Genomic DNA, 138,049 nt, shown 5'->3' with positions numbered 1-138,049 from the left:
AAGATGCTGTTTGGGGCATATTATGCTTTCTAGCTTGCATTTAAAATAAATGCACCGAAAAATACATGCAGTCTGTGCAGACTTGTGGACCATACTTGTATAACATCTAGATTAGGCTAAATGCTCTGCTTTGGGCCCCCAGGTGTGGGGCTTTCTGATGTACATATTGCTTTAAAGTATACATCTATGCGAGAAGAAGCAATTGCGTTCGCATTTTAAAGAAAAAAAAATATGGGCTAAAATATGTCCCCAAGAAATGAGAGCTGCATAGAAAAACAACAATTTACAAGTAATTTATTTTTTATTATTGTTTATATATTCTTGTAAAACATGTAACACCCATGTTATTATAGAAGTGTGCGACTTTTGACTTTGAAATGACTCAGTGCAGCAGAAGTGAAAGTATTAGCCAGTAGGAAAAATAAATAAGTCATCTTGTCAGATGAAATGAAAGTTTATGTCTTTTTTACAGCAATGTCTCTGTTCTTTGGTAATTCCTCAAAAACACTTCCTGTTCACCTGCAAAGTACATCACAGAGTTCAGGAGGAGGCGACAGCAGGGCCTCTTCTCAGCTGTTCACACACACTGCTCTTCTCCTTTCAGAAGCCCTTTTAGATTTCATTATGCTGTTCAAGAAAAGGTTTGCTTTTATCATCAGTGTTGGGGCTAACACACTACAAATGTAGCGAGTTACAAAAATATATTACTTTTTTAACTAAGGAATATAACATAACTTGACAATGCAGTAATGTATTAGTCATTACAATTCAGATAACTCGAGTTACAACTGCATTTACCTGTGTGAACGAAAAAAATTCAAACTCCGCCCAAATAAAATGCCACATGTTGGACACTGGTGTACAGGTGAAACTCGGAAAATTAGAATATCATTCAAAAGTTCATTTATTTCTGTAATTCAACTTAAAATGTGAAACTAATATATGACATAGACTCATGACTTTTTACATAGACTTTTTACAAGCTGAGGCATAATATACATATCTCACTTTGCATGTAATGAGTCTATATCATATATCAGTTTCACAGTTTAAGTTGAATAACAGAAATGAATGCACTTGTGAACAATGTTCTCATTTTCCGAGTTTCGCCTGTATAAGATCTGCAGTTGTGTGAAGCCAACGTCGTCAAAACAAAACATGAGACAATGGGACAAACAATGGAAAAGGAAATCTCTGACTGCACTTTTGTTCAGTGGCATTATTACTGTTTTCAGTTTATTTGGAAATTGTAACTACTAATAAAGAATATAAGTTATAAGTTATAATTTTAATGTAATTTGTCCAACACTGGTAAATTTATCACCACAGTGCATGTTGTACAACTTTAAACAGGAAACCATCAATGCAGTGTGAATACATGTTTGAAAAAAATATGGTGAAGTTGTATTGAGTCAAAGATTGCCTTCAGAAAGTATGGCCTGGCATAACTTTAAAATGTTTGTTAACTCAAGATAAGCTTATGAAGTATAAATGTATGCCCACAACAGGGATAAAATAAAGGAAAATAAATACATTCAATGTTGTTGTTTTTTTTACAAATGCATGTTTTTCTAAAGACACATGAACCAAAACAAGGAATGGTCTCCTTTTATCATTTACCCCTTCTATTACACAAAATATAAGTTTATTATCCGCAAAACTGCAGCACAAAAATAATCAGTCTGAAATATATTAAATGTTGACACATTAATGTGCAGCTCAGGTTAATTTTAGCGCATCAGCAGCTATAGTTTCTCTTTGTAAATCCTTCACAATGAAAATAAATCCTTCCTTAAATTTTTTTCTTCAATTCAATATTTCTTAAGGCTCTTTTTAAAGTCCATAAGATGTGTCTGCTGGTGCTGGAGGCACTGGGATGTTTCAAAGGTATTGAGGTATGGAGTTGAGGGCTTCTCCTCTGGAGACCATAGGTCACATGACCGGCTCTTCTCTGTCCAGGCCCTCGTCACTGCTGAGGAATAAACACCTGTGTGCAGTGACTTGCGGCGCACACAGTCCAGTTCTTCTGGTACCCGTAGTTTTCAGGGCACTTCAGCCTGTTGTTCAGGCATCTCACAGTTTGTTAGACTGCGTCTCCACTGTATGCAGGAACCTTTGGTTTCTGTCTCTCTGTCTGAAAAACAAGACATCATGTTTAACTCAAATATATATAAATATTTTTTCCCCGTTTAATATTTCTGTGGTATTGAGTTCTTGTCTTCACCTGTGCACACAGAAGCTTCTGCAGTGGGTGTCTGAGGACAGTGAGCAGACACAGCGTGAGGTGCTGGCTTCTGTCCTGCCTTTAGCCCCCACAGACCGCCTGACCCGCGGGGAGCCCTGGTAACTGGACATGCCATATGGTAAAGTGTGCCTGCAAAGACAAGACCAGGGTGACACTCATTAAAGCTATAGTGCAGGTTTAACAAAGTGCCCCCTTTGCTTCTAAAAATGTTAAGACTGACTAAAATAATGGAAAAATCTTGACCTTTGGGATATTGCCCTGTAGTAAAGAGGGGGGTCAACTCATTGTTCACCATGACAGGGAACAGTTCCAGCTGTCAGGAACTCATTGAGCCAGATCTGTCGGTGACTCTTTTGTCTCCTCATAATAATGTTTATAGGTAGTATTGAACTTGTCTTCAGACCTTTTGCTCTCACTGTTTACTTCCAATACATGTTGAGTAATCATTCAACCACTAATCTGCCATTGTAGCCGATGAAGATGATCCGCCCATGAGCTCCATGACCCCTTTACTCCCTACAGGATTAAACACTTACATCAAGTGCAGAACACACATGTTGTTCTGTTGTCAATTAAACAAACCACTCCAATATTGCACTATATTGAAATCATTGTTTTGCAGAAGAGATTTTCCTCTGTAAAATCAAAGCATCCAGACTCTAGGGCACACAGGACGCTGCCGAGAGAAGCAGCAGGTGCATTTTATATCGCACTTCAATATGCATGTCAACAGCCCAGGTTATACTTAGATCCTTAACAATTCTTCCTGGTGCTTCAGAAGGACTGAGAGCATTCACTGTGTTTAGAGCCTGCAGTAAACATGCTGCAAATACATCTGAGCAAATCAATGAATCATAATTGCTGTCAGATTTGAGGTACTTTTTGTACTCCTGAAAACGTTTGATTAGGTGCAATTCAACTCACTCTGGAGTATTGATCCAGATGATGTCCAGATGGCAGTAATACACACACTCCTTGTCCTTGTAGGTGTAGCACGTGCACCTCTTTGCTCGCCTGTGAGCGGCTCCGGGGGGGTCACAGTCCGGACAAACAGGGGAGGGTCTGGGGGGTTGTCTGTCCGGCCTTAGCGCGTCCACGCCTCTGCTGTCTGTTATGTCTCTGCTCATCGAGAACCCTGCGCCGCCACATACAACACACACAGGAACATCGTCACTAATACCACATGGTAGACTTATACTTAAAAATCAATTAACACTAGTTTTACTTTTTTTTTTAGTTTCACTTTACAGTTTTTTTGTCAATGTTTTTCCTAATGTTTAAATATTTCTTCACTTTCAAAGGGTTACTCATGATCTGGTCGACAAAATTGTACATTTTTCAGGAAAGATAAAACTTTTTTCTCACTTTCATTTCCTTAAAGGTGCATTATGGAACTTTTTATGTGTAAAATAAAAGTTGATATTTGTGTGTATTTTACCTTGTAGTGACCCAGTGGCTGTATGAGTGGTCAGCATGGCCCCTTTACTTTCCATCAGTGGTCTCGACAACGCTCCAGGATCAATTGTTTGGAAGGTTTTCACTGCTGACGGATCATCTCTCCAGAAAACCTACAAAGTAATTGATCCTGGAGCATTGTAGAGACCACTGATGGAAAGTAAAGGGGCCATGCTGACCACTCATACAGCCGATGGGTCACTACATGGTCATCTACACACAAATATGAACTTTTTTTTCCACATAAAAAGTTGCATAATGCACCTTTAAAACTGTTATTAACACATGGATATTAAGTCATAGCTGCATTAACAGAACAACTCCTTTGAGATTGTTTCATTGCGTTTACAATATTGTTCGTACTGTTATCTTTGAGGACACCATGCCTTCATGTTGCCCTGTAATTATATTACACAATTGATATTTATTCAAATACCCATTAGTAATAAATATTTTTTCAATATTCAAATGACCCGAGTTACAAAGATTTTAATGTATTTGGGGATTTGGCCAAAAATGTCTCATAATCATCAGAGCCATGACGTATGTAGACCACACAGGCATCAAGAAAAGGTGAGGTTGAATTGTAACTGGGTTTTTAAAATATTCTTTTAAATTCTATACTCAAATACATGCAAATACAGATTGAATACCTAACATTTCTCAACAATTGTGCTGAAAATGAATAATTATGTTGCTCACTTACCGTTTGCTAGAGATGCTGTCACCACAATAGTAAACAAAACTCCCACATCAATAAAGGGCCCAGTAGCCATTACACATGGAAAACGTTGAAAATAAAACAATTCAGGGAAAAAACTATGAAAAAGAACAAAAGCTTTCCACTGTAGTATGAAGAGCTCCCCAGATAACCTCACATAGTCCAGAGGCAGTCCTGATGTGTGTGACTTTACTCTGCCTGCCTCTCTCACACACACTTTTCTTATGAGCTACAGGTTTGTGTCAAGTTTGCTTTCGTGCCTTCACTTCCTCAACCCTTTTCAAAATAAAAGCATTAAACTGGGTGGTGCCAAAAAAAAAAGGTTTGAAAATTATAACAAATCAAATATGCTGAGATTTTGTGACATTAAAAATTTAGTATTTTGGCGCAAAGATAGTATTAAAAGCTTTGAATCACTCAACAGATCAAATATTAGAACTTTATATTTTATTACTTCAAAATACAAATACAGAAAACAAGTCCTCGTTTCTGAAGAGTGGGAGGATAAACTCAACCATTGGGAAGTAGTTTAAATAGTTACAGATATGTTTTAAATGAAGGCAATTTGAATATGGGAATAATCTAGGGAACATGTCTAGACTTTAAGACTAGACTTGAAAATTCAAAAAGGTGACTCATAATGTGAAGTCTATCAATGATAAAAAGGTGATAAAAAGGCTAAAGATGATGTTTAATGGTTTTATCCCCTTTTGAAAATGAATCCCCTGCTCCTTAGAACATGTCAGGGAGAGGTGCAATGGGCTCTGAGATACATGGCCCCTAATCTTGGTCTGGACCAGCTGTCGAAAATGATCTAACCAACAGAAATAAACAGTACCACATGTGGTTACGTATAAAATCTGGACAAAACCACATTTGGTGAATGTTAACTCTTGACGCCATCACCCTTTTACGTCATAGAATTTCAGGTCGTGTTACAGAACTGAATGCCGAAAATGTTGAGAGTTTGAAAGGTGAAGGAATATAAGGATATGAGGCCCAAGATCATTACTCATGTTTGGCTTCGCACGCACTGCTGAAATATGGTATATTTGGATTGCATAACAGCCTACATATGACACGATATGTTGCAAGATCAGTGACAATGAGGCCTTTTGGATTCAGAGGATTTGTGTCCATAACTTGGAAATGGGCTCAAAATAGCAGGTAATTATTTTCTCAACTATTATTTTTTTGTGAGTCACATAACAGAAACATTACTCACCACCATATTGGATAAATAATGCAAATAATGTCAAAGTGAACCTGATTTGAAATGACAAAACTACTAACTGCATCTATCGTGCCTTTCTCACACAATGTAGCAACATCTTAAGCATGAGCTATATTACGAAGTGTTTTGTCTAAAATCCTAACAGTGATTAGCTTTCAGGTCTAAAGAAGTAATATGATGTCAAGTGGACAAGCAAGTGGACAAGCAAAAACTGAATTTGAGTTAGCATTTAGCTTTTTACACACCAATTTTAACAAAAATACAAATCTCAAACGGTTGTTACATTCATTAAGGATTTCAACAAGGCTTTGACCTCACCTATATTATGTGGTTGATGAGTTGACAACAGCTTAACACATCTGGGTCGTTCATAATGTGTGATGTTTGATGGCAAAATTCCACAGTTACCATGGAGATCGGCCATTTTTGCAGCTGTTAGCATACATTTCCATTGACTGCATTAGCCTAAAACAGTATAAAAAGTGGAGAAAAAAGTTACTGCTGGTAAATACTTCTAACACACTGTGGTGTCCAAGAGTTTTAATGTGAACAATAACTCCAGTATTTTAAAATCTACATTAGTTTATTATTGCTGCTAATCCCATAATGCTTACATTATGAACTCTATGGGAAAAATACACTAAGCGGGCTAATTGAGTCTAAGTTATCCAGACCAGCCAGCTTGCTAACTGTCCACATACATTAGGATCAAACACAGCTTCTCCTTTTTATTGCTGTCGTGCGATGCCATGGAGATCAGCTGCCATACATCAGTTTTAATAAACCGATTTTGAATAGATTTCATGATCATGGGAAGTTTTACATAATTCAATCTGTCAAAAGGAGCAACCTTAAATTTGCGCATTACTGTGGTGTATTGTTACTGGAATGTGCCAGATGATAAGTGTTACCTAAATTCTTTTTACTCCTCAGTGTATTTAAAGTTCAGTTTCGCATAGCGTCCTGTGTGACTGTCCCCTAAGGCCAGCTTGACGCCAGGTCTGTCAGAAAGCCACTGACTGACTCTGACTGATCTCTCTACGCTTGTTGAGGATCACATGATCATGCCTTTATTATTACCATGTGCTCGATAGTGTGGCTAGTGAAACTAATGGAAGTCTTTATAAAGATGATCAATTTGTGCTTTGTACATTTCCTTTGGACAATACAGATAAACGGTTCTATATGAGTGAGGATGAATTGGCTTTCTGTAAATATTCTCCACAACAAATCTAAATGCTCAGATCCCACTTGCAGCATTCACATTTTAAATAATGATTTTTACACAGGGATCAGATTGATGATTGTGATGAATGCACTGTCTTTGCTGCTCTTATACATCTTCACCTCTGCACATCTGGACAGAGATGTATAAGGCGTTCAAATGCTCTTGAGAGAAAGTGAATGCGGCAATGGGAGGCACTTACGTATTGATTCACACTGTTTGGTTTGGGAACGTTTGGTTGAGCTCGGGTCAAGTGGAAACATCAGGGTCGATGTGAGACAGTAAGGATTATTCAGATTAGCCTTTAGGTGATACTACTATCCAAGCCTGCCTTCAAAAGCCAAGATTCTTTCATTTCTTTCATTTCAGATTTGTCCGGTTTTCACCACTCTGAAGCACAATAGATTCAGTCATTGTACACTAAATGATACACTACTGAAACTTCTTGTAGAGTCACAAGTCAAGCAGAAATGAGTGCTTAGATTAACACCTCAGATGACCTTGGAGTAGATCTACTGCTCCTCCACATAGAGAAGAGACTGTTGAGGTCTGTTTCATGACTCTACCTTGAATCTTTCTTTGGTTTAGGACGTAAAAATTCCATTAAAAAATGTCATAGACTTTCCAAAAATAGGCACAATGGTGGCTGTATTAGAAACTGGCCATAGTGGGAAGCAGAAAGGAAACACTACACTACAAATCCTTCGCTAACTATGTGTTTTATGTCCATGATTTACCACAAAGCTCGTGTCTATAAAGTTTTTTGTTCTTTGTTTTGTTTTTTCCTGAAAGCCTGTGAAAGAAATTAGATTTTTACTTCAGGAAAACCTAGAACTGGTTTGAAAGTTGGCAAGACTGTTCTTCAATTGTTATGGAGGACAACAATTTAGCTAACTTGAAATCTAATCCACAACAAATTGCTGGTGTAGTAAAAGACCAGGGTATACCAGAGTCAATGGAAGACTTGAAACACAGTTTTGTGTAAACACTCATTAGAGCTACTTTCAGCATCAGCTGTCAATCAGGAGTAATATTTCCACTGATGGATTCATTTGCTTATTTGATCTCTTCAAGGGATTAAGTCTGAAGGCCTGGGATATTTGGACTGAAAACAGCTCTTTTGCAGAGCTGTGTGAGTAGGTGGCAAGAATAATGTTTTTCACACTTTACTTTCAGACCCTGGCAATGTATTACACACAATTAGACCTCTCATGCCGCGTTAATCCATAGGCAGAGATTTTCTAAGTAAAACAATGTATAGACAGTTCAGCATACCTCCCAGTCTTGCTGAGAGATGCTTCAAATAAATGGTTCCTGGCTCATTCTGGGCTGTGGATATAGTTCAAATCAAATGCCATTCGAGTGCCCCTGGTGTGGGATCCACTGTCTTTCAAGTTGATCAATTTCATCATTTCAAGATACAAACACAGCTATCAACACAACTAAGAACATGCCATCTCAGCAGTTGATTTCACATTGCAATAACTGGGTAAAAGGATTGTGATGATAATGGTATTACTGGAGAAGAAACTAAATTTACGTCTGGTCGTACTTTGGTGGTCTGTTAGCACTAACCGATCAAGCGGCTGTAGTGGCAATGTGTAGCTACCACTTTGTCGCTTTGCTGAAACATATGTTATTTATTAAGCAGCAGCAGTAGCAACAGTGATGCATGGATATGAGTAATGTCCATACCTGCACACTGTTCGCCTACAGATATAACATAAGTACTTCCTCCAGGCTCCATGGGCTCTCGGTTCTGAGGCTTTAACATGATCTGTGCAGCTGGTCAGCTAATGCTCAGGCTTATCGAGACTGAAGCACAGGATACTAAGGTACATGGATACACGCAACCAACATCATCATTCAGTGAGCAACAACGCTGGTCATGTCTGCCTCTCTTGCCACTCTTAGCAATACAACAATGAACAACGAACAGGGCCAATTGTGTAAAAAAAAGCATCCATTAGCCCATCAATTTAATACCTGGTTAGTACATTCTGCCCTTGTGGCCTTGCCTTGCATAGCCTAAATTTGATTACTTACTATTTATTTACTCCCTGAATGTCAATGCCTCTTATTTTGCATTACATATGCTGTTTTTAACAACAAAGGTCCAATAATGACACACTGTCAAAAAATACAAATAGCCTATATCTGATGATTACAGAACAACACTTGTCAAAGTCCATAACATCTACTTTGCACAAGAGTAGATAAAATAAAGTAATCTTTAGGATCTGCCCGATTCCACATGAAAGATGTTGACTTGAAAGCAGAACTTTCGGAGAAATTCTCTGTGTCTAAGGAATAAGCCTGCTGTGGTAATATAGATGTCCAGCTTATATGGTCCGTCAAGGCAAAGCAGCTGTGGAATTTACAACTCATTTTGTCATATTCCTCTGTTTAAAGTCTCATATCCATTTTCCAACTCATCCATTTGAAGTGAAAGATCTGTTGAATATATTTTTTCTTCACACCTTAATTTGTAGGGTCAGGTGCTGTACTAGAATACCTGAAATCAAATAGCAGTTTTAATATGGTTGTAAAATTGTGAAGTCCATGCATTACAATGAAGATTGCAATGAACTTTATATTCAACATTACAAAACAACCTCTCCACTGGAAGAGATGGTATGTATTTCCATCTTAAAGCCACTAACACGCCTTTAATGAACGTGAGGTCAGGCTTGTTGTTAAGGATAGTTTGAGAGAAAAATGAGGGCATCTTGGGTTAAAAAACAGAAATCGGAGTATAAGGTTTATAAAGACCTACAGCGATCTCCAGCCCCAAACCACAACTTGCCTGGCCTGCGAGCGTGATCTCAGTGATTTCCCTGTGGGCGGGATTGACAGACAGGATCAACCAAACGCTGGATATGTCACAGGAGCAAGCGGCAGGAAGCCTTTTCAAAAACATCCTTTTACACAAGGAACACTTCCAACGCTGTTTCTAGTTCCGGTTTTTGGGATTTTATACTTTACAAATGAACAGTGTAACAGTCGCTCCATCGCGATCTTTGAGGTTTTGGACGAGTGCAGTGGCCTGGCAAAACCACAACATGGTCATGCTAATATGCCCAACAATCCTGACAGAGGCAGCGTGGCTATGGTACAGGAGTTTCCCCAGTCGGCCCATACCAAACTGGTTTAGGCTTTGTGCCCAACTTGTGAAAGCAAGGCTCAAGCCGCCTTCCTCACAAGCAATTTATTGTTGGATTAATGTTTTTCACTTGCAGTTTTGTGTGACACTGCGACAACCATCAGCTGCCAGAGTGTTTCACCTACACAGATTGTTTTATGTGAGTCATGCTGCAGAATAATAAGGCATGTTGTAATCCATTTCCTCACATAGTCAGCCTAATGCACACTTTTCCCATTTATTTTTTCAATAACTAGTGTTATTGCCATAAGTTTCGAAGGGCATTGGCAGGAGAATTAATCATCAGAAAAATGTATTGCATGTAAGTTTACCAGAGTACAAGGGTGATTTAACTCTGACGCAGCTGTAGCTGTTAGCTTAAGTTAGTTTTCTGCTGAAACAAGTTGGATCAAACATGGCCTTAATCTTCTCTGCCTCTTCACCGACCTGTCTCTTCCGCCCGAGTCACTACGCCTCGTGCACGTGGTGCTCCCTGATCAGCGCTCATGCACATGGATAGCATGCTGTGGCGCTCAAGCGGTACCGCTGCAAAAGGCAAACATAACGGTGAACTATAGCGTAGCATTTTTACGCTTGTTAGGAGCGCACTTTATGATCGTGCCACTCCAGACTTAGCGTGTTTAAGTGGGAAGTACGTGGGGCGGATACACACTTTTCCTCCAACCAAACTCTGCGGCGCCTGGGAGGGATTGTGGAGAAGTGTGCATTTGTTTTGTTGTGCGTTTACAGCCAAGCGAGGGCAGATCTGCGCCACAACGGATGGTTGTAGCTTTCTCTTGAGACACAAACATTGTTTAGTTCATTCGCCACCACCTTTGGAGGTGTTTCCCACTTTGACCTTGGGGTTTCCAGCACATACTCTGCACAGATGTTCCTGTACACTATACCAGCCACTTGGTTATGGCGCTCCATGTAAGCTTTCCCTGCCAGCATCTTACACCCTGCAGTTATGTGCTGGATTGTCTCATTGGCCTCTTTGCACAGTCTACACCTGGGGTCGTGTCTGGTGTGATGGATCTGGGCCTCTTTTGCTCTGGTACTCAAGGCCGGCTCCTGTGCAGCCATGATGAGCCTCTGTGCTGTCCATCGGTCCAGCTGTCTAGCCATTGGTAGGATTTCCTGATATCCACCACTTCAGTGATGTTTCGGTGGTACATGCCATGTAGGGTCTTGTCCTCCCTTGACGGGACCTCCAGCACCTCATCCTCTGTTACCCGTTGTCTGAGACACTCACTGAGCACGTCATCTGTTGGAGCCTTGTCCTTGATGTACTTAGGGATCTTGGATGTTTCATCCTGGATAGTGGCTCTTTTGCTATTTTTAACCACTAACAGCTGCACGCTACTTGTACTCATCCCCTAATGTGCATTACAAGCACATCAGTTACTCTACAAGCAAGAGTAAGAGGATCGGATAAAAAATAGCGGAAGTCTGATATTTATACCCAAAGAGAAAGAAAAAGAAGTGAATATTACAGTGAAACTACATAAAATGGTGTATAACATGACTCATAGTCATTGCCGGCTGAGATGTCATTGTGTGGTCATAATTAAACGCACAGACTGTCCTGACTCAGCCTCACAGGTGTGTTCCCAGGAGACCATTCCTTTTCACATTACTATTTATGGATATTTATGACGGCGAGCAGGCACACATCCTTTGTCAAATTACGTGATCTCAATAAAGTAAACTGAACGTGTGACTGCATGTGTTGACAGTTTTACAATGGAGTGATTGTGGAGTGTTACCTCATTACCTTAACTTACTGAACTTCCCACAATCAAATGGAACTAATAAAGAAGCTAAATGCCCCAACACTTTTAAGGTTAAAATGGTGCTCCTCTGACCAAAATAAATAAACTAAAGAGTTGTGCTTTTTGCTTTATTAATGTAGTTTTGGGTAGTCCTTGGTCATTTCTTCCTCTACTGCTAAAGTGATCCAATCTGTATTTCTTTCATTTCATTGTATCATAGAGGGAACATAAAACTGTCCTCCACATTTTTAAAGCCCACATTGTATAACAGATTTTAAAAGCAAAACATTAGGCTATATCTGGCTGCTAATATTTTTGAGCCTCAAATGCATAATGTTCACTTTAGATGAGTTACGCATAAAAGTGATTTGATGTTGTTGTGGTCTGACTATTGCAAATCAGCATGAACAACTGAAACACTGCCACAGTGAAGTAGTCCAGACAACCTTACGCCTAACCTCGACACACAGTTTGTTGTGCCCTACTGGATGTGCTTAATTCAAGGGTTACAATGGGACAATTTGCACAGAAAAAAAAATTATTCAAACTTTTACTTTAACTTTATTTTTTTTAAACAATGTACTAAAGTCACAAGAATTAATGACATACAACAAGCACAAACAGAAAACCCAAAAGAGAATTAGACATATGGGAATAATAATGATGCGAAACAGTCTCAGGTTTGTACATTCATGTACTTTTGTTTTGTTTGACCAAATGTGTTTGACTAAAATATAAAAAGGTGTATTTGTGTTGAAAAGCCAGGTAAATACTGTAATTATTACGTAAAGAAACCATGGATACATGAAGCAAATAATACAACACTGAAAATGCTATGTTGCCGAATAACTGGCAGAACTGGCAAAAAAAAATGTTATGACCTGGGCACATTTCGTACTTTTTGTGTGAAAGGGAAAATATTTTTGAAATACTTGCACTAAACAAGTACGCAAATAAATAATTCATATATATATGTATATACACAATGCAATCCAGCTGCCTCACTGGCCTGTATATAAATACTGACTTATTGATTGTCATATTCTATAGCTCAATGATAAGCTTCCCTTCATCATCACTGCTGCTGTCCTCCGCATCTATACTACTCTGCACCACCCTGACTGCTCCACTCAGGGTGTCATGGGAGTAACTGAACGAATTACCCACTCCAAACAAGGGCGGGAATCTGTCGCATGGCTCTGGTGGCTCCTCTTGACACATGTGCTCAGGGTAAACAACATTGGTCTGCCTTGGCGGGTTAACAAATACTGAACTATTGGACTGATAAGTACCTGGCTTTTCATTGATATGGCTTTGAGGCGTAAACTCTGTTGTCAAGTAAGTCGTACCAGAGTTTACAATGGTATTCTCAGCTCCACAAACCTGTCTTTGGTCTAGCTTTTGAGACTGTACAAATCCATCTTGACATCCAACCATAGTCTTAATTTGGGGTGATTCATTTGGATTTACGTGACTTGTATACGTGCCACTTTCTGTGTGCTGTGTCGTATGGGAGTTAGTCTTTAGCAGCAAGGTTGGTTTGGGATCGCTGAAGTGATTGCTGCTGGACTGTAGATTTGGATCCATGCCAGAGCTCTGTGGCGGGTACCCACACATTCCTGATCGAGTCTGGGAAAGGTGCAGAAGATGTTGCTGCTCCAATGGCCAGCAGTTTGGAATGGAATTTGTCCTGTCACTGGCCTCCTCTGCCTGCTAATAAAACAGAGCCATTACTGAAAAACCATCACAATCAAAGGCATTGTGGAACTTTCAAATGATGTGGTCTATATGATATGACTTATGATAACCCCATCACATACCAGATAAATGGGGCATGGAGCAGTTTGCACCATAAGATATAAGACACACAAGGGAGTGCTGTCAGCTGCTGCATTATGTTAGCAAGAACAAAGTTTGAATACTGGCAAAAGGCCTCTATTCAAATAAGTTATGACTTACTGTGTGTGGCCCAGCAGCACCAGTTTAACACAAATAGTTGTTGAGCAGTAGAGTTGTCAAAAGAAATATGTGCGCGAAACATTAAATTATATTTAGTACACCTCGCTGTACCATTATAGCAATGGGTTGCGATGTTTTACTCTACCCATGATGTTTGCATCAAATTTAGTACAATGTTAAAGGGACTATACGGAGTTTAAAAAATATCTAATTTCCTCCCCCTAAATGTTCCAACAATGTCCTAAGATGTAGAATGAGCCCAGACCTGTTCACCACAACTGTCCCTAAATCCTGCACGTCACTCAAAAAGGTGTCACTTCGGGTCCGAATTGCAGTCATGCACGCGCTTAATATAGACGGTGCAGTTACATGTATGACCTGAGGTGGCAGTAGTGAGTATAAACTGGCTGACTTGCATCCAGCCCCTTTAAGTACTTTGTAGCAATTACACACACAAGGCAACTCAATGCGCCTAATAACTTGTACCCATGTAGTATATATATACACACAACAGAATAATGTGTATTAGTAGTTTGGAGGTACTAATGTAATGACACATAAGACCCATAAGGCGAGAGCCAATTTGGTGTCCTATAGGCAAGATTGGGCTTGGCTTAACTGGTGCTGCTTTGATTCTCACCTTTAATTTGGTATCACAACAAGGTGTATTGTGTGTCCCGCTGAAAATGGTCCTGCAACCCACTTGTCCCAGCCCTCAAAGAGGCAATTGGTGTAGCCTATTTGTTTTTTTCGTGACAATGATAACAGGCGTAGCTGGTGAATAAGTATAATTTTAATGACACTCGATATCATGAGAAAAGCGCTTGCAAATACGGTGCCTGGAGCAGTCTACACCTTGGTGGGTCCCCTGCTCACCATATTGTCCAGCTGCATGTAAGTCAAGCTCTCTGTAGGTGTCCCCAGAGGCTCGTGGCTTTGCCCACACTGCCGCTGCAGGGCCCCAGTGTCTGACTGCAGCTCCGCACTTCCAACCGGAGAGCTTTTCTCGCTACTCCCTGTTGGGTACATCAAAGCGTAAGCATTTCAAATAACATCAATCAAGACAAAATATCTCACAATGCCGTGCTGGCCCCGAGGAGAGCAGTTTGATTTAGAAGGGAGTAAAACATAAACATTTTCTAACACGGACATAAGAGAAAAAACATTTATTTTATGCATAATAATTCTTTACAAATATCGAAACCAAACAAAGATGCATGAGCTCTGGTGTTTATACTCTATCTGTGTCCATGGGGGGAGAGGGCAAAGGGCCAAGGCGCACTGTCAGCTCAGTGAAGACCTTTACACTCCTCCTCCACACACGTTACAGAAGGCTCCAGGCAGTGATAGATCAAATGACTTTGTCACCTGCAGGATATGGGGCCCCTCGACCTTTACACCTCCCTCCTCATCTCCAGAATACTCTCACCACATATTAGGTTTGATTATTATTTGTGAACACATCATGATTAACCTTCGTATCAACATTAGACTTGGCTAATTGGTTAAGTCTATTACCAAAGCATATTTTTACAGATTACTTAAAAATACAAAACAAAGAACAGTAAATGCTACTGAATCTGGCCTTGTGAGAGTTCACATAAGCATTTAATAGCAGCTTTATTTATCTTTATCATCTTTTTTGTCTGCATGTTTTGATTTCTACATCTAATCAAGTATAGACTTAATGGTACTTATTACTCATTTTACAGCTAAAGATGGGCCGTACTGTGCCGTACTGTAGTTACTTGCTGCCACCATGTGTTTAACATTGTGTAACACAGAACAAGCAGAACAAGCTCCAGTCACATTGCTGGAGAAGAAGGGATTTGTCAACACTAAAGAAGTAGCCTGGGAACCAGACTCACCATTGTAACAGACAAAACAAATATAGAGGGGAATCATTCTGGTCTCACCAGGCTACTAAAGAAGATACAGATTATGTAGCCTTTCCTTAAAATGAGAAAATGTTGGCTTTATAGGCATTATGAATTATGATTGTATGTATTTACTTATTTTCCAATTGGAATGTTTTTTATTCCACATATGCATGTAGCAAAACATGGTGCAGACACAAATGAACAGAGTTTGATTTTTACCTGTAGTGTGGTCTGGTACAGTTTTTGAAGCTGCGGGTGTGGGTGCTTTCGTATGCACTGAAGCTACAGATGCAGTCTGTTTTGAGTCAGCTACATGTGACAGAGTTGGCCCATCAGACAGTCCCACCATTCCAGAGGCCGGGTTGGTTTGAGATAAACTGAGAGACACCATAGACAGTTGAAGATTGCTTCTGGCCACTGATTTATTTGAATTTCCAAAGCACAGATTGTCTTCATTTCCATACTTTGTACAGTTCTCTTCACAATTAGTTCTCCCATTGTTTCTCTGACATTGCAAAGTGACATTTGCAGGGCCAGGTTTGTGCTCATCAGATAACGTTTGTGATACCGACTCGCCCCTGCTTCCCTCTGCGTGTGAGTTGCTCTGTTCCTGTGCTACAGTGCAAAGCAGTGCATCGTCTTTTTGTGGAATTTGACTTTTCTCTGACATTGTGTCTCTCATAGAGGTGACTGTAGACTCCTCAGCTCCCACAGAACTCAAATGTTTTCCGACCTGGTCTGTGTGGCATGAATTGTGTGGGTGTGCGGACAAGGCCGGAGACTGACCTGAGGCTTGACTCACGTGGACCGTTGACTGTTCCCTTTCAGATTTATCACACATTGAAGGTTTTGCGCTTTCATGGTTTAGAGTGCCCACTTCCTTGTTTGATTTGCAGTGGCTATGGCTTATTTCTTTATCAGTGCTTTCCAGAGCTGTGCACATTCTGACCTCATTTGCTGAAGCAGGCAGTTGTACAGTTTGGGAGTGACTGCTTTCTGTTTGCTTCTCAATCTGTGGTTCAATAAGTGCCAACTGCTCATCAGATATGATTTGAAAGCATATCTGGAGATCTGGTGTTTGAACATGAAACACTTTGGGCGCAGTTTGGTGACCTGGCACAATTTGGCAAGGTATCACCGGGAGGTTTGTGTCGGAGTGTGATTGCGGTGTCAAAGGACAGGGGGGACTTTTTTGTGACGTTGGCTGTTGCTGAGTTGGTACAAAAGCTTTAAAGGCAGCAGGAGCTGATCGTGTCCTGTGAACGGGGGTGAAAGTGACACTTGTATTTGACAGGGTTATGGGAGCAACCGTTCCAAATGAGGAGGACTGTATAATTGAGCTGAAATGTCCCACGTGGGAATTTCGTAAACTGGCTGTGGTTTTGGTGTCTGCCATTGGGCACTGCTGGACAACAGGAGAAATAACACTGATGTGACTGGCAGCACATGGCAAAGACTGGGTTGGAGCAGAACTGCAATTCTCGGGTGAATTGACATTTTGGTGTGCAGCATTTGAAGTATTGGCTTTCGAGGGCGGAGTGGGGACAGTCGACACAGACACAGAGACAATGTTATTCTGTGTTGTTTTAGATCCGACTTGTATTGGTGAACTAGCATTGGGGTCTGAAGTGTTGGGCAACTTAAGCTGGTACTTTGGCATAAAACTGCTCTGGACAGCAGTTGAAATAGACGCAGCTGGTGAGCTGGTACCCAGTGGTGCATTCGCTGTGATTGTACTTGTTGGAAACTGGGACATGTTGGCAGAACTTGATCGAATGTTGATTTGGCTCAGATGTGGCTGAGGACTGGTGCAGGTGTGTGCACTTGACAAGTTTGGGTCAGTCTGCATATCTTGAGAACACAGTTTGTCATCGGTTCTCTGTTTCTTCCTGTCAGAGGGAATGTTTACATGGCTTTGAGAAGTGGGAAAAGTAATTTCATTTGATAAGGTCCTTGCCTCACTTCTTTGATTGTGATCTAAATTGAGATTTGGTGTCAAAGAAAGAAATGGTACGGGAAGTACAGACAAAGACAGATTTCTTTGAAGAGGCATTCTTGGTGTGGTGGGTGATGCTATAATATGGCTTGGATGTGAATTAAAACTCACTCCTGGCATTAGTTGAAGTCCAGCCGAAAGTGCTTCCAGACTGTGCACTGTAGCGCTTCTTACGAGGTTAGGGCTCGACACTGCAGACGTTTCACAGTGCCCAGCTGACAGTCTTTTTTGTAAACTCTGGATTACTTCTGGACTAGGCATAGACTTTGTCCCCCTAACAGCGCTGTTCTCACCAGCTTTCTCCAGGTCATACAACTTCTTGAATGTCCCACCTCCGTACATGTACCACTTGTTGTAAGCAAACTTCTGTGCCTTCTTCCTGCGAAACTTTCTGTTGCCCGTCTCTCCGCAAATGTCACCAGCCTCGGCGTGGCACCGGAGACTGCTGGTGCACGCCTCCTCTACAGATGAGTTCTTGAAGAGAGCGTCTGTTGCGTGGTTGCAGTCTACGGCGGCTTGGCGGACCAAGGGCCGGTGGGTGGATGACTGCTGGTTCACAGACTTGATAGAGAAACCTGTTGGATTTATCTGGCCTGAGCTTCCCCGTCTGAAAAGTGTTGTGTAATCTCTGTGATGGGAGGACGAGGTTGGACAGCTCTGGTCAGGCTGCAGGAGGCTCACGCTAAAGGGCAGGGAGTTACTTCGAATTAACGGTGCATGCTCCAGGGTTGTGGATTGCTGTGTTGGAACGGAGTTGTACAAACCTGTTTTTCTGTTTGAATTTGACATTTTACTAATCCTCATGTCAAAGTGGAAAGAGTCCTTGTAAGTGTATGGCATAGGGAGGTCAATGCTGCCTTGCTTGGAGAGCACTGTCTTCCGAGGTCTTACGTTTTCCAGATGTTTATCCTCCACAACGACACTGTTCTGAGAGATCAGTTTGGTTATGCGCTCCTCAAGGCTCCTATTCTCCTGCTCCTTTGCTGTGGTTTTATCTTCCTGGTTCTCTTGTTGGCTGGCACTCTCCTCGCCATGCTCCGTGGTGGTCTCGGTCAGAGAGTCCATGCTGTGGTCAGGTAGGAGACTCCCTGGGCTGGGGTAGAGCTCACTGCTTTCACTGAACCCTGAGTCAGTGCTCTCGTGGCTTTGGGATTTGCTGTTAGACACAGAGCTCTCCCACTGTTTGGAGAACAGGGTCGCCTCCTGTCTCTGAAGAACAACATGGCGGTTAATTGGCGGAGGACGTTGTGTATTTGGTTTGTTTTCCGGTTGTGTGAGCTGAACATGTTCTTGTGTCTTTGGACTTGAGATTTTGTCATTACACTCCAAAGTCTGGGTGACAACAGGTGCCCTTTTAGCCACAGGTAAATTGGCGTCTCCCTCTATTCCAACAGACTCGTCATTCCGCTCGTCCACAGATAAACTCGTAGTCTCTGTTGACCAGGAAATGCTGTCCAGGCTGCCCATGGTGCTCTGCTCAGATTCAGATGACAGTCGTGCGTGAGCCTGAGTGCGCTTGTGCTTGTAGAGGTTGCTCTGAGTTTTGAACGATACTCCACACACAGTGCACGGGTAGGGTCTTTCTCCAGTGTGGCAGCGGAGGTGCTTCTCTAGCACACTGGGCTTCATGCAGTCCCGTCCGCAATGAGGACACAAATGTTTTCCGGAGGATTTGGGTTTAGCTGCAGGAGGGGCGGCAGTCACGCTCAGTCCTGGCTGAAGCCCACTGGCGATGTGCAGCGTCAGGAAAGGCAGCGTCTCCTTGGAGTAGAGCGGCGGCATGGTCAGATGCAGAGCTGTGGGGTCCACTGCAGCGAGGGAAGGCTGGGGGAGAGGCTGGGAGGGCAGAGCAGGCACTGTGTGAATGTACAGCGCCGTCAGCGGGGCTTGTACCTCCATCCTCCGCTCCGTCTGCGCTGCCACAGAGCTCATGTGAGCCACACAACTCGCCAATCCAGGCTTACCAGTCTCCATGGTAACAGGGCTGCTGTCGTGATGCACTCAAGCCGCTCTCTAATTACCTGAAAGAGAAAAACAGTTTGGGTCAGACCTCGACTTTATCACTATTTACAAGCACACCTCAGGTATTTCTGTAGCAGTAGCTGTTGCGTGTTTATATTATGTCAAAAAAGGAATTGCATGACTTTTTAGTGCGATATTGTTGCCCACAGGTTCTCCAATTACACAATGGCAGAAATACTACATGGTGAATCGAAACATCAAAGATTATTTACCGAATAGGCCTATGTCAAACTCTTACCATGCTGTATAGTAACAATAGGTTATTAGATTTAGACAAATAGCTAAAAGAAAACATTGTGCTTGAAGATAAATGCAACGTTAGTGTTGACAAATGAAACACAATTTCATAATGACTAAAAACATTCCTTCAACAACACAATAATGGCTTAGCAAATAAGTGATTTTTTATTTTTTATTAATGTGATAGGTTCGCTGAATGTTCTCGATCATTGTTAAAAAAGAAACAGAGCTCTTTGTCCCTGTGATAACATGAATCCCTGAGCTCAGTGCAGTATTGTCTTACATCATCTGTGTGTCTGGTTCCTTGCGTAGTGTTTCGAGAGTTAATAAGAGTGTGCCTTTGTTGCAGATTTCCTGTTGCTACACCATACTTTATGTGAAGCTGTGCTGTGATATTCACCTCTTGTAAACTTTTCTAATATACATCACGTGTCAGGTACCTTTCAGCCATTGATGTAAGCTTTTTTCACTTCCTCACAGCTATGTAAATGTGCAACAAGTTCTCCATGCAATGCAAAAAAGGGATTTGCCGGTAAGGGTTGCATTCCCTCCGGTCTAATACAAATACTAAATCAGGTTTTAATTATTGCCAGTCGTGGTTACCAGTTTTAGGGGCATGCATGCATCTTATTTTACTACTTCTGAAGAAACGGTAAGCTATTCCTGCTCTGTATAAGTAAAACAAAAAGAGTTTGCAATATCTGAGGGAAAGTTGTCCCACATTACAACATTGGCACTACAGTATGTCAGCTATAAATGATGAGTCAATATCGTCCCTTACCTTTCAACCATTTGCCAGCACGCAGTAACCAGGCCGCCTCATTCACTTCAGTCACATCGCAGCTCTCTGACATGTCACGAGGAAGGAGAACAAATGCAAATGTGAGGAAGATGCACAGAGAAAGTGGCGAGGCAGGGAGGAGGAGGCAGAGAGGCAGGCAGGCTGCAGGCTGGGCGCTCGGCTGCCTGGTGGTGGGTGGGTGGGTGGTTAGTTGTCAAACAAAGACTTCCGGAGAACAAGTTGAACACAGCGATGAGCAGAGAGACAGGGAGCACATGAAGGCCCCGAGCGTGAGTGCAGCAATGTCAGGGATTCTTCAAAATGGGGAGTATCTGTGTAAACAGTTTCAGGCACAAAAACAAAATGTTCTCAAGTGCAAAAGGCAATTCAAGTCTTGCCAGTGTCTGAGCTTTGAAAATTAGAAAAACTTTGCCAGATTGTTATAAGCAGCAACACGCTATTTGTTCTTTGTTTGATTGTTTAAGATTTTTTTTTGGCCCATCAGCTTTATTGGACAGGACAGCTCAGCGAGAAAGGGGGGAGCGAGAGAGCGAGAAGATTCATTCATGAAATTGTTTGGAGCCGGGACTCAAACCCATGACAATGAGGTTAAAACAGTGCTCCACATGGCAGCCATTTGTTAATACTTGATTTTAGGCAAATAACCCTAACCCTTTTCCTTACCCCAATCCTGCCATGATGTGTCAAACCATTATTAGAGATGATTTGGTGTTTATAAATACAACTAATATGAAAACGTTCTCATTGTTTTTAATTCACATGATGAAAAAAAGTCTTTGCCAATGCTTTACAACTGCGTTACAATTGTGTATTTTTGATCTTGTAGCTAAAACACTTTCCTACGCCTCCTATTTGGGTTAGGGCTAATTATAACACAGAATAACCCACCAATAAATACATACAATATGAATCAATAAATATGTTATGTCTATTACGGGATGAGTTGGTGGACAGTTTGATAGCATTTACTCATTTTGCATTTAATGAATGTTCAGCAGAGTAAGAAGGCTGCACTGTATAAATCCCCTTTGTATACTGGGCTACAGTTACACACCTACTTCCTCCCACACAGCGTTTCATGCACCCACAAGTGCAGGGGGCAGTTTGGAGAGAGAGAACGAGTGCTGTTGCCGGAGTGGCTTTTAGGTTTCACTTTATCAGGACAAACAGTACATTTGTCTAATCCTCCAGACCGCATCTATAGCCGCCTTATTCACTCGTCTTTTATTTTGATTCTTTTTTTGGCTGTTTTTCTGCTCAATGTTGATTTATCATTTCCTGGGTGCGCATTTTATTTTTAGTCCACACACCTACTCAGTGAATGAGAACATAGAGAAATAGCGTCTGTTTGGAGTTTCATTGAGTCACCGATGCTGAGTAGGATATATATGAAGAAAACGTTTTCAGCAGAACCCAAAATCCTCGCCATTATTCCATTTTCTGTCTTTTCGTTTCTTTATCATAAAGCTTGTAAAGAGCAGTTCCAGAGCAAGTGTGTTTTCGTGTATTTTATTGTGCTATGTGAATTTTTGTGCTGTTTTTTTATGGCTGTCATTCATTAATCCACCATTTGGACAGACTTTCGAGATACAAAAGTCTAGCTTGATTACATCATTATTATTATTTTGAGTTATGAGTTTTATTAGAAGGGTCTACTGAGTATTTACGTGTTTTCAGTAATATTCAGTCTGCTGAATTTTATCACATAAAAAAGTTCCACAATGTACCTTTAAAACCTCAGCTCGTCACCTGGAGTTGATGCTGACTACAGGAAACCAAACATGTGGTTTAAATACATTATGTCCTCTTCCAAAGCTTATTCTGATATAGCTAAAATAGTGTTGTTGGTGTGTAGGTGACTATCTTGCTGACATATTTGGTTGAGTCTTTGAACATTGATGCTCTTCTGACATGGTAACATTATAACCTGACTTTAAAGTAATTTTGACAATGATAGCAGTACATCATTCCTTCAGTCTCTGCTCATCTCCACAGCAACAGCAAGCGGCTCCGCTGAGAGCACGCTTTGTGTCTGTGTGTGTGTGTGTCGTTATGGCAACAGGACACCTCCCACCACACACATTTCCAGCCTCAGTGGCCTTGCAGGATGGAGTCAGCTTTATGTTTCATAGAACAGAAGCAACTGAATGAGATCACCATGCTGCACAGTGAGAGAATGGGCAGTTAACTGGCCGTTAGTCAATCTTGTGATCTAATGTAGAGATATCTCAAAAACCTATTTGTGTCCTCATGATGTAATCAAATATTGTTTTTACTGAATACAAGCTTAATACAGATTAATTCACAATTAGAAAAACATTTGCAGGATTTAGTTTTTCGTGTTAACTTTCTTGTCTTGGTTCTCGAGATAGAAAGCAGCATGAGCCCGACACTTAGGGTTGCCAAATACTACAGCAATTTAGAAATTAATAATTTGGGACTTTCTCTTCCACAATCCAGCACTTGCCCCCAATTAAGTCTGAATGAGCAGGTCTCCAGTTAAAGCTCTGAGACTCAACTCTGGAGCTCATGACTTTCAGATGCAGCTTGTCCAACTTGTGAAACTTGTGTCTGCAGCTTGAGACAAACCAAGCTCATTTGTATAGTGTCATTTCTAATGAAACCATTTAATACAAGACATTACCTTTAATGTTGTGCATACCAAACGCTGGCATTGTGTATGTTGTTTTACGAATAAAGTGTGTGATTCAAAGAACAGCTGAAGCAGGCATTGATTGAAGACATAGGCCTAGAAATATAGCCCTAATCTAAATGGATTTCCAGCTGCTTTTTAAATATGGAAAAGATAAATTACATGCACCATTTATGCAGATTTATCCTTCTATGTAAAAAATATATTCAACTGAATATGGCCTGCATGTCTCTCTGGTTGGCCATATTTGAACTGATGATACACATTTCAGGAAGTGGTAGCTGTGAGACTGTGTGTGGGTGGGTGATAAATGCCGGAGTCTCATCCCTTCTTCAAACATTCATCTAGTTGCTGGCTATGTTTTGAATTAGGATGGCAGCGCTTGCTTTTAGTCAGCGAATTAATGTTTTATGCTTGTAAACCAGTTTAGCTCACTCAGCATTAACCTACCATTGAAAATGTGTGATTTTGATATGCATGCATAGCTACTCAAATTTTATTTTTGCAAGATAATGCTCCATTTCTTTGGGTAGTTTTTAATCGTGCATTGAATTGACAGTTTTTTTTTTTTTTTTTTTTTTCAAATAGACAAAACTTTGAATGAATAATGCAAAGCTAGGCCTGCCATTTTTAAATGATTATTTTCTAGAATATTTATTTACACATGAATCAGGTATTTAATTTAACACTATTAAAAAATATATGATTGTTATGTGATTGTTTTGTGCTGCGTCAGTGTGTCTTTTAATTTTGTGATTTTTTTCCTTTTTATCTTTTCGACCTGCGTCTTTTGTGACGTAAAACGCACATTGCGTATTACGTCACACACATGGACGTCTGGGAGCGCCATCAAAACTTCGTTAGCAGGCATCTTTTATCACTTTTTTCTCACTATAGCACCTAATAATCATCATTCAAGGTCTGTACTATGACACTTTATTTTCCCATCTATCTGAAACTGTTTGCTACTCTAAGAAACCGCTTTACGGTTTTCCGTTAACATAGATATTTACGTGCAGTTGCAGCAACAAAGCTAATTTTACTAGCATGAGTTCCATTCATTCTGCCCTCACAGCTAGCTTAGATATGTATTGGTCTTGTGAGCTTTATCGAGCTTCATACTTTTTGGGGAAATAACCTGCTTGTCTGTTTTTTGAGCGAATGTTTTGTTTTTGCAGACATTTTCTCGCTCATCGGGCCTTCGACTCTCTTCTGTGCCAATATGTTTCGTCCAAAACCAACTTTGAGAGACCGACAACACCTGTATAGACTGATAATAAGTCAGCTGCTGTACGATGGCTACACAAACATCGCCAACAGTCTCATCAGCGAAGTTAAACCGCAGAATGTGGTCTCTCCGTCTGAGCAGCTCATGCAACTGGCCAAGATGGGTATGAATGAAATTATGGTCTTTTCATTAAACCTTATATTTATCGTATAATGTCCGAATGACGCTTTATCAAACTTAATAAGTATTGGCAAACACCGTGCATTAAACCTATTAAACCATGCACTACGAGAGAGAGAAGTATTAAAGATAGTGGGAGTCATTTACTGTTGGATACTTTTGTACAGAATTCATGTTCTTCTCTCTCAGGAATGGAGAATGATGACAGTGCAGTTCAATACGCCATTGGCCGATCAGACAACGTAGCCCCTGGAGTTGGCATTGACCTGGAGTTTGACGCCGATGTGCAGACCATGTCTCCTGAGGCGTCCGAGTACGAGACGTGCTACGTTACATCACACAAAGGGCCATGTCGAGTGGCCACATACAGCCGTGATGGACAGCTGATTGCCACGGGCTCTGCAGACGCCTCAATCAAGATCCTGGACACAGAACGCATGCTGGCCAAAAGTGCCATGCCCATCGAGGTGAGGAATTAGGCCGTCATTGACAGAATAATGTGTACATGTGTCATAATGTCCCGCCTACAAGTTCACATAGAATCATAAATGCAACAAAAAATGATTTAGCTTGTGCTCAATGTGATGGCAATTATTAAACTTGCCTAAGAAAAATACATGCGTTTCATGTTTCATTGATCTTTTTGCAGATAATGATGAATGAGACAGCCCAGCAGAACATGGAGAACCACCCTGTGATCCGGACACTGTACGACCACGTTGATGAAGTCACATGTCTGGCTTTCCATCCCTCTGAACAGATCCTCGCTTCTGGCTCAAGAGACTACACCCTGAAACTGTTTGACTATTCAAAGCCTTCTGCTAAAAGAGCCTTTAAATATGTACAGGTACGGTTAACCTTTTGTTTGCCTTCTTCTCCCTTTCTATAACCAAACATACCACCAGTTAGTTTCTTAAGATGTTGTTCTCTTGTTTAATGAGTATAGGAAGCTGAAATGCTGCGCTCAATCTCCTTCCATCCTTCTGGAGACTTTCTGCTGGTAGGAACACAGCACCCCACGCTGCGCCTGTATGATGTCAACACGTTCCAGTGCTTCGTGTCCTGTAACCCTGTGGACCAGCACACTGACACCATCAGTGGCGTCAGCTACAATCCCTCCGCCAACAGCTACGTCTCCTGCAGCAAAGACGGCAGCATCAAACTGTGGGACGGTGTTTCCAACCGTTGCGTCACTACCTTTGAGAAAGCCCACGACGGAGCTGAGGTGTGCTCCGCTATCTTCTCCAAGAACTCCAAGTATATCCTGTCCAGCGGCAAGGACTCTGTGGTCAAGCTGTGGGAGATCTCCACAGGCCGAGCACTAGTCAAGTACACTGGTAAGAATAAGTTATAGTCATACTAGTTGAAATAATGTACACAGCATGTAAAAGTCATTGTTCTGATTGACATAAATTAATCAAACACACCTTAGAGTGATAAATCTCTGTAATCTTTCACATTCCTGTTTTTGTGTCTTTTTTTTTTAATAACAAAGAAAATGTTTTTCAACAGGATGATACATTTTAAAGAGGTTAGATGCAAGTTGGCCATTTTATACTCACTACTGCCACCTCAGGTCTTATGCGTAACTGCACCTTCGATATTAAGCTCGTGCATGAGGGCACTTCGGACCCAAAGTAACAACGTTTTGATTGACTGTGCAGGATTTTAGAGGTAGTTGTGGTGAATATGTTTGGGCTCATTCTACACCTGAGGACATTACTGGAACACGTAGGGGGAGGAAAATGCATCATTTCAATATTTTTGAACTCTGTATAGTCCCTTTAAGGCCCGTGTATTAAACAATACCAGAGAAATTCAATTTTGACCTGACACAACACTGCCTCCCAATGTCCAGATGCATACCTACATGTTGCTGACTTAAACAGTCTGTCTGCAGATGGCGCCATTTATCTGAAATGCTTTTGCATACCCAGATCAAAACACGTCCAGATTTTTCCACCTTCCAACATCTACAGGAATAGTTAGTATAAAATCATATTGGTAACTTCAGCTGACCACGTTGTCTGTGCCTCTCAGGTGCGGGGCTGAGTGGCCGGCAGATGCACCGCACTCAGGGCGTGTTCAACCACACCGAGGACTACGTGTTGCTGCCTGACGAGCGCACCATCAGCCTGTGCTGCTGGGATTCTCGCACCGCAGAGAGGAAGAACCTGCTGTCTCTGGGGCACAACAACATCGTGCGCTGCATCGTGCACTCTCCCACCAATCCCGGCTTCATGACCTGCAGCGACGACTTCAGAGCGCGTTTCTGGTACCGTCGCACCACCACAGACTGAGCCTAAATCACTACGGACTCCTGCAGCACACAGTCATTTTAGTTTTATATACTGTCAAGGTCAGCTCCCTCAATGGATCCTTTTGAGAAACCTTTGTTTGTGTGTTTTCTGCTGACCATACATGTTTCACTTTTATATTTTGTCCATGTCCTTTTTGATGTCATTTTTAATAAATATCTAAAGGGGAATTTTGAATGATTTCACTATGAGTTTATCAGCAAACTTTTCACTATGTGTTCATTAGTTCCCCTACACCGGCATCCTGTTGCTATTTTAGCATAAATAGTAAGTGCTTTGTCATTGAATAACCATGGGCCACCCTGACCAGGATGGTTTTGGAGGTAGAGGAAACCGTACCACCCCGAGGAAACCTGGCTGACTGCCTTCAGTCTTCTCTGTTTCAGAGCATGGTGTCCTGCACTGGCCAGCTTCTCCTTTCTTTTCCTCCTGGGCAGCTCCAACCGCTCCACAACAGTCTTTTGCCATCTTCTGGGAAGAGCTTAGCAGTTTACTTTTAAAAAGCTTTCTTCAGGAACATTATGGACTCTTTGCGGTAAAAATAAAAATCCACCGAGCCTCACCAAAACACTAGCCTGGCTAACGCCAGACTAAAATCACAAGTGATATTTAGTCTGGGGACCAACAATTCATTTTCTTGTAGGAGAGATGTGGTTTACGATCGTCCATAGTCATTTATTGGGCGCTATGAATGTCTATCATGCGTCTGCACGTAGCAACAGCCAATCGTATCATCGTATCCGATGACGTATGATGTACCCGCTGTAAACTTTCGAGCTAAACTAGATAGAACACGGTCTAAAACTTGATCGAAAAATAGCGTCGCATCTGCTGCTGTCATGTTGGCTCCGTAAATAAACTTTTATTTATTTATCCGTAAATAAACTACAAGCTTCCGTATGTCCAATAGCTCGTCATCATCTTGCCGTCCCTCCTTGTTCTGTGATTGGTTCCCAAATCCATGCGAAAACTTTGGCCATTGTCCCCAGGCTGCTGTGCAGTTCGAAATGATTCGAGCGCACACAGCAGTCTGACTGTAGCCACGCAAAAAAAACAGGGCAAAGACGTACAAAAGTATATGGTAAAACAATGTAGAACACAGAAATCACAAATGCAGCTCGCTAGCCTGGCTAACACCAGACTAAAATCACAAGTGATATTTAGTCTGGGGACCACCAGTTCATTTTCTCGTAGGAGAGGTGTGGTTTACGATCGTCCATACTCGTTTATTGGGCGATACGAAAAAAAAAAAAAAAAAGTCTCATGCGTCTGCACGTAGCCATGGCCAATCGTATCATCGTATGAGATGACGTATGACGTACCCGCTGTAAACTTTTGAGCTAAATTATTTAGAACACGGTCTAAAGCTTGATCGAAAAATACCATCGTGTCTGCTGCTGTCACGTTGGATCCGTAAATAAACTTTTTTTTTATTATCCGTAAATAATCTACAAGCTTCCATATATCCGTCCCTCCTCGCTCTGTGATTGGTTCCCAAATCCACCGGAGATTTCGGCCATGGTCCCCAGGCTGTTGTGCAGTTCGAAATAATTCGAGCGCACACAGCAGCATGGTGTTAGCCAGGTTAGCAGCTCGCAGAAAAAGGTAAAAAAATGCAGCCGTACCAAGAGAGAGGGAGGTTGCTGCCTGTTTACATGTCGCCATGATGCCAAAGACTAAATAACTCATCCTTTGATAAGATGATACAGTATTAAATTTACAAGTATTCAATTACAGTTGTAGTAAATGTTTTTGTTAATTTGATAGTTGTTTGTTTTGAACATTTGGTTTCTAAAGTGCTGCCAATAGAAAAATCAAATAGAGATGGATGCAAATGGAAGCATTACTTTTTGTTTCTTTTTTGCTTTAGCTTTTTTGAGCAGTCAGGAAAAGGAACACACACATGTTTTTTTTCTCTCGCTCTTAGTGTTTTGCAAAGTACGTATAGTGGTGGACTCTATTTACTGCCTTGTGTTTTGTTTAAGACCCAAGAGAAACACTCCATCTTTGACTAATGGTGTAAACACCAGTAAATGGGTTAATCGCCACACAGGCATGTCGCTTGTGTGAACTCAGAGCAGTGGGTCAGCGTTCACCCTGAGCATTCCCACAGCCCTCAGTCTCTCAAGGGGACCACCGCGGCCCGTGTTGTCCAGACAACAAACACCAAAGGCCAAAGAATCAGACATCCAGGCAACCCCCACGACTGCTGTTTAAGAAACTCTCAAATGAATGGTTTGGTTACGTCGACCTGGTATAAAGAATTCAGAAAATGGACCTGTTGCATCTTCGTTGCAGTGGTGTAATTGTTTTTTTTACATAACAACGGTTCTCAACTGGTGGGTCGTGAGACTTTTGGCAAAAATGAATGTTGATAAATTGCTTTGACAGTTTTTGATAATGAGCCTTATCAATGCTTGAATCAACAAAACACTACGAGGAAGGGTCAAAATGGGAAGCATTTGAAGGGGATTTTTTTTTTCTTTATTTTTTAAGGCTTTTTGAGACTCGTCATGTCGCATTGATGGTGGATTGCGAAAGGTTAAAGTATACCCATCATTTCCTGTGACGAAGTAAAAGTTGAATTACACGTTTGACAACAACAACAACAAAACAACAAAAGAATTGAACATATTATATTTTCAATGTAGTAATCTCGTCGTAAAAGTGAATATAGCTGTTTATGGAAGCTAAAATCACAGTATTGTAACATCCAATTGATTGACTTAGAGAGTTTTCTCCTGTACGAGTGTTATGTTTTGCTTTATTTTAGGCAACACACTGCAGATGGATAGGGAAGCTTTTTACATTTGGAGATATTAAATAGAAAAACCTTCGCTGTAAATTGATGATAAAAAAAAATGTATTGCAATTTTTCTGTAGTTTTATTTAAATATATGGCCTTTTATGCCTAGAAATGCCCAAAATGTCCTATATTTTTGGCAATGAAATCTGAATAATAGATCGAGGTTTCAATTCATGGTTTTATTTCGTTGACAAATTAGTTACAAAGATTTTTCGGAGGGGATTTTGGATATCTTGTTTAGTTTTGAAATAAGCTGTTTTGGTTGAATAATCAGACATTGAAATTATGCCTTGTTTTTTGACATTCAAAACTCAATACATCAGGCTTGGCATTAGATATTAAAACATCCCTCTAAAAAAAATGGACTGGAAAGTTTGAAGTTGGCTGTGCTACTGTTGTACTATTAGTGAATTAGTGAAGATTAGCAACTTTCTTTGTTTCCAGGTGAAAGTTTATATGTTAAGAGATTTAGCTCAAAACCTGAAGATTGAAAAAAATATAGTTTGGCCTGTACTGTCCCTTTAAACCAAATTCATTCATATAAGATGGCTCTGTTCAAAGAAGAGGAAGTGTCATAAGAACTCAAAAGCCCCTATGATTATTTGGTAGAATGACTTCTGCTTTGTGAAGTGATGGAAGACGCACTAGTGGCCTGGTGGAGGAGTTGCGCTGGTGGTGAGCGAGTGGGCAGTGCTTTCCAATGAAAAGGGATCATTTCAGCCAATCGGAGTAGAGCACTGTGTATTATGGTCCCGCCCCCAGCGTTAAACCCCCTTCTGTGTTTTGTGACAGACCTTCTGAACCAGTGTCTTCAGTGGACCGTGCTCTTGAGCTGAGATGGTTATGTAGGAGACACATTTCAAGGGATATAACTTCAAGTCTGTGAGTGCAGCTGCAAACATGGTGAGTTGTGCATATTCAGGGAAATCAACTGTTATGTGTACACACTTCCTTCAAGAAGTTGAGTCATTTTAATTCGTAGTCTGAAGACACCCTGCATGTTTTTACATTTGATTTTGAAAAGAATGACATGAATTTGTTGGTATGTGGTGTGTGTTTTTGTTTGTATATCTAGGTACTTGACATATCTAATGCAGTACCCTACTATTGGGGGAAAAGTCAAATGTGGGTGTCTGCTTCAAAGTACTGCTGAAAATGCCTTTTGCACATCAGCTCAATGGTTTTCAGTGAAAATATGGGTCAATGCTTGTTTAGGGTCAGCAGCATTCACATCCTGATATATTTTTTAAAGTTTTTTGATTTGAGATTGATCTGTTAAAGACTGCATTAAGCCTTGCTAAAAGTTAGCAAGTTATGAGTAATGCATGTGTGCATAATCATGTTGTAAGCAGACTCTCATCAGCACCTCATGTACAGTATATCCAAATGAAGGCAATTATGAGTGTTATGGGACACTTAAGATGAATTATTCTGTTATAAGAAAACAACAAAGTATGTTGCCATTTCTGCAATAGTAGTTTTCTCTTAATCAAATCTTGGCTATAAAGGCAAAACAAAGCACGTGTGTTACATTTAGTTTGTCTCTTAGAGTTTGCCTGTGTGGACCACCTGCTAGACTTTCCCTTGTAATTTGCATTGTCAGCTCTGGTCCTCCCTGCACAGCCCAGTGAGCGGCACTAACTGTGGGCTGTAACTGGAGAGCCCTGATCTGGACCAGAACTTTACGAGCCTCATTAACACCGCTCTTTAGAAAATAAGCTGCTCATGCCATTAACGCCGTGGACCAAACATTCTCTGCTGCTCATTAGGACACATTTGCCTATGAGATACGGCAGTGGTGGTTCCCAAACATTTTATTTTTGTCTCGCAGATCCCTTGGACCTTTCAGTTGTTGTCCGTGTACGTGTACCCCCCGAACTCAAGGGTGTTGCAGTTTATTTAGACAGACTGTTTGTAAGTACTAAGACAGTGCTGTGTTCAAAATAGATCGAAACTACACACTTTACTGCAAAAATATAGCTTCCTTTATTTTCCTGTCAAAATGACGTCCAGTTTCCCCCTTTTTTTCATCTTGTGCTAGTGCTTGGTCCCTGCACCCCTAGTTGGGAAACACTAGTCTGTGACATTGTTTGGATCTGTTCTGAACCACGTTTGAAAACCAGGACTAACAGAAAAGGGGACAAAACGTGAATGAAATTTAGTTTCATGATGGCGGTTCAAAATATAATGATAAATAGATAATACTTTATATTAAGATGTGCTCACTAAGTCTTAATAAGGTAGTAACAAGCATTAATAATATGCTTGTAAAGTATTAACACACTGCTTATTATACTTTTATCTGTTTACCTACTAATAGGCCATTAATAATCTGCTTATTCATCGCCAACTCTAACTCTAACTTTAACCCTTACCCTAAAATGATCACTCATTTTAACTTATTAACTTATTAATACTTAATGAGCACACCTTAATCTAAAGCGATACCCAAGATTGTTGAATGTATATATTTCTTTTAACAATAGCGGTCTATAAACAGGGCAAAAGGCGTTTAATAAAGCTGCTTTTACAGCAGACCATCCTGACAGTCAAGCTCTTAAGGCGAAATGTTAAAAAGATTTAAAAACTTTATGAAGAAAGACGAATCTGTTGTTCTTATGGCTAATTAAGCTAAAGATTTCCAACACTACAAAAAGTAATCCAAAAAGTAAGTTTAGCTTGAAATAAGTATATTTGCCCTTGATTTTAGTAGGTAAGTAAGATAATCTGTAGTATGTGAAGTATTTTTGCACATAAAGCCAGAAAAAATATCTTATTGTGCTTAAAATCCATCCATCCATCCATAGACCATAAGTTTCATTTTACTTGATTGTTTGTTTGTTTTATTTTAAGTGCAAAACTATTCATTCCATTGGCAGATTTTTCTACTTCACAAGTCAAAATGACTCACATTACTCATATATTCTAATTGATCAAGATATTACTTTTTGCAGTGAAATTAGCAGCAACTGTTAGTCCATTAAAATTTACTACAAGTACGTACGAATCCAGTCAATTGCTCCAAGACACATTTCTGAGTATGTCTTGCAGCTTCAGTTTGTTTTGAGACAGGGTTGCAAAATGCCCTGCTTCATCACGAAGGCTATTTAAGGGAGATGAGCCATCACGGGGAGGAAATGCCTCATCTGACAGTTTCTCATGAGAAGCACATTGCACATGAGCACGACTTTTAATTCTTGAAAAAGCTTTAGAAATCATGATGACTGGCGATCTCACTTCCGCTACGTAATTCTTTTATTTTAGCACAATTTCCATTTTTGGGCAAAAAGCTTTTTTTAGAAGTCACACATGAGGATGAGATGATTGTCTGGTCTGATAAATGAGCTTTGTAAAATGTCTAAAAATCACAACTTGAAGATTTGTTGTATTAGTCTACTGCAAACTTTAAAACTTTTCACACCACTTTATATATTTGTGCGTCCAAGTTCCACCAGGTCTTTCAGGATCAAATCAGGACTAAACCGGGCTATAAATGTATGTCTAATCTGGATGCCCATCATGCTCAAACCAGATAATTACCGAACTTAAATGCATTACTAAAGCATAAACAAAATGATCTCCATTTAAAGTCTGGTTCATATACCGCCGTTTGAGACCCACTGATCTACAGTTCTGATCAAAAGTTTTCACGACTAGTCGAAAAACGCAACGCTTCACATTTTGCATGGTAGAACTTCAGAATGCAACAGTTGCATATTGAACATTAGGGCCCCAGTAATGGCCTTGAAGAGACTAGATGCAAGTTGGTCATTTTATACTCACTACTGCCACCTCAGGTCTTACACGTAGCTGCAGCTTCTATATTAAGCTTGTGCATGACGGCACTTGGGACCGGAATTAACACCTTTTTGAGTGACATTTTTGAGTGCAGGATTTTAGAGGCAGTTGTGGTGAATAGTTTTGAGCTCATTTTACACATTAGGACATGGCTGGAACATGTAGGGGGAGGAAAGTACTATTTTTTAACTCTGTATACTCAGACAGCCCATCGGATCTTTGGGTCTTCCACTTGACTGTTTTGTTCTCAGGATCTTTTAAGACATTCAAAATGACTGTCTTGCTGCGTCCCACCTCAGCAACAATGGCTGCGAGAGGCTTATGCAGCTCAACAACCCAACCAAAACGTGATTTTTTTTGTTTTGCCATTGCCATCAAGACCAAGACATCATGACAGTGTGAATACCTGACAGAAAATAAAAGCACATTTTTGCACAGATTTGGCCTTTTAAAGACATGTGGTCCATTTTTTCTTGTTGCATACTAAAGTTCTGCTTTGAACCTTAAAGTGGCTAGATGCAAGTTGGCCATTGTATACTCACTACTGCCACCTCAGGTCATACATGTAGCTGCACCTTCTATATTAAGCTCGTGCATGACGGCAATTCATGTTTTTGAGCGACAGTGCAGGATTTAAGAGGCAGTTGTGGTGAATAGGTCTGAGCTCATTCTACACAGTAGGACATTGCTGGGATATGTGGGGGGAGGAAAACAAAATTACATTTTAAACTCTGTATAGTCCCATTAAGATCCATGCAAAAAATCTATGCAAAATGGGAATTTTTGCCATTTTTCAACTGGTTTTAAACTTTTGATCGGGACTTTATTACATTCAGATAGGGTGACACTGGTTGCATGGAGTTGGGCTGGATGATACTTTTAATTTTTTTGTGGCTTTATAGTGATTGCACAAGTCCCAGGAGCAGAATAAGACAGAATATTATGTTATAGATATTGTATTGTATTTGGAATTAGTTGTGCCGTCCTGCATAAAGTAAATATAAAATTTCCCAGTGGCACTCTGCAAATCCTTTGCACCATCACAGCAACAATAGCAGTAATAGTCTGTGGTCAGTGAGCAGATGTTGACTGTGAAGCAGAGGAACCACGGTTGAAAAGAAAGCCTGGACTTGGAGCCCACAGTGTGTGTGAGTGTGGTTAACCCAGGAAATCTGTCTACATGCACTGAGCCATGAAGCATTAAGAGTCGAGAGCATGGTGGTTAGGTAATGCGCACATAGGTCACTGCTGGTTGAATAGTCTCCCACAACGCCTACCTTTACTTTCTTATTCATTATGCTTGACAATATTCATGAGTAGGTCTGAAGAGTTACTAGTTTAGGCATGAAGTGGACTGGACTTCATGCACACTAGTTCATGAGACCCTTCTGTCCTGAGAATTAAAACATCAGCTACGTCAACATTGTCTTTACTCATAAGTTCCATCTCTCGTCTGGCATTAGTGAGTTGTTCCTCGATCCCCTTTGTCCGACTGTTGCTCTGCAGATTGTGACATAGTTCTCATCCAATGCAGACAGGAAATGCCTGCAGGGCTCTGGTGAAGTCAGTGTCACTGCCACCAAGTCTCTCCCCTTGTCTTTGTTTTTGGTCAGCGTTTCCCATGGAGCAAAGATAATAGTTTTGTGCATGTTTGTGAAAGCTCTCAGTTGTCCAGGAATTATTTGATATTTCAGCTTCACTACGTTTAATAAAATTCATAAAGTACAAATTATGGACACTAAAATGCGGTGGATGTGTTGTGTTTACTGGTCTTCTGCTCAGTTAAATTGTTACGCATTTGATCTCCTGATTTGAGTTTTATTATGCTTCTTTATTCATTTCCTCTTTTACAGAGGTCATTATTAACATTGTAAACTAAGAAGGCTTTGTTTTTGTTTTTTCTAGTTCTGTTTATATACTTATATATGTTAAATATTTACAGAGTTGTTATGTTTTAATATCCTACTGTCTAAGTATGAACTGCTCCGCACTGTGTGAATGTTGAATCTGTCCTCTTAACTGACTGATTTCCTGTCTGAATATAAAAAACAGCACCTCAGTGTTCAGTTTGTTGCACTGAAGGCCTGGGAAACTCATCCTTGTTTAGGGAGGACCGTGTGGTCCTGTCAGTGGGGGTTTGACCCCATCTTAGGGTCAGACTTGGGCTCTTAAAGGTCAGAGTTGGTCTTGCTGAAGTCCACAGACTGACAACAAGCATTTGGCCATAGACAGATTTAAATAAGCCCCTGATAGAAGCCACATCACCTCTTTTACCTGACCAAACCTGACACCTGAATTGCAGATGACTTTTCAAGCTAAAGTGTCTTGGCTGACTTCTGTAAACCAAAAATCAATTTCAAGTTATTAATAATGGCTTGTTTTTGAGGTTTATATTGACAAACTGTCACAAAGACAAAGCAAGTAAAGCGCCATTTAAATGCCCAGTCTTGGTATTGTCTTCTCTGAAAAGTAGGTCTACATGTGCTGAGGACACAGCTGTGCAGTCAAAGCACTGAGGCAGCTGTCTGCACAAGCAGGCGTGTGCAGGAATCCACTCTTCATATCACAGCAAAGAGTGGGCCCACGTGTCTCAACTATGGTCTGCAACAGACGTGAAGTGTCATCAAGTGCAGTTTTTCATCCTGAGCAGTTCTGGTGTGGGAGATCTGAGTCTGTGGGTGCAAGAGTCCAGGATTAGTCAGGGAGTGTGTGTTGTAGCACACGCTCTGCACCATGACAGGTGCAGAGCGTGTGGCCCTCTGATGGTCAATGGGCCCTTTGTTACATAAATACACTCAAACACTCCCCATCAGCTGAGGCCATGGATACTTGTTTACTGCTGCAGTACTGATAGAGTGCATTTCAAATGACTGGACTTTCATCCAAAACATGAGTTAATGTGTCAGGAAGCACTCAACAACTTCATATTTCTTTGGTTCCTGGAGCCTCTCAAAAGGGTAAGACAGAGCGTCAACTAAACTGCAGAAGTGCAGCATTTAATACAAGGTTGTGGGGATTTCATATTACTATTCAAACTATTTAAACTCATATTAAGCTTACCATAAAGCTAATTGTCTAATAATCTAACCAAATGCCAACATGAGTGTCAACCACACAAGCTGCACAATACAGTAGTTCTAATTAGCCAATCCTCACCACAGTTTATACATTAACATGTCTTTATTGACAGTGGCCATAAATGACTCAAAACAGACTCATGGGTATTCACAGGTGTTTTCATTGTCATGTATCAAGGCGGTAATAATTGGCACAAGCCTACTGTTATGAAAAAGTGACAGTGAACATTATGAGAATATGAGCTAAAGGAGAAAGATAAAGCCACAGTGGAAATGTCATGGCGTTCAGGAAGTGAGCACTGGTGGTGTGAAGAGATGAATGCGCATCTATCCTGAACAGCCACAACCACAGAACTCAAAACACGACTCCATCGTCACACGCGCCAGTATTCTCGAATTCACAATAACCGCATGTCAGTAAAAGGCTGTTCATCTAATGCAAAAGAAATGATGTGTTTTCTTTGGTCAGTGACTGTCACGTCCTGGAATTGGGTCTGGGTTGGTTCTTTCATAGAATCCACAATACAGTCCTATAAATAGTTCTCGTTTGAATCATGATGGTTGATTCTTGATTCTGTCTCTAAATTTGAGGTTTTGATTGTGATACTTTTGTCACTGTAGATGACTTTGGCCAAAGCCCTGTACGACAACACAGCTGAGTGTCCCGACGAGCTGGCGTTCAGGAAGGGGGACATCCTCACGGTGATGGAGCAGAATGTGGCTGGGACCAGTGGTTGGTGGACGTGCTCGCTGTACGGACGGCAAGGCCTGGCCCCTGCAAACCGCCTGCGCCTCCTGTCTCAGACCACGGCGGGTCCCAGTGCCGCCCTCAGCCCCAAACAGGACATCTACCAGATCCCCAGTGTAGGCAGGTCCAACAGTGCAGTGTGTGAGAGGACGGAGCTGCTCTACAAGGTCCCATCCACCCCCATGTCCGTGACGAGGACTCCCGGGCTGTCAGCACGTCAACAGGTTTCCGGAGATCAAGAAGGCAACAAGGTGAGGTTTTTGGAAATGAAATAGCTCACAAAATGTCTGTCTTAATACAGGCAAGGTCATAACAACAACACATTTTCATGTCTTCGGTGCTTGTCTGTGATTTGCTTCTTCTAACAGAAATCACTCACAGCACACACCGTGAACTGACAATGTGAAGGGTGAAAAACCTGTAGTGTAGATAGGAACCCACAGATTAGTTTGTGGAGAGTGTTAATTCGTGTGATTAGCGAGGTACGCCATTTCAGAGGTACAGAAATGCAGTGCAGTGGCCCCCCGCTGTCAAAGCACTTACAGATGTGACCGGGTTCCTCCGCAAGCGGGACAGGCATGCAGCACGGGAGCTTTACGAGCCTTTAAAACGCACACAGACACAAACTTCAGACGCTTTTTACTGCACCCAGCAACCCACCTCAGGAGTACAGTAGTGTGTGCAGAGAGGCCTGTCACACAAAGTAAGCTAGAATATTCTCCCATCTGCACCATTTCCTCTGCTGCTCAACAGGGGGCCATCTCCTTCTGTAGTTGCCTTTCCCCATTATCAGGTACCCTTGGATTCCAGTAGCATGGTTTCGCTTATACAGCCTGTGTTAATTGGCAAAGCGTGTAGGGTCCTCCGGGGGTACCAGCAAGCTTCAGAAAGAACGCTGTCCCTGTAAATGTCTCAGGCACAGGTCGGAGGAGTAAATAATGCTATGATCAAAGGAGTGGATATTCTCCTGGTTCAAAAGATTATAACCCGTATTTTTGTTTGTAGCCTTTCAACTTGGCCTCCAGTCCAAGCGGGGAGCTTTACGATGTTCCAAACCAAGGAAGACGAGCGTCCCTCTTCCCAGTAAGCCTCTGTAAAGTTTGAGGCCACATGGTCTAAATACTTATTACTAACATTATGACTGAACTGTTCATTCTCTATCTGTAGGTATCAACTACTCCAAGAGCATCATATCGAAAGCATTCCCTTGTTCCAATTTCCGAACTTCAAAAAAGATTTGATTCACCCCCTGGGTTTCTATGTGAACAATCAAAAGGCTCTTGTGTAAGTATATGATTTACAAAAGTTCAAAATTGGCTTATGATTATCCTGTTTACAGTCAGTAGATTTCATAAATTGGCTAAACCTATAATAAAGATCTATCATGAAATATATTAACATATAAAGTGTTGCTTAAGAGGTGGCACTTTGGCCATTCAGTAAATTTGTTGGTAAATCCAGAATGGTATTTATTTGTTTTGAATATTTCTTGAATACTGAGGGTTGAAAGAAATCTAGAGGAAGTTCCATTAGCATTTCAAAAAGGGAAAAACCAAATGGAAGTGAAAATTGTTTGTCAAGACAAAACAGACCCAAAGTCGAGTAAAACTTGCCATTCGTGAGTAAAGACAGCCACAATGGGCGGCACAGCAGTACAGCGGTTAGCGCTCGTGCTTCACAGCTAGATAGTCCCGGGTTCAATTCCCACCTGGACGGGGCCTTTCTGTGTGGAGCTTGTGTGTTCTCCCCGTGTCTGCGTAGGTTTCCTCGGGGTGCTCCGGTTTCCCCTACCACTAAAAACATGTAGAGTAGGTTAATGCTCTGACTAGGTGTTTCTGACTATTAGCCTGGCTCCACATTATGGAAATGGGTCCCCGAGCACCGGCCCACGCTGGCAGCTCACTGCTCCTACAGGTCGCCCTGGCCCAGCGGCATTGAGGATGGGTCAAATGCAGAGAATGAATTTCCCGGGGATTATAAAGTAACCTTAACCTTAACAGTTCTAAAATACGTATGTGATGTGGATATGCGTTTTATCAGAAATCGAGCTTCTGTGGCCTTCACTATATATCAAAAGCCCAAAGAACAAGAACAATACCACCATCTAAATAACTCACTAATTTCATGCACTAAGTTGAACATCTTGTTATCTCACAGATTTATGACATCCCACCCTCTTCAGCACCGGACCCCAACTATGACTTCCCCATCCCCTCTGCCACAGAAACCCAAAAGACAACCATCAGCAACTACAGCACACTGCCTATTCTCCGAAAGCCTGAGTGGATCTACGATGTCCCTGTGAGTCCTGAAAAACAAAGTCCTCCGCAAATTTTTCCAGAGAATTCTCCACCGAGACTTATGTGCCAGCAGGAGCTCTATGACACCATTCCAGCACGGGGCCATCCTGTCCACAGAGCCCCAAAATCCCCTTTACTGAACAATATTCCAAAGTCCAGATCCCTCGATAGCCCACCCACTTTGCCACCAAGAGTTCCACTTCCGCCAAGGAAAGACATTGCTGAGGAGGAATCAGTGTATGATCTTCCGTCAGATGATCATATCCCGCTTGAATGTAGGGTTGAACCACCTGAAGCTGCAAAAGTATCGATATCATTATATCGACGGAAGAACTGTCCATCGTTCCGCAAGAGTCCAGCGAGTCAAGCGTTGATGTCACTTGAGGAGAATGGTCAAAATCAAAGTTTGGAAATGTCAAGCCCAAATCAGAGGATCAGCACAGCATCTAGCTCCTCCAGCAGCTCCTGCGACTCTTTACCTCTGTCATCGTCGTCCCCGGACCCTCTGAGGGAAGTTCTTCTACGGCAGGACGAGGTCTGTCGAAGACTCTTGGATCTTCAGGACGGCGTCTGCAAAGCTGTGCCCCGGATCATGGAATTTGTCAGCAGTGGCTGGAGGAGCAAAAACCACATGGAGAAGCACTTAGAGGAGATTAGGGACGCTGCCAGAGAAGTTGCCACCTCGTTGAGCAGGTTTCTCAACTTTGCTATGGACATTAAAGGCAATGCCCGGCGACTAACGGATTGCAACCTGCAGACCAGACTCTACAAACAGCTGTGCACTGTGGAGGACTCAGGAGTCATCCTACAGCAGACAGTGAGTGCTCTAAATGCAGCGGGCTGGACTCTGGATCTGCTGAGTCAAGATGCGCAGGCGCAAACGCCGGACCAGCTGGAGAGATTTGTGATGGTGGCACGGACTATTCCTGAAGACGTGAAGAGGCTTGTATCCATGATCAACGCCAATGGGAAACTCCTGTTTAAGCCACCACAGAAAGAGCCAGAGCTCGTAGACGCTGGCACATCAAATCCACACAAGCCTTCAGAGGCCAGTGAAGAAGTGGTGGTGGCAGAGGATGACTATGTTGAGCTGCAGGTGATTTGATGCTGCATATTCTAAACTTAAGTTTTTAATATGATTTTAATAACACTAATTGTGCTTTCCTTTTTAGACAAAGAATGATTTTGAAAATCACCAAAAGGAGGTGCTAAAAGATCCAAAGGACAATGCTGCAGTGTCTTCTCGAAATGTACTGGTGAGTGTCAAGAAAGACTTTATTTATTATTTATTATATTCCTTGACAAAGGCTTGTCTGGTGCCGATATGCGTGGAAGACACCAGCATTATGTTTTAAAGATTTAACACTGATCAGCTCAGCAAAATGAAGGCTTTTTAAATGTAAATAGAGAATTATAATGTGGAGGAGTGCCTTGGTTTTTTGTTTTTCTTTTGAGTCTTTGTTCCCCAAACACCAAATAGCACCTTTCCCCCAATTACTAATTCTATCATTGACTGAGCACTTTGTCTAGTGTTTTTTATTACTTAAAGTTCTTTAAAAATAATTGATGCGCCAATACTCTCAACTCCATGCATAGTGAAGGTGGAGGTCAATAGCACCAATGTTGCACTTTTAAGTTTATTTAATTCCTGTTCAGAGGTGGATAGTACTCAATCATATTTACTCAAGTACATGTACTTGAGTAACTTTTGGAAGAAATTGTACTTCTTGGAGTAGTTTGATCATACAGGACTTTTTACTTGAGTAACATTATAATGAAGTATCTATACTATACTATTATACAATAGTATTGTTTACTTGAGTAAAAATAATTGTCACTTTTTCCACTATGAGTAAATCTTTAACCTTGTTCTTGTTGTTAGTTTTTCTGTATTTTCATGCCATTTTCTTGGAATTTTCTTTGTAAATATCACGATTTCCACATGAAATCTTCTTCTTCTTCTTCTTCTTCTTCTTCTTCTTCTTCTTCTTCTCCTTCAACTGAATGTATTTGCTATCACTGTTTTGTAACAATGTCACACAAATCAAACTACATTTAATACATTTTTTTCATAGAGGGACAAGAAATCCACTTTGCCCGAGTCTCCCGGCGGGACAGAGGAGCGACCTGCCTCCCTCTCAGAGCACGGCAGACTGTACTTCGGGGCTCTGCAGAAGGCCATTGGAGGCTTTGTGAGCAGCCTCAGGGACGGACAGCCCCCTGAGAAGTTCATCTCTCAGAGCAAGCTTGTGATTATGGTGGGACAGAGGTTGGTGGACACGTTGTACAAAGAGGCCCAGCGTGGAGAGTGCCGCCAGAGCCTCTTGTGTAAGAGCAGTCACCTGTGTGCGCTCCTCAAGCAGCTGGCTGTGGCCACTAAGAAGGCGGCGCTGCACTTTCCCGACCGGCAGGCAGTGCACGAGGCCGTGGAGTTCGCCAAAGAGCTGGCCCAACGAGCACAGCACTTTCGCCTATCAATGGACCTCTGAGTGTAACTGCATATCAAGCCACAGCCTCCAGTTTATATTTGGTCTTTACCTCACAGTAATAAGTAGGATGGCAATAGCATGGCAACTATGCATACTGAATTTGACAGTTTTTCTATTGATTTAGCCAAGTTACTCGAACCTGTTCCCATATGAGTGTTATGTTATTATATTTAGGTGCTATTTCCGTCCTATTATGATATTGCACTGTAAATTACCTTTTATTTCAGGGGATGAGGCTTGTACAAGTATCAGTGATTGATTTTACCACCTTTATTGCTATTTTGTACTGAGATGTATATAATATTCAATTTATGTTTTTTAACTTGGGGCAAAAATACAGTATAGTTTGCACATCTGTAATTGACCATATATATTATTTATTTGTAACTTTTGTATTTGATCTTTTATGGTTTTCATTTGATGAGAGCAACACACCAGAGTACTCCAGCTCTCAGCCCTGTCCACATTCTGCAGATGCATTCCCAGCTTTTAATGACAAAAGCTTCCGAATGGTGTTTTAAATGTGTTTGTGTACATTGTGTTGTCCAGTCCACAATAAATAAAGCTGGAAAACTGTAGTAAAATAAGCTCTTTCTCTTTCAATTCAAGAGGTATTCCAATTACTTTTAAAACTCAGAGATATCTGATTATAAGAGCTGACGAAAGCATGGATTAAACTCTGGGGAGCAGGCAGTTTATCGTTAAAATAATCCATGGTTTATCAGTACAACTATTCATGAGTGTTTTCCATGGCTGTTGAGGCTGTTGAGGTGGTGCTGCCCTCTGCTGTCATGTGTTGTTTTTGAATGACTTTACAAGGAGGGGTTTCACCAAGAGATACAGATTGTATGTGATCTACATTAATTATTTTCTTTTTTTTTTTTGTAAATAGGCTAAGGAGCTCATGAATTTTCTGCTACTCTAGGGCGTAGGATAGTTTCTATTTTAATTATGTTCAAGCTTGACAAACTTCTCAAAGCACTGCAAAGTCATTTCCATTCACCCCACACTCATTGGTACAATTGTCCTGGGACAAACAGAAGAAAGGCTGCCAATCTGCCTGTTTGGCCCCACCGACCATCACCAATCACTCGTCTCGCTCGCACTACAAACACCAGAGAGGGTGAAGTGTCTTTCCCAAGGACACAACTACATGAACCTGCCTGAATTTATAACCGGGAAGCACAGCCTCCCGGTAATAAAATGACCGCTCTATCACCTGAGCTACTCTCGCCCTACAGTAATTTCCAAAACATTTGCTGCAGATAATTATAAACTTTGCCATTAAAAAGAAAAAAAAAACTGTTGAAGAAACTCTCTTGATGATTCAAATACCTTATTTAACATAAACCACAACAACAAAAATGTAAATATGAATTTATGTTTTAATGTAAATGCTATGTGAGTAAATACAGTTAATGTTTATGCAATGATCACATTTATTTGATAACCTATGGCTTTTCTTACACAATTAAAACAAAGACTTGTTTCAGATGAAGAGATTTCTCTCAGCAGAGGGTTTGTGTGTTTGCTTATGATGAAATTGTGTTATAGCTTGATTTGAGAGGAGAACTGAGTATTCACAGGGCAGTGAGGAGCCTTGGGATTTTTTGTGTAAAGGTTGTGTTTAAACCTAATTGCGCATTTGATCAGATAGCGCTCATCATTTCTAATGTTGCTGGAGTGGATCATTACTTAAGTTGAAACTACAATCAAAAACCAATCAAAGTTAATAGTGAAATGTGATTGTGTATGCTCAGAATGGATCACTGTATAGTATAGATTTGTACTTATAATAAAATAGTACATTCAAATTATGGCGTTTTTAAGGCACACTAAGAATGTGTGTTGATCCCAAAATCAATTAGAGACAATGTGGGCCACTTGACTTTATATTTCTTTGCATATAAAAAAATAATGAAATAAAATAAATTCAGTATTTAGTATCTTTGATAGCTCCCACTTTTAATAGAAATATGTACTGTATATAAAATTCAGTTTAGCATTTATACTGTATTACGGCTTTGTATAATTTAAGCATTAAATAACTCTAATTCTATAAGCCCTAACATGCTTTAAGATGTCTATGTTTAATAATATAATTTTGAAAACCCTCATCTTGTTTCTGCCTTAATAGAGACCTTTGTAAATGCAATATTTTAGTTTAAATACGTTACTGTATCATTCATTTGGAAGCTTAGCTCGCTTTGTTTCCTAGTTTCAGATTATGGCACATACTCACTGGGGAAAAGCTCAGTAGTATCAAATCCAGCAAACTCAAGAAGACAGATATTTCCCCGTCTGTAAAGTCATCAGAGGCCACAGCTGTTAAATGAAATTTGATTAAACGCCCCTGGTACGAACTAAAAGTTGTTGCATTTGCAGGCATCATGAAGCTCGCTACAGAAAAGAAATAATGGCTTGCGACAACGATTTAAAAAGTACATGTTATACCTGTCTTACATATGAGGTAAATATATATATTATAGTGCTGCTCTGGGATAGGAGATGCATTCTGACTACTGGGCTGCCGGACAGTGTGGTTATATGCTGCTGAGGAGTATATGAGTTTAGACCAAAAAAAGCAAATGTATCAATAGTCCTTTAACAGCAAGACTGACGTCTTGATTTAAACTGTTTCACAATGGGTTTTTTGTGCGTGTGTGTGTGTGTGTGTGTGTAGGCAACACTCCAATAGAAGAATATGGTAGAAATGAATAACATTAAAAATACAGTCTTGTGTAGCCCCACAATCTCATTGAGTGTTGATGGAGAAATGAAATGAAGTAAAAGCTTTAAAAGTGTTGTGTTATTATCTTTAGGCAGAGAGATGGCGTCAACCAGAAATGTTTTTTGCTGCTACATTAGATGAGACCCTCTCTTGTTCAGTGTGTTCTTGTCGCGTCCAGACCCTCGGTCAGTCGCTCCTTGTCCACTCGCCGCCCCTCCGAGGGCCTGGAGGTGGGACACAGGTCGGACTCCGAGTCTGACTCAGCCTCTGCGATGTAGGGCCGGACTGTGGCACAGCGCGGCCGAGATGGGGATATGGAGAAGCCACTGAAAGAGCGCTCCAGTTCCTCATGATCCACAGAGGGAATAGACACAGATGATTCACTGTCAGGTTTGTGCTCGTCCCCGCTGGCTCCGCCTCTCTCACTGCGGTCACGATGTGTTCGAGACCCTGTGGTTGCAGGCGGAGGGGGAAGCCGCACAAGCGAGTCACCCACAGGACTGGGAGTATTACCATGGCTGCGTGGCCAAGAGGGTGGAGCCTGCTGTAAGTGGGCACTGATTGGTTGCCAGGATGTAGAAGGTGGGCACGAGGGAGCTGGGCAACTGCGTTGAGCTGTGGAGCTGCTAGAGCGGACCATTTTTGAAACATGTCGCGAAGAAGACACACTTTCCCCAGGAATTACCCTGGAAGACAACAAGAACTAAATCAAACTCTATTCACAATGAAGGACTGGATTTTATGTCTATTATTACATTCAAAATACAGTATTTGTTGTAATTGATAAATATTAGTACTTTTCCATGGAAAGGACAGCTGTGTAAAATAAGTACAAATACTCACTGGAGACTCCTGGGCACAGACTGGCTCTTCTCCAGCTGGCCCACAGGGCTGTGGTACGGTGGGGCCGGGTCTGGTTCTTTAGATCTGAAGTAGGCGTCAGTCTCAGATTGTGGAATCCCCATTTTCTGGATGTAGATATTCACAAGGAAGTCTAGCTTCCGTTCCATCGACAGAACCTGGATCATATACCATTAAAACAGTCAAAAGAAGTTGTCAGAGAAAGGGCACATGAGATTAAGTTTCCAGGTATCATGATTGATGAACACTTGACATGGAAATCGCATATTGATAATGTCAAAGTAAAGGTATCCCAAATAATAGCTGTACTGTATAAAGTCAAAGATTCTCTCAATAAGAATGCATTGTTTTTGTTGTATAACTCATTGATTGTTCCATATCTGACCTATTGCATTAAAGTGTGGGGAAGTGCCTGCAAAACATACATTAATCCAATGTTTTTGTTACAGAAAAGAGCGATTAGAGTCGCCAGTGGAAGTGGATACAGAGACCATACCAATCCTTTATTCATACAACTAAAAACACTGACATTTTTTACAAAAACCCAGGTTTCAATCGGCAGCAAAGGAAAGATGTATCTCAATCAAAGGAGTCACTCTGTGGAACAGTCTTGATTGTAAAGTGAAAAAATCTAATTCCATTGATGTGTTTAAGAAATATGTAAAATTATCAATGTTACAAAAATATGACACTGCGGAGTAGCAGATCAACTTTATGTATTTTGTGTTTTGATGTCATGGAAAAAGAAAAAGAAAAAAAAAGACGGCTGCATGAGACAGTGTAACATCTAAATGAACTGGAACTGTAAATGATTTTGTGTTGATAAGGGGCAGACATTATAATTTTTTACTTATTTCTGCTCCTTTTCATTCATGCTAAATGCTGTTGTTGCATTTTTAAATGAATGAAATAAATAAAAAAAATGAAAAATGAAATGAGAGAAATACTGCACTGTATTGTAAAATGTAAAACTAAGGACAGCCGCAGTGTCACCTGCTTTTCCACCTTCCCCAGGCGTCCCATCATGCTCGGGTCATCCGGTATCTCTTCATTTGGTTTGGGTCGATCCTTATCAGTGATGGGTGTGCCTCGCCCGACAATTTGGTCAACTCTGTATGTCAGACATCACACTTAAGTGAGTGCACCACGTCGGTTCCTGATGCCTAATATGGAGTTGGTTTTAGCATAAATCATACCTGCATTGCAGGTTCTTGATGCGGGCCAACATGTCCAAGTGTCCAGCGGAGTACTGCTCGATGACATCCATCACATCATACGGCCGTAGACTCTCTTTAAACTTTCTCTTGGAAACCAAGAAGCGCATGATGCTGTAGATACAGACTGCAGTCACACCAGATTCTTTAACTCTTCAGACTAGATTAACTTGTACCCTCTATACCCTCCTGGTACACTGGCTTTATCATGGCTGGCTGATTCCAATACAATATCCTGATTTCTGTTGCAGTTGACAAAACCAGTGCATACAGACAGGTTTCAAACAAACCTTTATTTCTTTCTTAATGAACTGCTTCAGCTGAAAATAGGTGAAATCTGAACATGTAGCATTACCTTCTCAATTAACTTCTAAAGCTACAAAAATAAGATGTTTTAGGCGTCGGCTACATCTTTCACAGAGCTCTGAGAAACACCTCCATCCTTACAAGCAGAACAAGCAGGAATAAAATGAAAGTGAAATGAATGAATAACAAACTAGTGGCAGAATTGTTCATGAAAATGAAATAACACATTTATTAAAGCCAACAAAAAGCAAGAAAGCACTTCAGTCTCAGAACAGTCAAAGCGTCTCGGTTTGTGCTGGCCTTTAGAGTCTTGTTCAACAGTTGATTTAGTAACCTCTGGGGTCTGAGACTGAACACCAAACAAGCCAGATATGTCAAACTCTTACCAAAAACTGAAAGTAGTGAAACAACAGAAAATGGATGCCACAGCGCACGCTGACCTTAGTCCTCAGACCTTTGGCCCTGAATGAGCACAAATAAAGTGATTTAAATGAGCTGAAATAAAGTGAGCAAAGTGAACAAAAAAGAAATTTACATCCAGAAATGTGATCACAAGAAAAGAAAAATGTGCAGTGCTCTACCAATGACAGCTGAGCAGACATCACTATGGAGAGTAATGGTTAAAAAGACATAGTAAAACAGTTAAGTGCAAAATGAGAGAATCAGATAAAAAAATGTACCAAATGGCTCTTATAGTGGCCTTTAACCCCGGCGTCAGGTCTTGAGGGACGAACTCACAGTGACAGCTTTTATTATCATCTGCCATGTCCTCCCCAGGCAGACTCGCCTCTGCCAACAACACACAAAACTGGCATCACTACACAACGCCACAGCGTGTAAGTGGTCCTGCTGGTCGACACAGATCATTATGTTGTACCAAACAGAGCATTGTTTAGTGAATCAATGTTGTCCATCTGTAGCTTTGTGGAAATGTTTCCATTAAAGGTAACATTAACATACATTCAGACAAACAAACAAACCAACAACAAAAAAAGAAAAAAGGGAACAAAGTCTTTACATTGACAAAGCCTGTCAATGTAAGAGGTTTGACAAGAAACTCGAGACTAGTTTGTCCTTCCTCTGGCCCAGTCTAAATCGGTTTGGTTTTGTGTGTTGTTGTTGATGTGTGTGTTCTAACCTGGCGAGCTCTTCTGTCTGAACTCTTCATCCTGCATCTCTATGAGCACTATGGGAAGCAGAGGAGGACAAAAAGGGACTGTCAGGACTTGTACAGCTAGGGCTCAGAAAAACTAATCTCATTTGATTATTGCCTTAGATATTATCAGGTTTGCCCCGACCACATTCATATCTTTAGCCTTTTCTGAGCTGATAAAAAGAAAAGCAACACCTTTTAGCAACAGAAAGAACTTAAATTGGGTCACAAAACACAAGCAACAGATAAAGTGACGAGACTAAGATCAGGTCCCGTAAGCAGGACACATCCAAACACAGCAGAGACACCGATACAATAAGGATCTACTGTACTATACAGTGGCCATAAAAACACAATGTAACAATTACTCAAACAGTCTTTCCTACTCCTTATCGACGACAATAAACAAATAACAATTTGTCCACGTGTGTCATCCTCTACTTCGCTCTCCTACACTTCACCTGCTTCATTAGTCTAAATTCATGTTTTGACAATTGAAGTTCTGAGACTTTTTAATACTACTTTAGGGCTGTTTTAGATCTATCCATAACAGAGACAAATAGGGACATGAGACACTGACAACAGCTCACAACAAAAATAACAGAAATAATACACAGAACAAATATGACCTCCACAAAACACTCATGCAGTGTCTGCTTTCTACATTAAACATAGTTCCTCTTCTGTAAGATCCTCAAAGATTCCCATGTTTAATGCAAACAGTTCAAAAACTGAACTGTGATTGGCTGGCATAAGCCCCTCCCACCTTCTGAGTTCTGCCTGGAAGCAGCCCCCCGGATTCTGAAGGCCTGCCGGGTCCGACTACGCTCCCCAAAGCTCCAGCTCTTGGGGACTTTACTAGGACTGTCATCTAGGTTGGGATCCAGAACGGGACATACCGCAGGGCCATCAGGACCAACTCCTGGGCCCACTGTGGGCAGGACTACAACCAGAATGAAACAGGTTATCTGAAAGACCAGACCTTGCCAAGACTTTACATTGAGCAGAGCCCAGAGGTCCACAAAACAAACCATGATTTTCAGGTCCATTACCACCAAGTATTGAATATACCTCCCTATATAGTTACCAGGCCTGCACATCATTGTGCCAACAAAGGTTCATTGATATGTTGTATAAGTTATAAAATCTGAATAATATAAAGCAAATTTTGCTTTACATTATAGTGAAAAAAAAAGTTTTTATATAATTGAGCAAGCAGCAGGGTAAAGCAAATGTTTTGTTTGCATGAACTGTGATGTGCCGTAGGCAGTGACTGAGTTGGGTGAATGTGAAAACATGTATTAATTTAGCAGTGTCATAAATGGGTACACAGATATAAGTAGTCATTTTTGTGGCATTGCAAAAAATAAACAAACAAACAGACAGACAAACATAAAAACACTTACCATGCTGAGGAGAGCCTTTTCCTTTGTTCCCAGAACTCCGGGGAGAGGAAAAGACCCTCTCCTTTAAACTCACTTTTTGACTGTAGATTAAAAAAAGCAAAAAACAGCTTAGTATTCTGCTCACAATACCTCACTAAACAGAGCCTACACAAATCCTACACTATCTCACAATTCAGCACTTAAGTAGACTACTTAATGTGAAGGAGGTGAACAGTGACCTGGGAGATGGCTCAGGCTGGGCATCCTTCCTGGAAACACAGACAGATGAGACTTAGCCTTTATTGAATAGGCAACAAAGTAGTGTACTGTACACTACTGAACATGAAGTGGTCATTGATTTGTGAAGTTTCCGGTCTGCAGCGCTTCATAAAAGCCCGTCTCACTCTCCATTTGAGCATTAATTAAGTGGGTTTAGGTTCTGTCTCAGGGGAGGAGTGTGAACCTGCAGGCCTGGATGTAACTAAAGCACACAATATTACATCCAGAGTTAAAAGACAGAACATTTAGCTAAGTGATGGTGGATAGGACTTTCTCCATGGAAATTAATAGATCTACTTTGTCCAGACTGATCAAAAAGCACCAGTCAAAGCTCATATATCTATCTGTTCACTCACTCACAACTCTATCTATTTGTAAGCCATAATGTAAGACTACACACACACACACACACACACACATACATGTACTGACAAAAACTGGTTCACACCTGAAAGAAAGACCAGACTTGTTCTTCAGATTTCTAAGTAGATCCAGCTGGTTCAAGGGAGGAATCAACCTGGATATAGACAAACATTGCCATTTTAATTCAAGCTGTTGGACTGGATACTTGAATTGGTCTGGGTTATAAATTGCTTGTGAGGTGGAAAGGACAGGGACAGCGCCTCATCACGATACCTGTACATCGGGACAGTCGTTCTTTCATAGTAGTCCCAGGTGGAGTTGAGGTCAGTTCGGGTCAGGTTGGTGGCGTAAACCCTCCACGCTGCCTGCATATCAACATCAAAGATCAGTGTCTCAAAATACGTGTCCCTTCTGAAGGCCTAACATGGAACGTGTTTTTGAATGTGGGTGTTACAACAAGGGCAGGAACAAAATGCCCTGATTGCAAAATGATCTCGCGTCACTGACAGAGATTGGTCTCAGAAGGCTCTACAGTTGTTTGTACCTGTACTAGTCCAGCAGCCGGATTCCTGCGCTTCTCAAAGTGCTTCTGCCGATGCTGCTCCTGCACTTTCAGGGCAAAGCCAGAGCCAAGAATTCCCTATAGACAGGCTTTCAGTTAGTGACACAAAATAGAAACTAAGTCCCAGACAACAGTGGGAAATCAGAGGGAAATAAGGTTATGATAAACAATAATAAATACTATACAGCATTTACAATGAGTTAATTTAATTATAATGGGCAAATAAAGGGCTAATTATTAATAGTTAGCAACGAGTTAACTGATATATTTAGGGATGCACCGATCCAATACGGGTTTTGGATATAACTGCAATATTTATGTAGCATTGTTTCATTATTAGTTGATGACTAACTCGTGTTTGTAAAGATGTTAGGGTCAGGTATTTGAGGTAAATGGCATACACCTTACACTATCATTAAGTCATAAAAGCATTTATTCATAATTAGTTTTGCATTAGTTTTGCATTAGTTCATGTTTAACTTTTGTTTGTCAATGCTTTTTAAAATGCCTAAATATAAAATCTTACTGGAAATGATATAAATAAATACATCTGACTTGAATGGCAAGAGTTGGTGAATGGGTGAACTCACAGCAGGCAAGGCAAAGAAAGACACTCCAATCAATGTGAAGGTGGCAGCGAGAAGGCGGCCGTTCCATGTGATGGGGAACTTGTCGCCGTAGCCAATAGTTGTCAGGGTGATCTGAACCAAAGGCAAGTTTACCACAAGTGTACAGGGAATGGCTAGGGGTATAGTAGTAATAATAATAAACAGAGGTACTGTACTCACCAGTCCCCACCAGAGAGCATCAGCATATGTCTCAAACTGCTCGTTGTCCTCCTTCTCAGCCAGATAGACCAAGAAACTGGCCAGGATCAGACACAGGAAGCCGATGTACCACGCTGTGATCAGCTCCTGCACAAACCAGCAATGTACTGTACAACGTCGAGGTGAGACAGCTTTATCAAACATATGTTAGTGTTTTTCTGCAGTTTGAAAATTATATTAAAACAATAAATCAATCAATTTAAGACCTTAGAGTCATCACCCCTTTTTTTTCGATCTTCCCTCCTTTTAAACTTTTCCATTTTCCATTTGTCGCTGTGAACCAACGCACACCAACAGCGTGTAGTTGAACAATGCTTAAATAAGTGATCCTCCCGTTGATGGGCAAACACTGCTACAATCAAGCTATATTATATCTCTACAAACTAGCATTTGAAAATCTAAAAACTGTATATCCACATTTTGCCTTCACGTATGACCAGAGCTAAGCTAGTGCCTACAGTATGTAGTAACCAGTTTCCTGTTCCTGGGTGTCACCTGATCTGTTATTGATCAGAGGTATTGATCCTCTTTCACCTCTCAGAATTGACTTCTATAAATACACTTCTGCATTGTTCAGCATCCTCTCACTGCAGTGCATTCAGCCACATATTCTTAGAATATGTGACAAAATGTGGCAGTTTCCCTGAACTGTACGTACTGCACACTGGGAATATTTACATGTTTGAAGAATGTGAAACTAACAATTGTAATATCAAGTAGTTTAGATGTTTGTAAGGTTGAAGCTGACTTTTCAGGTGGCTGACCTTGCTATGGGCATATACCACAGATCCCAGGAGTTTCCAGGTGCCTCCGCGCCGGTCCATCCTGATCATCCGGAGGATCTGCAGGAACCTGAGCGAGCGGATGGCTGATGTGGCAAACACATTCCCCTGTGTTCCCGCCGCCAGCACTGACACAGAGGCGATCAGCACCATGATGTCTGCGGGAAAAATAATACTTTGTACATTTATATTTTAATCCTGGCAGTGAGACACTGCTCTTGTGGCACAAAATATATGTTTCACCCCTGAATAGCAGATATGATCTATACATATCGGAATATTTTGAGGCTAAATGTGACTCACAAAATACTTTTTGTATAAAATGACATTTTGAACTCACCGATGACACAGAACGGTTTCCTTGCAAACTTAAGTCGTCCCCTCCAGCCTCTGTAGCGACAGCAGCATCCGGCAGCCCAGATCCTCACCATATACTCCACTCCAAACACCACAATGGTCACCACTTCCTGTCAAAGATGGATAAAAACATTTTGTCTTATTTGCTCTGCGCTGCCTACACATTTCAGCTGCAATGACGCACACATCACCAATTCTTATGAACCGTGAGTCAAGCTGCTTCATTTGCAAATGACAGTTTTTTTTGCGTATAATAACTGTCAAACTATACAGAAAGATCAAAAGCAGAACAAAATCGAAATCTGAAAATGCACTTGTTATCCACAACCGTCCTTCTAACAATACTTTCTTCAGATAGATAGATGAATTCATTGCTGATAGAAAGAATAAACCTGTAAGTTGTACCAGAATGTATAGAGCATCCTCGGAGCTCTTCTCATACTCTTTGATGGTGGAGAAGACTGACAGCACCAGGCAGGAGAAGACCAGCACAAACCTGCCAACAGCACATTACACAAAACAAGTGTCAGAAAATCAAATTAGAGCTCAGCGGGCCTCATCCGGCCTGGCCTGGACAGGACCTTCACTGTTCTGCTGACAATGCAGGCTCTGAGGTAAAAAGGTCTTTACTGATGCACTACACGCAGTCATTACTGTGATATTTAAACACCAGTGTCACAAAGTCTCCAGTTCTGCTAGGAAGACATCACTACAGACTGTTTTTGACGCAGTGTTCTGGGGACAGACCGGCTGCAGCAGAATTTGAGTCCTGTCCTCAGAGGGTTGGCCATCACTTAAACTGGTGATACCTGCCAGCTGATATTGTGCTCGCTCTCACACACTGACTCATCTGAGTGAGAGGAACACTGCGGGTAGAGACAGAAAAATATCTAACAGGACTTTTTGTAAGCGACAAAGTCTCACTTTTAGAAGAAAAACAGGAATCTAGAATGAGTCTTCAATTTAGCTTGACAAGTCAATTTACTGTTGTCCTTTCTTTTACATCAGACAAATACAGTAGGTATGTGCAATTCATTTATCCTGGACATGTTTGTGTTGCAGATGACCGACGCATAAGACATAAAGAACGGAAAACAGCGTCTTAAAACTGCACTCCATATTGAAACGAATAATCTTCACTCATTTGTCCGTGTCTGGCCAAGAAATGCCCTGCTGGAATTAGTGGTGGATACTGAAATCCCCTGTCTGTGCATATTCCCACTTACACATATGCATGGTAGATGAAGGCCCATCCTCGAGGACGTTCTAAAACATTGTAGAGAAAGTTCTGCAGACGTCTGTAGAGGGCATTACGTTTCACAGGCTTCTTCCCACCAGAAACACTGCTGCGCTGTCGGCGGGGGCCCTCCTCCACTCCTGTGCACAACGAACACATTCCAAATGCTGTCTATTGATCAAACTATAGATGTATCATAGTTTAATCATTGCACAGAGGTGGCTATTTCAAATTTCATATGAATAACGCCATGTGCCTTCTTAAAGTGATGGAGGCCAACTTTATTCCATGCTCATACTTTCTTCCAGTACACCATTTAAACTACCACGCCCAATAGATTAGCTTTTATGGCTGTAGCGCTCACATTACCACAGATGTTTCAATAAATGGATATCAATAAATATTTTACTGGCTTGCATTGTCCCATGTGCAGGCTGTTAAAAGACTGTGTACCTGTGATGAGGAGGGCCCCGTCCCTGCTGGTCTCCGCCACGGCCCCCTCCAGGCCCACGAACCCCACTTTGAGCTTCTTCTGGTCAGTCTGAGGTGCGGGAAAGACGCCGCCGTTCCGCGACTTTTGGACCATCATTAAAAATGTAACGGGGACGGGAAAGGAAAGGAGAAAGAAGGACAGAGGAGAGAGACGAGCGGAAACGGGCGGAAAAAGACGAAGCGAACCGAACACGTCTTTACATGGTACATAGAGAAAGCGGGGCACGGGATTGACACGATACGCGGGAAATGAGTGCGAAATACGAATGGTTGAAAATAAATAGGGACAGGAGATGATAAAAAAAAAAAAAAAAAAGCAGAATGAGTTGTTTAAAAAAGAGCCAAGAGCCTACGATCAAACGAACACGTAAAAAGCTGCGGCTGGACAGTGGACGAGGAGGAAGAAAACGAAGGTAAAGCCCGTTGAAAGTCAAAAATCAAAACAGAGACAGATGGGGGTAGGTACATCCAGGCCCCAGTGTGGGAAACAGGGCGGTGATGGGGTGGAAATAAGAATGGGTGGAGGAAAATAACAGCCTACATGATAATAGCGGATAGGAAAATACGAACCGAGCTGAGCACTCGCAATGTGCCGCAGAGGGACGCGCGCGCTACCGCCACCTGGGGCGCGCGCCAAGGGCCGATGAGTGGAGGCAAAGACGGAGACAGACAGACAGACAGGAGAGAAATATCATCCTACGCTCTGTGAGGCAAAGGTCTGTTGTTTACATCTGTCCCTTTCGTTTGACACCACACACGAACCGGAAGCTCGGGCTATCAGCTGACTGGAGAAGTGGAGGCGCGGAGCGGAGACAAAAAACGAGTGTTGCCAGGGAGACAGGGAGAGGACATTACCATGGCAACTGCATAAGGAGAAAACTGACTTACAAAGAAGAATAGAAACAAAAGAATCTTGCAAAACTTGTTGCAAGCATTGAGGTTTTGAGACATCCTGGCTGTTTAAAAAATGACGCACAAGCAAAAAGTAAACAGCCATCTTTGTATTTGGTTGATCGCTATTTGCTTTTTGATGATGAAGGGTTTGCATTGGCGCCATGGTTTAAAACAAGTGTTCGGCCTAGGCTACTACACAGTCGAATTGGAGGACTTTAGGTAGCCTAGAAGGCCTATATGAGGATAGTCATTATTAGTCAATAGATATAAGTGTCCGTGGCCACACTGCTGGTTCGAGGCACGTGCAGTAGTCTACATTACCACAAGATGGAGCTATTTGACTTTGTATTGGCAAATGGATGGACAACGTGCTCCTATGTTTTCTGTTGCAATCCGACCTATCTGTCTAAACCAAAAAGTCCTGTGAGAGTTTTTTAGTCACCTGGTTCTTTTCCATATAGGAGTCTATGCATTTTCAATACAATGTTTTTGTTTAGTGTGTGTTTTAAACCTGAAAGTTATTTCCCCATCTACTATCCTGCAACCCCAGCTGCATTAACTTTCATACTGTATCTACGAACTTGTTGGTATAATATTCTTCCTAAATTATGTCTCCCCACAATTCCTCTTTCACACCATTTCCTCTCTCAAAAAGAATAAAATCCAAATAAAATAAACACTGCTGCTGCTGCTGCAAGTCTGCTTCTTTTTGCAGCTCGGAAATGATTTCCCTTTTAATATGCTAAATAGTTTATTCCTGAAATCATTTCTGCTGAGCATTCAATCCAGCAGCCAATCATGAAAACCGACCAAGGCTTCCAAGCTGCAGAAAGAGTCATCACAGTCCTTTATCTGTGGTTCTGTAGCTAATTTACATACATGTAAAATAGATTTCTTCCGCTTCCTTGTCCACAGATTATCCTACTATCGCCTTTATTTCTGGGATAGTTAAGGGATAAAGTGAAATCTGAGTCTAACTCTGCACTCATATTGATTTTAGCTTTTCTATTTCAGTTGGAAGTGTTTATGATTATTGTGAAGTATGGGCTACAATTCCCTAGTGTGCTCTGTGCATTTAAATCCCCATATGAACCAAATGATACACAATAATGATCGGGAGAACTTACAATTTGTCCAATGGTGTCAGACAGTGCGCTCTAACAGTATACTTCGTGTTCTACTCAATGACTGCAGCTTCTTTGAGTCAGCAGCTGTGAACCACGTCCATAGAATAGAAATATAGCTGTGTTGTTCAGAACTTAATTTGTTTCTTGATTTATTTATATAAGCTCTTCTCCATTGCACAGATCTGGCAGCACTACAGGACAGAGCGTGCCTTATCGAGGATGTCACCCGGCTGTGAGAGACCAAGGTACTCACTGTTTGACTCCATGATCTGACACTGAAGCTCTTCTACTTCATTAAACATAATAGGCTGTATTACCATGCTTTCTTTACACTATTCCCAGTTATCCAAGTGTATTTGAACATGGGGAATAGTTGTAATCACACATTAGTCTTACATTGCATTTTCCCAGACACTAAACGTTTCTTTACAGCAGCCCTGGGGAGGACTGATGAAAAACAGCTGTCAATCTGTACCATCATCAGCCTCTCCGACCACTATCAGTCACCTGCACCATATCCATACATAGACAATCAAGGTGAGTGAGGTGTCTTGCTCAAGGATACAACAACAGTGTGCTCCGGTCAGAACAGGATTCAAATTAAGCATTGCAGCCACAAGTCCATTTATCTATCTATCATTATCCACCATTAGTTCAGCACTTTTAGTTGCAAAGATTGCAGACAGTAAATCTTTTACCCCCCAATTTATCAATGCTTGTATGTGGAGTCCATCGACTTTTGCCACCCAGGAATATCTTTGTCAGCTGGTCTGGGAATTGAACCACTGATTTGTTATAGCATGTCATTTAAGTTCACTTGAAAACTTCTCAAACCTGTTCTAGAAAAACAAAGTCAACACAAAATAGAACAATGTATTAAAGCATGAATTCTAACAAAGCGTAAACTTGTTATATGGGTTATATACAGCAAGACTTTAGACTTCATTAATTTTAGTAAGAGTTAATCATTTAATTCATGCTTTAGAAATGCATTTGGTGTTTATTTTCAGATTTAGACATGGTTTACGCTCAGTCTAGATGTCATTCATTTTGTCATTTTGTAAGTATTTTAGACCCTTTTAGACTCAGTTTGGTCCGGACCTGATCTAGGCCTAGTGGTATCACCTTTGCCTGATACCGTCAGGGCCTGGTTAGTCCCTGGATGAGAGACCGTGAGGGAATAGAGTGGGTGATTGGAAGCCTCGCTTAAGTTTACCACTATTGAGTATGGAGTGAATGAACGACGCAAAAAAGAGCTGTGTAAGTTCAAAGCACTTGGTACTACAATATTGTGTGGGTGGCAATATTGGGAGCACGGTGGCACAGTGGTTAGAGCTTGTGCTTCACAGCTAGAAGGTCCGGGTTCGATTCCCACCTGGACCTTTCTGTGTGGAGTTTGCATGTTCTCCCCATGTCTGTGTAGGTTTCCTCCGGGTCCTCCAGTTTCCCCTACCACTAAAAACATGTACAATAGGCCAAGAATGAATGAGAGTGTGTTTGAGAGTGCGAGTGGGGAACGATGGATGGAAATTAGCCCAAGGCTACAATCCAGTGTGGCTTGTTCAATAACCTGCACTGTTCTTACCAAATAAACCAATAAACTTTATATTTACTATAATTTACTTGGTGTGAATCTTTGATCATCACAGGTCTATGATAAACACAGTGTCTTTAACATAATGTGCACAATCATTGTAAACATTATAACATAAATGTGATATTGTAGAAATAGACAAATTTGGTAATCTGGAAAAATAAATGAGGAGACTGCTGCAGGACGCTAAAAGATACTGGGTTTGTGCGTATAGCTTTCTGACTAAAAGAAGCTCATTACGTCTGTTAAGACTTCATGTCAAATCTACAGGGACATTAGTACTTACTGTGCTTGATGTGTGATGTGGGCAGGTCTATACATGATAAAGGTCAAACTCAATAACATACTCAGTTCTTTCTCTGAGACCACATTATGCTCTTACAAGGATTATATACGTTGCCTGGCACAAAAAAATATATATCTGGATTTGCCTTTGCAAATTGGTAAGAGCCTCCTATTAAACAATTACAGCATGATCAGCGATATCATGAGCCCAAAGAATGAGGTCCACTGAATATACTGAATGGCCAGGTTATTCCATAAAATAGATATAGATTGGCCACCACAAAGTCAAGACCCCCATTCAGATTCTGTGGGACGTGCTGGAAGAGTTTGATAATAATGGCACAACGAATGTGGCATAATCAAAGCAGTCCGATGAAATGTGTGACAATTTTTTGGGGGTCGTGACTATTTTTATTTTTATTTATTTTAATTGGGGTGGGGGGGTGGGGGGGGGGGGGGGGGGGCAAAAATGTGCAGATGATGAATTTTAATGCCTCTATCTACTCCCACAGACTCTCCGGCTGCTTCTCACTTTCCGATGACCAAGTAATGAAATGCCTGGAACTGTCAGGTAGGACTGCACACCTCCACGTGTGGGCAGCAGGAACGGAGATGTCGACTTGTTCACACCGCGCTCCACAGCCAGGATTCGGGCCATGTCAGAATACCTTGGCAGAGATTTCTTTATAGATTTATCCGCCTACACAAATCCACATTTGCCTGAGGCTCCCACTGGGAAGGAAGAAAAGAGAACCAACAAGTTTAACGGCATAGTTTACATCCCCCATTGTATTTGTTTTGACACGCTTTACTTATACACAGTGGTAGTAAGTAACAAAAATGCTTAATGGGTCTCAAAACCAATACTATATTAGGACAGACCAATTTAAAGACACAAGTCGGTTAGGTAAAAGTAATAACAATAATCTACTAAAGGCAATTTTCCAACTTCCATAGCATTATAACATGCAAATGCATCTTCATATAACGTGTGTTGCTTTGTTAATTGGTCACCTTGGTGCCTATTAGAAGAACAGTAAATATGGTTTGTTATTATCAATACATTTTATTGCCTATATCCTTACATATTAAACTCCCAATAAAAGTGTAAGTATGTGTTTTCTGTCATTGCTCTCTCAGCACCACTTTGGCAACATCCTTCACAGGAAACACATCGATAAATAACACAGGAGTTTGTTGACAGCCCCAGAGGCAGCATTAAGCGTCTGTTGTTCCTTAGGGCTGTACAGGAATCTTTGCACTTGTCTCTCTCGCCTCCCTGATTGGCCGTCCCCAGGTCCCTCCCTCCCTCCGGCCGGCCGCACGCGATCAGTGTATGTCTCTCTGTATTTCTCCTGCAGTGAGGAGGAGGAGGAGGAGGAGGAAGAGAAGTGCGCGCCCAGTCTTCTTGCCGAGGCTAGTCCGCCAAGCATTGCTCCTATTGCGGCCACAGAGCTCCAGCTCCGGTCCCTCTTCCTTTCAGACCTGGAGCACCCACGATGAGGACCGGGAGTGACAGCGGGACCCCCACTGACTCCGGGATCAGGACTTGCGGCACAGCGGCGTGGGATGAATGAAAGGCAGAGATGGAGCCAGTGAGGCAGGTGTGTGTGGGAGGTCTTTGGGAGGTCGCACGGGTTGTGATCCTGGGGAATTTTATTACTGGTATAGTGGGCTCAAGTCTTTCATTCATACATATCTGCATGGCAAATACCAGATAGAGATTTATTTTTTTCTCATTGTTAAGGTACTATTACACAGCTAAGTCATCAGCTACTAGAGAAAGTACTGGACAATTCAGGACAGTTAACTTATTTTAGCCTTGTTTCAAGAATGAAATTGAATCTATGCACTTGCCATCTCCATCTCTGCTAATGCCCATATACAGTATTTCCCCAATTTTTTAATTGCTCTCACTGGCAGTAACGAACTACAGCCCTTCATCAAACTAAAGATCAGACTTGTCTTTTTTCATTGCACTGTTTTTTTAACCCAGCACACTATTTTAGAGCTTGTGGATGTGTGTGTCTTTTTCCTAAAACTAATACCCATATAGTTCTAATTCAAAGCATTTTTATTAGCTTTGTTTTTGTTGTTGTACTTTTACTTAAACCATTATGTTTTTCATGGTTCAGTCGTACATCATGAGAAGTGACAGCTGCTGTCACTTTTAGATCACTTCTTACAGTAGAGCGAACACAAAAGCTCCCCGGAGTGTCATTGAAATGTTCCTGTCTTACCCGACTGTGAAGCAAATGATTGAGTACATTGCAGTGCATGAAAACATATTGAAGAAATAATAGAAAAGCTTTAGTTAGACGGATTCTGACGCTGTCGCACAATGACATACTCTAGACGCTGCATGTTGAGATATTGGCTGTTTCGTATGTTGTCTTTGTCTGCCATCTATAAGTGAGATGGTTTGTTCTCACTTATAGTTATCCACATTATAACTAATGTAGTGTATGAAAACCCGAAGCTGCTGTGCTTTTGCAATAATATTTGTATAACACCTCATAGTTTGAACAATGATAATTTTCCAATGATAATATGTTGGTTTTGTCACTTATAAAAGATTAAGTTTTATTTCTTCAGATGAAAGTGATGAAAGTTAAAGTAATCCCTCTCTTTACTATTGGTCAAACTAAGGTCCGGGGGCCAAGTGCGGCCCGTCTAGCCCTTCAGTCTGGCCCACAAAAGATGATACAGCCCGATAAGCATTGCCTAAAATGGGGGAAAGACCTGTGTTTTCATTTACATAACGAGATAACGCATAACTGCTGCTATTTTGTTACTTTTTTACAATGTGTTTCGCAATTACAGTGTATTTGAGAATTGTGCTGATTTGAGACAACCCAATTCTGGTCCCTGGTCTGGCCCACTTGGCAAGTTCACAAGCCCAATGTGGCCCGTGCACCAAAAAGTTTGCCCATATCTGGATTAGGAGGATGACAAGATTAGAATAATGTGTATGTGCATGTGTATTTAAATAAGGTGTACACTAAAACAATGAATCTTTGGATTTTTACACATTTTGCTTTTCATAATATAGCTCAACATTATATATAGTATACGTATAATACATGTATTAAAAAAAATGATAATAACATAATGGATTTATAAGGATTTTATGGCTAATTCACATTCATTTGTAATTAACCAAAGTATGAAAGCTTTAGATAGTGACATTTCCCTAAACCTACACACTAAAATAAGATGATGTATGTCAAAATACTGTGGCTTATGATTTCACTTGTACTTGTTTGGACCGTGTTAATATATTCCAACACCAACTACAGTAGATTGTTGTCACTTAAAATGTATTTGAATTATAAATGACTGTTCAAGATAGTCTTTAGTAACCATGAGTTTATGTTTTATTTTGTTTTTAATTTGATCTGCCTCTTTATCCATCAGATCTGAAATGATTTTTCACACGGCAGACAGTTACACCATTCTGCTTCGTGTCAATGACAGAATGTGCCAGACCAGTGTTTGTTTAGTTGGATATTGACAGGAAAATACAATTATTATTGCCTATTGTTTTATGCATAATCCATACATTAACACATTTGTGCTGCATGTGGTATTTCCCACCATCCATCAGTAGCTTCATTATTTATATGACAATGAAAAGAATATGTATTTCAAAACTCACTTATCTCAGTTTTATTTTGGTTGTTCACATACTTTCCCGTCAACGTCAAAATTGTTACAGAGGAAAAGAGGAAATGAAGCAACTTTATATGCATTAAAAGCTTGTATTGAGAGATTATTATCTTGAGCTTGGTTCTGAAAATAATTTCTTCTGTGATGAGGTTATACATTTGCAGTGTTTATGAAGCCAGACATGTCATGGATGTGCTGTGGTCTTCACTTGTGTCCTTGAGTGGTGTCCGCTGGTGGGCAGATGTGCAGGATTGTCTTACTGCAGTGGGTGTGTATCCAGTGTGTGCCAGTGTATCTGTACATATTGTGTATCGGTGCTATATTTAGCCAAGTGTGGCGTTGTCTTGGAGTATCTCCAGCTCGTTCGGCTCTGAGTTAAATCTGAAACGTGGAGGGAGATTCTGTGAGTGGAGAGACAGAATTGGTAAGATGAGTTTGTGAAAGGTTCAAATTTGACTTTTAACGATCTCTAACCGTGACATATTGTTTTTCCATATCAAAAACATACAACATACTTTGGAGTTGAGTTGTTTTCTATTCATGTGCAGAAGTAGTTTTTTATATCCCAGTTTGCTTATGTGGCTCTCCTTTAACATTGTTGTGAAGGAAAACGCTTTCCCATTATAGTTCACAAAAACAAACAAACCAGGCTTGAATAGCGCTCAGGAGAAACAATACAACATCATTCTGGGATAAATCCGTCATGTTTAGAGCCAGCAGGCAGCAAACGGTGTCGATTTGATTTAGTCACAGCACTGAGCTGTGAAGTAACTCTTTTCTCTTTTGTTTTATGACACACTTCGGAGTCAGAACATACACACCCCTTGTAGCTTACCAACACATTCACAATCTTTAATCTTTTAATAATAGAGTGATTCTTTTCTTTACATTATACTGATATTGATGATCTATAGTGGTGCTTCTCAGTTGGTGCAGCTTCTGACTGAGATTTAAAACATTTTTTGGTAAACAATTCAAAAATCATTGTTTCCGTATTTTTTAGTACTAACTGATATCATTTTCATTTGATCTAGTCTTTTATAAGTTTTGATCTTGACACAGGTTGTATTGCTTTAGACTTAAAGGGGCTAGATGAAAGTTAACCATTTTATACTCACTACTGCCACCTAAGGTCATATGTGTAACTGCAACTTCTATATTAAACTTGTGCATGACGGCACTTCGGGCCCGAATTAACACCTTTTTGAGTGACGGGGCAGGATTTTAGAGGCAGTTGTGGTGAACAGGTCTCGGCTCATTCTTCACCTTAGGACATTGTTGGAACATGCAGGGGGAGGAAAATACTTAATTTTAACATTTTTAAAGTCTGTATAATCCCTTTAAGTCAGGGGCCCACGGGCCAAATCCGACTCGCGGGATGATTTAATCCGGCCCCCGACTTGTAGAGCACAAATTCCTGAGTATGTAAAAAAAAAGTAAGTCTCTAGCCCATTCCTGTGCGGAGTTAAGATATTTTAACTAAATAACCAGTTTACTCATTCCAGCCACTAGGGGGCAATTTGAATAAATAAAAAATAATTCCACAGGTGTCCAGCAGAGGGCACTTACATAAGAGATCAGAATATAAACACATTATAGCCACGTGGTAAATGAAGCTGACCACCACAGTGTGGAGAGAATGAATAATGACTACAGTACTTTGAGAAACTTGTGACACAGACTTGTAAAGCACAATACAAGTGTAAGAAGTTATTACTTTGGTCACATTACATAATGATGTTTCATTTGAAAATAAAAATAAATGGAAACTAAAACAGTGTGAAGACTTGATTACTATTTTTGCAAACCACGACAGTGAAACAAATATGTGCCTGAATCAAGTGTTGATCTTGTGGATATAGTCGTGGGGACGACTGTACAGGCGAGTAATCTCTACTTCACAATGAGGCATTTTGGTCTGGGTCATACAATTATATGTTATAACCCTGTCCGGCCCCCCATCACAGTCAGGAACAATAATGTGGCCCCCAGAGAAAAAAGTCTGAGGACCCCTGCTTTAAGTTATGGAAATGCACTGCTCTATCATACAGCTCTACTCTGCTATATTGTAATAATATCATTCCGGTCATTTCGAACACAATCCTAAAGGTGCAATTCAGACACATTCTCTGTGATGCCCCTAATGCCATTTGTTTTGTTTTTCTGGACTTTTTCACTCAGGATGATCAGGACAAGAGTGTCGAGTAGCGAGAGTCCGCGGCTTAATTGTCCTACTTGATCAAAGCCATTGTAACGCCATAGTGTCTGATGTGAAGATATAGTATTTCATCACAGTTCTATTGTTTGAGGCACCAGGTTATCCATAGTCATTTTTGGGAAAAAGTGCAAAACCAATGAACGAGGGTTGCACTTCTTTTTGGCCCTCATGGCGCTGACGGTGCTGCGATAGCACCCCCTAGTGCAGGGGCGACTCCTGAAAGATTGCTACAATATGGAATCCAATGGGGACTTTACATCTGCCAAAAACAACTTGAAAGCCTGGCTCCAACGAATATCATTGTTTCTCAAGATTGTTTCCTCCATCCACGCTAGTTTTTGATTGTTAAAGTTAGTGCATAGCCTTTGATTGACAAATCCTGGAGAACTGTGGAGGCGTGTTGCTGCTCTGCACGCCCCGCAAGGGTGGAGTTGCCCGCCTTTTTGCCCTTTTTAGGTCATTGGTAGGTACAAAGGGCTGGGAAGAAATATGAGGAAATGTCATTTATGTGTCAATAATTGTGTTGGAGATAAATTACATGTCATATTAGGGTGTACAAACAATGAGCTATTGGTTTTCTAAGAGAAATATCTGCCTAAGTATTATTGTTATTCTCCATCCATGTTCAAGTTGGTGCTGCTGTTTCAGTCAAAAAGCACAAAGAGCACCATTACCATACTCCACAGTACCATCTGTAATCTTGGTGCCTCCATGCCACATATATGGTGAAGAGCAAAATAATAAATGGAATGAAAAAAACGAAATGAAATGAAATGAAATGAAATGAAATGAAAGGAACATGCTCTGTGGGTGGAGCCTGATCTGCCATCATGGATTCTCTGGTGACTCAAGGTCAATAATGTGAAGGAAGAGGAGTGAGGAAAAGCCATCTATTCTCAATCTGTCAATGCTCAGAACCCGCTGAAAATGGTGACCCACTTTTAGGCCCAACCCATTAGTAGAGGACTTCTCATCTATGGCGTGTTATGTCCTTATTCTATCCACAACCATAGGAATTAATACACTCTTGTTCAAAAAAACCATACAAGCAATGATAACATTAATTTCAGCTATTCATTTTGTTTATGGTTTTTGACATTGTAAATTGTGAATGTCTGCTCTGAATTATCTGGTTAGAATAGCAACTGAATCATACTCAAACTTCACATGCCGAACAACGATTTCAAACAAGATCAGGGAACATTTATCGACTCTCTACGGGCTACTTGAATTACACACGTAAATGGATTTTCCCACAACGAAAGGACTCGATGATTTAGTTGTGAGAACTCTCGACTTGAGGTCATAAGGGCTTTTGACCTCTAGCTTATTATTGTGCCACATAAATCTGACAAAACTATCTGTACATTAAACATGCAAAGGAAAACAATTCAATCAGGATGACTGTCACATACCAAAGTGTTTTAAAGTGTTTTGTGTATAAAAAGCACAAAAAAGAATGCATTGAATGATGTTATTAAAAGTCTGAGAGACGGGGTGTGAGGGAGACGGGATGAGACTTGGAGGGACGTGTGAGCTGAGCGTGTCCCGTGGGCGTTCTGCCTCACTTCCTGTCTGTCCGCACCTCCTCTTCATCACCCAGCAGTAAACAGTCTGCGGCCAATCACAGCGCAGTGCCAGCGCACGGGATTAAGACACAAATAACCATCTGCAAAAAAAAAAAAAAACTTTCAGTATGGTACTCATTATGCACCAACGGAGATAAAGCGTTAATGGTCTTGTTCAGCCGTTGCCAAACTTATCACACCAAGTACGACATGCATGGGACCGACAGCGGTTAGCGCTCGTGCTTCACAGCTAGAAGGTCAGGGTTCGATTCCCACCAGGGACGGGGCCTTTCTGTGTGGAGTTTGCATGTTCTCCCCGTCTGCGTAGGTTTCCTCCGGTTTCCCCTACCACTAAAAACATGTGCAATAGGCCAGGATGAATGTGAGTGTGCATGGGGGACGACGGATGGAAATTAGCCCATTAAGATGCACTGTCCCGACCAAATAAACCAATAAATAAATCAAAAATGAAGTATTTGACATATACAAATGCCTCCAGATCCAGATAAAGATCAACACAGGACTAAACTGAGTCTTAAAATAGACCTGGAGTAAAGTGTGCGTAATGATCTGTAAGCCATGTCTAAGCCAAGAAAAAATATCCAATTTAAGAAATGTGCCAGCAGTGATGCTCATACCACAGTTTGAGAATCACCGTAGCTCAAGTTTAGTGTTGTTGTCATGTAAACATAACACTAGGCCCCATAACAAGTGAAAATAAAAGCAAAATGGTGAAAGACGTGGTTGCAGAAGGACCATCTAGTTACTAATTGCCCAGACATCCCCCTGGCTTGCGTTTACACATGGATGAGCGTTCCAGAGGATGTGGACAGGATTTCGTGCTCATTCGTACATGTCTGGATAAAGTCTGCTGGTCTTACAGAGTTACTGGCAGCAGATTGAGTGGCAGTGTGTGGGGGAGTAGTGGATGACGCTTAACTACTGCAAGTAAAATTGCTTTATTTTCAGCATAAAGCCAAGGCAGTGACGACAATTACTGCTGTTCTTCCAGAGGTTCTTCGATCATACTCGTACATTATTTATATTGTAGTAGTCACCCCTGAGTGCCCCAGGTAAACCCATTATGGAACTGGGGAAAACATGATATGGTTAATGGTGTTTAGGTTGATTGGATGATTTTGTCATGGCCTTAGATTACTTTTACTTACGATTTTCATTGTATTTCTATTACAAGTTATTGAGCATTTTACATCCCATTCTGTTTGCACTCGGTCAGGTTTTCTCAATCTGTTCTTGCACCACTATCCCTAACGCTAATCTCTTGTTTGGGCCTGGTTTTGATTTGTTACTTGGAATGTTAATAATTTCTTGGGTAGTACTTGGTGTGAAACTTTAAGAACCACTGCACTAGATCTTTCAGAGATGACGAATGTTTTAATACTCCCTGATTCTCAGCCAAGGGCAGCAGGGACAGAGGAATAAAGGAAACCAGGATGTGCCAACCAAGTTGTGTCTCCCCAGTCCTGCATCAATCCAAAAGGCTTTTTGGAACAGCATCACTGGCCTAGTTTGACAGAGTCAGAGAGAAGTGTAAGGCTGCATTTTAAATACAAGACCCTAAACCATATCATTTATGCATTTAGCATTTTGTTCCTCTGCTGTTCCTGATGCTGCCTCGTTTTCAAAGGACATTCTGTATTTACATTGGGGCCACTTCTGGTGTCAAATAGACACGGTGTCATAGCCCTCAGCGGCTGATAAAACCGCTTCTGAAGCAGTTTCATCACAATATTTACTGCAACTTGAGTAATCTGAATATGACATAACTTATGTACATGTTTTTGTTTTGCGTAAAGATTTATTTTCTTATATACTTTAGCATAAAACTAGTCAACACGAATGGAGAAATTGCACAAAAGGAGATAGCATCAAGAGTATTTTTTATATATAAAAAGAGAATAGTCCTCGACGCTTATTACTTTTTGAACAGCCTTTGTGTGTGCATATGATGCACTTCGTATGCTGCATTACTCCTGTTTGCTGCCCTCGCATTTTGCCTGTCCCTCTGCACCCATATTTTAAATTCACAAAGTCACCTATGGGCAGCAGAGTCGCTGCTGCTTGTGGCTGGACCTGGACGCATAAAGGTTACGCCCTTATTTACAAAAGACTGAGAGAGAGACTTAACAGCGAATCTGTGGATAGCAGCTGTCACTCACAGTCCAGTGGGACGTAACGCACATCTGTGGCCTTTATATAGCAAGCAACATCTGGCAACGCCACAGAGAATACTGCAATATTTTTGACCAGTTAATGGCAAACAATTACATAATCACATTACGGGGTAAAATATGGCGTACAGTAAATTACAAAAATGTAAAGATACTGTTTATAGTTATAACAATGGAATGCTCACAATTATTTCTTATTATTTGTTTTTTCCAAACATAGATCAAACATGCATAACAGTGTTTACACAAAGAGAAGAGAGTGGAACGATTACTGAGAAGTACAGCCATTGCTCTGTTTGCTCGAAATAATGGCCTTTATACATTATTATTATTTTTGCTGGAATGCACAAGTGTTGGAGGTCTTTGTTCTGTGTAATGGAAGTGGGCTAACACCATTCACTTTCAGTGGTTAAACATCACATCATTTATTTCTCTTATAATGACAGGATTCTCTGTTTAGTGTTCAAAATGCAGTAACTGTGGGCAGTGGAAAACTCACCCACAACAGCAGCACAACGTGACAGCTCTGTGTAGGCTCCTTATTCATGAATATTTACAACATTACCTCTCTACTGTTTTAGTGTTGTGCATTCCTGAATCACTATTGTTTATATGAATACTCTTACGTTTTTAAAATGTTACATTCATTCTTAATCTATGCTTTATTGTGCACCATTCACCAAAGCAAATCCCAAGTTTCTGAACTCTTTTTTTTTTTCGCCACTGACAATTGACAACACCAGTTTGATATATTATATTCAATTGTTGTATATCAGTAATGTAAAAACCTGGTGACATTTTTGCATTTTGTGCTTGTCAAAATAGAGTTAACCTCTTAACTCCCGCCTGAACCGAGAGCATTTTCTCCAGTTCAGCTTTACCCAAGTCCTGTAGGCCAGTGTAACACCTCATTTGAAAGCTAAGACCTACAAAACTAAATTGATCTTTTTCCTCACATCATCAGATTTTTTATTCATCACTTTTTTTGTTGGGCAGTCAGCTCATTTTTGTCAAATGTTTAGATTTTTTTTTGTCCGTTTTTTGTCACTTTTTCGTCCATTTTTTCTCAATTTTTCCTCCAATTTTTTGTCATTTTTTTGGACATTTTTTGTGACTTTTTCATCAATTTTTTCTCACTTTTTTCACATTTTCATCCTTGTTTTTGTCTCAGTTTTGTTGCTATTTTCATACCTTTTTTCCAGAAGCTTTTGGATTGGGGTAAAGCTGGAGAAAATGTGCTCGGTTCAGGTGGGAGTTAAGGGGTTAAAGATAAAACCCTCGAACTTTTTGTTGTGTTTTAGTTCATTACGACAACCTGAAATGTGTGTTTAGGGTTTATTTACTTGAGTAACCTTTCATGACAAATGTGTTAAATGTGTAAATCTTGTGTATATTTAAAACAGTATTGACGTTATTCCAAAGGGACACAGAACAGAGTGTTTCTTGTTTATTTGGACAGGTGAGCCTTAATCCCGTATGCGTGAGTGTGACTCGTCGTTTGCACGTTCTCTCAGTCTTCATGTAAAGTGTGGGATGTACAAACAGAATGCCATGTTTTGCCACGGCTGATGCAATAGATCTTTGTGAATGCTTTAGTGGATCTCTGCGCTGTTGTCCTGCTGAGCGGCGCTTGGTGATTGGTGTTATGTCGAGATTTGTAGAATATGTGTTGTGACAGGCGTGAGAATGGGCTTTCTGCATTTACATTAATCCGACACAGTGGCTGAAATAAAGATCGATGGACAACACCATGCAGTGAAGTAGCGTTCCCCGAGTGATTCATTAACGTTCAGCTTCGTCACAACAATGGAATAGGGGTAATATTTCCAAACCTCTCCTCTATCTGTCATAGTGACAGCAGGGTCCTGGGCTGCACAATAGGTCCCAAATGGATTGTTATTGCAGTACTGTCACCTGTACTAATCTGTATACAGTATTATGATTCCCCAACTGACAGAACCTTTGGTCACTTATTTTTCGACTGAAGACATAGGAAAATCAAATAGTCTTTGAGAGATTAGTCATGATAGTCATGATGTTATATTAGATAGTCAATCATTTCTGCATTGCACTGAGCTGAACACTTGGTTACTTTGGTCACTATGAGCTTTGACGGATGGTCATTTGCCTGCTGGTTAACAAGGGAGGCACAGCTGTGTAGATCAGTGCACACACGCCACATTTACATATCCATTCACTTTGCTTTAGAACAGAGGTGGTTTGCTTTGAGTGCTCATCTGGCAGATAGCAAATATGGCTAAAGAGCAGGCTGTGATTCACCACTGCCTCTCTCTTTAGATGATCTGACAAAGGGAGAGGAAGTCAGATGTTGTGACGTGTTTAACCTTTGGCCATGGCCCTTATTACCTTTCACAAACTCGCAAAAATTTTACTCACAAATCTAAATGTGAATTCTGTGATCCAGAAATTGGTCAAACAAAGCACTGATCACTGAGTGAACTCTTAAATCTTGATTGAATTGAATGAAGGCATCCACACTCTTTTGTCAGATGTGCTGATGCCAGATGTCTGCTTCACACAACCAGCTGCTGCTCTGTGTGGAAAAGGTCCATAAACTTCACTAACAATAAACGTTCCTTGATTCTCTATTCCTTTTTAATGAAACAATCAAAACACACACAGCATTAAAAATAATTACATGAGTTCATGTGAAACCTCAGTGCCTTTAGGAGGCCTTGCAAGTTTCAGAGAACTGTAAACAGCTCTTCTAGTGTCATGTTCAAATACACTTTGGGTTGTACAAGCAAATGAGTTGCAAACTGGCTGCGTTTAAATGTCATGAACTCCTTTCTGTAAAGTAAGGGCTCTAATTGTGGCAGTCCTGGGACAGTGAAACCATGACATACTTGCAAAGTCATCCACCTGCAAATTTCAATTAACTACAGTATACTTTCTACTACAACAGAAAGGTGCATGCAATTTATTAAACAAAAACACAGTAATCTTAGAACCAGATCAGCCACAAGAGAGGACAGTGAGGTTCCATGCAGACGAACCACCACTGGACAAAACACCACCAAGCTGGCATAGTCTTCCAATTACTATTTATAAGAGAGCTTAAAGGGGATAGATGCAAGGTGGCCATTTTATACTCACTACTGCCACCTCAGGTCATACTTGTAACTGCACCTTCTATATTAAGCTTATGCATGACGGCAATTCATCTTTTTGAGCGACAGTGCAGGATTTTAGAGGCAGTTGTGGTGAACAGGTCTGGGCTCATTCTACACATTAAGACATTGCTGGAACATGTGGAACATGTTTTAAACTCTGCATAGTCCCTTTAAGCTTAAAAAGCTAATCAATTTTGTGCTCACTTGTAAGACCTGATCAATTGTGGGAATTTATTTTTGGTGGTTTTAAATACTGTATATATAATGTTTATATTCTGTATAAACATGTCCATGTTTGTTTGCTTTTAAATAAATATGAGAAAGTACGAGAACTACAGATGGAAAGTAGCCCATGGCATTTACCCAAAGTAACTGTGCTGAGTGTTCATTAACATGAACTGTCCTCTGCAAATAAACAAATAAAGTAAAGTATAAAATGTAACCTCTCACACCAAAAAGGGATGGACCAAACAGACACAATTAACCACAGACTTGTGTGGCCTTTTGTTCACTCTTCCAGTTCAGCAGTCAGCAGCAGCTCACACAGTGCTTTGAGTCACTCGCCTGTGGGCGAGATGGATGGGTCTTTGGCCTTACTCTCTGAACTGATTTGCTCAATATTCTTGTGCTGACACAGTGGTGTGTATGTGTGCAGGCCCCGCTCCTCCTCCTGGTGCTTTCTCTGGGGGGAATGTCTTCTCTGGACTTCAACTGTGAGACGCTTCTTTTGATGGCCTCCAACCTCACAGGTCTGTCTCGCTGTTTGTTTCATATACAATACACCCACTGTACATTATATCTACGCCTGAGGCAAAAAGGCCAGTCCAGCAAGTGCACACTGACCTGGATTCTGTTGGCCATTTGTGGTTTGTGCAGTCCTTGTAATGTTCCTTAAAATAGCTGATGCTTCATTTCACCACCACATTGATCTGGCAGATAGATTGATGTGTCTTTGTGGTAATCACACGGCTTGACAAGACAACAAACAGAAATGGAAGTGGGAGCTTTAATACTGCAGTCCTGTACCAGTGTCTATCATTTAGTGAGTGAAACCAACAAAATCTGCAGGAGAATATGATTAAATGTAGTCAGCTAACTACAAACCTGCGAATGATACATTGAATTTACAGCTGTCACTCAAAAGGCTCTTTATCTGGAATGAATCACGACTTCGGTCTCAGTTTTATAACATACTCATGCTACTCTACCAAATAAATCAATGTCAGTGTTTGTAGACTAAAGATATGGAACAGGACCTTTAAGCTTGGACCAAATCGAGCATCATTCATAATATGCGCATAGAGGGTAAAATTGTGTTCACACCTGCCTTTCAGAAAGGCCCAGTGTTAAAAGTAGGTTAGCGCTGCCCACTGTTGTAGCCTGTGTCTCTGAATCTGATGCTGGTGACTCATTTCTGCTCAGTCTTTTGTTGGAGAGAGGAGTTTAATTTACTACAAACAGCCAGTCAAGTGCAGCCATACAGATGAATCCGTTCACACCAGGAGCATCCACTGAATCCTCTCAAAAACTACAAAAGTAAAGATTCTGTCCCCAGTGGCGTTTTATTTTGATGCAAAATTTAGGCAACAAAAGGCTTTACAAACGTGAGGCATGGAAAGATCGTGAGACCCCAACGAGACCAGCCGACTTGATCAGCCGCTCTCCAAAGGCTACTGCAGTCATGGGCGCAGATAGCGGGGGGGACGGGGGGGACATGACGTACCCAGATTTTCATTCACCTGGATCCGTCCCCCTCACTTTTATGAAGAAAAATATCTTGCAAGCATTTTGCAATGTGCGAAACAGCGCCTCCCTTGACCATTCACTTTGATATGCGGCGAGAAACGGTATTGCGCTCATGTGTTTGTGTTGACTGGGCTGTGCGTGTGTCAAAATGCGAAACGCGAGCTGTTGGTTTACTTGGTTATCAGACAGTGTAGCCTACGTCAGGACTGCTTTTTCATACGTCATGTGGCATGCTTGGTGAGTGATTAGAAACCGTACCAATACGCATTATTGTCTTGCAATGATGGGCAATTAAGTTTGATAGGTTGTCATGCCTGAGCAGCTTTGTCCCCCCCAGTTTCAAAAACCTATCTGCGCCCCTGACTGCAGTGGCTCCATGGCCCCGTGCATGACGGGAAAACGCCCACCTGTCCACAGCTCACGCTCAGGTGATTGGATACCAGTCTGCTGTGATCAGAAACATGTGACCCCCTCCTCCCCCAACACTTTAAATCTGAACAAATAAACTATTAAAATAACTATTAAAGTTATGTATCTCCCCCTAAAATAGAGCTCATGGCTTATGCTTTTCAGAACAAACTCATGACTTTAAAGGAAATATTTTATCTCACAAAGGAGGCAAATTACTTTTATTTAGGATAAACTTTAAATGAATGCAATATCTGAACGAGACGCTGCGTGATCTGAGGCCACTCTAGTTCTCTGGACGTGGAGCGGTCGGATGGTATTCAGACTTTTTTCTCTGCCCCCGTTGCGTTGGCCTCTCTCGCCGATCATCAAGGCGAGCTGCAACGGCATCTCGAACGAACTTATTAACATGATCCACAATCCACCGTGTTCAGTATATACATTATTTACAAAAATGCTTACAAAAATATATAGACAATATTTACAGTGGTATGAAGATGCCATATTCCCAATAACACCATAGAATTGTTTAGTTTAGTTTAGTTTAGTTTTCCCACGTAAGAAGCAGCAGAGGTCAACGCACAGCCTTTCATTTAAAAGTCACACTCAAATCAAATTACATTACATTTAGTCCCTTTGGAGCTATAGTTTCCAGGATATGCATCCAAAAGGCTTCTCTTTTAAGTAATAATGTGTTTATGACTCCCCCACCTGTTTGATTCCCACATATCTCAAGCAGCTGACATGTTTTTTCAGAGTGAAAAGTACAGCCACCGGGCTCCTTATTACGGATGTTCGATTGATGTTCAGCAATTCTGAGTTCAATGCTCTTGTTCCCTTTCCTACATAACCCAAGCCACATATGGACATTTCAGCATGTAGATCACATTAATTGTATTGCAGGTGATCACTCCACTGATTTTAAAGGACCTCCCAGTCCCAGCCCTTATGCCAGTGTCGTGCCTCATTTGAAAGCTTTAAGATCTCCGAAACTGATTAAAAAAAATGTTCTTTTTCCTCGCATTGTTGCATTTTGGCACTTTTTTGTTTACTCTTTTGTGGCTTTTTGCCACTTTTTCATCACATTTTTGTCACTTTTTTGCTGCTCTTTCGTCACATTTTTGTCAGTTTTCATCGTACTTTTTCATTGCACTTTTGTCACTTTTTGTCACTTTTTTATTCCTCTTTCGTCGCTTTTTTGTTGCATTTTCATCCTCGTTTACGTCTCATTTTCATCGCTCTTTAGAAGCTTTTTTCAGATTTGGGTAATGCCAAACTGGAGAAAACGGGCGGGAGTAAAGAGGTTAAAACACATCTATACTGTGATCTATACTGTACGTGTAACAATGAACGTTAATAAGCTTAAAACACAAATAAATTAGGCCTGGATAATCATTGATACATTTTCTGCCAGCATATATTGAATTAACTAATTAAATAAAGTCACAATTATCATCTATTTAACATCATATTTTGACATTTTTGATTCTCCATCATGGAAACTGATACTTATTCCCTGTAATGCGCTTTCCCCTGCCATCCATTTAATCACACACACATTCCAAATGAAATGAAACATATTTTCTGCAGTACTAATAATCAAGATGTGTATATATAAATGTGTGCACACGTAATAATCCCTGGTTTTGGACACATCCATTAAGCACCTCTTATGCCTGACTGGACTTGAAAACATGTCTGTTTTCAGTGAGGACAATGGTGTTCAACTTGACGCTGACCTTCACCAACACATCAGGTAGGACACAGTCTATTGTACTCTCTTATCGCTAACTTCTACCATCATCACCTTCAATTGAAAACATTAAAATTAATATAACACCCTTTGTGCACATTCAACACAATGCCGTCAGTTTTGAATAAAAGATAGACGATCTGTCCTGTGCAAGGTGGAACATGACATTTCTGGGAAAATGGCAGTAAAGTCTGTATGAATCAGTGGCTGTAGATGTAGCAATTTACCGCTTTTCAGAAGAATTAAATTCTTGCTGAAGTGTGAAATCCACCAATGAAAGCCAATGTGAATGTATCTATAAAGCATATTTATAGTATATGGTCTGAAGTGTAGTACGCATTTCTGAAGGTAACAATACAGTGCAATTCATAATGCCATAGTGCGCTCAAAACAATATAACAAAGAAATGAACAGTGTCCCATTTCAGATTCTGAACTAATGGAGACAGAGAGGGAGAAGGATACGTATCATATCATTAGTAATCAATCAGTAATGGCTTTTTGTCCCTAAATAGTCTCCAGGATTCCATCAGCAGACTCTCATGCACACACTGCGTTTGTGTGCAGGTCTGTTCTGTGACCTGTCCGTGGATGGGATAGGTACATGCTGGCCCCGCAGTGCAGCTGGTGAAGTGGTCTCCAGGCCCTGCCCTGAACAGTTCAATGGGATTCATTACAACACCACTGGTCTGCACAAGTACTTTGTCTACACTGCATTTGAATGTTTTCTATAATGATTTAATGTGTCTTGTTTAGTCCATTTTTTCTTGTAAATGTTATATTTTCTACTTTAATGGGGCTAGATGCAAGTTGGCCATTTTATACTCACTACTGCCACCTCAGGTCAGGTCGTGTATCTGCACCTTCTATATTAAGCCCGTGCATGACGGCAATTCAGACCCGAAGTAACAACTTTTTGAGCGACAGTGCAGGATTTTAGAGGCAGTTGTGGTGAATAGGTCTGGGCTCATGCTTCTACACATTATAGGACACTGCTGGAACATGTAGGAGGAGGAAAATACATAGTTTTAACATTTTTAAACTCCAACTCTTTGAATTGCTTTGTGTAGGAATTGCGCTCGGCAAATAAACTTGCGTCGTCTTCCCTGAAATACTCACACAGTAAAAATGAGATAAAACAAATAAGTGTCTATGATCCGCGAAGTGTTGGCGCATTGAGATATGATTAAGATTTTTTCCTAATTATTTTTTTTAATAGAGCCCAGAAAGAAAACGATGAAAGCTAAAATGAAAACTACACATGTCCAAACTCACAAAGCCTGTAATTATCGCAAAAGACCAGGCGTTTCTGTATACGCAGCCAAGAAGCAAATGCTACAGTGGACATGTTTGACCTCTGATCTCTGTGGTTCCAGACCGAGTTTACAGAGAGTGTCAGTCCAATGGGACCTGGGCCCCTCGAGGAAACTACAGCCAGTGCACAGAGATCATCCTCCTGGTGAGACGCTCTGCACCTGCTGACCACACAAGCTCTTTGTTCCACCTCAATACACCCTTCTCTCAGCTAATCCTGGAAAAACAGTACCTTCACAGTAACCGCTGTAGTAACACACTGCTCGGGTGTAAATGACAGGTTTATTGAGATGGTGTTGATTGAACTAAGTAAACAGATAATAGTGTCACTTCTGCAATTGTACTGCTTTTTAAAACATAATCTATAAAAATCCAGTATTTGTATACACACACCACACAACTTTATGACCACGCACATCGCACAATTATTGTTGGTCATAACAGGGTTTGCATACAGTCATCTAACCTCTGTTCTGGCCATGGAGCACTTTAAAGGGATATTTCAGGATTTTTGACACAGGGCCTCATTTCCTAGTTATCCAGAGTGTTGTTGATGTCTGGAGATGTTTTTTTCTTTTAAATTCATGCAGTCTTTATATTTGAAGAGTTTAGTGGTGCTAGGCTAGTGCTAAGCTAGCGCATGTCTATGGTAACTAGTAGCCTCCAAACGTTACCATATCAGATTTGTAGAAAGCTCCTTTGTGAATTCCACATGTAGTAATGCCAGCCGCAGGTAAACAAACTACTGTAGATCCGGTAATCCATCACTCCGCCACTGCGTAGTTTACAACCAGGAAGCTGCTGCTCAAATATAAGTTACTAGCTGAGACCCGGCCTTCGGCCGGGCCTCGCTAGTCTCCACATTTGATATTCTGAGATTATGAGTGATTACAAAGAAATGTCCAACCCGTCACACAGTTCAGCTGTAGACCAGTGGTTCCCAACCCATTCCAAAAACTGTGGCCACTACAAATGTGTAAAATAATGAATGCTAAAAATAATGTCAAACAAACTGCAATTGGAGTGTTTGATGCACCCGTGCTCCTTTCTTATAAACTACATCGACAATATTTTCGCTAAACTCAGGGAATAGAGTTCAAGAGACAGTGGAATAATTATGGATAAATATTAGGGGTTCAGCTCTAACGGTTCGGTTCACGGTGCAGGACCAGTGGTTTGGTGCATCACGGTAGTTTACATTAAAAAAAATAATGAGTAGGTTTTGAAATGAAATAGCCTAATGATCGTTGTTAGACAGTATTTATAACCTTACAATAAAATTGGCAATGCTTTCAAAGCTGCTTTAGAATAAAATGTACCTCTGGGCTCACAATACGTGAAAGCAAAATAGAAAACAAATGGTACAGCAGCAAAGTAAAAAAAAAGAAAAAAAACTACGCAGTGCAGGCCATGCGCTCGTTAAGTAGTAGTTTCATTTTCGCTTTTACGCACACGGAGGATAAATCAGTCGGAGCAGCGCGTTTGATTAGAGGCTCGTGTTAGAGCAGGTTTTGGGCAATGTTTAGCGTGTACTGTTTTTTCGGAGGCAAAGCTTTGGAGACGTATATGGGCAGGATTGGATGTTACGCATTTGTCTGCGTCTCTAACATTACGCAGCCCTGGATGTAAAATGAACCACAGCCTCGGTCACTGCAGGAGAGACTTAAACAAAGACACGCAGATGTGTTTTGGAGGATGTAACTGTACCTGTGCGCAGCGTCTGCAGGTTAGCGGTGAGTGACAATGACACACATCGCCCTGGTTGGATGCGCGCGCACACATACACGCGCGCACGCACACACACACACACGCGCGCGCACACACGCACACACCGCCCTGTTTGGATGCGCGCACACGCACGGCAGCACCAAACACGCACACACTCAGTGCTGTCGCCAGGCTTCCTGGTGTTCCCAAACGGTCTCCCATCCCAGTCCTAACCAGGCCCGTCCCTGCTTAGCTTCAAAGTCGGTATGGGAAATAAACATGGCGGCGCCCAGGCGGCGGCCATTGAGATAGCGTTTTCTATTATAGATTTTAAATGCAAAATTTTTATATTTAAAAAATTATTCAGTCAACACAGACGTTTATATGGGTAGTCTGATGTTATAAGTGATTTGCCTCAGGTGCACTGTGCTTGGGTCAGACTGTTTTTAATGCTGGCTACTAGTTACCATAGACATGCGCTAGCCTAGCACTAGCCTAGCAGCACTAAACTCTTCAAATATAAGGACTGCATGAATTAGAAATATATATATATATATATATATCTCCAGAAATCAACCACACTCGGGATAACTAGGAAATGAGGCCCTGTGTCAAAAATCCTGAAATATCCCTATAACTGAAACAGACGAGTAACACCGTATTTTGATATAGCCAAATCAAAGCTGATTTGAAACAAGCCTATATATGTTGCCTGTTTCATATGTGAGTCATGCTTGTATTTCATATGTCTATTCTACACTTCTTATTTTATGAAATTCCACATTTTTTGGCAGTTTCTATCTATAAAATAATACATAAAATATTACATGATAGAAAACTGAAATTACAAATACACAAATTACTTGTATAAAACCAAATCTAAGCAGAGTGCTATCATGGTTTTCAAATTTAAATGTTAGAGCTGAGAAGTCAAGGACGTTCGTTTGCTTTTGTGCTGCTGAGAACATTACATGATTTGATTCATCAGAGGAGGCTGTTGCATCAACAGATTGGCTCGAGTAAAAGCTACTACAGTGTTTCTGAGCGTTGGAGGGCCTTTATGAAGGGATTTGTTGGTGAAAATAAGTTTTTGCTATAAATCCTGAAGGAGCAAAGTTGTTGAGGTGTAGTCAAGCTCTGAGTCTCGATCTGAATATGACTCAGCGTGAAGTGACAGTAATGCCGTGCTCTGTTGCCATGGAGACTGTGACTCAATAACAAATAAATAAATGAAGTGACAGATTGTGAGGAACACCAGCTGTGCGTTCAGAGACCAGTGCCTTTAGACTGACAGGCCCTCAGTCACTCATCTGTACTTCTGTCCACACAACCCTTTACTTCTTTCGACTGCCCATAGGCGATTTCAGCCCCGAGTGACAGTCTCCGGATTTAGTCCTGGTTCAGTCCCATTTGGGGCTTGTATTTGGGAGAAAAGTTCAGAAATTAGCATATCGCATAAGCCCTGGGATTTAGTGTGACTGGCGCGGTGTCCAAAGTCACCCACTTGTCCTTATGCATTTAGTGTGCAAAACCAATGAATAATTAAACTGGATTTTATAATGTGAGGCATATGAATCATGCTCCACATGGGCTCGCACCTCGTCAGAGAACTACCAACCAACTGAGGAGCACAAACAATAATAAACGTTTCACTCACAGCAGCCAAACAAATTGCAAATTCTCCTACATTAAAACAAAATGTAATGATATCACCTTTAACTTTCTGTCTCTAATAGGTGGCGTTCACGATTTAGAATGTGATTATGTCATAATGTCAGATGGAGGGCAGGGCCAATGCAACTCTATGGGAGAAATGCAGTTTTTGTAAGAAATCTCCAAAACGATGTATTTGATTTATCACGGTCATCAGTATGTGATGAATCAAATACTCATCAGTATTTGATTTATCATGGTCATGTTCTCGTATATTGTCACCACTTTTTGACGTTTTTCTGAGAAAATAATTGTACATTAGTTCATATGTGCTGACAGAGGAGATAATGAACTTTGTGATTGTGGATTCCTCTAGTAATTACTCAAGTAATGAGCCACAAAACAAAGACATAAAAATATGCATTTTGCAGTCACCACAGTTGCCATAGTTACCGCCAGTTGCCCTCCACCTCAATTTTAACCTATAAGCTCTTTAGGATGTTGTGACGTGTTGATGTTGTCACGTGAACGCTACCTATTAAGACATTTGTCAATTAAATGCATCACATACATGCAGCATGAAAGGGGAGAGAAGAGTCTTTCTCAAAAACACAGCAGAAGACACTTTGGGACAACAGGGACAGCATTAAGGAATGGAAGTTGGTTGTTTCAGCTCAAATAAATGATAGAAATTCAAGAGAAATGGTCTTTTCTGGACCCCTCCTGGATGCGCCACCTTAACATGGTGGAGGGGTTTGAGTGTCCGAATGATCCTGGGAGCTCTGTTGTTGGGGGCTTCGTGCCCCCCATGGGTCTCCCATGGCAAACAGGTCCTATGTGACAGGTCAGACAAAGAGCGGTTCAGAAGACCAACAGGCCCGGTTTTAATCGTGAGGCCATCCTTCTGTGGACCCACCACCTGCAGCAGGACCCATAAGGGGCTGGTGCAATGTGATTTGGGCAGCTCCAACAGCTGCCCCCATGACCCGGAAACAGAAAAGTTGAAGAAAATGGATGGATGGATGGATGGATGGATGGATGGATGGATGGATGGATGGATGGATGGATGGATGGTCTTTTATGGAATAAATTAACATTATTGTTCTGTTTTCTAGTTCTAGATATATATAATAGTAGACATATCGGGGGAGAAAACGCTTAGTTCTGGTATTGGTATCATAAACCAAGCATCATTAAAGTACCTGTATTAAAAAGGATTAACAGAGCCCTAGTAGGAGTAGCATAATAGAGTAGAATAGCAAAGATAACTATAATTCCTAATCTTTCATAGAGGTTAATTGAATTTGTTCTTTGAATCTTATTGCTTCAATGCCTAATCTTAATGCCAGATGGGGACATTTTTCATCTTGTCATTCAGTCAGTTCAAACATCTGGTCTGGTACCGTGCTAAATAATTCAAAATGAAAGACGTTTTACAATAGAAATCTCTTTTTTCTGTATAATTCCAACTAAATCATATTTGATGGATTCCCCTCTTCTGCCGGGACACTGCATAATGATCGCTAATGTAGAAATAATATGTTGGAAAACTCCCAACCACCCACTGTGTGTTAGTCGCTGAGATAGAGAGACAGACTGGGCTGAAATCTTCTGTGACAAATGTGTTTTTCTTCTATGGATAATGTGGTGTACTGTACCTTACCTTAAAAAAAGGGGTGTTTTTTTTCTTAATAGATTTAGGGAAATGGTTTGATTGTTTAAGCCCCAGCAGGAACAGGATGAGTTCTCTGTGCTGATCAGTTTGTGCCAATGAGCAGCCTTTCAAACCCAGTACAGGCTCATGTCTCCGAGGACAGAGGATCTACTCCTGTGGTTCTACTGAGACCGTTCCAGAAAAACCACTTGGACTAGCCCCAGTCTTACCGTCCAATCACACAATAGCATACATCTCGCAGTGGGAGAGAGTCACATGATCCGGCATATGGACACACTGTGGACCATCTGGACAGGACATTCAGGAAATATCCAATAAAGTGATCAATGAAGTGGAATGCATAAAGCAGCTGAGATACAAATAGAGGAAGGCTGTGTAAGAACTGTCCTATCAGCACACAGCAAAACCCTGGGGACCTGCGTGCACCTCTCTACCACACACGTCTTCTGAAAAGTTTAGGGCAGCATGATGCAAAAAAGAAGCTTCAGCACAAAAATAGTGTAGTTGTACCTTACTCGACACATTTAAAAGTGTGAACACAACTAAAACCAATATGTTTACAACCTAAGCAGGTAAATACTGCTTTTATCACCTTTTGATAGATACAGGCTGTATCTTTGTTATTGTCCATATATGGTCATGTTCGAGGCAGTCAAAGAAGAGAAAAAAATTAACTTTTCTCCACCATTATTTTAACAAATGCTGAATAATCAATATTTGTTTCTACTAAATAAAGATACAGAGACATGGAGAGAAGCAAGGTGGTTCAATAGACCATAAATACTTAAAAAACGGGCAATGCTAACAAGGAAGCGACATTAGCTTCATGGTCCATGCTAACGTTAGCAACAGGTGCCATTTTATTTGGCTCTACTGAACAATTTGCTGTGAAAAAAACATTAATTTGGACCTGATTTTGGCTTGACTTTATCGGTCAAAAAAACAGCATCAGCCTAACACACACAACTGATACCACGCTATATCAGTTGTGTGTGTTGATAGGCTAATACGGGCACCCTCCACGATGGCGACGTGTTGGTTTCTTTGACCGATTGGTGTGTGATGAATATGTTTATTGTCCACCAGAAAACAGAGGGAAAAATTGTGATTCCTATGAGAGGTTTTCTTCCCCCTCGGCTAGGCCACGCCCCCTGTTTCCATACCTCTCTATTACCTCTTACTTTTGAAAATGACTATGTCTTTAATAGTCTCATAATTATTGTCTTTACAGAGGAAGAGTAAAGTGCATTACCAAGTGGCTGTCATCATAAACTACTTGGGACATTGCATCTCTCTGGCGGCTCTGGTGCTGGCATTCACTCTCTTCATGAGGCTAAGGTGACGTTTGAGCATAACATCTCTTGTTCTTGTTTATCGTATTCTTGATATAGAAATAACAGGAACATAAACATACAAACGTACATGTAAGCAGTCATGTGGTTAGTGTGCTGTCACTGTGATCACAAATTGAAAGCCATTTTGTCTCGCCTATTAAAAGAAGGTACAGAACAAAATTAGTTCTGACTGACTGAGGTTGTAGCTGGTGGAACAATGTGTTCCTCTGAGCGTGTAAAAGGATTAGATAATGATAGAACCATATTTTTAGTGGGATACAGATATATATATCATATTCCAAATCTTCCTTTTGCCTTCAGGAGCATTCGGTGCCTGCGAAACATTATTCACTGGAACCTCATCTCAGCTTTCATTTTGAGGAACGCCACATGGTTCATCGTCCAGCTGACCATGTCCCCAAAGGTCACCGAGAGTAACCAGGTAACTCTTGCAGCCAAGTGAAAGAAACAGAAAACCATTGAAATAGTTGATTAATAGGTTAATAATCCTAGTTTGTGAATGTACCTCACTGACTGGCAATAAAATCCAGTCTGATTCGGATTATTGATGTTACAGCTTTGAGCCTTTGAACTATATGTTAACATACTGATCCCCAACCTTACCTTGTTCCTCTTTATACTCCGAATACACTGTCTCAAGAGTGTTGCACATTGTTACCCTTTAGTGTAAAATATTCCTTTCCTTTGAAAAAAAAAAATCCACCAATCGTGTTTCCTGCTTAATATGAAGTATGTCCAAGTTCCCTTTGCTGCGTGCTTGGGTACCCCTTGCTGAGAAACACAGACATAAAGCATCCTTAGAGGAACAAACAAGAGAGAGAGACAGCAGCGCTTATGCTGATCAGAGTGGTTTTTCATTTTCACCATTATTGTTGCCATTTAGGCAGGTTTTTCTTCATTTCCTTGACTGCAGGTGTGGTGCCGCCTGGTGACAGCAGCCTATAACTACTTCCACGTGACAAACTTCTTCTGGATGTTTGGGGAGGGCTGTTACCTGCACACAGCTGTAGTCATGACCTACTCCACCGACAAGCTGCGCAGGTGGATGTTTCTGGCCATCGGCTGGGGTAAGAGCATCTCCCATACGCCTTATTGTGAAGATATTTAGCCGTCCTTTCCTACTTCTGAACCCCATTCACCCACTATATTGCCTCTATTGACAGGGATACCACTGCCCATCATTGTGGCCTGGGCCTTTGGGAAGCTTTACTACGACAATGAAAAGTGAGTTTTGTGAAGGCGAACCAATCCCAGGCTAACTAACTTGGTCTAGTGAGTGGTGAGTTTTAGCGCAGACAACCCCAGATGCCACTTTCAATCATCAGTGGTCACTTAAAGGAACAGGCCACCGTTTTTACATACTGAGATATGTTCTTGCCTGAGCTTAGACAAGTTGATGCGTACCTGTCTGGTCTTTATGCGTGCCCGTGGAAGAGCGTGGTAGCTTCCAACTTCATGCCCGTTTGGAGCTATAGGAACATGCTGGGAGAGGCCAAATGCTAACAACATCTTTGGTTGTTTTGAGGGACTGAGGGCATGCACAAAGACCAGCCAGGTACGTATCAACTCGTCTAAGCTCAGGCAAGAACATATCTCAGTATGTAAAAATGGTGGCCTGTTCCTTTAAGTTCATTTCGATTTCGCCAATATAATACATCACCAAGCAATAACAAATATGAGGAAATGGCCATAAACGTGCGCATAAATGTACTAGAATGATAAAAAAAAAAAGAAATGGCCAGATTTTTAAGTTTACAAACAGTGAAAGAGGGAGTGAGTGAATTAAATAGTGAGTTATGTACAAACTGATTCCTAACTCTCCTCACTCATTTCTAACATCCCAGTTGTTCACAGAGACACATTCCACAGCTTTCAGGGTCACTTTTCAGGGCCACTGTCACAGTAATGCTAACAGAAACGAGCCTGCAGTCATGAAATTGATACAAATACTTTGAAATGTGACGCACACAGAACAAGCTGATGGAGCATCAGAATTTCAATAGGGTGGAAATAGAGATTCTTGCCGTTAAAATGTATATGCAAATGTTTTAAAATGAGGTTGCAATGCACCCTTTTGCTCCCCTGTAGAGCCGGGCGTGGATGCACTGCATTTGTTAAATACACTGGAGGAAAAGCATTGATGTAGACAGTGTACTTTACAATATACTGGAGGAAAAGCATTAATAGGCAGTAAGGTAGACAGTGTACTTTACAATATACTGGAGGAAAAGCATTGATAGGCAGTGAGGTAGACAGTGTGCTTTACAATATACTGGAGGAAAAGCATTGATAGGGAGTGATGTAGACAGTGTACTTTACAATATACTGGAAGAAAAGCATTGATAGGCAGTGATGTAGACAGTGTGCTTTACAATATACTGGAGGAAAAGCATTAATAGGCAGTAAGGTAGACAGTGTACTTTACAATATACTGGAGGAAAAGCATTGATAGGCAGTGATGTAGACAGTGTACTTTACAATATACTGGAAGAAAAGCATTGATAGGCAGTGATGTAGACAGTGTGCTTTACAATATACTGGAAGAAAAGCATTGATAGGCAGTGATGTAGACAGTGTACTTTACAATATACTGGAGGAAAAGCATTGATAGGCAGTGATGTAGACAGTGTACTTTACAATATACTGGAGGAAAAGCATTGATAGGCAGTGACGCAGACAGTGTGCTTTACAATTTACTGGAGGAAAAGCATTGATAGGCAGTGATGTAGACAGTGTACTTTACAATATACTGGAGGAAAAGCATTGATAGGCAGTGATGTTGACAGTGTACTTTAAAATATACTAGAGGAAAAGCATTGATAGGCAGTGATGTAGACAGTGTACTTTACAATATACTGGAGGAAAAGCATTGATAGGCAGTGACGTAGACCAAGCAATAACAAATATGAGGAAATGGCCATAAAAGTGTGCATAAATGTACCAGAATGATAAAAAAGAAATGGCCAGATTTTACAAACAGTGAAAGAGGGAGTAAGTGAATTAAATAGTGAGTTATGTACAAACTGATTCCTAACTCTCCTCACTCATTTCTAACATCCCAGTTGTTCACAGAGACACATTCCACAGCTTTCAGGGTCACTTTTCAGGGCCACTGTCACAGTAATACTAACAGAAACGAGCCTGCAGTCATGAAATTGATACAAATACTTTGAAATGTGACGCACACAGAACAAGCTGATGGAGCATCAGAATTTCAATAGGGTGAAAATAGAGATTCTTGCCGTTAAAATGTATATGCAAATGTTTTAAAATGAGGTTGCAATGCACCCTTTTGCTCCCCTGTAGAGCCGGGCGTGGATGCACTGCATTTGTTAAATACACTGGAGGAAAAGCATTGATGGTCAGTGATGTAGACATAGTACTTAACAATATACTGGAAGAAAAGCATTGATAGGCAGTGATGTAGATAGTGTACTTTACAATATACTGGAGGAAAAGCATTGATAGGGAGTGATGTAGACAGTGTACTTTACAATATACTGGAGGAAAAGCATTGATAGGCAGTGTGGTAGACAGTGTATCCCTCACTGGGCCACACCAGTGTAAACAGTTTGGACACACCGCTGCTAATTGTGAAACGTTTTATTCAATGTGTTTCTGTATTTCCAGGTGCTGGTTTGGAAAAAAGCCTGGTGTTTACACAGACTACATCTATCAAGGCCCAATGATCCTAGTTTTGTTGGTAAGCATGAATATCTGTGTACAGTGAACTAATTATGGATTTAAGGGGGAATCTAGCTTTCAATTTCACTGCAAAGCTTAACCTTTTGACTATGGTATAATAATAACTACACCATATTTAGCCTTAATTAATCATGTACTAACATTTAATGTATCATGAACTATTATTAATTAAGTGTGACTCATACTTAAATACTACTTAACTACCCCAATAATTAATGCTGGACTTCCAATCCAATTTTGTGCCATATTATACATTAACACATATGTAATAAAGCACGAATAAATTAACTAATGGTTAAAACCTGCCTGAATTAGCCATGCATTGATTTATATATCAACTAATTATTAATGTATGGTTAAATCATGGTGTAAAAATGTGTTTTTGAATTGTTACTAAATTGTAATATTGGAGTAGTTAAGTAGTAATGACACACACTTAATTAATGAATAGTAAACAATGAATTAAATGTTAGTACATGATTAATTAAGGCTATATTAGGTGTAGTTATTATAAATCCTCTGCTAGGAGCATGGAGGTGTTATTTAATAGAAAATCAAGACATTTTTGTGGGATTGTGATAATAATCAGTATAATTGTTTTTTTGCAGATTAATTTTGTATTCCTGTTCAACATTGTGAGGATCTTGATGACAAAGCTCAGAGCGTCGACGACCACTGAAACTATCCAGTATAGGTAAATCTCAGATTTTTGAGGGACATATTAACCTGGGTAGATTTTATCTGATGACCTGCATAATTGTCTAAAATAGCTTTACGCTTCACAGAAAGGCCGTTAAAGCCACGCTGGTGCTGCTGCCACTGCTGGGCATCACATACATGCTGTTCTTTGTGAACCCTGGAGGAGACGACCAGCTGTCCCAGATTGTCTTCATCTACTTCAACTCCTTCCTGGAGTCTTTCCAGGTAAAACACACAAACAAGATGAAACATTATAATATAAAGCTCATATTGATTGTGTAAAGGTCTGTAAAAGAAGTTTAAATTAAAAGACTTGCTTGATTGTTGGCCAAGTTATCCTCAATCCCAGGGCTTCTGTATAGTAACTTACTCCCATTGAGCGAGGAGAGTAAATATATAAATAGTGTAAAGAAACTCTGAGTGAGAAAAGCACTATATAACATTGATGCATCATTATTATAGTTGTAAATGATATGTTTGCTTTCTTTACACAGGGGTTCTTTGTTTCTGTGTTCTACTGCTTCTTAAACAGTGAGGTAAGCTTCATTTTATCTTTTACCACAAACGTGTCTTTACCAAAAGCCCTTTAGGCTTAATAGGCTTTAATCCGTTGTTGCTTTTGTCCCAGGTGCGGTCGGCCGTGAAGAAGCGCTGGCTCCGGTGGCAGGACCAGAACTCCATTCGCAGCAGAACCATGAGGGCCACTTCTATACCCACCTCTCCGAGCAGAGGGTCCTTCCACAGCATCAAGCAGACCTCTCACCTCTGACCTTTGGACCAACACGCGCCCAAAAGTCCTTAAATTATTTTATTTACAACTAAACAAGCCTCAAACCTCACTGGATCTTTTATTTTTGTTATAACGGATGTCCCTTGACTCTGAGCCAGCTCTGTTTCAATGTGAATGATGACCAGTCCTAAAGATGTGTTCAACTATGTAACTCATGTCTAACATCTTACAGATTTGACTCAATGCACTGTTTCTCATCGTATACCGTGTATATAATGGCCTGTACTATTTTATGTATATCGATTCAAATAGAGATACAGTACCTAGAGATCAGTGTTGTGACATTAGTTTAGATAATACTGCAGTATTCGGATAAAAGAATGTCACCTTTTATAAAGTCTCATCGCAGGTTTATTCTACATTGACTTAAAGGGACTAGGCGGAGTTAAAAAATGTTAAAATTATGTATTTTCCTCCCCCTACATGTTCCAGCAATGTTCCAATGTGTAAAATGAGCCAGACCTGTTCACCACAACTGCCGCTAAAATCCTGCACTGTCACTCAAAAAGGTGTTAATTCATGCAGGAGCTTAATATAGAAGCTGCAGTTAGATGAAAGACCTGAGGTGGCAGTAGTGAGTATAAAAATGACAACTTGCATCTAGTCCCTTTAAAGCAGTACTAAGAAAAGACAAAGGGAGAGAGGGATTTTCTACATCCAATTACACAATGGAGATATTTTTTGTCACTCAAACTTGGCTGTAAATACTGTGTATGTGGTGCTAGCCCGCAGTTAGCTTTGCCCGTTAGCCTGTTAGCTTCTTCTTTGTGATTCCATTAGTGTGTATTGGTGACACCAACCCGGAGGCAGCAAAGTTGCAATTGTGGTATTATTGTGGTACTTGTATTACCCCCAGAGGGACTACGAAAAGGATTTATTGAGGTAAACAAGTTACTTAGTACTCCTTTAACAGACAAGCTAGGGAACACTCAACAAGACGGATGGGAAATATGCCACCCTGCTTTTACTCCTGTGTCACAGTTTTTCACAGATAAAGGCAACAATGAAAGAAAGAGCAGACGTTTAAACAGTTATTGATGGCCCAAACTCATTCCCAACATTCCTACTGCATTTCTAACATCTCAGTATGTTCACTGGGATGAGTGCATGAGCGCGTTTTGCAAATTACAGGGTCACTCTCCCAGTAAAAACAAAAACTAGCCTACAAGCTCACAACTGATGAAACTATTTTATAATTAAAATTCTTAGTTAGTCTTTTTTTCACAAACCAATGTAAAACGAATGGACAAATCAAATTTCATAATTCATTCCACTAATATGTAAAAACATAAATGGGTGCTTTAATTTGCCAGGGAGGCCATCTAAACTTTAGCCAATATTACGCTCCTCCTATTATTCCTATTAGGTAAGGACTAGCCCTCCAGAAAAGAAAACCATCCAAGTTCTTAGATATTATAATGATCGAATCCAAAAACAAACACACAACTCCGGAATCAACAACCGATGCTTGTGGTTTTATCTTCACGTTTTTGGATGAAACTGCTGTAAATATTCATGAGGTGTGTGAAAAGTTATTCTGAAATGTGTTTTAATGAGATGTTAATGCACACAGGCTGTCACTCAGGAATTACGGTGAATAATGAGGTTCATGACACTCGGAGCTGAGCCTCACAGGAATGGGAAGAACATACCGAAGGCACATACATGTAAATCAATAAGGTTCTTTGAATACTTTTGTAACTGCATTTGTGGAAAAAAATTATCTGGCGCATGAAGCCGAACCGTGGTTAAACTCATCACCAGCTCTATCTGTTCTGTATTTACTTCTATTTATAATTCAAGCCTTGACTATTGTGTAAACTGTTATTTATTGTGTAATTTATTGAGAGAAGTATACTGTAAATACGTGTCTTCAGAAAATAAAAGACTAATGTTGTTGTGTAAAGTCAAATTGCCTCTCTCAAATATTAACATATTCGGTAATACAGACGCTTTATCCTCATAGCTCTGTGTCTTTGGTGCATAGTTATATAATCCTCACAAGCATGTGCAAAGTAGTTATTGACATTAATACAAGTTTATGCGCATGTGAATGAGTTGTTAAAGGAATAGGCCACCGTTTTTTCATGCTGAGATATGTTCTTCCCTTAGCTTAGACGAGTTGATGCGTACCTGTCTGGTCTTTACACGTGCACTCAGCTCAACTCAACTCGTCTAAGCTCAGGTAAGAACATATCTCAGTATGGAAAACGGTGGCCTGTTCCTTTAATAAATGTTAGCACACACAGATTTACGTAACTGCCCTTTACAAGATCGCTACTAAAACAAAGAGCTGAAATCTTCATTTAATAATAATAATAATAATACAAGAAACACCTAATACAACATAAGATAAGTGACAGGAAAATGCCTTGCTGTTCTGGCTATGGCAGGTTAAATACATAATTTTACACTTGTTCACACGGCCTGACCAAAATGAGGTCACACTCTTTAATATTCCACCTTTAGCTTTGATTACAGGTCATTGTTTCAATAAGCTTCAGCAATGCTAAAAGAGACCCACAGTTGCATTAATTGTTCACCAACACCTTGTCTTGATGATGGGAGAGTGTGACCACTGCACAAAGCCATCTCCAGCACATCTCAAAGATTCTCAATGGGTTAAAGATCTGGACTCTATGGTGAAAATGATGCTTCCTGAACCACTCTTTCACAATGTGAGCCCTATGTATCCTGGCATTGTCATCTTGGAATATGCACGTGCCTTCAGGGAAGAAGAAATCCCTTGCTGGAATAACCTGGTCATTCAGAATGTTTTTCTTCTTCTTCTTTTTTTTTTTGGCCAGGCAGTGTATCCTACAGTATTTACAGCATGTTATTCTGGTAATCTGTACAAGGTCTTCCAGTCCCAGGATCAGACCATCGATGTGCTGCTGGGGAACCACTGGAGGAAATTAAACAGTGCTCAAATGTTAGCCACATAAAAGTTAAAAGAGATTTTATAAATTGAAAAAGAAACTCACGTAATTGAGGAATGGTAAATTGAACGCAGTCAGGACGAAACTCAAAGCTACAGGGAAGAAGGACCTGCACAGAGAGAAGAAAGATCTGTTCAGTGTAGCGATGGAAGTATTGAATTAGAATAGGCATCACATGGTACATTTTATCACTGATTTGACCACAGATTGTGAGAGAGAAAATGTCCAACTAAAATGAATTAAAACATATTTATAACTTATCTGATAGGGACGACTCTTGGGGTGTCATCTGATTAACTTTGAATCTATGGTTAAATTAAGACAAACTTCATTCGATTTGTTAATTGCCACGTGTTCCTCCCAGTTACTAAATTTGAGATTGAGAGTTTTATTTTATTATGGTGCATACAGGCTCCAGCCAATCACCAGTTGCTTTAACCTCTTGCCCTCCGCCTTAACCCAGCGCAGTTTCTCCAGTTCGGCTTTACCCAAATCTAACAAGTTCTCACCTGGCGCTTACAGCATGTTGGCCAGAGTAACGCCTCATAGCCAAGACATACAAAACAGATCGTTTTCCTCGCACTGCCGCCTCATTGTTGTCACTTTTTCACATTCTTTTTAATCATATATGCCAGAGTTTGACACATTTTTGTTGTTTTTTTGTCACATTTTTACTTATTTTTTGTCACATTTTTTATTTATATCTTGTCACATTTTTATTATTTTTTTTGTCACATTTTTATTATTTTTTATCACATTTTTTGTTTTTTTTTGTCAATTTTTTAAATATTTTTTTGTCACATTTTTGTTGTTTTTTTTTGTCACTTTTTTGATTGTTTTTTGTCACTTTTTTGTCACTTTTTTTTTTTTTTAACACTTTTTCCAATAAGCTTTTACATTCGGGTAAAACCAAACTGGAGAGAAAGCGCTCTGTTCAGGTGGGAGGTAAGAGGTTAACAAAAAGGTAAATGTAATTGCCTGATGTCCTCAAACATACCTGAATAGAAGCACAAAGCCATAACATTCAGCCAGCATGCCAATGATGGGCCAGCGGAACAGCACCAGAGACACTCCACCCAAGAAGAAGAAGGAGCCTCTGAACTTGTGTCGCTGGAAGAAGAAGTGCGCCGTCCTCCTGAAGCCCGTGATGAAGGCCAGCCCAGTCAGAAATAGGACCTGCACCAGACCACATGGAGGAATTAGAAGCTTAAACGTCTATGGGGCATTCATCGTTATCGTCCCATGCACAAGAATGCTGTTGTCGATACTACCTGAAAAACAAGTTCTGATTGTAGCTTATTCTGTTGCTATTGTCACGGTTCTTTATAGATTCCACTGTGGACTATACTCTGAGCTTATCAGAGCAAGCAGCACGCACTAATCAAATCACTGGATTAAAACATCATGTGTGGGACTCAAACCAAAACTATCAAATAGATTCCACTGGACAGGAACTATAACTATACCCTATGCAAGTATGGAGTGAATGTATAATAGGTTGTGTTCATGTTTTATAATTATATTTCAGTTGGAGGGCAGGTGCTAATACAACTCTATGGTAGAGAAATGTTTTTTGAAAGAAATTTCCAAAACTGTAACATCCAAATGTTTTCCCTGACCATTAATTGACAGTGATTGGATTCACAAACCTGCTATATTATTTTTATGGCTGAAAGTCCTTCCTACTGACCAACACTCTCCCACTTTTGGGAGATGTACCTATATTGGACCGGTCCCGAAATTGGACCGCCACTCGTTCTCCTTTCCATAAATGGTTGGTACATCAATGTGCGAACAGAAAGGCGTGCGACATGATATTACGTCTGCCTGAGATGATTGATGGCGGGAATTATCAAAATGAGCAAATTTCTTTGTAATTTTAGATCAGCTTTGGGAGTGTGGTGTGACCGCAAACTTTAGGCGAACTGGCTAGGGTGGCATGTGCGAGTTGTTTGACATATAATTAAAGAATAAAACGAGGAATGATGACTCGTATGTACACGGTTGCAAACATATACATCCGAGACCTCAAGTGGGTGCTGGCCCGATATTGGACCACCCCACGTGTCCTCATATTGGACCAGTACGGTCCAATGTTAGGCAATGTGCTCTCTCCATGCATTAACATGATTAAAACATCTCCTATCTTGTATGCATAGAGCACTTATTGTAACTCATTCACTGACGCACAAATGGGTCCAATATAGGTACACCTCCCCTATTGTCACCACTTTTGGACACCTTTATGAAGAAATAATTAGACCACAGTTCACATGACCTGGAAGAGATGACTTTGAACTTTGTGACAGTTTTTGTTTCATCTGATTTGGCCCTGGAATTACTGAGAAATTAGAAATAAGACTAGTAATCTGCATTTTGAGCGTAACCATGGTTACCGCAATGGAATTTCCAGTTGCCCTCCGCCTCGTAACATATTGTCTCATGTAAAGCATTTTGTGACTATCAAATGTCTGTGAAATCTAAATAATGTTCTTCTTCTTCTACCACAATGTATTAACAACATATACAATACTAAACCTTGTCCGATAACTGGTCATCAACAAACACCAAATTCAATTCTTCTGCTTAATTTACCTTGACTATCAGACCACTCAAACAGAAATAAGGGGTGTTTATATCCACACTTACATTTCCAAATGCCAGCAGGACAGAGTCAAAGTACAGCAGCACTCCAAAGAGAAGAAAGAACAAGCCAAATCCCATCAAACCAACGCCAATCTCTGCAAATCAGCACATTAAACATAGATATATGTGATATATTCATATTTGATGAGTGTCCATTCATTTCCATTCCTAAGTCATTGGGCAGGAATATTACTCCGTTTGTTTTGCTGATTGAGTCAGCTCAAGGTTAATAATTACACAGAATGTTCTACCATGTTCTATGCAGTGCTCATTTATACTAAAAATAAAACATTATTGACATAAAGAATTTGCAAGTAGCAGCACTTACTCTGAAACTCAGTGATGGCCACCATGTTGAAGTCCGGCTGACGTAAAACCTCTGATTGTGTCATGTGACCTTTGGGCTATTACAATGGTTCAAGATACAGAGATAATAATTAACCTTTGCCTCTGTGAGCTCACAATGTATAAACGCACGGACCACTCATACTTATGCTTTGTGTGTGTCGTTTTTGTGGACAGACAAATTGTAATAAAACAACAAGTTAATTTGAAACTAGATTCAAAAATCTGAAATTAGATTGAGACCAAAAGAGGTTTTAGTTGAAGAATTGAAACCTCAACTCAGTCCATTTGACAACTTTGGAAACTTCTATTATGAAGGTGAACTCCTGGATGAATAAGAGCCTACACCAACATTAGTGATTGTTACTCTTGGAGATGTATGGTGTGCGTCATCAAGTGAAGCGCTGATGGTGATCTTTGACTGTTTGCATGGAGGAGTAGTGGCTCTGTGTGCTCCTTAAACCACTTTGAAAGGCCCAGACATCAAGTAGGCGTCTGCTTCTTTTCTTCTTTCTTTTCTTTGTTCTTGTGCTTCCAAATTTATGATAGAGAAAGTGATATGTCCTTCAGGTGTAAGTGTCATTGTATTATAAAGAATGGCGTGTTGCCTGAAGTGCGTGACTAATTCAGTCTAGAGAAATTTAAAGAAATTTAAAGAAAAAGTCTTATTCTTTAGCTCACTTGAGTTAGTTAACTAACCTTGACATTTTTATACAAACATGTTTTTGACTGACAACCTACTCACGTCAGTACAAGGCTTTCCAATCCCACGCTTTGAGAAGTATTTCTTCTCATCCGGCGTCAATAGCATTCCTGAAATGAATGCATAATTATTGCTTTTCACAAAAAAATCCCCTCAGATTTCACCCAAAAGGGTCAATAAGGATTGATTGTCTTATCATTTTCGGGACAAAAACAAAATGCTGGGGTCAATAGAACATTTGTGGTGTAAAAATATGCTACAAACACACTGTCATTACCGATTCTAATAATCAATGTCTGTTCATTTTCAATACTATTCAGGCTATACAGGCATGGATGAGTGCTAACTTCCGCCCCATGTGAGGAACCTTGGGGTGATGGTTAAGCCTTTGTTTAAATAAACTCTGTCATCAAGTCCAGCTTCTTTCAGATGAGGACTCTTGCCAAAATGAAACCCTATCTCCCTTGAGATGATTCTGGAAAGTCCATCCATGCATTTGTAACATTATGTCTGGATTACTGAGATGATATTGGACTGGACCAGCACACCCTGCAGTGCCTGCAGAGTGTACAAAATAGTGACTAAAACAAACACCCCTGTTTTGTGCACCTTACATTGACATTGTTTTGTTGATTGTTTTTAAATGTCTGCACTCTTATTTGAGTGAGCTGTCGACCTTACACTCAGTCCAGAGCCTTGAGGTCAGCTGACCAGCTCCTGTTGGATGTTCCTATAACAGTAGATCAGTCTTCCTTATCTGTCAGGTCCTCTCAGTTTGTTGTTCAAGTCCAGACTGAAAACACACCTCTTCTCCCTGGCCTTCAATACGAGCTTGTTAAGTGTATCTTGGTCTGTTTTCTTTTATTTCTATATTATTTCTATGAGACGAATTGTGAAGCACTTTGATCAACTGAATTTAATTAGAGATTATCGCCTCTCCTCATACCTGACCTGTAACTTTGCAGGGAGCAGGACATCACCCCCCATGAAGATATAGCTGCTTTGTTCTGTGGCGCTCAAAATCATAGACATATGATTAGAATGCATTAGCTCATTATTTTTGATAAAACACTGCAAATGCAGCATTGTTGTTGTCGTCTGTCTGAGGATTTGAGTATGTTTTGAAAAAGTTAATGTATTTGTGTAATTCAAATTAAAATGTTAAACTAAATGATTTTAAATGTCAGTCCTCTGAAAACTATACTCATGCATATGTACTTAGTACTTGGTTTGGGCCCCTTTTACTTGAATCACTGTCTTAATGCGGCCTGGCATGGATGCTATCAACCCTGCGGCACTGCTGAGGTGTTATGGTCCAGGATGCTTCAACAAGATGAATATGACATTTGAAGTCCATGTCCAGGATCCGTCTGTGTGTGGCGGCTCTTGATGCACTGACTCCAGCCTTAGTCCATTGAAGGTCCCCCACACTCTTGAATGGCCTTTTCCTGACAATCCTCTCCAGACTGCAGTCATCCCTGCGGCTTGTGCATCTTTTTCATCCACACTTTTCCCTTCCACTCTATTGATGTGCTTTGATACAGCACTTTGAGAACATCCAACTTTTGTTACCACCTTTCGAGGCTTTTGTTAATGATGATTTTCTGCACAACTCTCAGGTCAGCAGTTTTCCCCATGATGGTGAATTCTACTGAACCACTGAGAGACCATTTTAAGTCTCAGGGACCCTTTGCAGGTGTTTTGGATGAATTAGCTGTGGACAGTTATGTTACATTATTGTCCCCTTTGACAATATTCTAATTTTCTGAGATTTTGAATTTGTGTTTTTTACAAGCTATGAGCCAAAATCATCATGCAAAGTGAGATATATCAAGCCTTTATTTGTTATGATTTTAATAATTATGGCTCACAGCTTGGATAAACCCCAAATAAAACATCTCAGAAAATTTAAATATTTGGACTTTAAACGGACTGTAAGGTAAGGTTTGACATGAGTCACTTTGCATGTCATGAGTCTATATCATAGTTTCACATTTTAGGTTATTACAGAAATAAATGAACTTTTTCACGTTATTCTAATTTTCCGAGTTTCACCTGTATGTGGCGGCAATTCCAATTGTGAAGATCTAACACAATCAATCCTGGCATTGTCATCATTGAATTGGACTTTTTTGGGGGTTCATACACACATTCCACCTCTGTCTCAAGTCACGCGCCAGCATTAATAATGTAATAATTTAAGTATAATTCAGCCAAACCTCTTTGTGTTTCAAAATGCTGCCGTCATAAGCAGAGGAGAAACCAGCGGGATACATTCACTTTATTGCAAATATCTTTAAAGCAAGCGCAGTGTTTTTTTTAAATTAATTGCATAGTCCAAGCACTTTGTCTTTTTCCCAAAACGGTTACATAATAGGACATTAATAATAATAATCAGACATATCATAACTTTAAATATCATACAATAATTAGTGTATACATAGTAGGTCATCTTTATTCTCATTAGCCTCAAATGCTACATACAGAAAGGTATCAAATATTAACAACAATGATCAACGGTATTCTTCCAATCCGTTCAAAAATAGCTTTGCTTCGTCAAACGCTTCTTGAGACCATTAAAATTAAGTTTGTGAAACGTGACTGTCCGTGAATCTAAAAAAATATGCACGTCATTTCCCGCTGTTCTAAAAAAATCTGCAAAAGAACAAATATAGAAGTCTTCTCTTTAGCTGTTATTGTTTTTTTGCTTTGTCTATCGTGAATGTTTACAAAACTGAACAAATGAGTGTGAACACGTGGATTATGAAATGGTTCATAATAGCGTTACAAAGTCTGTTAGCAGTCCAATCGAGGCCTTATACACATTGTTGTAAACACACTGCTTTGAAGTAAATTAACATCAAAAATTTACAGTTAAATACCGTATACTTCCTCTCAAATAACAGACTGCATGAGAATTACACTAAGGTCACTTTCCACATACATTTAATTTACAGAGTAAATACTGTACTGTATGATCAACTCTAGCTGACTCCATTATCCATAAAGCACTGACCTGCGCTAACCAAAGTGACACGTTCACCATAAAAAGACAGGGGCTGGAACGTGCCGGACACAGGGTTGGACACAAGTAACATCTGCTACATTGTACAGTGATATGTGCACTCAGAAATCACCTTCTCTCAGAAGGTCCAGTTAGAGCAAAAAAAGAAAACAAAATGAAATGGGATTTAATGCTGCATTCAAGTGCGGTCAGAAACACACTTCTCAGGCAGTTTTCTTTAGATTACATATTGCACCGCAACCCACATTCCCATTGGTTAATTATCAAGAGGTGACATAACAATAAATACTGTATAAAACATTAAAAACAGTTCATGTATCCATGATAAAAAACATAGAGGATGAACATGAAGCATTGTTGTATCATCTTAAAATGGTAACTCTGTAGTTCTTTGCTTTGGTCCTTGAGGAAAAGCTCAACTTTTCCACTTCCCGCATCTCGGCAAAAACTGTGTTTCTTGTGGCACATGAATGCAGCATTTACCACAAAATGAAACGTTTTTAAATATTACATGTGTCTATGACTTCACACAGTGAGCACGGGGAAATATGCTAAAAGTAAAAGAATGTTGGACTGTGAAAACTGTCTCTGTGGTGCAGAATAACGTTGTCTCGTACATTATTGAACAGATCTGGGTGGGCATGTTAATCCTAAGGTTTTGTTCCCTCTTTTTCTTTTAGTGATTATTTGGGAACTTTAAATCTGTTGAGGTTGTAACCTGTGTTCATCACCAGGCGGCTGCATCCAACTAATAATGCAGCTCTACAGAGAAAGGAAATCTGTCATCTTAGACTTTTAGATCAAACATAAAGAACTTTACACTATTACACAGGGGATGATTTAACACTGGGAAGTGTTTTGTTTTTGTTTGTTTTGAGTTTAGGCTCTATTAACAATAGTCAATAACAAGTTTGCAAAGTACGATCAGTACTTTCTGATAAAGAACTCCTTTTGCTGGGTAAGTGTGTATACAAGTGCACTAATTGTGTTATTCAGCTAAGAGCATCCCAAATGTATTCATACTATACTATGAGTATATATGTAAACTATGCATCAGGCAGGAACTGGTGCACACTGTGCTCAGTTGTAAAGTTTGACTGACTTCACAGAGCATTTAAGACAACTGCTTGCATTTCTAACCTGAACTATCGCTTTCCAAACCACTCAGCTTTCACAAAGGCCAACAGACGAGTAGATTGTGATGATAACAGAGAACAGCAAAATAAAATGTACAGTGACTGGAAAACAAGCATTCTGAGTTCAACATTACGGTTGAAAGTTGGCGGACAAACGGGTTCATTACTGCTTAGCTTCATATTGTAGAATAGTTACGCTCTGGATAGTATCTGTGTTGTTATGTACACGATAGTGCTGTACTCATGAGGAATAAACTCTCTACAGTGGGTGTTACTCTTTGACAACATGGGCCTGTTTGTGTTCATGTAAGTGCTATGTTTAATGCCATGGCATTGCATATGAACAGAAGTGATCTCAGATGAGGTAACAGAGACAGATGGGAACGAGGCATCACAGTGAGCTGAGAACAACCCAGTTTATGTACATCCCAGCACCTCAGAGACGCGTCCTCCTGGGATTCTCCACATCAGGAACCATGCAAATGTGCTGCAAATGTGCTGCAAATGTGCTGCTGTTTCATGTGGAGTCAACAAACTGTAGCTCATCTTCAATCACCAAATTTCCAAAATGTCCAAACTGCACTTCATTGACTCCAGAGCTACTTGGAACTGGTGTTTTCATGTACAGGTACAGCTCTTACTTTCCGATAGCATTGTTTATTTTTTGGTCAGATCAAAGTGAGGTGTGGGGTAACCATTGTGTTGTAAGTCAGGTGAATTCTCAGAAAGATGCTCGGTCGAACTTGGTTGCAACCCAGGCCTGAGCTGTAGACAAACACAGGTGACAAAATGTTAATGTTATAAATATATATACTAGAAAATAGAATTTGATGTCAAAATATTAGTCAGAGGGTTAGTCACTGATTTTAAAGACAAATCAATCCCCTAAATCTATGTTGACAAATAAGATAATACATATACATACATATACATATGATAGATCCAGGATTTAGTCAAAACATTTAAAGGCAAATTTGATTATATTGTTTTGGCAGAAATATAACATAGTTTAGAATAGCTGAAATATTATGAAGAGGCAACAGAAAGATGTGATTCTACTGCATTTGGTATTTAAATAATAATATGTAGCAGGGAAACTTAGAAAGTGTTCAACAAGCGACATTCGAATGGAAATACTTGTTATTAAGGGGGTGTAAAATGACTCATAGAAATATAAAAATATCCACGAGGCTGTGTGAGTGCTGTAACTGCTCGATTAAGAAGATGTAAGTGCAAGTAAGGATTTTGATTCACAACCTAGTTCCTAAATAATTCCCTTCTGTCGGTCAGTAGAGCCTTGCTTTTATGTGTTAACCAAGACAAAAATGAATCCATTGTAGGACTGGCCCGTGAACAGGTTGACACATGTGACTTACATTCTGCTTGAGACCGTGCACATCAATGCATCACAGACATAATGCATTGTTAAGAAAGTGCCAGGGGACAGTGAGTTACCTTTGTGTGCTCATGCCTTCATGACATTGGCAGGGTTTGGTTCTGAGGACTGAGATGGACGGGTCGGGGAGGTGGGGGGGCTGGGGACACAGCGGGCTGGAACCACATGGAACATTAGGGTCAACACACAGTCACTACGGTCTATAGTGAAGAGACTAACTACGAAACTATGGAAAGAACAGGGGTCACAACATTGTCATCAGTCCGTGATACATGCAGGCCTTAGTCAGGTGAAACTGTGTGCTCTAAACTACCAGGTTCATAGGCCTAAACATTATGCTTTGTTTTCTAGGAATCAACAGTTACAATTGAGCACAAACACATCACATTTAGGGGCTGTTTACACAACTACGAGATTTCACTAATCCACAGTGATTTGATATCAAAAGTGCCAATTATGTCCACTGAGTCCAGGCTCCAGTGAAAACTGGAGGAGGTAGTTTCATCTCTCAGCGACAGGCCGTTCTCAAAAGCTCATATCAGCTGTACAAACAGAGTCTCATGGGGAACAATGACGTCACAGCCCCAACACCGATTGGTTAAATGTTAGCTTAACAAAAAATCCACCAGGTTTTTAGGCTTTAAGCACATCAATATTTGTTCAAATAACGGTATATAATTAATAAAGCTAAAACATACAAAAGTTATGTGGAAGTTTAAACAGAACTAGACTTCTTCTTTGGATCACAGCATAATCAAAGCATGTTCTGAGCGCACAGGGCTATTTGCTGGACAAATGTGTATATTACAATTGGTTATTGGTCTCCTGACCCCTCATCATTGATGTGTAGATGTTGATCGTTCAAAGAAGGATTCTTACCGGACAGCAGGCGGCTGCGACGGGACGCCTCTGCAGCCAAGGCACATGAGATTTCAATGCGCTTCTCCTGCTCCTGCAACTGCTGCTGAGAGTTGACAGGGGGCGCACCTTCCACCGGACCGTCCAGCACCGGGACCATGTTCTGAAGGCTGAACACAGGAAAAATGTTTATTTCGCAACATTTGATTATAGGCAAAATAAAACAAATATTCTGAACATTTTAACACCAAGTGAACCTGAAAACCAGAAGAATTTTGCACAATCACATTTTGTAACAAAAACGGTGTTTGTTTGCTCTTTGTTTTAACTAAACCTACTGGGACTTGGCGATTAGAGTTCTTATACGCTCCAGTTTCTTCTGCTTCTCGTGCAGCTCTTCAGGACTGAGAGGACCAGAATCATCTGCCTCCAGGAGCCGCTCAGCAGCAAGGACCTGTCCATGTAAAACATACACTGTATGAACATCACAGGAGCACTTATCCAAACTCTTACATAAGGTTCAATACGGTGTCTTGCAGGGAAAGTGTGAATGAAAGAACAATGGAAAAGATTGACGTGTAACATTAACATTGAGAAGTAATGGCCACAATCAACTAAATAATTCAAGCCATGTAAAGTAATGCTGTGAATATGCTGCCTATAGTGTTGATAATACTTTTCCGTCCCTTTCTCTCTCTTTTTGTTTTTGATTGTTGCAGTGTGAAGGCCTGACTGTACCTGGTCGTAGAGATCGGGCTCCATTTGTAGGCGTCTGAGGCGGGCGATCTCCTCACTGGGAGACTCCAGCCCCTCGCCCCGCACTGCAGCCTCCAGGTCTTTGATATCAATCTCATGAGCTGTCAGTCGCCTGGGAACCTGTGCATACAACATACGTACTCTAAAGTAACTTATGATCCATGATTAGTGTGGCATCAGGGGCGTGTTTTTCAGGTCATATATTTCTTACCACTCTGTAGTTGTGAGGGCCCGACAGACTCTGCCTCTTGCTCAGGTTCCGTCTGAGTCGCTGGTTCTGCTCCTCCACACTCATTTTAGGCTTGACTTCCGCCGGGAACACAGCGCTCTTTGGACGCTCCTACAGCAGCACACACAGCTACGGTTATGCCAATGCCAATGCATAAATACACAGGACATAAGCCAAGGCACTGCAGTAAATATGTTAAAATCCTTGCTTCTTTGCCTTAAAGCTGTAAGATATGAACCTAAACCACAATTGAGTAGGTTTTGTGAACTGCTACTTACCCTGGAGATTCCATTGTGCATTCGTCCACGATACCGAGATCCCCCAGAAGCACTAGTGTGAGCCTCATCTGTGGGAGATTTTGTCCGAGGGGGAACAATGCCCACTGACAAAATATAAAACAGAGTTAATTTTTGATCTGCTATAAAAAAAAGAAAAAGAAAAAAAAGAAAGCAGAATCTGTAGATAAAGATATAACTTAGAGTTTAAAGGAACAGGCCACCGTTTTTCCATACTGAGACATGTTCTTACCTGAGCTTAGAAGCTTAGACGATGCATGAGTAGTTACACGATCCAAGTGTAGTTACACAAAAGTAAACATGTCGATTTTCTAACCGGATAAAAAGGGATACTATATTGTAAGGCGCAATAATACCTTTGGAGCACTTAGACGTCCGCGCAGTAAAGGGAAGATATTATTTTTATCCGCTTAGAATATCGACATGTTTACTTTTGTGTAACTATACCTGGATCATGTAACTACCCATGTAACTGTATTTAAATAGGGAAAACGTGGAAGAGCTTGGTCGCTTCTAACTTCACCCCTATTTGGCCCCAGAGAGGAGAGGAGGAGAGGCTAAATGCTAACAACATCTTTGTTCTTTTTGCGTGACTGAGCGCGGCATTACAGTAAAGCAGTGCATCGTGTCTGCAATACGATCACAGATGAAGATAGCCATCCATTGTCCCATTACTTTGAGCTCCTTCCATCAGGGCAGAGATACAGACTTCCTTGTGCCAAGAAAAATGTGTACAGGAATTATTTTGTTCCCTTTGCCAACAAGGAGCTGAAGAAGTTGTAACCACTAATGTCGTTCAGTCAGTCTGTTCCTTTTCCTTTCCTTTGATGAAGTGAATCTGCTGCCGCTGTGTCTGCAGTGAACTGATTTTATAATGAACTGATTTCATTATGTACATTGCTGGGCAAATGTATTTGAATGTGTGAGCAAGCCAAAGGCAAATTTCTGCCATCATTGTGCATGGTAGATAACCAGAAAGTTGTTTTATTCTATTCTATTCTATTCTATTCTATTCTATTCTATTCTATTCTATTCTATTCTATTGTACAAAGACCAGACAGGTACACATCAACTCGTCTAAGCTAAGGTAAGAACATATCTCAGTATGGAAAAACGGTGGCCTATTCCTTTAAATTATACATACGCATGACCGTTAGTTTACCTTTATTCATGGACGATTGTCTATCCTGGCCTCCATCCTCTGCATCACTCAAATTCTGAAGAAAAAAAAACGGGACAAAATATGCATTTTAGTTTTGGAGATTAAAACAATCATTAAAACAACAACATTACCACTCAAGTATTAGTTTAATAAATAAAAAAAAACAGGCGTCTTTACCAAGAGCGAGATCATCTCAGACCATAGTTGTAACTTGCTGTTTGTTGTAACATAAGGATATTTCACTTACATTACATAGAAACTCACAAAGGTGTCAGCATAGATTAGACACTCCTCAAGAGTGCACAGCTAAACAGGGTTTCACAAATGAAATAAACCCTGGACTACTTTGTGACATAACATATTAGTTAATGTGCAATCAAAGTGCAGTATATTACACTGTATCATCATACACACACTGGCTCCACGGCCTGTTTTTCTTTTTATAGAAACAATCTTCATTCTAACAGGATTAGTAGTGCAAATTATATTATCTAATACTGTTGAAGCAATAAGCAGTGCCAGCCAGGGGGAAAAAATGAGAAAATGCAGGTGAGATTTTTCAAAACAATCTTACTTGTTCAGATGCTATGAGTTAAGAAGATAGAGGTTGTTGTAAAAAAAAAAACTGGGGGCGGGTGACATGGCATGACTGGAAGGGTCGAATACCTTGGCATTGTACGAATCTTCTGCATCAGAGAAGGCCAAGCCACAGAGCCAGGCAGCACTGTCCCGGGACAAGGGCGGGGTGGAGGGAGAGAAACTGGGGGAGGACTCCAGTGGGAAATAAGACTTGGGGAGGGGGGGTCTGGGGGGGACACACTCCTGACTCGCCATCAAGCACAAGACAAGGGGAGGACGAGGGGAGAGCAGGAAGGAGAATAAGAGCAAGATCATAAGCGTCGGAAAGCACACAGAATGTTTTGAATACAGAGAAAAGCAGAGAGCACCAAAGACGAGAAAAATGATTTAAAATGCTTCAAATAGATGCTTTAGAAAACATTAGTTTGTGGAAAAAGTCTTTATAGATCGAGCTTTAGTGCAGCCACTGAACACCACTGCTGTCATCTTTCTAAGCAAAGAACCTATTAATGATTTATGAAAGGCCCTAATCCATTTACAGATAAAGTCTAGGCATGAGAACATACGCAGTACACGCTAGTTTCACTTCAGTAAATGGGAAAACATGTAGAGATAATAATGCAGACAAATATATGCAGAAGTGTATATTTCTATGACAATTTAGAAGTTTAAAATCTATGTTATTCTACACATTTCACTGCACTGTCGTTCCAATCATGGGGGGAAAACAAAGTGGGACAGATACAGTACAATGAAATGATTGCTTTTGCTCGTGCTTTGTCGCTTTATAGATGCGTCTGTTTGAAGACTTTATGGGAGCTCTTTTTGGGGCAGGTTTGTGGACTGCCCACTGGGGAATATATCACATGAGACGCTTCCGGGAAAGTCTTTTTAACACAAATGACTGAGATGGGATACGACTCTGGAACTGGGTCACGAACATCATCAGCCTGATAATACTTCTGAATGGGAATTGACTGGGAAGGTCTGCTGTGGTCACACCCAGAGGCGCGAGATATGTCGGGTTCCTCGCGACCGCTGGATCGGTAATATCGTCTTTGGTCAATGTCAGAGCTGTATGACACTACACTTTGCTTGTAATTTATCTGCGAATTACGTAAGGACGCCTCTGTTGCAGGTTCCAGTCCATTATACGGTAATCTGAAGTTTTCCAACACAACAGCAGGCAGGTTTTGATCAGGCTCTTTGTAACTCATGGGTCTAGTGTGTCTCGGCTTCGGCTCGGACTGAGGAACTATGCAGGACTTGGGCCGCCGCTTGGGAGCAGAGTTTCTACGCATTTTGGGCGGGGTTCTGGAGTCTAAGCACGAGCCGGAGGTGTGGTCCGGCCCGGGGTGGGTGCTGCAGGTTCTTACCTCGGGGTGTTTAGAAGGAGGGGTCTGGGAGCCAGGCAGAGGGGAGAAGGGGCTGAGAGGGCTGGTCAGGCTTACTGAGCTTAGAGGACTGGCGGGACTATTGGTGCTAAAGGTACCACTGCTAACCACTGTGAACACACACATAAAAGAGATAAATGTTTAGCCGTTTAGTAAAAAAAGGAAATAATGTGACTCAAATATCTACCTTTGTGCTTGGCTGTGTTAGTGCCTCGCGATGAGTTGTTTTTATGCAGTGCTTCTAATACATCTTGGACTCTCCAAAACTCCTTCTGTATATGATTACGCACAAGGACACTCTGCAAAAAGACAATGATGAAAAATCAGGCTATATTGCAACTGATTAGAAAATGATGCACAAAGTGTCGCTTGAAGTTCTTGATGATTAACACAAACATTTCAGAGCATGTTTTCTTATCTAGTTTGAAGCAGTTTATGCACTTTCAGAGAAAAAAACAACAACAAAGTATTCGTCACCTGGCCTCCAGCGTTCAGTTGCTCCCACAGATCTCCGTGAATGGCATTTGCTTCATCCTCCAGAGCCTCAAACTCCATACGTGCAGTGGTTAACGCCTAAAGGAGGAATGTGAGAAAGTAATCAGTCAGTCAGGTTAGGACGTAATAACATGTGGTTTGTTAAAGGACGATGTGCACATGTTCACACTGTGATTTGTGATTTTGGTTTATAATGCATTTCAACAACATACACTACCGGTCAAAAGGGTCACCGGTCACCCAGGCCAGTTCTATAGCTTTTCTAATCAGCACATACGTTTTCAGCAGTGCTAGCATAATTGCATGAGGGTTTTCTAATCTTCAGTTACCCTTAAACCCGATTAGCTAACACAAATGGTAAATGGTAAATGGTCTCAACTTATTTAGCGCTTTTCCACCTACATTAGGCACTCAAAGCGCTTTACAGCAAGGATCCACTCACCCATTCAGACTCTCATTCATACAACAATGTACGCAGACACTGGGGGCAATGTGGGTGAAGTGTCTTGCCCAAGGACACAACGAAAATGTGCACTTTCAGGAGGTGGCTTTCGAACCCCGAACCTTCCGATCATGAGACGACCCGCTCTACCATCTGTGCCACTGTACAATGCACCATCAGAACACTGGAGCAATGGTTGCTTGTAATGCGCCTCTGCAAATTCCATTAACATTATATATATAAGTATTCCATTAGAAATCACCCATTTCCTGCTAGTATAGGCATTCACAACATTAACAATGTCAGGACTGTATTTCTGATTCATTTAATGTTATCCTCATTGAAAAAAGCAGTACTTTTCTTTCAAAAATAAGGATATTTTAGGTGACCCCAAACTTTTGAGCAGTCGTGTATATCAAGTGGAGATAAATGCATAGATCAGAGCAGGCGGGAGCCTTACACTAGAAGCCTGTGAGAGCTCTCCTCGGATGTTAATGAGCTGGTTCTGAAGAGCCTCCTTCTTGAACTGCAGTTTCTCCATGACAATAGGCTGGTGGTGGTGCAGCTCCATCTCCTGGTGACAGGACAGTAATGCATCCTCGAGGCTGTCCTGCAAAAAAAACATCCATGATTAGCCATTTGATTTTTTTGGGTCAAATGTGTCAATTATCAAACCAAAGGACGTGTCTCCTCTTTAAGAAAGCTACTTAAATGCAAAGAACAAAAAAGTCACTTGTGGAATTAAAGCTGTACCTTATCCATTCTTAGTCTGTGGACAAGGCCTTCTTGGTCTTTCAAAAAGCGGTTTTGCTCGCACAGTCGACCCAGCAGTTTCTGTGTGGGAAGGACAATTGGATGAGCTGTTTTGCTTTCACGAGCAAGAATAACATGTCTGAAATACACAGTTCTTGACAAGGATATCATTCTTACACTTGTTTCAATTTCATTGAGTTTTAGGGTGGGGTGTAGCTCCCTGCTGTAGGGATCATGGTATGGAGGAGCCTGGAACCAGAAAGAACTAAATCAGAACCAATTCAGAACAACATTGAACAACAAAAACATGTACATAGAGCATATTGAAAGACTTGAGTAAAATGTAAAAATTAATGAATTTGTTTGCCAAACCATCATTTTGACACAAATGTAAAGCACAGTCGCACCTGTTGATCCAGGTAGTCCAGACTGCGCTGGAGCTGGAAGTCTAACATGTCGTCCTGAGCCAAGCAGCAGCAAAGCAGCAGCAAACACCAGACAGGGACAGACAACAGACAGATCACATAAGCTCCACAAAACCAAACCCAATCAGGAAGATCATCAGAATCTCAACAACGAACACAGTCATATCCGATTACGCACATGCAGATTTGATTCAACACCAGGAAACACTTAAATGATAGTTTGGAAATAAACATAAAATGGCACATACAGTAAAGACAACACACTTCAAGGTGAAGTTCATGGTGTGATCGTATAGAAGAATATTTCTATCTGATACTAAAGCCTAATACAGGCATGTTTCACCACAGAAAAGAAAACTGAATTTGATAAACATAAAGCTGGAAGAGTAAGGAAAAGTGGAAGAATAGCGAGAGACCCGGGAGCAGCAACATTGAACCGAGAGCATATTAGTGGGTAAAGCAGTGGCACATACCATTTTACTGTGAATGGAGGGGGAGACAGGGTAGCTGTAGTGATACAGGCCTTGGCTTAGGGACCTCCTATTGCCAGGGAAGTCATACTGAGGGTAGTAAGGGAAGCAGGACAGTGAGAAGGAAAGGACAGAAGTGAGGGTAGCGTGTTAGTGGTGTCAAAATGTGTGGTGTATGACATTTCAACAAAAGCATAGGTGCCAAAGTAAACTGGGTGACATCAATATTAGGGTGAGGTGAGGTCACATTTTATACTGTACAGTCTTTTGTATCGCCTTGTTCACAAGCATAACAGAAATGTAACCTGCCCTCATTTGTTTTGTAAAACCTCTAAGCATTGACAACATTTGCATCAATATTTGCTTCCCGTATGGTTGCTGTCCAATACCTTAATTCATATTTTTAAAGATGCCAGTGGGAAAAAATACCAAGAACGATTTGCTTTAATGTAAACAGCACCCACAACAAACCTACCTCTAAGCAAGGTTGTTTATAACCACAATAGTTATAATGATAATGAACAAAACAAAAATAATGTCTGAATAACATAGAACATGAAATTGGACATTTAAGACTAAAGTAATGAATCATCTTATCACCTTTTAACCTGTAAGGGCAGTCGGGATTTTCCCCACAGAAGTAAGGACTAACTTAGAGATGCAAAATGACAAAAACAATATCACTCAACACAGAGTAAGTCGTTTCTCTATGTCTGACCTTTGGCGAGCTGAGAGACCTCCTCAGGGTGTAAACGGAAGGGTCTGCGTAAATGTGGTCGTCCCTCATTCGGCCTTGGTCGTGGTCAAAGCGTGTGGAGGGGGACCGGGCCGGGGACACGTAGTTGGGGGGCACTGGGGAGTACAGCCCCCCTGAGGACGACGACGGGGAGCGGGGAACAGAGCGTGAGCGAGGCTGGATGGACAAGCGCCTCATGGCTGTATCCACGCCGTACTGCTGTGGTCCCCAGGAGTCCCTCATCATGGGGGAACCGTACAGCTGATGGGGGCCGTCTCTGAGCGAGCGCCGCTTGTCCTCTAGGCTCCAGCGCTGGTCGTAGGCCCCCACAGCAGATACAGTGCAGATGCTGTCAGGCCTCATCCCGCCAGAGTACAATGGATAATCGTCGATGTAGCGAGGGTCAGGGGGGAAGCCATAATACTCAGACAGCCCTCTGTTGACAGTGTAGTAGCGAGACGGGCTGAGGAGACAGGGAAGTTTAATTTGATTATGTCTCCAAACATATTTCATTGAGTCGCTGTCATCACAATAAGTATATGTAAAGTTAACCATTTGTTGTAATACAATATTGTTGATAAATAAAAAGTAAAACAATGCCTTAATAGAGATGTACACATGTATTTTGTGCCCAGACTCTACAGTCCATAGAAAGTAATATGGACTGCACCCTGAAGACCAACCTGCGCAGGTCCTCTTGAGAGGCCATGCCCCGCCGCTGGTTGACCCACTGTTGCAGCTGGGCCATGGAGCTCCTTCTCTGGGCCACTCTCTCAGGGGCTGTCCTGGGAACAAAGCCTCTGCGCATGACCACTGCTTCCTGAGGGGGTACTGTCCGCTCCTGGTGGTGACTCTGGGCTGCACTGGTCCTGGGGACTGTATTGTGTGAGGCCCAGCCGTTTGGGTGAGGTTTGGAGTGGACAGGTACTCCCCCTGTACCCTCCCCGGGAGCCTCAGTCTGTACACTGTTTGTATTGTCCTTTTTGGAGCAGGACAGGGCGGGGGAATGGGTTTCAGGTCCATTTCCATTGGGCTGTGAGGGCAGCTGTGCGGGGCTCTGTGAGGGGGGCTGAGAGCCACTGTCTGTCTGTGGTGCCTTGGGGTCCGGGGCCTTGGTTACCATGGTGCTGCTAACATCAGCTGTACTGCCACTGGTCTCCGGACTTCAATGGATGACAACACAAGATAAAATAATGATTTGTGTGAACTTGAGGAAGAAACATTAGCTTTAAAAGAACAGGCCACCGATTTGCATAGAGATTTGCGTACCTGTCTGGTCTTTACGCGTGCGTTCAGTCGACTTTACTGCGCAGCCGTCGAAGTGCTCCTAAGGTATTATTACAATATAGTACCCCTTTACCCCTAAGGTAAGAACATATCTCTACTATGCAAAAACAGTGGACTATTCCTTTAATAATAGAAAATGTTCTATTTGTTACCAAGATAACTTCTGTTTTTTGGGTATGGCTGACACAATCTTTCAATGTTTTAAATTAATTTGGTTTTATAATTGTTATTAAAATATAGACGTGGGCTGTGATTTTTAAGCTCTCTGTAAAGCCAAGAGCTGTAAACGGCATACAGATGTTACAGTCAACACCAGAGTTCTGTAGTAACAGTTGCCTTCCAGTGTGTGGCAGCCTTGTGTAAATCATTTTGAGAAGTATCTTCAAACAACACTAATAAACCTCAGTCAATGCATGTGTTTTTAAATAAAATCGCTGAGTACTTTTCAAGCTAAAGGTTAGTCTGCAACAGCCCACATCTCAGAAAAGTCGTAAATTAATTACAGTACATTTGAGTCACATTACGAGAAATTAGATCATCCAATAGGGTCATCCTGCAACCGAGGAGGCAGCCAATCAGAGAAGAGCCAATCAGAGAAGAGCAAGTCAGACATGCGGGATACTACACATTAAATCATCCTCAAGCAGAGCAGAAACAGCACAATTGCAAAATGCCAGACTGACTTAATGGTTATACATTTTATGTGGTGCTTATTTTGTAGACTATTGGGAGAAACTGACTATAGGGGCCACTGTAGTCTTTTCTATTTATCACACTGCATCTGATGGTCCATATTATTTTTATTCAATAATACTTTGATGTTATTTGGTAATAGCAGCTAAATTGACAGACAGATTTGAATAAATTCCTAACTATTCTTAATGTGAGAGCGAGTGAAAGGTGCCCAAACGAGGTGTCTAATGGAAAATCAGCCAGCATTTGGCTGGTTGGCTGGTGTTAATGGTCCAGGAGCGTTAATATTTGAGAGCAGACTGGAATATGAATTGCTTAACTCAGAGGTCCCAAACCTTTTGTCCCTAAAGCTTCCCCTGGACGAGCCCCACAGTCCAAAACAGCAGCCCAAAATATTAAAATTGTGGCCAAATTGCATTTATTTCCAACAAATAAAGTAAAATGTTAGTGTTTTCTGCACCTCAACTCTTCTGTGTTTTGTGTTGTTTTTAACCATTTAAATTGCTCAAATAATATCTAATGAAAAGGACATGTCTTGCTTTTTCGGAGAATGCACCTCTGCTTTGTTTGAGGGTCCACGTCCGCTGCCTGGTTCATGGCTCCGATCCACTCTTGCTGCTCCTCATGGCTGTCAGCGCTGAAGTAGTAGGTCCTGGTGCCACTGTGCTCGGCCTGCACGCACAACACAACGGGACCCCTCAGCTCGTGCTCCTCGACCCCGTTCTCTCCATCCTCCTGCCACACCTGAAGAACAGACACAGCCGCAGTGAGGGAGGGCATCTGGAGCATCTGCAGATCTTATCATGCCGGAGGTTCACAGACATCAAACGATTAGAGCAGAGGAAAACCGTGCGGGCGCTAGTACAACAAAGGCAAAGCAAGTTCAGTCTTTTGCTGCTCTATCATACCAAAAGAAAAGGATGTTCAAACAAAACCCATAAAAACAAAACTAAAATCAACCAGTTCCAGATGCAAATAAATAAATAAATACAAAATGAGTCTTACAGTCTACATAATGAATGATTAATACACATAATGCAGTGATTAAATGGAATTAGAATGGAGCTCCTGATAGTAATAAAATATACTGCCTGACCAAAATGTCGCCACATTAACAAAAAGGTCACACGCTCTAGTATTTCACTGGACCGTCTTTAGCTTTGATTACACCTGTGCCCTTATTTCCATCCAAGATATTGTATCGTGATGGGAGAGTGTGTCCAAAGCCCGTCTCCAGCACATCCCAAAGATTCTCAGTGGGGTTAAAGGAACAGGCCACAGTTTTTCCATACTGAGATATGTTCTTACCTGAGCTTAGACGAGTTGATGCGTACCTGTATGGCCTTTACACGTGCGCTCAGTTACACAAAAAGATCAGAGATGTTGTAGCATTTAGCCTCTCCCAGCATATTCTTATAGCTCCAAACGGGGGTGAAGTTGGAAGCTCAGGTAAGAACATATCTCAGTACGGAAAAACGGTGGCCTATTCCTTTAAGATCTGGATTCTGAACCTGAACCACTCTTTCACAATGAATCCCGGCATTGTCATCTTGGAATACGCCCGTGCCATCAGTGAAGAAGCAATCCATTAATGTCAGCTGATTTCATTCTTTGGGGTCATAGTGTTGCTGAACCTAGACCTGAACAACTGCTACAACCCCAGATCAGAACAGTGGGTTAAATCCAGGTGGCGACTTGTTTTTTGGCCAGGCAGTGTATGGACATGCCCTCATGCAGTTGCACAAGTAAAACCAACATAGCTGAACCTGTACTGTACCTTATGTGAGGTGGCTGGAGGACCTCAGAGAGAACAAAGAGGCAGGGGCAGAGAGGGGGGAAGAAATATGCACAATGTTTGGTTTGTCCTATGGCAAAGACACCGGTCCAAGTCCAAAACTATTTATGAAGATCTTAGCTCGTATTTGTGGTTCATGTTTTTGTTGCAGATTAATGTGACAGTCTGTGAGATTGAGGAGAGAGTGAAATTTGAAAGTACGCAATCATGTTCCTCCTCCCCTGACCGGCCAGAAAAACACACCTAGTTTGCAAAACGAGGAGAGCGAGAATAAACTTTCAAAAGAAAAACGATCAAGCTCCCTCCCCTTCTGATTGCTCCTGACAGGCCGGTTCACAGGAAAGCTCGTCTCATTGGTCAAAGTGACAGCCCGGGGATTCTGATTGGTTATTAATTAAGGGAGGGACTTTAGAAATTTCAGACCCAGGCGGTAAATTATACTCAATCTATTAAACTAATAAAATACTTAAACTTACAGACTATCAAGTGCAGGATAAACATCCGATACTTGTGACCATGTGACCGTCTTAACTCTTGAGCACATTTTCTCCAATTTGACATTACCCAAATCTATAGCAAAAGAGTGACAAAAATGTGCTGGAAAAGCAACAATAACACAATAAAAAAGCAAGAAAGACATGTCTAAAGAGTGATGAAAAAGCAACAAAAAACGAAAACACTTCTAAAATGTGACAAAAATGTGACAAAACTATGCAAACAAGCGACAAAGACGTGCTGGACGAGCAACGAAAACGCGACAAAAAAGCGGCGACAACGTTATGATTAGTTTTGTAGGTCTTAGCTTTCAAATGAGGCTGTAAGTTCCATCGAGGAGGTTTTAGGTTTTGCTTGGGTGATGCCCAAGGAGAAAATGTGCTCAGTTAAAGGGGTTAACAAGCTTAACTTCAACCTTTGTTTTTTTAAGGTAGTAAAGTGTTGTTGTTTTTTATTGTTTTTTTTATTCAGACATCTATATTCTCAGCAAAGTCTATTTTAATCCTGGTTCTGTCACAGTTTGAAACCAAGGCATGAGAGTAAGAGGACACCTGTAGTATATATGAATCATGCTAAGATATATTGTGTGCAATTTTCTTTTAATCTAAAATCATAACCTTGTGTAACTTGGCACTTTTAGATGAAACGGCAAAATATAAACACAGCAACAGCCATCTAATTCTTCAGTGCAGTTATGCAATAAAGTCTGCGGCACCGTGAAGATATCCCAGTGTGATGTTCCCCGACTGATGTGCAGTGATGACCTTGAAACGGCAATCTCAGCCTTCAAAGATCAGCGCGTGTGTCGTGTTTCTGCGTGAGGCTGGCGACAGAGATGTGTTCATTCAACATATCGGGGGGAAATGACGTCGCGCCAGCACTTCCGTCCACGGTGGAGCAAAAAATCAGACCCCGCCCCGCGATGTGACACGCGAAGCGCATTGGCCGCCGCGCCTCTATAGTAACAAGGCAGCAGTAACCACGGCAACAGAGGCGGAGCGCGTGTGGCCTCCTCGGCTTTATTGTCCTTCCTTTGTTCCCCCGTTTTAGGTAGCGCGAGACAAAGGCGCGTCAAATTTGAGACGGGTCACAACGGACAGGTGACAGCTTATACACACGAGCATTTTTGATAATATGTTGCAAGTCAATATGTCACATAATGAGACTCTGGGCATGGCCTTTTGTTTACGAAGCCTGTTCTTTTGTTATGGGATATTCAGGGCGGGAAAATTAACCAGGACCTGCTAAACCTACTCCGACAGCAATAGACAGAAAGAGTAGCAAAAATCACTTGAGGGACCATTAAAACACTGTCAAAAAAAATCTAAATACTAGTGATTCTCAGCTGTAGTAGCATCAAGAGCCGCCTTTAACGTAACATGACAAGCTGTGACCACTGAGAAAACATTCATTCAAATTCCGATAAAAAACTATTTGCAGGGTGGATTTGCTGTAGTATATTTAATATCAAAATGCAGTTCGGCCTGTCACTATAATCCCTTTACTTCGACTTCGGCTCAATATTTATCCTCTGTAGGGCTGAAACGACTAATCGATTAATCGACGACTAATTGATTATTGAAATAGTCAACAACTGTTTTAGTAATCGATTAATCGTTTTCTGGTTCACACAGACTCAAATAGAGAAAAAAATACATGAAAGTGTAGTATTTTTGATGAAAACCTACTTTGTTTTTCATAGTAAGGGTCTGTAGTGTTTTGTACATTTTAATTTAATTTTAATTGTGTCTCGTCCAGTCAGAAGCAGAATTAGCGCCAAGAGCCTCCAACAAATATTTACTTAGAGTTTCCTCCATCAACATGTCCTCAAGCTGCGCCACTTTAGCTTTATGTGATAATTTATTTATTTTTAAATCCAATTTTCCTACACCATTTACAGCCAAGCGATTAATCGATTAATCGTAAAAATATTCGATAGATTAATCGATGACAAAATAATCGTTAGTTGCAGCCCTAATCGTCTGTACATTTATTAGCAGTTTGTCCTCATATCTCACTGTTATACTTTAATTTTCACTGTAAATTGAGTAAAAGATTTGCTTCCTATTGTGCGTTATTTAAAATGTGGTTAGGTACATTAAAAAAAAGTTGTTATGCTTTACAGTTAGTTTTGTCGGCATAATATTGTCCTCAATAATATTGTTTATCGAGATATTTCCTGCCTCAATATATCAAACTTCAAATTTGTTTGTTCGTAAATGCAGTAGGACTAGGTCAATTGGAGCACTGTTCTGTCCTTAGTGTCATGGGTTCGAGTCCTAGCTCTGCTCTTCACCTCCTTTCACCCTGTGCTGTCCTGTCGAATAAAGCTACTGGGCCGAGAAACCCCCCCAAAAAAATGTGCTACTTCTTCCCAAAGTTCCAGTGTTTTCATTTATACTTTTTTTTTTTTTTTACTTAAAGCCACACCTCTCCTAAGACAAGACTGTAACTTTACCAGGAATGGGTACGTCTCCAAGGAGATGTCGAGTAAAGTCAACAGAATCTAAGATTTAAACAGGTTAGGTCCTCATCCAGATCCATTCTTTGATTACCCGCTGCTGTAATACCATTTTCTGTGCTGAGCTGGTCATTAGGAGAATGTTTTGTACTGATGTCAACGGTATAGTCCAAAATGTTACGCAGTGTGCCTTTAATTACAAGGGAACCAACAAAACACTGCATGATGGAGGCTGTGGACCTTGAAAAGTAAAATTAATCTCCTATGTAGACTATTTTGATAATGTTCTTTGGTAACTACACCAAACTCTTCAATATTTGCTGTTTAGGAGCTCCGACACGTTATCTGGGCTGTGTTTACTCTTTACAATACGTAGCTGTCTGTGTGTGTGGTCAACCACTCACTTAGAGCGCACACAGTGACAAACAGGATTTGAATGTGCCTGTGGTTTCCCAACACAGCAGGAAACAGGGTTAATTATTACTTTATATGACTGTGCGAGTGTGCGTGGCCAATGCCCATAAAGCAAGTGAAGTGGCCCATAGTTTTGGCACAAGTGAACAGGGAGTGCTGCACTGCTCTGACTGCGAGACCCACTTTTAATTCTGATTCATTATGGTGTGCCCCACTTCTCATTATTAATAACTTCAAAAGAATATTCAAGACGCACTAGTCAAAATCGGCAAGTGCGGCCTGGTATTAATGCGGAGTGTCATAATCTACCTCCGACCATTAGCTCCATATGAATAATGGAGGTTGTGGTTCAGTGAGGGAAGTGAAATAATCTTAATCTAAATGTGACTAAATCTACAGTTAATCTCTATTATTGTCATTGTGTATTTCATCTGTAGGTCTCCAGTCAATCCATAGGCAGTTGTTCCTCATTTTTGAAATTTGGACTTTGTGTTAATTTGTGTTAAATGGTTCTTGTTTAAAGGGATATTTCAGAATTTTTGATATAGGGCCTCATTTCCTTGTTATCCAGAGTGTTGTTGATCTCTGGAGATATATATATATATATATTTTTAATTCATGCAGAGTTTAGTGGTGCTAGGCTAGTGCTAAGCTAGCGCATGTCTATGGTAACTAGTAGCCTGCATTAAAAACCTCTTCAAAATCTTTGGGTAGTCCTCCAAACGTTGCCATATCTGATTTGTACAAAGCTCCTTTGTGAATTCCATGTGTAGTAATGCCGGCCGCAGGTAAACAAACTACTGTAGATCCGGTAATCCATCACTCCGCTGCTGCGTAGTTTACAACCAGGAAGCTGATGCTGCTCAAATATAAGTAATATATAAGTAATAAGTATAATGCAAAATGGTTATATTTCAAAAATTGTTCAGTCAACACAGACATTTATATTGGTAGTCTGGTGTTATAAGTGATTTGCCTCAGGTGCACTGTGCTTGGGTAAGAGTAGACTGTTTTTAATGCAGGCTACTAGTTACCATAGACATGCACTAGCCTAGCACTAGCCTAGCGCCACTAAACTCTTCAAATATAAGGACTGCATAACTGGATAATTAGAAAATGAGGCTTTATGTCAAAAATCCTGAAATATCCCTTTAAGCTGAGGTTCATTTTGAAACGCCCAACTCAAAGCCTTTTCGGTTGTTGTTTTTTATATCAAGGGGAGAAAATACGGGTAAGGGGAGTTCAACATGAAAAAAGAAACTCCAAACAAAGGCTAAAATGGTTCTAATTGAATCAATACTAAAACTGAACTTCTGCGCATTTTTAAGTTACCACACTTCTTTGTTTAACCTCTGAACCGAGCACGTTTTCTCCAATTTGGCTTTAACCAAATCTAATCTAAAAGCTTCTTGAAAAAAGTATCAAAATAGCAACGGAAATGAGACAAAAACAATGACGAAAATGCAACAAAAGAGCAACAGAAAAGTGACAGAAAGCCAACAAAAAATGTCAACAACACGAGGAAAAAGATCCATTTAGATGAGCTTTGTAGGTCCTTGCTTTAGGATTTGGGTAAAGCTGAACTGGAGAAGATGCACGCGGTTTAGGCGGGGGTTAAGAGGTTAAGGCTGTGCGTAACCAGTCAGATTGTAGGTAACCCTAATCATTCACTTGTGGAAACATGTGCCAAACACGCATAGGAGCAGCACAGACAATGCTACGAATGCTTGAGCTAATTTTTATAAATACTTAATATCTCTCTCCCTCCTCATTACTGCAGAGTGCATGACACAATAATAGGCTGATTTATGTAATGGCTAGGTTGGGCCGCTTTGATTTTTGCAGAGGCTTGCCTGTTGACTTTGTCCTGCCGGTGTCTCGTGGAAAAAATAACGAGGATGACTGTTGTGGCGTGTGCTGCGCATTTCAACAACCTGAAGCTAAGCCCAAGCACAAAGAGCACGCCTTCATTGGCAGAGAAGTTAGGCGCATTAGCCCACAGATACAAATAAGATTGGGGTTGCTTAGAGATCCCCTCAAAGTTGGCTGCAGCTTTTCACACACTTTAATCTCTGCTTTTGTGATGAAATGATCTAATTCAGTTGGTGAAATGCATTCTTTTTGTGAGCCTTGTTTGTCCTAATTTAACATATCCTCGCTGTTGGCTAAATACTTTGGCAACATATTAGACAAACAATGCTGTGTCTACATCAATAGGTAGAAAAACAGCTATTTTGTATGACCAGACACGCTCCACAAACGGGATGCTCCTTGTGTCATGGGCAAACATGGCATTCTTTCAAGGTAACATCCCGATAACAGGTCTGTGGATGAAAAAATAGTCCTCGACCTTTGAGCTTTTACTTGTCCTAACTTCACTTTAAACCAGAAAAACTCACGCGGCTGCCACAGTGTTCACGTTACCTGAAAGAGTCATCAACAAAAAGGGTTTGGATTACCACCTCCAGGCCAAACTAAGAGCTCTCATTACAGCTTCAGATCAGGCATCAGGTGTGGTTCAAGTGCACTGGTTTTTCACATTTTCAGACAGGCATTTCTGTTTTTTTTTTATTATTTTAACTTTAAAAGCATTCACAGTTTCCTGTTTTATGCTTTATGAGTCTGTGTGGTCCGACTAATGAGGCCCCACACATTGACTTACTTATCAACTTTGTAGGTCATTGACAGTAGTGGAATCCATAACAACGTAATCACAACAATAACGGAATGAGCACAGCAGCACTAACCTGCTCTTTCTATTGTTAATGCCAATAATATATGAGGCGCACACTTGAAACACCAGAAAAACTTGAAAAGCACGTGGAAGGTCAGATTCTCACACACACTGCAGTTTGTGTTTACAAGCAAAGCCACAATAGACATTTTTCACAATGTCCCATTGTAATAGAGGCATAATCCCACAAACTGAACTTTTCATTGGGTCCTGCAGTGTAAAGTGGAAGTGGCTCATGCTGATGAGATAATTTGATAACAGATACACAAACTAATTCAATGTTTTTCCCTGAATAAACAAAAAGTGTCTAAGGCAAAACCTAAGTATGTTAGTGTGGGCAAGACGAGCCCTTTATTGAGTTTGCAGAGCTAACTAACAGACTGGCGATTAGCCACAGGGACATCGTGTCTATTTGGTCAGTCGCTTCACATGTGTTTACTCAAACTGAGTTCAGGCAATGCACTTTGCTCTGGTGTACTGGACATTCACAGAAAATGCAGTCTGTTTTTTCATATAATTGGCATCCATGAACTTTCCCGCAACTTAGTTGAACCACCAGAGAGTTGGCATTTGTGAACTGTGTGCTCTGTGAATGAGGCTTTTATTTGACCAGAGAAGTACAGATCACAGTGACCACAGAGCTTTCAGTTACTGTGTCACCGCTTTATGACCATCCTGTAATCACAGTGTTCTCCACACTACTGTTCTATTCATCATCATAATGTGAGGCATTTTCTTTGAAATGAACAAGTTAATACAAATACTCAAATGTCTAATCTGAGAATCTGGGTTGCATTCTGATTTTATCCATAGAGACGCACGGACTTGCCTTTGACCACATCCAGATTGCGCATGACAAATCTTGTCAAAACAAATAATGAAGATAACACTGCCTTACTCAACAATTTCATTAAGCATCAGTAAATAGCACGATATTTTCCTGTTTTCTGGATACATTTCCACTTCATTAATTCTGCCCTTGCACTGGAAAAAAGATTTCTGTTTTTCAAGTAAAAGTCAAAGAAGTAGCTCACATATTTTGCATACATTTTTTCACTCCCACACTGCTCTCCACGTCAATAACCCAATTTGTCAGTCAGCTGCCATCAATCACGTCAAATCCACCAACCGAACAACCCCGCAGCCGACCAGTGCACTGTCCTCCAGACATGAACAGTCGGGGCTCGTAGAGTCACCCTGCAGCTCAGTAGCAGCCTTTGCACGTGCAGAATACCAAATCAAAACAAAGTGGTCGATCACGTTTCACTGACCTTAAAAGCAAACTTGCGGGTGATGTTATCTGACGGCCCCACTCCTCCGACTCGGAAGCTGAGCAGTGGTAAACTTCCTAATACCGTGTCCTCCTTCTCATCTGCGAAAAAGGAAATATCATAATGTCAACACAAGCCGGCAATCTTGGCAAGGCAGCAATTACAAAAACAATGCTACAGCCACAAAATATGAACATCAAATCCATTTACATCATTAAGTCCAGCCTTGAGGATTCTGGTTCCCCTGTTCTTTTGCTCTCCCAGCCCTCTCTCCTCTGCTGACAGCTCCCAAGAATAATGGTCCAAGAGTCTAGAGATAAGCGGGCAATAATGGCTTCCACGTTTAGACGCCAGCGATATCCAATACTGGCGGTGAAAGAATGGAAATCCGAATGGTAGCTTTAAAAATAGAGCGGTTTCAGAGCCTTTGTCTGTAGCGCCTGTATATGCATGTGACCGGGTCCTGGCTGAAAGCAGCAGCAGCAGCAGCAGCAGCGTGTGTATTTATGAGTGGGTGTGTGAGTGACAGAGAGGGAAGGAGACCAAACGAAGGAGAGGCAGGATTGGGGGAGGGGTAAAAAGAGCTTGTGCAATCAGCTAGTACGCCCCGTCCTAGGTCTAAGCGCGCGTGTGTGTCTATGCGAGAAAGACCTGCCCATGTGACTCACTGGCGAAGGAATCTTGGCCCGCAGCCCAAATGTACCTGCGCCTACAGTCTGTGAACAGTGAACCTGCCACGCAGGGCAGGAGACAGTAATGCGCTTTGGCTGCCATCCATTATATTATTAGGTTATAACCATAAAATCCACTGTGCGCGCTTTGAAGAGGGCAATACATGATGCATCATACAGGAAGTAAATAATAACAGAGCAGAGGTGTCACAGACACGGGCCATAATGATTAACCTACTCTTTATGGACGACAGGAATTTATAACCATGACAGTGATATTCATATGTGAATTTTCTTTCTTTATATCATTCATTCCATTTATTTGATAGGGATAAGTGTCTACAATTAACATATAGCCTAACACACAGTTAAAGCCAAGGCTAATTTGCAATGTCCGTCCCTAAAAGGGCTTTTAAAATACAATATTGTACATTTATAATAACAATGATCCTGGCATTACACAAAGTTAGTAACCTGGCTAACGCCAGACTGCTGTGTGCGCTCGAATCATTTCGAACTGCACAGCAGCCTGGGGACAATGGCCGAAATTTTCGCATGGATTTGGGAACCAATCACAGAATGAGGAGGGACGGCAAGACGATGACGTAGTTTATTTACGGATGAAAAAGAAAACGTTTATTTACGGATCCAACATGACATCAGCAGACGCGATGGTATTTTTCAATCAAGCTTTAGACCTTGTTCTAGATAGTTTAGGTCAAAAGTTTACAGCGGGTACGTCATACGTCATCACATACGACGATACGATTGGCTGTGGCTACGTGCAGACGCATGATAGACATTCGTAGCGCCCAATAAACGGCTATGGACGATCGTAAACCACACCTCTACGAGAAAATGAATTGGTGGTCCCCAGACTAAACATCACTTGTGATTTTAGTCTGGTGTTAGCCAGGCTACAAAGTTAGAGCATTTCAATGCAATCTAAAAATGAACTTAGTCTCTCTTTTAAAATATGCTTTATTTCATTTTTAAAGCCCCCAGATCTAGGTCCTGTTTCACCTCAGGGAAAGGCTGACTGCCCAAAGGTGTTTTTTGTTCTGGAATGTGATCAAACTTGAAGCTTTGCACTGAAATGTATAGTTTTTGCAAAATGTTTAAATTAGGGCTGCAACGATACAGTTCTTTGATATGAAGGTCACGATTTTGAAACGATTCAATACATTTAATCGGCTGAACCAGAAAAAAAAAGTTAATAAAATCAAATAAAATCGTTTTATTTTGATTGATGCAAAACTAACTAAAAGAATCACACTATCTGCTGCACTGTGTGTCTAAAGCTCTTATAGACCTTTAAAAAGGGAAACATCTGAAAATACTGTTCACGGCACATTTATAATCTTTCATCGATTCATATTGAACATAGTTGCGCATTGAATTGAAAAGGGCATATTTTATTGCTCACCTGAAAGTATTTAGTTATCTCATGACGCAAAATCCTTAACACTATTTTCACTTTACATAGGTTTATAAAGCAACTGTTTATTATGTTATTTACTGTTTACATCCAGCAATATGAACAAGATGAGGATTTGTTAAATGCAGTTTTTGTCGAGATGTTGACGTTGTTCCAGGGACTACGGAGGTTAACTATTTAGCTATAATCTGGTGCAGTATCTCTGTCTGTGCATTGTCCCTAAATTAATATTAAGGTAAAGTGAAGTAATGATCTTCAATGTAAATGTGGCATCCTATTGTCCGTGCTTTGTTTTTCCCTCTCCAGATCAGTGCTGTCCTCAGATGTTCAGGCACAAAACTGGCAAACACCCAGTTCTTCGGTTTTGTCCAACACCGACAGTTTGCTCCACTGAGTGTGTATTTTGTCTCATGTAACAGTGTCTGTGGTGTAACCCCAGCCAAGATCACGTCTTCATCACAGGGTCACTGGACTCTCTGTTTACCATCTCAACACTAAACAGTGGGAAGGTGCAATCTGACTGCAAGATGTTGGATTTGGAGCAAGTCAAAGCCAAGTAAATATCTCAGCAGGTTGTCAATGCATGAAGAAATGTAAGATATGATAAGACAAGATAGAACTGTATTGATATTAATTGTAAATGATGGTAAACAATGCATAACAAAACCAAAACATATTTTTCTTTGGTTCTTGATAATAACAGTCTAGGCCCAGAATGAAAATCTGTTCATGTTGAAATCTATGCATAAAACACATTGTTATGAATGGAGTGAACTGTTATTTCTGTGGGAGGCCCCAGGGGTGTTTTCATCTGTCAGTCGGCTACGAGACTCCAGTCTGGACTTTGGGATTAAACGGTTTAATAGGTAATCAGGTTCAGACCATTGTTCTGTTATGTTAGCTACACACCTGAATAAAAGAGAGAAGGATGAAATTACATATTTAAATCAGTCCACGTTGAACACAGTGCCGGATGATTCGGTGTCTGTGATACAAGTATTTATGGATATTACATTGGTACTTATGCATTCATAAATATTTGTATTACTGGGAAGATTTTGAATAAGAAGTCATTTTGAACAAGCCTATGCATTGTTCTTTTGCATTGCACCCGAGTTTTAATTTAATTGCCTTCAATGTTAAGTTCCCAGGGGGATTCCTAATGGCCCTTGTCTCTTCTCCATCTGCCGCCATGTGAGGGGCAGTGGGGGTGGCTCAGCTGTGCCACAGACACAAAGTAGAGTATGTTTGATCATTAACTGCTGCACTGCTGATCCACCAACCAAGGTGTCTGTTATTATGACAGTCAATTCTGTAAACAGATTTAACATACAGACAAACAGAGGTAGGTGACAGCAGTGTTAATTTTGACAACATATTTTATTTTAGTTTTAGTCTTAGTCTTTTGACTAAAATGTAATTTAATTTTAGTCGAGATTTAGTAAAAAAAAAACGTTTCAATTTTAGTCTAGTTTTAGTCGACTAAAATTGCATGTCAATTTAGTCGACTAAAATGAAGACTAATTTAGTCGACTTATATTTATAATATTCATTATAATCATATTTAATGTTGTTCCTCTGCTTCATGGAGCTGCTCCACATGAACAAAGCTCAGAGCTGTTCATTTGGCAGAGAATTTACATGATCTGAGGCTCTTTCAGACGGTCAATAGAAGTTTGGATGATTTTAGTCTCTCCTTTTCATTTTTATTTAGTCTTATTTTAGTCGACTAAAATATCTGGACATTTTAGTCATAGTTTTAGTCTCATGAGAAAGTTTTAATTTAGTTTTAGTCCTATTTTAGTCGTCAAAAATATCACTTTGACTAAAATTAAGACTAAATATTTTAGTCGACGAAATTAACACTGGGTGACAGATACATTTAGTCTATTAAAAGTATTATTTTAATGAGTATTTCAGGAAAGGAATACAAAAGGAAAGGAACAATTTTACATCAATAGCCAGTGTTGTGTTTATTTTGCAGTGCCTCACTAGTGTGAGACAGGCTAGACAGGTAGCAGGTAGCTGTTATATGGGCAAACGAGACACGCATACTTTAAATGTTTGTAACCATCAAATGTAACCTTTTTTTGGACATGCTGGGAAATATTACATCACTATATCATCTGACCCTTTCTTTCACAACATACACCATGTAATATAAATGCAGAGAGAGTAAATGTAAACTGTGGCTTGTGTTTTGTTAAAAGACTTGAATCTTAAGTTCTAGTTTGACAATATCTGTGTGGGAATCAAAATGCCCTTTGCTCCAGGTCAACTGAGTGCCATATTTCTTGCCTTCTTGATTATGGGTTTTACAAAGCCTCTAAAGAAAGGCTGAATGTGATGCAACTGTTGTAAGACTGCAGAGGTAACAAGTCACGGTGTGTGGACAAAAACAATCGTCTAAACAGCATTGCGCAGCAGATCTCACACATGAATGACCACTGCACATGGCCTGACAAACAGTACACAGATATATCTCAGGCCTGCCGGGAAAAGCGCCAGAGTCTTATGGAGAGGAATCTTAATAATGTATAAGGACGCTTTATGCCCAGCCAGAACATTTATAGCCAAGAACAAGAATAACTGCGTTGCTGTTTTTTTTCACTGTTGCTATGCTGACCGGCAGCTCTTTTGTCCGGTGGTTCTCTGCTGTCCCAAAGTAATAACACTTTATTCAACTCTTCACCAGTAAAAAACAAACAAAAAAAAAGCTATTAGGGACTTGGGAATAACAGAGACAAATATATTTCCCACAACAATCTCCAACTCCACAATCTTTGTTATTTAAGGTTCCTACACAAGTCAAGGGTTAAATGCACCAGATTAGATGTACATGCCTTCAAGCCACTCTTCAGTTTTAATGTCAGTGCAGAGACAAAGGCCATGATGTACAGCCTCTCCATCACTCAAGAAAAATAATGAATCATCAAATTATCCCACTCGAGGTAATTTAATGGAGGCTTTCATAATGCATTAAAGCTATAGTTACTGTGAAAAGTGTAAGAACCACTGATGTTAACACTTTTTCTTCTGAATATAAGCAACTTTTAAGACATGAGTAACAAACACCATAACAAACCAACTCACATATATAAGTAAACAAGCTTCCCAGAGCCGTGCCTTAAAGGAACAGGCCACCGTTTTTCCATACTGAGACATGTTCCTACCTGAGCTTAGACGAGTTGATGTGTACCTGTCTGCTCTTTGTGCGTGTGCTCAGTCATGCAAAAAGACCAAAGATGTTGTTAGCATTTAGCCTCTCCCAGCATATTCCTATGGACCCAAATGGGGGTGAAGTTAGAAGCGACCAAGCTCTTCCACGTTTTACCTGTTTAAATACGGTTACATGAGTAGTTGCACGATCCAAGTACAGTGCCCCTCGAAAGTACTAATACACCATGAACTTTTGCACATTTTGTCATGTTTACATGTTTTTGTTTTGTTTTGATTTTACTGAAAGTTCACACACAAGTAATAGACAACTGTGAAGTCAAAGCAAAATGATACATGATTCTGTTATTTGTCAAAAAATAGAAAACCGATAAGTCGGGGCATGCGCAAGTATTCATACAGCATGAATGAACACTTTGTGGAACCCCCTTTTGCTGCAATAATAACAGCAGCAAATCTTTTGGGGTATGACTCTACAAGATTTGCAGAATTGAGAATGGAGGCTGGGACGGAGATTCACCTTTCAGCAGAACAATGACCCTAAACACAAAGCTAAATCGACAAACATATTAATGTGTTAGAATGTCCCAGTCAAAGTCCTGACCTAAATCCTATTGAAAATCTGTGGAAGAACTTGAAAACTGCTGTTCACAAACGCTCTCCTTCTAATTTGACAGAGCTTGAGTTGTTTTGTAAAGAGGATTGGGCTAAGATGTCAGTCAAAGGGGGTTCCACAAAGTATTAATTCATGCTGTATGAATCATGTATCATTTTGCTTTGACTTCACAGTTGTCTGTTACTTGTGTGTGAACTTAAAGCAAAAAATTCATGTTTATGGCTGTAAACATGACAAAATGTGCAAAGGTTCAAGGTGTATTAGTACTTTCGAGGGGCACTGTAGTTACACAAAATTAAACATGTCGATTTTCTAAGCTGATAAAAAGGGATACTATATTGTAAGGCGTAATAACACGTTAGGAGCACTTCACAGTAATATCTTCACTCCTATTCACCTTATTCCGCCCCGCCCACTTTTGCCACTTTTTGCGTTGTCTCGGCACTTCCGTTGTCCAGACACTTCCGGTTGAGCGCGAAGCCCGTTCATTTTATGTGGACTTCTCCAGCCCCATGTTAACACATAGGAGAAAAGGGGCGGGCACAATTCATGGCGGCTCCCACGCGAGCCTCCGGAATAAGGTGAATAGAAAATCGACGTTTCATTTTGTGTGACTAGACTTGGATCGTGTAACTACTCATGTAACAGTATTTAAACAGGGAAAACGTGGAAGAGCTTGGTCGCTTCTAACTTCACCCCGTTTGGCCCCACAGAGGAGAGGAGGAGAGGCTAAATGCTAACAACATCTTTGGTCTTTAACCGTGACTGAGCACACGCATAATGACAAGACAGGTACACATCAACTCGTCTAAGCTCAGGTAAGAACATATCTCAGTGTGGAAAAATGGTGGCCTGTTCCTTTAAACCTGCGTCATTACACCCCCTGACAACAACAAATATCAGAACAATGACAGTGCATGTTTGTAGGGGCTAAAAAAAAGGCCAAAATCAATCAGTCAATGCAATGTTTATCTAAATTACTGGCCAAGAACATGATGTTTTTCAGATTGTACGACAGCCTGAAATGCCCCAATCCCCATCAGAACCCAACAAAAAGCAATCAATATGCTCAGATAATCGTTGAAATTATGCTATACGGCAATGTACACATATTTTTATTACAGAAGAGACCCTAAATACTAGGCTTTATAGTGAGTTTGTTCAGGAAAGCAGAATAAAGACCAACCTTTGTAGTAGAATAGACATCTGTCAGTGAGGACAAACCAGCGCCTGTTCCACTGCTTCACTCCGCTGCTGCCCTGTACCAAACACAACAGGCACAATCATCAGTGAGCTTTTCTCTTCTTGTCGTTACTTTGGCAATGGGGCATAACATGTGTATTATTCTGGAACATAAACCGAAATCATACCGCCATGATCATCAAAAGTAGGACAGTGCCGTGATATTCCTTTGTAACTGACCTGCTTGTATAGCCAGCCTTGTTTTGAGACCACAGCTTTGGGGTTTCTGCGCATGGAGTTGGAGCGCTTTCCAAAAGTCGCTGCCTTCCTGGGCGTCCGTGATATCTGTCAGTAAATATAGTCATTTAAGCAAAGGCAAGAAATCACAGGGCTTTTAACATTGTAGTATCCAGTGCATATTCCCAAGATATTTACTATTTCTGGGGATGCTATACCCACTAGTTCAATAAATAATTAAAACTAGAAAGTAGGCTGCTTTAAAGTACAGAACATTTTGGTGAAGCGATGAAACTTCGGTGTCTTTTTATAAATGAAAGAGCCCTATTTATGGGATTTGATGTTTTATTTATAGAGTACATTAGACCAGAGCTTTTCTCACAGAAGTATCTTACATAAGCTTGTGTACTGACCCGGCTGTAGGGCTGGTTCTCCTGGGACACCTCTGAAACCATGCTGGCACTTTTGGAGTGAGGGAGGTTTCTAGCAGCAGTGTTCCCATTCATGTCCAGATCACACTGCCTGCACAAAGACACAATACACACACAGACACACACAATATCATTCGTCTGGTCTGTACACAGTAAGACAGCTGTCAGGAAAAGTGCACACGTGTGCCCGTCATAAAGAGGATGCCAGTACAGTAAGCTCAGAGGGCAGGGTACACGCTGATTACTGAGGCCTGGGTGTAGTTTTTGTAATGGGTGCTTATGTGTTACATTCTCAGGATATTTGAAATACTTGGTTTTGTTATATTTTTCATTATGACCTCAAATCTAAAATGAATTTAACATGACATGGAAGTGCGCCGTGCGATTGTTGTTAGATCATACTATAATTTAGGGCTGCAACGAACAATTATTTTGGTAATCGATTAATTTACGGATTATTTTCACGATTAATCTGTTGGCTGTGAATGGTGTATGAAAATGTTTCACTTTTTATTATCACACAAAGTGGCGCCGCTTGAGGACATGTTGATGGAGTAACCTTAAAGCGAGTGGTTTTGGAGGGTCTCAGTGCTAAATCTGCTTTCTGATTGGTTAAGACATAGACAGATATTTATGAAATTTTCAATGTACCAAACACTACACACCCTAACTTTAAAAACAAAGTAGGCTTCCATCAAAAATAAAACAAAATTCATAAAATTTTTGCTCTATTTGAGTCTGTGTTTACTAGAAAACGATTTATCGATTACTAAAATACTTGTTAACTATTTGAATAATCGATCAGTTGTTTCAGCCCTTTTAGAACTTTTATGGATTTCAAAATATTATTAGAATCTTCCCATATTTGTATACACAATCCAGGGTAACACTTTATTTTACATTACCCTTGATACATTGCACCTAACTGAATTTAGTACAATGTAGTGTGCTCTGTAACAATGTGTAATAACTTGTACCTATGGGTTAGATACACAATGGAATAATATGTATTTATGGGTACATAATGTAATAAGACATAACTCTAACCTATGTACCTATAAGTACTATTACAAGTTATTCCATTGTCTATTTTGTCTAAATTTGGGGGGTCGCCAGATCATGTAGATAAAATATACATACTTTTTAAGCAAATATTATAATATTTTATTGTCGCATGCGTGTGCTATTTTACCTGAGTGCCATTATATGTTTGTAATTTGATGAATTTAATTTTAGCCTTTTGTTTTTGTCTTTTTTAAGAATAATGTAGGCTAATGTTCCGATTTCTCGCGGTGTGACCCGGGTGGGGGGTCACGAACCCCTTTTAACTGTTATAATGGGGGTCACGGGTCCAAAAGGTTGAGAACCACTGGTCTAGCCCATAGATACAAGTTTTTACAGATTGTAACAGAGCAGATTACATTGTACTAAATTTAATAGATACAATGTGTCAAGGTACTGCAAAATAAAGTGATACCCAATCCAGTGACATGTGTAACAACATGTCAACACACAAACAACACATCCAAAATCAACAATACAAATAAGTTGAAACAGCCAATTTACAACAGAGGATCCAGTTTAGGTGAACGTGTCAAAAGCGCCCCCTAGAGCGCACTGTCCTCTCCTCACCAATGACATACTAGTTTTTATTTTATTATTATTTTTTTAAGTTTCAAACATTTTTGTATCCAAGTTGTGTAGGCTACATCCATGCATTGCAACCTCATTATTCTCAACACCAGGGAGCACATGATTCAACTTCTCATGTGTAGCTGGACTGAGCGGGAAAACACACCCACCACCCCGACCACCACGACCACGACCACCACCACCACCACCATGCATCATCCCAGGTTCATGCAAAGAGCTGCGCATGTTATCTGAATGGGAGGTGAGTTGCACAAACAAATCGTGTTATTTTGTAAAAAATGAGGCAAACCGTAATAACCCGATTATGCTCATTTCCACACGTGCACGGGCAGTGCTGTAAGACGTGCGTTATTTATGCACCTTTACCAAGGAAGACAAAAGCCTCGCGTGCTCTGCTTTCAACTGTCTCGGACTATGATTCGTGTGAAAGGAAAACGCTCTTTTCACGCCTCTTAATCGCCTTTCCGTCCCTTTTTGCCCCAGACAGCACAGGGTGAATTGATTTACTCTCTGCAGCATTATCGACGCTAAATTTCCTGTTTATGTGTTACGTCAGCACGTAGACGAAGGGAAAGTCCGATGTGGATTATTGGGCACTGGCCCGGATTTGGCCCGTCGAGTCTCCTGCGCGCTGTAATCTGTGGGCCAAATTGGATTAGATTTACTCAGGCTGCAATGCTCTTTGCTGCTTGTGTTAGCCAGCTTTATGGAGCACACTTCAGATCACTCCAGTCTAGCCTTTAGATTTTCTGGTTTAGCAATTTATGCAATATGAGTTAGACAGCCTTAGACTTGGCAAAGTGTGTAAAGGTGTTGGTAATGCTGCAAAATAGATGTATGCCATAGGAAATTTAGTGTGGTTACAATATGAGCAGTAGGCCTATATACATCACTACTCTACGACATGTGTTCTGATCAATAGCCTTTAGTGGATAAATTAACAGCATGGAAACTTGTCAATCCTCAACTATATGCACTAATCCAATGAGTAATAGAGCATGAATAAATAGAACATAAAACATCACTGTCAGAACAAATCACATTGCCCCGGAGGTCAGTGTGCTCTGCTGTCAAAAGGTGTTAACTTGTGTGTTTCACTTCTGTAAGACTTTTTTATGTAATCACTTCAAACACTCGTATTACTTTAACAAATGTGAATCATTGTGAATCAAGACATGTTTTATTTTGTTTCTAAAGAAAGAAAGAAAGAAAATCGCTGCTTGGGAAGCTTACATAAATAATTGATGATATGAACATACATAATCTCTGAGTGGCTGACGGTTTAAAAGAGTGCAATGTTGTAACATCCACTGAGTCAGAGTGATCTCATACAAATGATGAAGATCTGTGTTTAGCCATAACACGGTGGCTTAATAACTAACATTTTGGGCTGGTTGCTTTGGTGTACGTTTTCCATTGCACCGGAACATAAATCAGGCGTATAACAATTTGAAAAATGCATCCTAAAAACCATGTCGACACTATACATGTCGCATTCTATCTATACTGTTTGCTATGTCAATTAATATCACACATTTTACATTACACAGTTATGAATATAGCATTTTACAGTTATTAACTATAAGCCACCACATTATAGGCTACTACTCTATCATACAAAACAAAACTACACTACACTTTCTAACACATCCCAACTCTTCCATTGTTCCCTACACTAGTTCCTCAGTGTTGTAGTAATGCAGGAAGCATCATCCACATGTCCTCACAGTGACTGCAGCTCCAGCACACACACACACACATACCCACACACACACACACACCGCTCCACTCTCAGAGCAGGACTTTCCCTGTGCTTCCAGCTGGCTCTGCATTGCAGTCCTGACTGACCTCCACATACTGTTTTAGCATCTGTCACACATTAGCACTATCAGCTCAGTTCATCTCGTGTGCTCATAATCTGCCATCGCTGTCGCTCGCTCGGCGCACTAACCTGCAGACTTTGCGGTCCGCTCGGAACTTGAGCATCCTCCTCTCGGATAAGGCACATGGGACATCAGAGCGGGCAGGCAGGGAGAGGATAGGCTGATGTGCGCCGCTGTCTGCTGCCTCACCACTCCCTCTCTCTCACTACACATAATTCTATCACCGGGTGCACCGCCTCAGCCTACGTAAGCTGGGAACGGATCCAACGTCCCACCACCAGAAGCCGATCAGCGCCATCAAATAAACAGGGGCATCCCACCTGTACTCATTTCCTGTCCCGCTGTCACTCCTCTACTGACAGCAACGGGGAAGCCTCTGACGTGAAAGCATAAAACTGTAGGCTTTATAATGCCGTGAAGTTTAATTAAAATAAGCTTTCTGCCATTGGTATTTTCAAAAACAAGCATTTTGTCCACCTTATAAAAGTGCTATATCTTTATTTTGCTCAGTGATATTGCCTCCCAGGAAAGTGGTTCATCTGGGAAGGGGTGGGTGTCGGAAGTGCTCCTCATGTTACTCCCATCGAATAATATGAGCACGTCATTAGAAAAAGGAAAGAATTGGAATAATCACAATCATAAGAGAAATGTTGTGTGACATTTACTCACAAGGGATAGGTTATAATGCACCGGACATCTGATATTGGCACCAATGCTTATATATCTTGAATATTGGCAATGATGCTTAAATCTTGCGTTGTATGCATGATCTAATCCTGAATTTATCTTTCTAGTATCATTGATTTCCAAAAAAAGTGAGCGTAAAAACATAAACATGAATATACAAAAGAGAGAGGGTTGAACATGACCACAACATATTGATATGATGAGAGTGTTTCCATTATCCTTGTCAAATGGGGAAGAGGGATTTGCCCATGAAGCTCCCTGCAACAGATGAAGTTGAGGATAGTTTCCCCATGAATAATTAATGACTGGTGGAGATGATACCAACAATTACGTCATTGCACAAACTATACCAAACCCTTTGAAATAGTTTTGAAATGACACAACACTTCCACTGTGTCGCTGATTATGTAACGCTGCTCATCCACTGTGTGTGTGACAGAGAGTGCGCACTGTTGAACCCGGCGCCGCGCTGCAAAAGGGGCAAAACGTGTCATCTTACCGTCATCTATCAGCGCTGCTCACACATGCTGCGTGGATCTGACCGGCGCTAATGCTCCACCGGACGCGTCTCTCACCATTAGCACTTTTAAATCCTCCGGGACGTGCGCGGGAGTGAGGGCCAAGCGGACTGCTGCTGCTGCTGCTGTGGCGGCGGCGGCTCCTGCACGACGAGCACCCCCACCGGAGGAGAGACGGAGGGGCGATGGAGGGATGAATGGAGGGATGGAGGGAGGCAGGAAGACTAAAGAGCATGGCCGACAGCAAATCCCTGGGAATTAGCGGGTCACGTGATCGAGACCTCTCGCGCACGGAGCGCACGGGAACATCTCCATCATGGCCTAATAATATAGAAATATATATAGGGTGCTGCGCATTTGAGAGTTAGGTTATTTATCTATCCATGTTGAATCAGCCTAAACGGGAACGTCAGCACATGTTTGTCCAGGGTCAACAAATACTGAGAAGCCTGGGAAAAATAAATGAACCACAATAGCTGCGGGTGACTGGCTACTAATTTAGCCTAATTTAATTTATGCGTTTACTTAAAAAAAAAAGTTTCTATTCCTAGTATTCCCAATTTCCTGTCTGTCTGCAGTCACTAAATGGGAACTTGGGAAAAGGCCAAGAAACTGTTTTGTTTTGTTTTCTCTCATGACATTTGTCTGGACTCTGGATCCTACATAGACTATAAGAAGTTGTGAACATAATTTGCTGGATTTGAATCATGTGGCAGCGGTGCTAAAAAATCTGTCAAATCTGAAAAAGGAAAAGGCCTTGCAAAATAACAGGAGTAAATAAATATGCTACTTAATGCAGGCTCGTGTGGCTCTGCATCGATAGATCTTTGGCGCCCCTTAGAGGACACAGGGTAAAAGGGCAGCTTAGGCCTCTTAATGCGCGTGCAGTGCGCTCCTTTTGTTCCCTCTCAGATTATTGACATTGACCTTTTTTAATTCCGAGAATGGTGTGTAATAGTTATCTGAAGCAAAGTCATGCCTTTGTCATGATGATTGACACTCGTATGCCACCATGAGCCGCACGTTTTGAGAGAGGGCGAGCCCGAAACTTGGCTTTTGGCTCCTGAAATGGCATTGGCTTCAACTGTCCAGTCCGAGAGCCCCCCTTTCGCTCACGCGACACTACACAGGCTTATGGAGTGTATGTGGTGGCACTTTGAAGGGCCTGCACTATCAACAAGGATAGCCTCCAACAAAACAGTGGCTTCTTTTGCCCACTAGGGGGAGCTCAGTTTACAGTCTATGCTTCAGACCAAACTTGTGTTGACGCTTGGATACTTTGTTCGTTTTCAGTTTGACAGGGTTTAGGAGTGTTACTCATCGGCAATACGTGAGTCTCTATATAAAGGCTATTGTCTTGACATCCTGCAATAATGATGAACTTAAAGGCCATATACCGGATTTTTTGATTGCAAACTGAATTCAAATGTTAGTTGTGGTCCAAACTCATTCATAACTTTAACATGTTTGTGGCATTCAAATTCTTTACAGGGGCAAGTTTATTGGCACATTTCACAACTTTCATGGTCACTTTTTAGGGTAATTTTCACAAAAATGCTCGAAATATCCTGAAAGTTCATAAAATTAATACAAAAGTTTTATTATTTGATGCACTGTTTTTCCCACAAATGTTTAAGTTTTAAATATACTAAAGGAGGACAAAATAAATGTAAATAAATTGCATTTTGAGAAGTTAAGTCAGGTATTGCTCCTTTAAAGGGACTACGGAGTTTAAAAATGTTAAAATTAAGTATTTCCCTCCCCCTACATGTTCCAGCCTTGTCCTAATGTTTCCAAATTGACCTCAATTGCCCCTAAAATCCTGCACTGTCACTCAAAAAGGTGTTAATTCGGTCCGAAGGGCCGTGCACGAGCTTAATATAGAACCTGCAGTTACGCACACGACCAGAAGTGGCAGTAGTGAGTATAATCAATCAATGGTTTTGCATAGCCCAATATCACAACAGAGGTTGCCTCACAGGGCTGCATCGAACATTAAGACAATAAAACAGAGCAATAACTAGCAACAAACGTCGGCAGCAGGTAGCGGGTGTCCTCTGTCCTTAGACTCCAGCACGGCAAGGAAAAACTCAAAAACCCAGCGGGAGAAAAGAGAAACCTTGGGGAGAACCACAGAAGGAGAGATCCACTCCCATGGACAGTCTATAGAGACCCAGGGCCCAAGGGTCCCTCAGAATACGGGCCAAGATTTCAGACCGTCCAGTCCTCAGATTCCAGTATGCAGGGCTCCTCCGTTACAGACAAACTACAGACAAATTAATATTGCATCATAATAAGACAAAGTCTGCAGTAAGAAGAAAAGGATAGCGTTCAGTGAACCGTACTTCCCACAGCAGTGTTCCTCCTAAGGCAGCTTTCTTCAGGCTGTGGGTTAGAGCTGACCTGGTTATAAGCAAATTCGAAAAGGTACGTTTTGAGCCTAGTCTCAAGGCTAGTCTTAAGGCTAGTCTTAAAAATTACCAACTTGCATCTAGTCCCTTTAGGCCCAACTGATTATTATTTCTTAGGCTATTGATTTTTCTAGAAGATGTTTTGTCTTTCGGAATAATGTAAAAACAGATATTTGGGGGAAAAATACTTTTGTGTGTTTTTTTTTATAGTTTTCATTATTCCTGTGTATTTAGCTATAGGCCTTTATATCAATCCAAAACCAGCTCTTCATTATTGAACCTTTAGCCCTCAAGAGGAATCAAATACTACCTGTTAAAGAGCTCTACAAATGTGAACAATGCTGTCATTTCCTTTAAAAAATTAACGCCCATTAATGTCGTATAACATGATGCTTCACAGTGATGCTTTACTTCGACCTTCAATGGAGGGTCCGGCCTTTAGTGTTTTGACGACAAGGAAAAAGCACCTCGCCACCAAGCAAAGTACCGCCGGCCTAGTTACTGTTGTTTACATTACTGTGGGAGTATTGCTCTGTGAAAGCTGTGATAAACTCATCCCTGTGAAGAACTGGGATGTTAAAAAAAAAAGCATTAGGAAGTGTTAGACCACATCTATGCTAACAATTCAAACTGTCATGCTCCATCTTTCAATGAGTGGCCCAAAAAAATCAGATATAGTGCTTTTAACTGGTCAATTCTTATGCAAATGCAAAAGTTCTCATTATGACACCCAAACCAATATAATGTTATTAAGCCAGTGGCTAAATTATATTATTAGGACAGAGGTTATTGTCCATATACCTGATATGACAGATTCTGTATAATGGGCTTGAGTTAGGTGAACCTTCTCCACTTTTTGGTTAAAACATGTTTGTGCAGTCAAATAGTCAACCGGGTGTGTTTAAGAGAGGGTTTAACTGTTCTGCCACACCTTTATTTAGGCTTGGAACCTTAATGCAGCTGTCTCACAATAAAATGTTTGCTTTTGAAGTTTTAATCAAGTTACTTGCAGTAAAAAGTACCATCTCCTGTGATGTGTGCCAAATCAATAACTATACTGAGGGCCACCAAAAATGTATCTGAGGGCTGCATTTGGCCCCCGGACCGGACTTTGTGCACTCCTAATGTAGGCTCTCAGTCATACAGGACTTTTCCACCTGTTTTCATCTGCTCTAGTTTATTGTGCTGGACTATGTGGAGACAGGTGAAACGTCCTATACTCTAAACATCAAGTACAGATGACGACTTTAACAACGTTAAACAGCAAATCCAGCCCTCAGCCCATATTTCTGTAAACAAGTTTGATTTTTACTTTGTATTAACCTATTGTTATTGAAAGGAACAGGGCACCATTTTCCATACTGAGATATGTTTTTACCTGAGCTTAGACGAGTTGATGCGTACCTGTCTGGTCTTTACGTGTGCGTTCAGTCACGCAAGAAAACCAAAGATGTTGTTAGCATTTAGCCTCTCCTCCTCTCCTCTATGGGGCCAAACGGGGGGAAGTTAGAAGTGACCAAGCTCTTCCATGTTTACCCTATTTAAATACGGTTACATGAGTGGTTACACGATCCAAGTATAGTTACACAACATGTCGAAGTGCTCCTAAAGTGTTATTACGCCTTACAATATAGTTCCCTTTTTTATCCGCTTAGAAAATCGACATGTTTAATTTTGTGCAACTATGCTTGGATGGTGTAGCTACTGACGTATTTAAATAGGGGAAATGACCCATGACTGCGCTCCAAAGTACGACTCAAACCTCTTCATCAAGTTTGCAGACGACACAACAGTGGTGGGGCTTCATCAGCAACAGAGACGAGTCAAACTACAGGAGTGAGGTGAGCAGTCTGGCCATGTGGTGCACACAGAACAATCTCTCTCTAGATGTGGAGAAGACAAAAGAGTTGTGAACTTTCGAAGAGTGCGGGTCCAGCATGCTCCTAACAATCAACGGTGCTGCAGTGGAGAGGGTGACCAGCACTAAGTTCCTGGGTGTGCACATCCCAGAGAAGCTCTCCTGGACCATGCACACTACATCACTGGTCAAGAAAAGTAATCAGCGTCTCTACTTTCTCCGCAAGTTAAAGAGAGCCAAAGTCCCAGCCTCCGTTATGTGCAACTTCTACAGAGGGACGATAGAGAGCATCCTGACCAGCTCCATCACTGTGTGGCACGGCGCCAGCACTGCCTCCTGCCGAAGGAGCCTCCAGCGCGTCGTGAGAGCAGCAGAGAAGATCTGTGGAGCCCCTCTCCCCTCTATTATGGAGATATACTCCAGCCGTCTCACCCGCAAAGCCGTCAAAATCGCCAGGGACCCTTCGCACCCATCACACAGTCTCCTTCAGGGAGGAGACTGCGGAATCTACGGGTCAGTTCCAGTCGACAGAGGAACAGTTTCATACACAGGGCCATCGGGAAGCTGAGCCCAGATTTTTGAAAAATCTAGGCTCCGAATTGAAAATATAGGCCTAGTTGAGCCGCCCCCTGCAAGAAAGGCAAATTTAAGTCAAGTTTGGCCATTGTCTGAGTGATAAAATTAACATTTTTCAAGTCCAAATGTAAAATCTTTGGTGAGTCTCATACAATGGCTCCTCCTGTGAGTTCTTAACACATTAAGAGACCATTTGTTTAAAACAAAGGTGGGCTCTGCAGCGAATCTACATTTTTCATGTAGAAATTAGTGTTGAGCTTCTGAATAAGTCCCTTCATGGCTTCAGATTTTAGTTTCATTTTCTTTAGTAGTTTTTACACATGCAAATTTACTACAGAAAAATATCAAGTACTTTTGTCAAACATTTTCAAAATAAACACAAATATTTAACCCGTCATTGTTGTAGTTTATATAGCTTTCCAAATAAGCTTTTGTCAGCTTGTACAAAG

At 40.8% G+C, this 138,049-nt stretch overlaps 8 protein-coding genes across 24 annotated transcripts; 3 read left to right on the top strand and 5 right to left on the bottom strand.

Moving 5' to 3' along the window:
• Positions 1-2,073: 2,073 nt before the first annotated feature.
• On the bottom strand, positions 2,074-4,512 carry LOC306979514 (endothelin-3; the record flags this gene model as incomplete). The annotated part of the gene is made up of 4 exons (XM_079578472.1): positions 4,407-4,512; positions 3,170-3,380; positions 2,225-2,374; positions 2,074-2,134 (listed from the first exon to the last, which is right to left on the bottom strand). The coding sequence occupies exons 1-4, from the start codon at positions 4,474-4,476 to the stop codon at positions 2,074-2,076; spliced, it is 492 nt and encodes a 163-aa protein (XP_079434598.1). The 5' UTR covers positions 4,477-4,512.
• A 7,902-nt stretch (positions 4,513-12,414) lies between these two features.
• On the bottom strand, positions 12,415-20,821 carry znf831 (zinc finger protein 831). 2 transcript variants are annotated; one of them, XM_079578324.1, is made up of 4 exons: positions 20,676-20,821; positions 15,856-19,653; positions 14,633-14,772; positions 12,415-13,507 (listed from the first exon to the last, which is right to left on the bottom strand). In XM_079578324.1, the coding sequence occupies exons 2-4, from the start codon at positions 19,604-19,606 to the stop codon at positions 12,842-12,844; spliced, it is 4,557 nt and encodes a 1,518-aa protein (XP_079434450.1). In that variant the 5' UTR covers positions 19,607-19,653; positions 20,676-20,821; the 3' UTR covers positions 12,415-12,841. The 2 variants fall into 2 exon arrangements, with proteins under 2 accessions (XP_079434450.1, XP_079434449.1); XM_079578323.1 differs by having other exon boundaries at positions 12,416-13,510.
• A 3,352-nt stretch (positions 20,822-24,173) lies between these two features.
• cstf1 (cleavage stimulation factor, 3' pre-RNA, subunit 1) lies at positions 24,174-27,237 on the top strand. The gene is made up of 6 exons (XM_079578926.1): positions 24,174-24,268; positions 24,528-24,740; positions 24,947-25,224; positions 25,407-25,604; positions 25,704-26,094; positions 26,798-27,237. The coding sequence occupies exons 2-6, from the start codon at positions 24,572-24,574 to the stop codon at positions 27,055-27,057; spliced, it is 1,296 nt and encodes a 431-aa protein (XP_079435052.1). The 5' UTR covers positions 24,174-24,268; positions 24,528-24,571; the 3' UTR covers positions 27,058-27,237.
• A 3,162-nt stretch (positions 27,238-30,399) lies between these two features.
• On the top strand, positions 30,400-42,438 carry cass4 (Cas scaffold protein family member 4). Its single transcript, XM_079579382.1, has 7 exons — positions 30,400-30,784; positions 37,378-37,755; positions 38,510-38,587; positions 38,672-38,788; positions 39,662-40,900; positions 40,977-41,060; positions 41,880-42,438. The coding sequence occupies exons 1-7, from the start codon at positions 30,782-30,784 to the stop codon at positions 42,291-42,293; spliced, it is 2,313 nt and encodes a 770-aa protein (XP_079435508.1). The 5' UTR covers positions 30,400-30,781; the 3' UTR covers positions 42,294-42,438.
• Positions 42,439-44,955: 2,517 nt separating this feature from the next.
• LOC306979557 (potassium voltage-gated channel subfamily KQT member 2-like) lies at positions 44,956-55,137 on the bottom strand. 2 transcript variants are annotated; one of them, XM_079578551.1, is made up of 19 exons: positions 54,804-55,137; positions 54,340-54,490; positions 53,519-53,609; positions 53,097-53,223; positions 52,739-52,914; positions 51,936-52,061; positions 51,738-51,848; positions 51,130-51,225; positions 50,859-50,950; positions 50,671-50,739; positions 50,183-50,212; positions 49,965-50,044; positions 49,325-49,501; positions 48,544-48,591; positions 48,086-48,194; positions 47,082-47,213; positions 46,879-46,996; positions 45,868-46,043; positions 44,956-45,710 (listed from the first exon to the last, which is right to left on the bottom strand). In XM_079578551.1, the coding sequence occupies exons 1-19, from the start codon at positions 54,937-54,939 to the stop codon at positions 45,179-45,181; spliced, it is 2,577 nt and encodes an 858-aa protein (XP_079434677.1). In that variant the 5' UTR covers positions 54,940-55,137; the 3' UTR covers positions 44,956-45,178. The 2 variants fall into 2 exon arrangements, with proteins under 2 accessions (XP_079434677.1, XP_079434678.1); XM_079578552.1 differs by lacking the exon at positions 48,544-48,591.
• Positions 55,138-60,059: 4,922 nt separating this feature from the next.
• On the top strand, positions 60,060-88,844 carry LOC306979572 (corticotropin-releasing factor receptor 1-like). 2 transcript variants are annotated; one of them, XM_079578580.1, is made up of 14 exons: positions 60,060-60,346; positions 72,179-72,272; positions 75,386-75,433; positions 75,997-76,116; positions 76,806-76,888; positions 83,010-83,116; positions 83,434-83,554; positions 84,047-84,200; positions 84,297-84,357; positions 86,764-86,836; positions 87,447-87,532; positions 87,609-87,762; positions 88,032-88,073; positions 88,166-88,844. In XM_079578580.1, the coding sequence occupies exons 1-14, from the start codon at positions 60,329-60,331 to the stop codon at positions 88,304-88,306; spliced, it is 1,302 nt and encodes a 433-aa protein (XP_079434706.1). In that variant the 5' UTR covers positions 60,060-60,328; the 3' UTR covers positions 88,307-88,844. The 2 variants fall into 2 exon arrangements, with proteins under 2 accessions (XP_079434706.1, XP_079434707.1); XM_079578581.1 differs by having other exon boundaries at positions 60,063-60,346; positions 87,624-87,762.
• A 2,358-nt stretch (positions 88,845-91,202) lies between these two features.
• On the bottom strand, positions 91,203-94,265 carry golt1a (golgi transport 1A; the record flags this gene model as incomplete). Its single annotated transcript, XM_079578471.1, has 5 exons — positions 91,203-91,232; positions 91,312-91,375; positions 92,264-92,442; positions 93,916-94,007; positions 94,241-94,265. The coding sequence occupies 5 exons, from the start codon at positions 94,263-94,265 to the stop codon at positions 91,203-91,205; spliced, it is 390 nt and encodes a 129-aa protein (XP_079434597.1).
• A 4,640-nt stretch (positions 94,266-98,905) lies between these two features.
• On the bottom strand, positions 98,906-132,992 carry plekha6 (pleckstrin homology domain containing, family A member 6). Of its 14 annotated transcripts, none has more exons than XM_079578507.1 (25): positions 132,737-132,992; positions 127,997-128,105; positions 127,587-127,691; positions 127,351-127,423; positions 120,263-120,363; positions 111,649-111,836; positions 109,796-110,275; positions 109,095-109,575; positions 108,380-108,466; positions 107,886-107,942; positions 107,659-107,727; positions 107,482-107,562; positions 107,189-107,338; positions 106,269-106,364; positions 105,979-106,090; positions 105,774-105,901; positions 104,485-104,640; positions 103,819-103,873; positions 102,639-102,742; positions 102,343-102,471; positions 102,114-102,251; positions 101,714-101,829; positions 101,397-101,545; positions 100,577-100,672; positions 98,906-99,886 (listed from the first exon to the last, which is right to left on the bottom strand). In XM_079578507.1, exons 2-24 carry the CDS (start codon positions 128,087-128,089, stop codon positions 100,587-100,589), a joined length of 3,234 nt encoding a protein of 1,077 aa, XP_079434633.1. In that variant the 5' UTR covers positions 128,090-128,105; positions 132,737-132,992; the 3' UTR covers positions 98,906-99,886; positions 100,577-100,586. The 14 variants fall into 14 exon arrangements, with proteins under 14 accessions (XP_079434633.1, XP_079434625.1, XP_079434631.1 ...); XM_079578499.1 differs by lacking the exon at positions 132,737-132,992 and adding an exon at positions 131,619-131,763; XM_079578505.1 differs by lacking the exon at positions 132,737-132,992 and adding an exon at positions 131,619-131,763 and having other exon boundaries at positions 107,659-107,730; positions 107,889-107,942.
• Between the last annotated feature and the right edge of the window lie 5,057 nt (positions 132,993-138,049).

This window comes from Gobius niger (assembly GCF_951799975.1).
Source record: "Gobius niger genome assembly, chromosome: 20".
Classification (NCBI taxonomy): domain Eukaryota; kingdom Metazoa; phylum Chordata; class Actinopteri; order Gobiiformes; family Gobiidae; genus Gobius; species Gobius niger.
Note: the sequence above shows the minus strand (reverse complement) of the source record. Positions and strands in the feature narration are given on the sequence as shown.

Bases quoted from the DNA above. Each gene is read 5' to 3' on its own strand.
- znf831 (XM_079578323.1), bottom strand. From the start codon at position 19,606: ATGGAGACTGGTAAGCCTGGATTGGCGAGTTGTGTGGCTCACATGAGC. The intron at 14,773-15,855 runs GTAAAAATCAAA...TGTACCCAACAG, and splicing joins TGTACCAGACCACACTACAG to GGAGTAGCGAGAAAAGCTCT. The intron at 13,511-14,632 runs GTGAGCAGGGGA...CTGTTTTATTAG, and splicing joins ACATGCAGCTGGACAATATG to CAGGCAGAGGAGGCCAGTGA.
- cstf1 (XM_079578926.1), top strand. From the start codon at position 24,572: ATGTTTCGTCCAAAACCAACTTTGAGAGACCGACAACACCTGTATAGA. The intron at 25,605-25,703 runs GTACGGTTAACC...TAATGAGTATAG, and splicing joins GAGCCTTTAAATATGTACAG to GAAGCTGAAATGCTGCGCTC. The intron at 26,095-26,797 runs GTAAGAATAAGT...TGTGCCTCTCAG, and splicing joins AGCACTAGTCAAGTACACTG to GTGCGGGGCTGAGTGGCCGG.
- cass4 (XM_079579382.1), top strand. The intron at 40,901-40,976 runs GTGATTTGATGC...TTTCCTTTTTAG, and splicing joins ATGACTATGTTGAGCTGCAG to ACAAAGAATGATTTTGAAAA. The intron at 41,061-41,879 runs GTGAGTGTCAAG...TTTTTTTCATAG, and splicing joins TGTCTTCTCGAAATGTACTG to AGGGACAAGAAATCCACTTT.
- LOC306979557 (XM_079578551.1), bottom strand. From the start codon at position 54,939: ATGATGGTCCAAAAGTCGCGGAACGGCGGCGTCTTTCCCGCACCTCAG. The intron at 50,213-50,670 runs GTGTGAACCAGT...CTGTGTTTCCAG, and splicing joins AAGTCTGGTCTTTCTTTCAG to GAAGGATGCCCAGCCTGAGC. The intron at 48,592-49,324 runs GTGGGAGGGGCT...TGCTTCCCATAG, and splicing joins TTCCAGGCAGAACTCAGAAG to TGCTCATAGAGATGCAGGAT.
- LOC306979572 (XM_079578580.1), top strand. The intron at 84,358-86,763 runs GTGAGTTTTGTG...CTGTATTTCCAG, and splicing joins CTTTACTACGACAATGAAAA to GTGCTGGTTTGGAAAAAAGC. The intron at 88,074-88,165 runs GTAAGCTTCATT...CTTTTGTCCCAG, and splicing joins ACTGCTTCTTAAACAGTGAG to GTGCGGTCGGCCGTGAAGAA.
- plekha6 (XM_079578499.1), bottom strand. From the start codon at position 131,653: ATGCTCAAGTTCCGAGCGGACCGCAAAGTCTGCAG. The intron at 127,424-127,586 runs GTCAGTTACAAA...TGTTTGGTACAG, and splicing joins AAGGCTGGCTATACAAGCAG to GGCAGCAGCGGAGTGAAGCA. The intron at 101,546-101,713 runs GTAGGTTTAGTT...TCCTGTGTTCAG, and splicing joins ACTCTAATCGCCAAGTCCCA to CCTTCAGAACATGGTCCCGG.